Source organism: Drosophila mauritiana, chromosome 3L (genome assembly GCF_004382145.1).
Source record: "Drosophila mauritiana strain mau12 chromosome 3L, ASM438214v1, whole genome shotgun sequence".
NCBI classification, from domain to species: domain Eukaryota; kingdom Metazoa; phylum Arthropoda; class Insecta; order Diptera; family Drosophilidae; genus Drosophila; species Drosophila mauritiana.
Genome location: NC_046669.1, coordinates 5,259,471 through 5,382,514, shown reverse-complemented (window position 1 = coordinate 5,382,514; position 123,044 = coordinate 5,259,471). Strand labels below are relative to the sequence as shown.

The window sequence follows — 123,044 nt, the reverse complement described above, 5'->3', positions numbered from 1 at the left end:
TACCCATTTGCTCATCTGCTTGTCTCGTTTGGCTGGTTCCATTGAATGCGCCGCTTCCTTCCGTGCAGTCATAAAAATTAAAAACATACCAATGCGAAGAACCAGCGGCACAAGATACAGATACATAACGAATAATATGAGCATTCATATGGAATTTTTTTTTAAATGTATCGCCAAATTGTTTAGAATACGCTGGTACGCTGGCATAAAAACCAAATTCCCAGGTCATTAAAGAACAAAAATTATGATCGAATGGAACTGAAAGGGAATACGATTTCATTTGTGTTTTCATTCCGCCTTGGTCTTCATTTATTTTGCACTGTTTATTGTGGCAACGCTCTACATTAAAGGCAAATAGAAATAATTAGCCGGCGCAAGCTACAATAAATAAAAATAACGAAAACCGATAAAATTATCTGGCCCGAGGGGCAATGGAAATATTTATTTGCCGCGCGGATTAAACGCATTGAAACCTAATGTTAACAGCGTTTTAATTAAGGAAAAACGCTGGCAAATAATGCAAAAAGTATTGCACATAATGAGTGCCGCGTCAGTTTATTCAGCTCAAATATTTGCCTGACATATATACATGCAACTCTCTTTGCTGCTGCCCCCTATGTCAAAGGGGAAAAACAATGGAGTCAAGGGGCTGAATTTAATAAAGACGCGAATTAAATTGCAATTCCTACGGAAGTTGGCTAAACCAACTCAATATCAAAGGGTGCAGGCAAACACTAAAGGCAGCCAGCAGATACTTTCAAGTGGTAACAAAAACAGAGGGTCGAGCTGAGAACTACTTACTGAAATTGTTGTATAATTTAAAAATTTCAGCCAGCCAGTCAGCAGTCTGCAGAAAACGGTTTTCACCCAAGGTTTCGTCACGTTCTTATCAGTCTGGTGAAAGACTTTGCCTTTTCCTTTGGCTTTGGTTATGCGGAAAATGGCGCAACTTTTATATGGCAGTTCATAATTTGCCACAGCTGCTGTTGCTGCTTGCAACCAAAACTGGGACCAAGTGTGGTAATTACTTGGACAAACTTGCCCAGCAGCTTAAACAGCGTGTGAAGGTGGCAGAAAACCTTTGGAATAGTTGACAAAGTTTCGAGCTTTCCCAAAAAGATTTTCCCACTCAATGGTCAGTGAAAAAGTTTAGCCAGGATTTTAATAAGCGCTTCGAGCGGAACTAGAATTTAATGGGATTTCATTGGAAGCGAATTGGATGCCTATCAAAAACACTGGCAGGTTGCAAATGTAAATTGGCTCAATTTAACATTTCCATAACTAAAAGAAGAGTTATTCTTGTTCTTGCATGTGAATTCGTTTAATAAAAAATGCTCAAAGGACGCATTTTGAATTCATGAAGCCATATGTCAGTTTCAGCTGGATATTTGCAATGCTGAAGGGTTGGCATTATTTTCTCGGACTAAATTATTCATGCATCTTGTAAGCCTGAAAAAGGGATAAATGGCAAAGACTTTAGGCCCTTGAAAATTATCAGATTTTCAATGTCAATAGTTGCATAATTTCTGCTCCGCAGCTTAACAACAAAATGGACACTTTAATGTCGCCATATTAGCCCGCTAATAAACAATTAGTTGCTTTTTTCTGGGCGTTTCGCAGTCGCTGCTCCGCATTACCTATAGTATAATCAAAACTCGCTTTCATCGCATTTTTTTAATATATAGAACGCGCCCGCTTTTGTGTTTCGTTTTGACCAAAGCGGGTTCATTATATGGCATGCTTAACCAATTAGCACCTGCAAAGGCGCCACGTGCTTCAGTTTTTATTCCCAAAGAGGTGTAAGTCCAAAGATCAGAAGCACCGACCTCGAGTCGAATGGGAAATGTAAGAAAAATCGATATAGCTGACTGATTACCCACACAACTAAGGGCAATCCGCCGTGTCACAAATCCCAGTCTCTAGTGATAAGTTTAGCACGTGCCGTCGGAAGGAAGCCAGACTATAAATGATTCAAAATCATTATCATATCGCACTCAGTTCTGTTTGTGTTTCCCATTAACGGAGAACAAGAGGAGTATGGCAATGTGCGGAGGGGCCAACAGCCATTGGCATTAATTTAAGCTATGTAATTTATTACAGATAAATCAAAACAAATCGCTTGTTAACATTTGGCGCTCGCAGCGAAGCGGAATTTATGCATAAATGCATTTCATTGTATGCGTAAAAAACGTGGCCCAAACACAAAATCGATTATTGGCGGATTTTTAGTGCTGTTTTAATGTATAATCCGGAATGAATAAACCTCGATGTTGAGCATTTTCATTCACTGGTCGGTGGACTTCTGAAAGGGAAGACCGTAAAAAACACACTTCACAATACAAATAATCACAAAGCACGGCCAAAGCGAAAGGTAAATCAATCAAATTTGCTTGTGTACATAAAAAAAAAATCGAGACAAATTCCTTACTTACTTATTTTTATTGGATTTCGATGATACTTTTCGACGCTGCCAAATGAAAATGTTTTCTGGCGAAACATTTAGGCGTAAAGTAAGCTAAAATAATGCAAGGCTATAATCAAATTAAGAAAGAATTAACAGACTGATGGCTGAGCCAGATCTGTTGGTTCAACTCAGTTGCGAGTTGGAGCCAACTTTTGTGGTGCGGATGATAATGCGAATTTAGTTAAATTAGTTCGTATTTAATTCAATTCGCACACGAGCTCTAATGGACGCCACGATGCCACCGACTCGAAATCTGTTCAAATAAAATCTTAAGTAGTCGGCTGCCGTGGGATGTGAGATTTTAATGTAAGTGTAAGAAAGTTAACTTAACAAGTTTAAACAATTTGCTCGTTCTTAAAGGGCCCCACTGAATAAATTGATTAAGTGCGATATCTGGGGAAAATTGTGTGCACTGAAAGCCGATTAAATTGATTACAGCATGCTGGCGAATTTAATCTGGTTGTGAGCTGCAAAAGCAGTTTAAAGGTAAAACAGAATTTATAAATGTGCGCACCTGCCGTTTATGTATCTTTAAAGTAATCGAATAGTTTGCCAGGGCTCAGAGCGTTCAAGTGCGGCTTAAACTAAAAGGAGCCACATTCTCCCCAACGCACTTATGCCCAAATCCTATTAGCCTTTAGGTTCCATTTCGTTTGGGCTCAGTCTGGTTTTTCGCCTACAAAATTCAGCGCCTTCGGGCCATTTGGCTTGCTGTTTTTCTACCAGACAATCACTCCCCGTCCGAGAGCCCAAAGGTGGGTCAATCACTGATGGACATTGTCCTGCATGTGTCTTCCCTGATGAGTTTTTGTTCCTAAATTCAATTTGCGCATCTTAAAGGCAGCATGAGTTGGCCATTCGAGGGCAATCCCATTGTACTGGGTTAAATTGTACTTCAAGCAGATATCTTAGAAATTGTATCACATTCCGAAATAAAATTCGTCGGAATTCAGCTTAATTAAACAGTATATATTTATAGATCAATAATGAGTTTCATTTGGAATTTCAACCCTCCCTTATTGCTCGAATTTTCATTAAGAATCCAAGGAGTGCTCTAAAGCATATATATATTTCCAGCAAACCGCAACCGCATTAAAGGGCCTTTTATTAACGCCTTTGCGACCAGAAATTAGTGAAACACTTTGCTTAGCTGTAATTGCTCTGTCTACACCCAAATAAATCATTAAGTGCCAAGTAGTTGGCGTAACTCTACCACCACAAACAAGACCAATTGGTGGGGGGGCAGGTGGAAAAAGGGGAGCGGAAAACTCCATTGGAAAGCCACTTAATACCGCATTAAATGGTAAATAATTGACTCAACAATACGCAGACATTGAAACTTTCACTTATCTGTATCACTTTTGCCGAGGGGGAGGCAATAAAATAATTTGTTTTTTACCCTTTTTTTATTTTGGGTGGATAGCGGCTCTAATCAGTCAGCAAATATTCGGCTGAAACAGCGGAGACACGCCCAGACTCCCAGCTGAATTGGTGTTGGATTTTTTATTGATTTATATTAACAGCGCCGCGAAGACAAGGTAAATTGATTAAGATTTCTTGTCGGGCTGCACCTGAGCAATTTTTGTTTTTCGTGGTCATGCCTACTCTGACGTATGCGTAATTCTGCCAGAGATAAAAATACAAAAAAAAATAAAAAATCAACAAAAAATATGGGGCTGTATGTGTGCGAGTGCGCCTGCCCCTCTTTGTATCTGTGTTGGAATCAATAGAAGCCGGCACGACAAGAAAAAATTAACAGGCTGCCGAGCTTCCATTGCCATTCAGTTGACTTCGGGAGCTTTAATCGTGCGGTTGTATCTTGCGATCGAAACTGTATCGCAAAGATACTAAATATTCAGCCAAAAATTCGTTGGCATTAAGATACCGAAATTCGGGCAGTAGAATATTATACTGATTTATTTGTGAAACCTAATTGAAATCCTTTCAAAAGTGCTTTTATCTAAATGTATAATTAAACGTATACACAGTTAACTGTTTGTCCGCCAACTGATTACGGTCATTAAGCAAATAAATGCAGAGTCAATAGCAAACTAACCAGAAAGCTAATTGCATTGGGCAGTGAAAGAAATAAATGAGCATTTACTAATTAATTACACAAAAAAACGCATTTAAATCCATCAGAAAAGTAATTAATTTTTGTGGGGTAAGTTGAGTCCGCCAAATAGGCTTCCGTTATGCAGAAAATGGTGAAAAATTCATTACCATTACAATTAAGAGCATTCACTGCACACATTGTTGGCATATTAAATAGTTATCAAGCGATCTGAGCTCTCGCCTCAATGAGCAAATAAAAAATCTATTAAAACGCCATACACTTCGTCGATTTGTTTGGCAATTGAGCAATTTAAACGTTCTCTCATTTTTGTTGTCTGCGAAATTTATCAATGAAATTTTAGCATCCAATAGACTTTGATCACGTGGGACAATAAAAGAGCTTCGACTATAAAGTGGTTTGTTTACTTGCGATAGTCAAACATTTTGCTTGGAATTTTCCCTGTTGCGGTTAGCTTACGAAATACAAAATAACAATGTGTGCAAATGTAGTTAGAATCGAATTTCAATTAACCGCAGGCAAAGCTAACATATTTCAAAAACAAGACTACACAATTCACTGAATTGCAGTGCCTAATAAAATATTTCCCCCTGGCATCCTTTTCCTGGCCATAATGCTAATGCTTCTTCTCGTCATTGAGTATTTCAAATGCCAGCTAACAGATAACAAAGTGAGGAGTCAGCTTTGTAAGCTGTCTTCTGTTTTTCCCTTCACGGTCCGGCTGATGGGAAAACGCTCGAGTTTTAATCTGTTGCCTTAAATTTTGCAACCTTTACGTTATTCTCGGAACATAACAGACCATATAACTTATTGTACTATGTATATGCACTATGTTGCCAGGAGCGGAGCATTTTTAATTAGAGTTGGTAGAAGGTGGTTCCAGGTGCGACGAACTTAGCCTTGGCCAGGAAATTAAGCGGCGACAAAGAAAAAATGCAAATAATAAACAGCAGAATAAGCTGCTCAGTCAAAAGACCAGCCGCATTAAATGTGTATACAAATTTAAAGACGTATCTGGAATTTAGCAGTCATTTTATTTGCGTCTCAAAGGGAAAACTCGTTGTACATATTAAGCCAAGAAACAAACACGGCATAACGAGTATTGCAGGTGAGAAAACAGAATCCACAAATGGCCTTTTCCTGTTGTGTCTGTGGCGTTCTGGGTAAAAGTTAATAAAATCAAGACACGTAGCCTACTTTCCTTTTCTTGGCCAAATATCTTCTTTTGTTTTTGGTCGGTATTTAACCCGTTGGAATTTGGTTTCGTATTATTGCTAGGCCACTAATTACTAGAGATAATGATAATTCCCGTAAAAGGTTTCTTCTCTTGCTGTTGTTGTTGTTGTTGCGGCTGAAGTGTGAGATTAAATGTATTTATCTCAGGTTGGCTTCTGCTATCCTTGCCCGCACAGCTTGTCTGGATACCGCATAGCATGATTAATTACATTATCCTTGGAGCATAATAGCCTGAAAGTTCGGCGGCAGTAATCGGGAAATAATTTCAACCCCGTGCTCCATATTTTACTGGGTTTATTAATTTCGTTTTTAATTAAGCTTCTGATTTAGCCGAAAAAGTCGAAAAATAGAGGGCGACGTCTTCGTACAAAAGACCTCGGGATGATGTTATTAATTTGCACCAGCTTTAAGAGGATTTCTATAGTCTACTTTTCAGAGCTCTTATGTGGATTTCACTTTAAAAAGGGTATACTGCCGAAGTGGATTTCATTTTCTGCAATTTTCCCTCTTGCAGCTGGAAAAATCTTTAAAAAAGATTTGTTCGCACTCGCTTTGATAGGCTTTTCTCCACATTTCATGCCATTTTTTTTTTGTATTCCCCTGGCCCTTGCAGTTTTAACAATATTTTCCTTTCTTTGCCACACAGGAGGTTTTGGCTTATAAGAAATCCTTGCAGAGCCATCAACAAATGATAATGCTTTGTCAGTTTGGGATCGTTTAATTGGGTCATTGGTAGGGGATTTTCCATCTCCTTGGCTTTGTTGTTTCACCTTTTTGGGTGAACCTCATCGGAATTGTCATTGTTTGGCAAAAAGGTCAAGGAACAATGGGAATTTGTAATGGCAAATTGTGTTTGCTACGCGTATGCTTGCTCAAAAATTAGCTGAAGCTCTTGTGCGGATGAAATTCAATTGAATCGAGCTCGATGATAACTGCAAGGTTCACTGAACGGGTGGCAGATGCTTCGGGTAATTAAAGACTTTTTCTCGAGCTCAAGATGTGTGAAGGGGGATTGAACAAAAGTTTAAAGAACTTTCGAGGGTAGGTGTGGGCAGAAGTGCACAGAACTCAAAGTGGTTGCAATTCTAAGGCTCTCGAAGTCAACTTGAAAACTTTGAAAAGTCTCTGAATTAATTTGTAGAAATTCTCTAGAAGTTGTCGTTTGCCTGTATGAAGTCTTATCAGTGAAGGACGAGGGAAATTTTTACCATAATTATTATTAATAAACTAGTTTTTAATCTTCTATTTTTAGCTGATATCGAAAGGCTTTTCTTTATTCTATATGCGATATTTTCCCCATTTTTGCTTCAAGTGTTTGTGTTTATCAACAGAATTCTGTTTACCATCCGCCAGAGTCCTGTATGCTCATGCCAACACGAAGTCAGCCACGTAAATATTTCTCGTTTTCACGCTTGTTGACTTTTATTGAAAAAATTTCACTTTTCGCGCTGCTCATCGCTTGTTTTAATGCTTTTGGAAGAAAGGGTACTAGACTCCCTGCCAAGCTTAAGAAAAAAAAAAAATAACAAGAATGTCGATGAGTAGAGCGATGCAAATTTTTCACCCGCCACTCGAGGAGGACTCTACTTAAAATGTCGGCAAATCGTAATATAGCAATTATTTGCAAATCTTTCACATTTTTGTCCTGGGGAAAAAATCTTTTCAACGACAGCAAAAGAAACTTTTCTCGACGCGGCTTTTCTGCATAATATTTTTCTATATTTAGCCGAATGAAAATCGTTTTCAGCACATGGTTGCCTTTAAGATAGAATAATTTGGTCAGAAATCCTTTAAGCGGCAGTAAAAGTCCTTTGCAGATGTGTAAGCAAATAAAGCAAACATATTTCAGCCTGAATACGTTATGAATACAAATTGACTAATGACTATTGAAATCGTGTTCAATGAAAAGTGTGGAGTATTAATAATAATAAATATGTCAGTTGCCTCGAATTTGACGGACAGCCTAATCAGGGCTCAAAATTACAATATTCATGTTCTTTTTGAGTTTTCTCCCACTCATTCATTTTATACAAGAAAAGGGCTGCAAGGCAACTGGATCGAATTACATTTTACTCGGTTAAATGAAACTGACATGTTAATTAATACATTTGCATACATAGTTATTATTTATTATGGATTTATCTTAGCTGAGCTACAAAATGCTATCTCAATAAGTTTTCACTTACATTTCCACCCTTGTGCTATTTGCGGAACGCACTTCCAAGAATTTTCCTATCCCTATTTCAAATGAGTAATTATCTTTTCACAATTAAATATTTATGGTGACCCACGTCAGTCACTAATCCGACGCAAAGGAAACCTAGTCAATTGTTGATGTCTTTAGCAACTGTCATCAACGAATAAAAAACACCCATCTGGTCTAGACAGTTCCAGGCCCAGAGTTCTATTAATATTTACAACATTCGGACAGTAATTAGTTAACTTGATAATTATATTGTGTCGGTGTACTTAAGCGCAGAATAAGACCATCGACAATAGAATGTGAAATTTGTTTTCTGCCCGTCTGGAATTGGAATTGAGTTCTCGGTTCTTTTCACCACTCGACGAGATGTCCGATTAGCTCTCACATTTTTTGGCTTTGTGACGGGGACGAAGCCAAGTGTGCAAAATGGTGCGTTGTCGCCTTTGTGTCCTTTATGTGCATTTAAATGTGCTGATTAACTTGATTCGGGTCTGGCATCGCCATTGCACTCTGAAGTCTGGGCAAAAGTGCCGTGAACTGTGATCATTCGAGATTAGATGCACTTCAATTGCTGCGGCGATTGCCAAGTGAAGCAAGTAATTCGAGGCTCATATGCAAATGTGTTTCCAGTGAAAACAAATCTATGTTGACTATCCATCAAGTAAACATTCAGTTCAATTAACTAAGCAAATTGCTAGGAAGTGAGTTGTGTACTTTGCCAGAACATGGTTCGATGTGTCCAAAATAATAATTGAATTATGAAAGCCTATGACTGATGTACTTTGTGCACTTTCAAATAATCTGATCGAATATCAATTCGATGCCCAAAATGGTAATCTCTGTGGTGGGGTGGGGGGTCAGGGGTCAAGTCTGGAGTACTACAATCTCATGCTGAGTATGTTATGCTTGAAACGAAATGAAATCAATTTTTATCGGCGCAAATATGTTTCAATCTAATAAGCAGATTTCAATGAAAACATTTACGGTCCATTTGCACCTGTCGTGTGGCAATTTCGTCTGCCAAAACCGAAAAAAAGGTTGTATTTTAATATGGGGGACCAGCTACCCCCCATAGACAATGATTTTTCCCGGAGTCTGAACATGATTGCGAATTTGTGACACAGAGCAGCTTTAAGTTGAATTTAGTTTAAAGTTTTCTTTAGCGAACCTGAACCTCATCAAAAGGTTTTCTATTTTCTTTGATTAAACTAGAGAGGCGCACGTGGTCCCAAGTTTTGTGTTTTTTCTGCCATGCCTTCATCACAAATCACAAACTTTACACATTTATTAAAAATACATGCCTCTTTTCAAAAAGGGGTTTACATTTTAATGAGTTGCGAGCAGACGTGAGGTGCTTGTTAAATATTAGTTAGATCAAACGGATGCAGTACGTGAACTTAAAATACTTGGAATGATTTTTAAAAATATTAAAGTAAAGCATTCTTAAGAATATACATGAAAGCCTTTCCGGTTCGAGGAAATGTTAATCGCCATCAAAGATTTCCGCGATTGATTTGAAATGATTTCTCCCCTGCTGTTGACATCAATCAAAGGGAATTATTTTGTTAAGTGCAGAGAAACACTTTTCAGATTATCTGTTTTCAATTTCCGCCACATTTTCCACACACAAATTTGCATATGTTCGGCAAACAAAAATAGAAGAATGAGATCCAACAAATTTGGGTATTTCTCTTCCGTTTGCTCAGCATGATATGTAATTTAATTCCCATTCAGAAAACGCGAGCGTGCCACAAAAGGTGTGTATAGACACATACATATACATGTAGTAAGTGCCACAAAGGGTGTGTGTGAGTACATATATATATAAAGTATGCAAATCAGAGTGTGTTCAGCCATTTGGATTTAGTCGGCGATGCCAAGGTGCCGGGTAGCGTTAAAGCTGATGACATGGAAAAGCTGTGATAAGTGGAAAAATCGAAAAGGAAAACAACGGATCCTCCTAATACCAACTTCTTTGAATTTCTTAGGGGTGTGGAAAACGCTCTTTAATTGCTTATTACTTTTCTTGCTAATTTTTCACTTAGCCTCATCAGCGTAAACTTGCCGGCGGAATGGAAATGAGCATCATAAATTTATGCTCTTATATACATAAAGAATGCGAATTACTCTTTTTTCCGACCGCTTTTGGCCAATTTTAAGGGTCGTCGGAACCTGTTCGATGGCCAACAGGTTTGAAGTGCAACTTGTTGTGTTTTGAGTGCCAAAATCCCCGACTTGAATTTGCCTTTTGGCCCGCCTCGTTTTCTTGTTCTTTGAAAAACTCCGCCGTCGGGTGGCTTCGTGTGCGTGTTGCCAACAGTTCAACAGTTGTTCCAGCCCAAAAAGAACCTGCTGCCAACAGTTGATAACGGAAGGTCGTGCGGCCAGGATGCTTAGCTGGCTCCTCTGAAAAGCCGTATCCTCGCGCCCAGTGAAAACGAGTTCTAATCGCAGTGAAAGCGGAATACGCAAGGACTTTTAATTGAATTTTCACACGGACAAGTTAATTGTGACCCAAGGCTGGAGCAGTGAGAAACAACTATATTAATACCAATTTCGGTGGACTCCTTTTTTTGCGTGAGTGAACCGGAAGAGGGTTTCGCGTTTCCAGGACTTACAGCACCTGCGGGCATACTGACATTTATTACAATTAGACTTTTACTGCCACAAATGTGTCCCCTTTCTCTTCTCACCTTTTCGGGTTTTATTTTTTCATGACTTGATGAGGATTTTATTGGATTGTGGTTGGGCTTAACGATGATCACGCGAAGAGTAGTTAAAATTCTCTTACAACGGTAGGACCCTAAATTCGATACTAAAAACTGTGATTTACGTGCAACAAATTATGCCCGCATTGGTTAAGGTATTTTTGAAAATTAATAGAGCTATAAAGTCCCTTAAAAGGAACTGAAAATTATATTTGTTTTGTTTTGACATTTAAATATCACATTAAACTGATTCTGATAATTACGTGAATGATATATATATATTTTTTAAATCCGATTACAAGCACCTGGGGACTTGGTTAGCACCCATCTATTTTAAGATCGTGACCTGTTCAATAATTGGTAGCAATCGCAGTTATCTTTAACGAGCCACGTGTCCAAAGGACCAGGACACCTGGACAATGTTTTTTGGTAAGCCTTCCTTTGCGTATTGCGGAATTAAAAGCCGGGACGGAAAAAATGTATTTGGTGTTCGGACACAATTTTGTTATTCGTTTTGATAATATTTTAGGCATACTAATTTTAGCATTTGTAAAATGGTTTTGACAAATGGCAAAGCAGCCGCAAAAGGGCGCATAAAATTGACAGGATATTACGCAAACAATGTCAAAGGAGAGGCGACCTCAGTGGGAGACTCTTAGCGAGGTCCTTTGATGACTACCGCGTAAGATGGCCCAAAAGTGGGAGAAGGGAACTGTAGGAGAAGCCAGTTAAATGAGCTGTGGGAAATTCTTTTTCCCCCGACAGCCAAGAGCATTTTATCGAGTGTTCCGAACTGAACTGGCATTTCGCGGCGGGCGATTGTGGGAAAACATTTCATCTTGCGTTATGCAAATTAGTAAGCTGTCTGAAATCATTTACCTGCCCCCCTGGGACATTATGCTGAATTAATTTTTAATTGATTCGCCTTTGAGTACTGCTGACAGCAAGAGCTCAAATGGCTATCAATTTGGCATAGCCCAGAAAAGGGTCAACGGATTTCCGGACTTCTTAAACTCGAAAATGTCTCTTCCAGGAAAATTAGGTCAAACAAGCCAAGACCGTAAGACGACAAGTAAACAGCATTGAATAGGTTGCGAAAAGTTTCCTGGAAAACAATTAAACGAGGTAAGGCCAGCTCAAGGCCTCCTCATGTCGAGGGGATTTCTGAACTTTCTGTGACATTTTCTTAAGCTGTTATAATATATAACCACTCCTTTGACACTTTAACTTGGCAAGAACAATCTTAATTGCAATCCTCGCTCACCCAAGTGATTATTTAATGAAATAAGACTAGACGGCTGAAAACATTTGTCCCCAAAGACCAATCAAACCAAAAACCGTAAACACACGCCGTCTAAGTTCAGGCTTAAGTCAAAAGTCCGTTGGCACTGTAAACAAAGCGACCCACACGACCCAAGAAACAACTCGCTCGGTTCTTAAGCCAAAAGCTGTTCCTTTACCCAGAACCCCGAATAAAATATATACCCGAAAGGGAAACACTTTCTATATCTAAATACTCTTACTTTTAAGTCTATTGTCATCAAGGTAAAAAGTTCTTGGAAATCATTTCAGTCAATTTTATTACCACAGCCTACCTAAAAATGATAATTTCATTTTATATCTTACAGTCTGGTAATTAAACCTATCATATATCCCAGATATACTAATCTAATATAGGTTTTAGCATACATATATATATACTTTGGTAAGCTATGACAAAAAATTACACGAACATGTATTTTTCAAGCTATAAACTTCATGATAAAATGAATATACCCTAGGCAAAAGGTAATACACGGCATCGGCCTACAGTTGCGCTTTTATTGGACATGTTGTCTTTTCTTTTTTTTTCTTTTTTCATTAAATCGGGGATGCCTCTGCTTGGCGATGGTATAAGCCTTGCCATAATGTGGCTGTTGTTGCCCGGCTTATGTGTCGTATGCGCAATATTCAATGTTATTTAAAAGGACAGGATGTGGGAGTCCATTTTCATAATACGTATATCGTTGTCAGCCGGCTCGTTGATGGGCTATACTTTTGATGCCGCGTTGCCATCCAATATGAATTTTCACTTTGATCTCCTACATCTCTGTGACGGTCTAATAGGATACACTTTTGTTAATATTCGCTGCTTGAACAACAATTTCATTGAAAAATTTGTTATTCACTTCACCTGGCTACCCAATCCAGAAATTTCACCCATATTCCTTGTTTGTGTGAAGTCAAAAGTCTGTAAATTTTACAAATTAATGGTTTGGTCCTGGGTGACACGAGTCCCGGCTGCTTTGTTCTCAGCACAAAGCAGCAGCACTTTTCACGCCGTCTGGAGCTAAAAACACCGAGAAAAACTAGAACCTGCTTATTTTATCAGCCAATTTCCTATGATATATTTTAATGCTTATCAAATACTTTGAACAGTATGCAATGCAGTTAAGTTTTATTCTGAGACATTTTAAATCTGAGATTAATGAATTTTTTTTTGGTAATTTCTTTAAGTTTATTTTACTGGGTGCCCAAATACTAGCACACAACAAACTTTTGCCTCAGCCTAATGACCCAAAAATCATCGCATATCAATTAGTTGACCATCAAAATTCAAGCCACCCAAGCGGGCCACAAGTAAAGCATGATTTTCCTTTGACGTTAATTAGAAAATCTTGGCGTCTCGCATGGCCGGACTAATAGCACTCACTCTAATCATAATCACATCTGACAGTTTTCCCGATTTTTCCCCTTGTCTTCCGTGCCATTGAAAAATTGCATGGCATTTTTCAACTAGCTCGCAGCGATCCCTTGCATATGACCACAAAAACAGAACACCCAACTTCTTGTTTGACCTTGAACCTTTGATGCGATGAAGCGCCAACTAAATGAGTTAGTGATGGTGTCCCACATATTTACACACAAAAGCAAATAGAAATTTCAACAATGAACGAAGGTCTCCATTCAGTTTTTATTCGATTTCCCCGAATTAGGTCCTATGTTTAGGTATTTTTTTGTAGCCCAGGGTAAAGCCTTGCAAATGGGTCTAATTTTGGGATTTTGGGGATTAGAGTTAAAATGGTAGTTTCAGTGGAGGCAGCTTGTAGTACACATAATGCCTTTGAAAATATGTTCACTTATGCTAGGTGCAACTACAAAGGAAGGAAAGTTACGAGTGGTTATATTAGACATTTTGGGGTCATGCGTTAGGGTGGCTCCCCTGGTTTGGTTTTTTTAGCCTATGACCAGAATAATAAAATGAGTAATTTAGTGCCCGAAACAAATTTTGGATCCAATTTGTTAAGGCTTATGATATACACTTCCATTTTTACAATTGCGCATATACTTTAAACCTGTGAACGTGTTTCTTTCGGGGGGAATTTGTACAAATATTAGTTCAAAACTAAATACATATTTTTTCACGATATTCGCCAATTTCCCAATCTATTTTCTACAAGCCTCCCCAAATCAATCTATAACAATTCCGTCTGCCTATAGAATAAACATTTAGTTGCCCAATAAATTAACAGGTTTTGACTGTGTTTGCCCAAAAGAAGATAAATTAACAAGTCCCAACAATGTTAACAGTTCGATAAATGGCCAATTAAACGCAGTGAGGCTCCTATTCTCAAAACATACAATGAACTCGTCGAGTTTCTTGTTTACTTTTTAGGAGCCAATAAGGCTAAGCAACATTTGAGCGTTGGCGTGACCCTTCAATAAAAACATGAAAACGGAAGAACTGTTTTCATAAGAAACAAAATACAAGCGAAATTCTAGTAAACTGCCCTCAGTCGCCAAACTGAATTTGGGTGCACTTTCAATTATACAGAACAAACTTTTCACATGTGAAAGCTGACAGGTGATTCCACCTGAGCCATAACTCATGTCCACCCACTGAATTTGGTCAGTTCCTTGAGGGGAAGACTGAGATTGCTTGTATAGCTTTTTAATGTTTTTTTCAGATCATTTGTTTCGCTTGTTGTCTGCACTCTTGTTGTACCTTGACCACCGGAATTGTGGCAGATAACTTTTTGCGAATTTTCAGAAACCAAATGAACAAGTGCTGTAATTTATATCTTTCCAGTTTAGATTGCAATGAAGCCCAGAAGCCCCTGAAGATGTATTGCACTTCATAGAGTAGCAGAATTTCGAACTAAAGTACAAGTTTTGAAGGATATCATATCCTCATTAGGATACACAACTAAAACCAAAAAGAAAAAAGTGTTGTGGCAATGGACTTAATCGAGCAGGAATCCCGCCTGGAATTCTTGCCCGGAGCCGAGGAGGAAGCGGAATTTGGTAAGTATCCTCTCTAATCCCTTCAAGCCACTGGGGACGCGACTCGTCCAACTGGATTAAATTGACTTGACGTATCATCAATCAAAAACATTGACAAGTGTTTTTTTCTTCTGACAGTTCGCCGTTAGTTCTTTGATCTTGAATCATTCATGAGTGTATGGGGGTGCCGAATTAAAGACCAAATTTGGGCTCAACCAACCATCCACTGACTTTGATATGAGGAAACAGGTGATGTTCGGATATGCTAATGAAATTCATATCAAAGTTGGGTTTAACTATCAATATTTTAATTGGAATTTATAAAATTCCCTCTCCGGTTCAATTTCCTTGACGTTTACCAGTCAGCAGGAACGTAAATGTTGTCTGTCCTGCCACCAGTTGACTGACAACTGACACTTGAATTAATCTGCTTCTGTCAGCAAGCGCGATTTTTCACAATTTCAACACTGAAACTAATGGATTGGAAGAAGCTAAGCACCCTAAATTTATTCACTCATAAAATCATGGTCTAGTAATAAATAACTGAACTTCAGTAACCTAGTAGGCACTCATAATGTATTGAATACATTCTTAAATATCTTGTAAAACAGATTGTTATATTTCATTTAGCCAACTATTATATAATAATAATTTTGCAAGCACTTTTTCCAAGTGATATAAATCTAATGCACAACTATTTTTAAATTCGCAGAGCGTCTGTACGCGGCTCCCGCTGAGATTGTGGCTCTGTTGTCCATTTTCTATGGGGGAATCAGTATCGTGGCCGTCATTGGCAACACTTTGGTCATCTGGGTGGTGGCCACGACCAGGCAAATGCGGACCGTGACAAATATGTATATCGCTAATTTGGCTTTTGCCGATGTGATTATTGGCCTCTTCTGCATACCATTTCAGGTGAGTTGCAACAGTCAAGCTTAATTATAATGCGGGTAATTACCGGGCCTTTTTTGCGCGGGTATATAATGCATACAATGAAAATTGCTCATACGCACTGGTGCGCTGGTAAATGGATATCGACTTTAACGCATAAATCACACAAGCCAACAGCATTAGCATTAGTTTTCACTTATTTTCAACATAGATAGGTAGCCAGCACTGTTTTTGAAACCCACAGTGCGCAGGGACACCAATTTCAGCAAAATCCGGCATCAATTTAATTTCCGGGCAACGAGCGTTCATGTTTGGCATTAGAAAATTGGCATGGCCCACGCACATCTTGTCCAAAAAGTTGTGATAATGGCATATTACCTACATCAAATTTAAATGTGATTTTCGGTTTATGTGTTAATGGGATTTGTATCCTATAAAGTACCCAAAATAGAGTGCTAAAAGTTATGTGAACAGTTTTGCTGGGCTTTCTTTGGAATTTGTATGTGGTACCGAGTAATTGAATTGCCATTATCTTCAATTGATTCGCTGGTGTCGTCGAATGCAAAACGCGAACGCAGTTTGCTTTGAAAATACTGTTTAGTCGGAAAACTGGTCAATCAATGAGCATTGGACATTTGAATAAAGTAATTGAATCGTTACTTTGTATTCAGCTCGTTTCGCAGAATGCCGCAATTGCATTTCAGTTTGTTTTAGACGTAAAATATCGAATGTAACCATCGAACTGAATAGGCAAAATAATTATTAATTGGTAGTACAGCAAATTGTTTACATCTTTCTATTAGGACTTGGACAAATATGCCTATTTTTGTTTGATTTTTTTATGATTTGATATTCATAGTTTGAATAGCTCAATGTGTACACTCCGTTGAACCTTGAACTTGACCCAAAGTCAGCCACACTTTGCGCACTTAATTTATATTAATGCCGCAATCAAATAGAATTTTGGTCCTGTCACAGCCGCCAGTAAGTGTCATCAATGAAACGGCGAGAAATTGCAATTTGCGGCCTGCGTTGTGTGGAGAAAGGAGAAAGCGCGTTCTTCAAATATCCGCAGTAACCACAAACACACGTTGCCACTCACTCCCGCGCAAATCAGTGTCCAAAACAACAGCGCTGGGCTTTCGAGCGTTTATTTGTCCACGAAATGTTGAAACAGTCCGAAAATACAACACCCCGACATGTTGTTTGTGGTCCAGTGTTCATTAATGGTGTTTGCCGTGTGACTTGAATGGAGGCGCAATTTCGGGTTGATTTAATCATAGCAAAACGCAGGCAGACGACTCACATGTAGCTATCCTGTTTCCTTACACTTTAATTAAATAGAATATAAATATAAAAAACATTTTAAAGGGATTATGTGTGATCCTTAAACATCTGGCTTAGGCTAATGGTCAGGCATAGTTGTTTCTGATAATCTGGAATACTTTAAACTAATAATTGCATTATTTTCTCTCCGTGCAGTTCCAGGCTGCCCTGCTGCAAAGTTGGAACCTGCCGTGGTTCATGTGCAGCTTCTGCCCCTTCGTCCAGGCCCTGAGTGTGAATGTCTCGGTATTCACGCTGACCGCCATTGCAATCGATCGGCACAGGGCCATCATTAATCCACTTAGGTGAGTCGCTGGCGGGGGGAGAGGGGGCTCCCACATTCGAAACGATTGGATTCGGCAATCATAATCATTAAAAATCTGCTTTCGCATGCAGGGCACGTCCCACCAAGTTCGTATCGAAGTTCATAATTGGTGGAATTTGGATGCTGGCCCTTCTGTTTGCGGTGCCCTTTGCCATTGCCTTTCGGGTGGAGGAGTTGACCGAAAGGTTTCGTGGTAAGTCATGGATTAAGTGCCAGCGACCTCAACCGAATTTCATCCTTTGAATAGAGAACAATGAGACCTACAATGTGACGCGCCCATTCTGCATGAACAAGAACCTGTCGGATGATCAATTGCAATCCTTTCGCTACACCCTGGTTTTCGTGCAGTATCTGGTTCCATTCTGTGTGATCAGCTTTGTCTACATCCAGATGGCGGTACGATTGTGGGGCACACGTGCCCCTGGAAACGCACAGGATTCACGGGACATAACGCTGTTGAAAAACAAGAAGAAGGTGAGCTTCGCACGTCGGTGTGGTATGCAAATCGGGACGGGGTTCAATTTCCTCTTTTTGCGACGCTTGCAGGTCATCAAAATGCTGATTATCGTGGTCATTATCTTTGGACTCTGCTGGCTGCCACTGCAGCTCTATAATATTCTGTATGTCACGATACCGGAAATCAACGACTACCACTTCATTAGCATCGTCTGGTTTTGCTGCGATTGGCTGGCCATGAGCAATAGTTGCTACAACCCTTTTATTTATGGCATCTACAACGTAAGTGTGGGCTCCAATGATGATGATGATTTGTTTACGGAGTGTTAAATTTGCATTTGTCTGGCTGGGATTTGATTGACATCCTCTGGATCGTAGTTGGTGCCCAGGGACACGTTCTTTGCACACGCACTAAAAAGATATATGTCTGTAAATGGGTGGTAAATTTGCCGGGGCATAGTGGGGATTGATGAGGGACTCAAGGTCGTCTTGGGTTAGTTTTTGGGGCACTTAAGTTTGGGTGAGTCAGTTATTGACAGGGGATTTTGGGAAAAATTGCTTTGCGTAAATCTGAATATCTCGTCAAAATATCTACATATTTAATGTCTTGCTTTGAATAATGAAGTTAAAGAGAACTATTTTTTGGTTAGTCGTTGGACCTCTTTTTTTCTTTAAAAATATGTAATATTTTCTATATTATTTTTGTACCTTTAGACTCAAAGGCGAAAAAAGCCTTTGCGCGTGCTTCCAAAATTAGCTTTATCTATTATCTCATCAAATGAAACACAAACATGGACGCAAAGTAAATTAAACTTTTACGGAAGTTTTCATGGTCTCAAAAATCAAAGAAGCTTAGAAATGAGTCAAAAACGTCTAACTTAATTTCATTGTAAGCGAATCGATTTCTTCGTTGATGTTTCCCCTTTTTCCTTCTCACTGATTTATTAGCATCCGCGTCACTTTTTTATCAAAAATAAATTCTGGCTTTGAAACAATTTCCAATTTCTTTTCGCCTCGCACTAGAAATAGCTGACACAAAAAAATACTTTGTCAAAGTTAATTAAAGCAGCGCTCCACTGTAGCCAATAAGCAAACACCTAACGTCTGGGCCACAGGAATTGTGAAACCGCAAAATGAAGCGAAATCCACATAAATCCTCAGAATGGCAAAGTGGCAAACCGATAAAAGCGGGAAAAACCCGTCGGCTGTTTGCTTTGACACTCAAATTGTCTGTAAAAGATAGATTGAGAGCCAGATCTGCGAATGCTCGTAAACTTTTCCCCAGCTGGCTGTGCGTGAAAAACTTTGTCAACAGATATTTTATTTTGCTGTCAGCAAAGACAAATGGCATTCGTCTGCGAAGGTGGAGGTTTTCCCGAAAAATGTTCTGCCTATCCACATAATAATTAGCCAGAAAGTTTGATTGTGTCTGTGCGGCAAAAGCAAATAGCGAAAAAATATATTTTGGCGTATGATAAACTTTGCTAAGAGGTTTATGATTTATGCAATGCACTTTAATTTGTATTTAAGTGAATAAATGTACCTTTGCGATGGATTAACATAAACCGTCGTCTATTTTTCTCTGCACAGGAAAAATTTAAGCGGGAATTCAACAAGCGATTTGCGGCCTGTTTCTGCAAGTTCAAGACGAGCATGGACGCCCACGAAAGGACATTTTCGATGCACACCCGCGCCAGCTCCATAAGGTCAACCTACGCCAACTCCTCGATGCGAATCCGGAGTAATCTCTTTGGCCCGGCGCGCGGTGGTGTCAACAATGGGAAGCCGGGCTTGCATATGCCGCGGGTGCATGGGTCCGGTGCTAACAGCGGCATTTACAACGGAAGTAGTGGGCAGAACAACAATGTCAATGGCCACCATCATCAGCATCAAAGCGTGGTTACCTTTGCTGCCACTCCGGGTGTTTCGGCATCAGGTGTTGGCGTTGCAATGCCGCCGTGGCGCCGGAACAACTTCAAACCTCTGCATCCGAACGTAATCGAATGCGAGGACGACATGGCACTCATGGAGCTGCCATCGGCCACGCCGCCCAGCGAGGAGTTGGCATCCGGCGGCGGAGTCCAGTTGGCCCTGCTCAGCAGGGAGAGCTCCAGCTGCATTTGCGAGCAGGAATTTGGCAGCCAAACCGAGTGCGATGGCACCTGCATACTCAGCGAGGTGTCGCGAGTCCACCTGCCCGGCTCGCAGACGAAGGAGAAGGATGCGGGCAAGTCCTTGTGGCAACCACTTTAATTTAAACTAGAGCGATCTAAGTTATAGCCGTGTTCCAATGACACATTCCGCAGCCAGTCGGCATTCACATATGATGTGTATTCCAGCAAATAAGCTGTCGTAGCTCATTCATTTAACGTATGTGTGTAAATGTTTTAGTGAATGACTATTATTAAGTTACAGCTACTACACTAACATGTTCAAATTGTATTGTAATTGTATTTAAGGCTTTAGTAAAATCCCTAATCAGTGTTTAGATACCCGCAACTAAATGTGTCATTGGAACACGACCATTTGCCTCTGTGATTTCGTCTTAATGAATTGTGATTACAAGTCCCATTGCTGATAATTGTTACGCAGCAGGATATTTTGAATGAGTGTGAATGCTGGTCGTGAGCCGTGTACAGTATTATAATAATGGTATCTTCAAATTGCGATCCTTAAAGCACGAAGTCCAAACGTTGTAAATAATCGATTCTTTAAAGACCTTATCAAACTCAAACCAAAACTCACCAAATCAAATGTATTAATAGCTGAACAAAAAAATGAATCAACTTAAATTAGCACCTGAAATCAATTAAGTAGCATTAAATTATTTAAATAGTATTTTAATAACAATCCGATTATGTATTAAATCCTACACAAGCACACAGCTGGATGTAAGCAAATGTAATGTACAATATTTGTCATTAAAAAACAGAAAGGCTAATTAATGTAATTATTATTGTATTAAATTACCAAACGAATAAACATTTCGAGTCATTAAGCAAACAAACTAAATATACCAGTACTTTTATTATTCTTAATTACATGCAGACCAATTATAAACAATATATACGTGGCCCATAAATTGAACAAATAAATTCGGTTCGCTATTTCCGCTTCATTTCGTTTGTTTCAAACTAACTGCCGGGTGAGCATTTAAATCTTGAAATTATGGCATTCTGCTATAAATCTGAAACATAAAGAAAATTTACTTTTAAATGAAAGTAAAAGTTTTGACTTGAGTGTTTTTTACTTAAAAGATTATCGCTTAGCAGAGACTCACACCGGAAATGGGCAATCAAAAGCTTAAGATGGTCGAAGAGCTTTCAAGTTCCTTGCGGCGCCAGCAAAGACATCGAAAAGCTTTAACCCTTACGCGGTGCCGCATTGAGTAAGAGTTTTTTTCGGCGGAAAATAGGAACTTTCGTAATTGAGAAACCACAGACTCAAAATCAAATCATATTTCCTAGATACGCTTAGTATAGTGTTAATATATTAATATGCTTAAATGCGTATCAATAATATACATTTCAAGCCGCTTAAAGCTCATGGCATAATAAGCGTTTAACGATTTGGCCAACCGTTTTTCCCTAATGCCCATGCAAACAACTGCAGGCTGAATGTGGACGATGGCAATTGAACAGAAATATATGACGGCTGCAGCAAGAACCACAACTATGTCACACAGCCATGTGTGCACAGGAAAAAAAACTTAATACTTACAAGTTACACTTCTTGATCTCAAAGTGTAAAAGCTAATTTGTATTGACTACACGGTAACTTTCCTTACACTTCAAGAAAGAATGCTCTATTCATGTTAATGAACTTTTCAAGAGTAAATACTATTCCATAATCTATCGTGTCAAAACCAATTATGTATAATTAGTTGTATAAGCTAGTTTTAAGTATATGTATTTAAGTTATCTAAAGTTCTACAAATTTTTCGATGGTGCATCTGTGCACGTTTTACTTGAGCCTCATTTTTCGCTTGCAATCAAACAACATATGCTGCGCACTTGCTCACGCGACGAACAAGGACCAACTGTGACTATGACGGAGGATATGGACACGCACACACGGATGGGGACACGCACACACACACACTGTCAGTTAGAAGGACACATGGTCACACGGACGTGGCCGCATTGGCTGTTGATAATTGAATAATTAACATTGTTTAAAATGGCTCAACAAGCGGATGGAAAGAGAGTGAAAGAGCAGGTGGACCCGCCGTCTCCCTTTTGGCCAGACATCCGGCGCCCAGGTCATCAGGTCAAATGCAACCACAATGTCAGCCATGCCCCCCAAACCGCACCCACCCCCTGGTCCACATTTTAAACCATATATATATATATATATATATGGATGTGCTCGCTGGAAAAGTGCAGGGTTTGTTGGACACACAAATAGATATAGTATAATTGGGCTACAAGGGATATATATCGTGTGTACTTCATATTAATATAATTGACTTGCGGTGGGAAAATCTTTTCGATACATGTCTGCCGTTTATTGATTAAAATCCAACTTTTTAGTCGCATTGAAATTGAAAACTTGTCAATGTGCTTTTTACCCTTGAAGTGAACGGTTCGATTTTTGGATAAGCCATAAAAAACAACATTGAAGTCATGCACGAGGCAAATTCAAGTAAAAGTGTGTAAAGTTTAAGATAAATACTCATATATTAGATATCTATTCAGCATACTTCATTAATTAAAACTAAGAGAGACAATTAACATCTTTGAACTTGGTTTACATGAACGTATTGTGATATAACAATTGCAGCAAATGAAACATATGTTTAACAAACTGCTCGTAGATTGTTGCATACTTTTGGAAACCTTTGCGAAAGTGAAAAACTCATCTTATCCTTGTAATTCTGTTAATTCCGAGCTGCACTTAAAAGGTCCTTGAACTGATTGGCTTTATACTTATTCCGTAATCCACCCAATAGCTGCTCGCAAGGCCTTTTCGTCCACCAGCTCCTCGCGTCGCAGTAGCAATGGGTGTGCCAGTGGCCACGACGTCGAGGAGGAGGAGGAGGAGGAGCAGCTCTTCCAGGAGGCGTCGTCCAGCACAAGAACAAACAGCGTCGATGGGAGTGGCACCCCCTTCGCCGCCGCTGTCAGTGCGACACCGGTTACGGATTTCTATAGCAATGCCACCGTACTCATTACGGGCGGTACGGGCTTCGTGGGCAAAGTGTTAACAGAGAAATTGCTTCGCTCGTTTGGATTGCGTAAAATTTACATGCTGATACGCAGCAAGGACAACATGAGCGTGCAGGAGCGTTTGAAGGGCTTTTTCAATGAATCGGTAAGTGTCAGGACAGGATGCGGGAGCCTGCTGACAGGCGGCGACCCATTCCATGCCGTTGGCCACGACAATATCGGATAAAATCCCAACCCACTGCCTCCGAACAGATATTCAATAGGATGCGCGAGGAGTCACCGCAATTGTTGGCGAAGGTGCATCCGATACGCGCTGATTACAGTGCCATCGACCTGGACATTGATTCCGCCGACCGAGCAATGCTCTCGTCTGAGGTCCAGGTGAGTAACTTTTGTTGATGCGCTCCACCGGCCCCCCCTCCTCCATCGCCAGTTTCAATCCACCGCAACCACTCCTCTGTTGGCAATTCAATCAATGGACTTTTTGTGTGAGAAACTTTTCATGGGTCTTTGTTGTGTTTGCCTATCTGGATGGCTCCCCCGATTCCTGTCTGTTACTATCTATTTACACTTAGAGAAAGGAGAACTAACCTTGCAAGAAATATGACAAAATGATACTTATATCTTAGATGGCATTCCACAGATTAGGGGGCACTACGAAGATACCAATCTTGTTAGCTGGCATATTCAGCATAGAACATTTCTTTCAGTGTTCGAACTATCGCAACGTGCCCCTCGACAACCCTAGTTGCCGCATTACGTATACGTAAAACGCTGCATGCCAAAGGCAGGCTCAATGTTTACGACAACGCCAGCCAGGCAGTCAGTTTATTTCCTTCGTTTCTCGCCCCTTATTTTTTCTGCTCTGTTTTGCTGATCACAAGAGGCACACGATGTGTGCATATGTATATGTATATATTTTCTACTTTTGAACAAAAATTGAAAAACCCACCGCCACGTAAAACTGTGAAAATGTGTGCTGCTGCTTCGCCTGCTGGTGGTTATAAAACACAATATATAAATAAATGAAAATTCCTGTGCATGCTTCAAGTGCCTGGCATGCGCGAGCCATTGTCCTGCCATCCGGGCGCATCCGCATCCGCATCTGCATCCTCGTCCGCATCCGTTGGTCGTTTTTATTTTCCTCAACTTCCCGTACTGTTTGCAAAAACATTTTGCATACAAGTCACTCAGGCCTGGTCGGTCTGCTTAGAGTCCGCTTGCACTGTTTTGAGCTGAAATTGCTTTGTTGTCGATGTTCAATGCACGCGTGGCACTGCAGGATTCCCGCCTCAGCGTCCTGTTTCCAGGACCGCTTCCATCTGCCACCGCTCATTCTGCTGCATTCTGTGTGCTGACTTACAGGATAACATGGAGTGCAGAGCAGCCCCAATTCCCCACCAGATCGCAGCTTGAGCGATTAACAGTGATGGAAGGGGTACAATAGAGACTTATTTGCCAAACTGAAAATATTATTTCATACCAACTCGAATAATACTGTATGCCACGAATTAATACTAATTTGTTAGCTGTGAAATAATTTTCAACACATATTTTGCCTAGTAATAGTTACAAGACTTGTAACAATCTTTAAGATACTAGATATTTGCCAACTCTGACTGATGCTGCTTTGTATGCGAATCTCATGTGCATTTTGCATGAGCATTTCTGTGCTACTGGGCTCTTCCCTTTTTGTTCTTTTCATTTTTAATATGCATTACAATTCTTCTGGTCTGGTTTAACTTCGCCTGTAGATTGTCTTTAATGTTGTGGCTTCAGTGAAATTCAATGAGAAACTGAGCGACGCCATTGACATTAATGTCCTGGGAACGAAGAAGATCCTCGACTTGGCCATGGAAATGAAGCACTTGAAGGTAAGTTGATTGCAAACTATTCTTTTAAAGGTACTTACCACTCAACAAAAATAACATTATGTGAAAATCCATTATAATCATGCCTTGTTTAAACAATGATTCATGAAAACCCGCCAATATTCCATTCTGAACCAACCAATGTATCAGCAATCAATACACTGCCATTCAATACCGATTCCATGCATATAATTTAAAAGCCTATTAAAAGCTTCCACCGACTTTATATTCCACCCACCCATCATGACTGGCATTGGTTGCACTTCCATTAGTGGAAATAAACAATGGTTAAATAAAGGTTCAATATTCGCATATCGCGCTTTTAAGTAACCAAAATACATAATTCCCGTTGCCGAATAAATGCAAAAATATTTGAGTATGAATTGTTACATTTACGTGCTGTGTTTTCCCCGCTTTTCTCCCCAAATTTTCCCTTTTCCCAACTATTTGGGTGTTTCATATTTTACGGCGTTGGCGGGCAAACAATTTCGAACACAATTCAATCAACATTCAACATGCGTGTTTCCCTTCCGATTGCGATGGTCCCCCATTTGGATTCTTCCTCGTGGAAAAAACCACAGTCCTTCGTGCACATTTCAACACTCTACTGCAACTGCAATCGAAAATTCATCAAGGAACAAGTGTACGAGAACGAAATTGGCTACGAAAAAATCATGCAGGTTGGTAATGCTAGCATAAAGTTTAATATCTTTCAAACGGAATCTTAACACTTAGCAAACTAAAATCACTTAAATAATAATCTACCTTTTCATTAAAGACAACCTTAAGCTGGGTAGAATTTTCACCACCACTTCTTACTCCTGCAGATCTACCGCACATTTGACGACGAAACTCTGGAGAAGATGCGGCACTGCCTGATTGGCCAGATGCCCAACACCTACACGATGACCAAGAAGTGTGCCGAGAATCTGGTGAATCATCGGGCATTCCACATGCCGGCGGGTATTTTTCGACCGCCCATAGGTGAGTCGGATGGGCGGAGGGAATATTTATTGCGGTTGCAGACTTGACTTAACAAACTAATTGTCAGATAATTAGCACAAATACCCAAGGGCAGCCATTGTGTAAGCAAAAACAAACAAGAAACATTTCCAGCTCCTTCCATTTGAGGGAGAGATCCCCGGAGGATCTCTGTGGCAACAAAAGGAATATTTAAAATTTTGTGAAAAATGGCCAACAGAGTTGTCTTCGTTTGGTAGCCAGTGAATTTGGGGGGAGGGTTCTTAGGGTTTACCAGATAAATGCATGTGGAAAAAGTTTATATATTTCGTTTTTTTTTTTTTTCTTTGTGATTTTGTTTGCTTCTTTGTTTCGTGCTGCACAAAACGCAACGTAACGTAACGAACGAAACGTAACAAAAAGTCAGAGGATGGCTGACTTGGTTTACCAACGTCTCAGTGCTGGAGGAATGGGAATCCTGGCTGCCGAAGCTCTCGAGGAACAGAGCACAAACAAATTTTCATTTATTTTAACACAAAAATGCCAAAGCATCGTCCTCATGCAGTTGCATCCTAAGCTGCCTGTGCAAACGAGAATGGCAATGGAAAAAGGACCATTTTCGGATGATTTGGTAGATAGCGAAATACTCTAACCTAAAATAGTGGCTTTCATACAAAAATTATTACTTAAATCAGCGAGATATTTATTTGGTTTCCTAACCTGCTAAATAACGCAATTAAACTCATTGTTAGGGTTCCTAACCTCTTTTAAAAATTAAATATGTGAAATATTTAATAAGTACATTTATGTGCGATATCAATTTATGTTTATTATTTAACAAATATTTGCTTAAACATATTTTAAATATTTTAAAATGTCAAGTGACGATATATCCTTTGAACTCTGTTGCCCAAGAGTGTTGGTTGAAAAAATCAAGTCCAAAACTTGCAATTGGGAGTCAGGCATATCAGTTAGCAGAATGGCAAATGGAATGGGAAGTTCGGAATGAGTTGGCTTAGGTGGCATTGGTGGCTGGGATCCGAGCTGCTGGACCAGTCCCTACCATTATCGCTTTGACGTTGGCGAAAATCAACATGGATACTCCCGGCACAGTAAAAATCCTCCTCCTTCGGCGACTGCGATTCTCTGGCCGAGCGAACAAAGCAGCCATTAATTCTTATTTATTCGCAGTAATGTCAACGTACAAGGATCCATTTCCCGGCTGGACTGATAATTTGTACGGGCCATCAGGTTTATGCACTTGGTCCGCTCGGGGACTCGTCCGTTGCATTTACGGCAAGGCCAGCTGCAAGGCGAACATGGTGCCCGCCGATTATGTGGTGAATGCCATGATAGCAACCGCCTGGGATATCGCTCGAAGGTTAGTCCTCCAGCGCACAGCACACAACACACAGCACAGAAGCATCCTGCTGAAGCGGCGCAAAAGGATGTGTAAAAGTTGTAAAGAGTTACACCGCAAGCTGATAGCATTCGCTTGTTTGCAAACGACAGGAAGAAGGTGGAAATTTGCAAATACCACGGACGGAGAAATTAAGAAGGGCAAAGGTCGCGGGTGATAATGTCAAGGGACCGGAAAAAAAGATCACCTCTTTTTGCATTTAAACAAGGGTGTTCAATTTAATTTGGTGCATATTATTCAGTCTTTTCTTAATAAGATTTCAACCACACAATAAGGTTTATAAAGCAATTATATTTATATTTTAAAGGAGCGTATCAAATAGTTGAATCAATTTCTTTTTGACAAATAAGTTATCCTTTTTTTTTTGTGCCTGCAGGTTTAAGCTCCGCGAGAGTAAAGTGGATGGAAAATCGGAGTTGCCCGTGTACAACTACGTGTCCGATGCGAACAACATAACCTGGGGCCAATATATGCATCTGTCGCGCAAAGGATTTCACGAACCTTTCGACAAGGCGCTTTGGTGAGTTTATGCCACACACTGTGCATTCGGCAGCATTCTGCTATTTGGTATAAAAATAAATATTCTTTATTGAATTTTTGTTCTCGCTAAAAAAAAAAATCAACACGAACCGCTGCCGTATTGTATGCATGTCTAATCCAATGCTTAAATATTGCCGAATGTTTTTGTGAATGGAAAATTTATCTATGCTCTGCTAATACCTTGAAACAACGAAACCTGAACGAAATTCGGTATAAAAAACCGAAAAAACCTGGCTCAAACAACCTAAAAACCAACGTACACAAACTGGAAACATAAAACGAACTGGGGATTGCCAACTAAACCAAATCGAACCCAAATGCCACACGAAATCGCTGGAATCGCTATATCCACGACCTCTCACACATACACACGCACACACCCACTCACACGTTCATGTCCTGCGATCGACCGCATTATTGTCACAGGTGCTTCTCGTACGTTATAATACCATCGAAGCCTCTGCATTGTGCAATTGCATTTTTCTTGCACAATATCCCAGCTTATATTTTAGATTTAATTGCCATGGTCACCGGACAAAAGCGCATGTAAGTACACTCACACATCGATTCAGCTGCTCTCCGCACAAACACACCCACACATGCATGCTCGACCCTTTGCCACGCCCATCCTCGCCACCGCCCCCATTGAGAATACGCTTGCAAAGGTGGCAATGGTGTTGGTGTGTGGGTTTTCGGGGGGTTGGCTACATTGAATGGGTTTTAAATGGTACATGGAAAGGCAATTGAATGACCTGTTCAGGGTATCCATGGGGCACCTAGTTTTTAACATGGACTTTGCCACGGATAAATAATCCAGAGGATTTATTAGGGTAACATATGTTCTATACACAATTTATTTAATTTAGCTCTCTGCTCAGTAAGATAGAACTATATAATATTAATATGTTATATATTTGATTATATTGATGGACAATCAATAAATCTGATTTAATTACTTCACAAAACTGAAAAGAAAGAGCAATGGCAGTTCGTTGTTTCCATTCAGTCGACCCTCTTGGCAAGCTTCTTAGTTCCGAGCGTATACGTAATATTTAACAAATTGCAATTAGAGCGCATTAGCCTCAGCATTTTGCCATTTATTTATGTAGGTGGACCCCCGGCAGAGCCCACAGCCTCTACTCAAGCTCAACCCAATTAGCAAACATATTGACAACAATCTCTGCATCTAACTACCCCTCACACACTTCATGCATTTTGTGCACATAGAGATACCATCAGTTGAACATCCCTTCGATATCCTTTTACATCTAGCACGTACACGGTAGAAACGCAGCTTTATTATTTTATATAGATATTGCTCTGCATTGAACCCATGATTTCTTTCGGTGCAGCTATGCGAAGGCGTACGGGAAGATCTCTCGCATAATCGACATGATGGCTTGGTTCGGATTGAAGGAGTGGAAGTTCGCCCATCGCAACATTGACGAATTGAACGAGCTGCTGCCACGCGAGGAGCGTTCGGTGCTGCAGTTCAACATTGCGACGATTAATTGGAGCGAATATTTCCGCTCATACCTCAGCGGCATCAGGCGCTACTTCTTCAAGGATAGCGCTAACGATAATAAATTACAGCAGCGCAGAACTATTTATCGCAGGTGGGTCTGACTCACCAGGTTGGCTCAAGGACCAGTGCGAAAGGCGGTTGGAAGGGTCCTTTGGTCCGACGCTAAGTAGTTTTTAATTACACTTTGTTTACTCCGTTTTTTGCATGCTGCTCCCGGCGCTTCTGCGATGCATCTGTAACTGGACTCGCTCAGGATGCTCGTTTTGCACACGCTGCTGAAGACGACATTTGGTCTTTCATTAATTATGTGCATGCTCAGAGTTTATCTCAGGATTTTCAAAATTATGCCAAAGATTACGCTCTGAACGGGCATCGTTATAAATTGTAATCTTAATAAAAGTGTGCGATTCTTAAAGCGTACCTGACTCTTGTCTGGCATTACTCATACGCCGTGTGGCGCGGAACTTTTGACAACTTTTGTCCCCTGCTCGTTCGCCTCCTTTCCCGCTGACAGACGTCTTAGTTGGCCCCTCACGGTGCCTGGTAAGTAAAGTTACCTTTTCGGAACTTTACGCGAGCGGTTTTTTTCCATTGCTACATATATGCAGTAGGTAGAGGTATTACTTATACACATATACATATATATTTTGTTGTCACGCCGAGGTCCGTGAAATATGATGCAATTTCTGGAGCGATAAAGTTGCAAGGACGCCATGATCTCGAAGCGCATCAAAATGTGAGCTGTGTGTGTTGACTTTGAGTGCGGGAAAGTTAGCGGTCGCTGTGGGTAAAGTTGCCAGATACTCTAACCCAAAACGATATGGCATTAATGCTGTTATGCTAGGGAAACAATGAAAATATATAAGACAAATAATTAAAATTGTAAATAAAAATATTTAAAAAATTATTGCCAAATACTGCACAATCTATATAATTTATGTCGTAATAAATTTTAAACTTGATGTATGCATATTAAATTATAAGATTAATGATTGTAACTAAACTAAGAACTTTGCTTAGGATTTTTAGGCTTGATTATTAAAGATCACATTATAACCAATAGGGTGAAATACTATTCCTTTGATATTAGGGAATTGTAGTCCAACAAACCGCTAAAATACACCGTGTAGTTTCCCAACAAAGAAAAATGGCCAAGAAGTGAACGTAAACAACATGACAAATACAAACACACACCTACCATCAGCGACATATGTAAGTGGATATATGTATGCTGGGGCCACATACATATATAATTTTAGTTAAAAGTTTTATTTCTCGCATATTTCATATTCTTGGCTGCAACTTTTTTCCACCTCGAGCATTTCCTTGTTGCATATTTCATCCCGAAAAAGAAGGACAAAGAAAGAGACAGAGCAGGCTGCGAGGAGCTGGCGAGAGTAAGCGAGAAGGGCGTCGCGGCGCATTCATTATTGTGTAATATTTTTACATTATTTTATTATAAATCAACAAAATGCACTCAACGCGGCAGCGCAGAAAAAAGAGTTAAAAGTTGCATCTACGTCGACGCCGGCAGCAACTGCAACTTCTGCCGCTGACAGCAGAAAAACATTAAACGTCATAAAATGCACAACGCAGCGAAAAGTCGCCGACAACGAGGGGGCGTTCGGGCCCTTTGCCTTTATAATTTATTTTTGCTTGAATTAATGTGAATACTTTTTACCACTTGGCTGCACCGAGTTGCCCCAGCTACCTGATAGTGCAGCTACCAGCTTCCATCCAGCCTCCAGTCTGTGCCACCTGATAAGGTAAGTGCTGCAGGAGGGCCACCGAAAAATACTTAAAAATTATCATAAGTGCATCTGAAGGCTCCCGAAGGACATGTGTGAGCGGGAGCGGGCAAAATCGACAGCTCGGGATTGTTATAAAGGGGCCTAAGTATATCGAATTGTGCTAATTTGCTCTATCAAAATAAAATATTTTATAATTGAAACTTTAATCAAGCGAATTACAGTGTTTAATTTGTATGGGGAACTCGTACGTTATTACACATTTTCGATCCAATTTAAATGCGTGCTTTAGCAGAGAAATACCGAACCAGTTCTAGTTCCACAGTCAGCCTAGCATAATTAGTCCGGTCATGCCAACCGACGAGCATTGGACAGAGTGGAGCCAAAAACTCACCGACCAGTGGGAAATATGCAACATCATCAGCTGTCAACTGCCAGCTGCAACATGCAGCATCAGATACAGATGCGAGCATGCAAGATGTGCAGCGAGTGTTGATAATCAAGTCAACATTAGAGAATGTCCGCTCATGCGGACACTGAGCTGCTCATGGGCGGGCAATGCGGCGTATGAGCAATATTCCAGCAGCAGCAGCAGCACCATCAGCATCAGCGCCAAAACTCGAACAAAACCAATAAAGTTATTGAATGGAACCCAGGCATAAATCACAAAAATTCAGGACAAGCATGCTAAGAATATTTAGCATGTTGCTCGCTCGTATTCTGTGTATTTTTGCGTTTCGTATAGATTTTTAATTTAAAACAACCTGGCCGAAGGTAAGCCTGAGCACCTGTGACCAGGAAAATGCCCTCGAAAGGCCATTAGTTGTTTGTCCTGGACCCAGCCTAATGTCCTCTTGTCAAAGTCCAACCTCAGACAGAGGCAGGACACTCACACTTGCAGCACAAGGACAGTGAGCGGAAAACCTACAAGCATTATTAATTATTTGATAAAATAAAAGATGGAATGAGAAAACCACGTAAAAGCCAGTTTAATGTCTAAAGACATTATAATGTGGCTTTGAAAAATATGCATAATAATAATGGAGTAAGAAGTATTTTTTCTTTCAATTTTTCTCAGTGTAGCCGGACGAGCTGTGCATGCAAAACGTAGCAAGCAATAAAGAAGATTTGTGTCGCCGTCGCATTTTGTGGATATATTTTTACCCCCTTCACATTCTCTTCTCATCTGCTACTCCTTGTACTGTCCTTTTTTTGCAAATTCTGCAGAAAATCTCAGGCCGGAGTAGAAGTCAAGTTTGGTTTGGGCAAATGACCACAGAATGGCTGCTGGTTGCAGTCACTCAGGTAGGTCCTTCTGCATATGTAACCAGGGCCGAAAGGACAGATCTTGACCGTGAGTTCCAATGGTGATGTGCAGGACCTTCAAAGTTATCACCAAAAACGGAATGTAAATAATATTAAAAAATATTTAAAACACAAATAAAAGATCATTTAAAAGCTAAGTTACGACAATTTAAGTGTAATGATTTGGCGTTGCTAATCTCACTAAAAATCGGAATCTACCTTTTCAATGAGCGATCTGCAAAATGTGGCAACAATACGATTGCACCCACCCACTACAGCAATTATTGATTGGGCTTCCCCACATTTTTGGGGGTCCTTACGCTAAATTCCTCGCCAAGACCAGTGTGTTCCGTTTGAAGCCCATTAAATTCTCCATTGGCTCGGACAACTCAACTTTCAACGTTTGCTCCCCAAAGATTACCGCAAATGCACAATGGTAAAATAATCATAATTGCATATAAAATGTTAATGGGCAATGGACCACGACCCAAACGGCAGCGAAAATGTTTTGGCCAGCTCCTCGCCCTCCGAAAAAATGGGAACTAAAATAAAAAGAAAAATGCGGAAACTTTTTAATACACCAAAGGACACATTTGGGCCCCGCTTTTCCACTCCGCCCATCGAATGTGTGCGCCGCAAAATGCAAAAACAATTACGAAAACTTTGTTGCCGGGCCCAGGATCTGGAAAAACAAGGGAAAACTGAACTCCAAACCAAATGTGGGAAATTTCCCAAGCACAACTTTATGCTGTTTTTCTTTCGCCCCCAACTGGCTCGTTGCTTGTTGCTTTTTATTGGTTATTTGTTGGCATCTTTTCAGCGCTCCTTTATTATTTTTTTTTTTTTTGGTTTGGATTTTTGCTTTCATGTTTTCATTGCTCAAAAATGGGCGATGTGCGATGGGCGGCGTGGCAGCGGCCAACACTTAAATTTACATAATTTCCGCTTCAAGTCGCCAGTGTAAAAGCCTTGGCCAGGATCAGCTGCTCTCGGTCCAGAGGCAGCCGTCCTAACTTGTTTCCCCCGTCCATTACATTTTATTTTTGGTTTTTGCTCCTTCCCCCGAGAGCGCGGAAATGTTGGCAATATTTTAACGCTTCTATTTAAGCTGAATTCGCCACCGTGTTTTCTGGGCCCAGCTCTTGTTTTTGTGGTAGAGCCAACACGTTACCGACTTTTTGGCCTTTGGCAAGTGCACGAACACGAAAAGTGCAGCCCCACTTGTTGGGGCCCCTAAAACACCAAGGGCAACTTCATAGACGCTTAGCAATTATGGTCAGGCCAACTATTTTATCCCCGCTCCGCACAGCCAAGTGAATTGCGAGTCCATCGAGTGGTTCCATTAAATACGATAGGGGTCCTGCAAATGGCAAAGGGTTGAACTCAATCGATCTGCTCCATAAGTTGAAGTGTAAAAATGATGGAATCGTCGAAATCAAAATGCAAGCAAAATGCTTAACCCTAACCTAGAAGTTCAGTTTAAGCGGTTCAGTTTGTAAAGTAATGTACAGGTCAATCTTAACATAAGGAGTAAACATTTTCCCTCACTGTAGATATTTGGCTAGATATATTTGTTTCAGCTAGTAAGAGCAAAGACACTAGAATAATATATAGTTATATAATATATATATATAGTTATATATAGTTAGAATAATATATAGTTATTCTAGTGTCTTTGTTAAGAGTGTGTAGTTAATGTGTTTACACCTCGATAGTTATAGTGTTTTCACACCTCAAGTTCGTATTTACAATAATTTAATTTTTTATCCGTGTTTCCGTGTGCATTATTCTGAAATTTTTTGCATAATAGCTTTTTTTCTACAAGAATGGCATTCGTTTTCCATTATAAATATATAGCCATTTTAATTTTAGCGCTATGTAAGCAACACTGTTAACTTCAAAGTGTTTCAGTGTTAAAAAAATTTCCTAATGCTTTGGAGTTATCGATTATATCTCCTTTACAATCTTAGTGAGCTACGGTCTCTTTAATTCCGAAAGTCATTCTTGACGCTGCAAAAGTTTTGGAGAAGCTGAGCTAATTTGAGTTTCAAATAATATAATATATTGGTGCGAGCGACAAGCACATCGTAGAGATGAAGGACCCATTGAATCCAAATCCGTCTGCCCAAGGGGATGCAATTGCTGTAACTATTCCGCTCGCAGGTATATATATATGTAGATTTAGTCACTTTGAAAAGGAACACGTGCAAAAGAAGAAGAAGAGCACCACGCCAAGCACTTTTTCGCTTTAAGAAATAGCATTTATTTTAACCCTCTTTTATCTAAAATGAACAGGCAGAGCACATCGTAGATTGATTATTTGGTTTTTTCCGTTCTAGATGATTCGAAAGCATCTCCTATCCATGTTACCAATGCCATGGATTGTGATGCGCCCGAAAGGCCATTAGAATTGGAAAAAAAAGCAGATGATAAATCTTCTCGCGTGATCACTGTTGACGATTCTAAGTCGGATAAGCCATTAGAATTGAAAAAAATGGCAGATGATGAATCTGCTGTCGTGATCAATGCTGACGCAACCAGTGGCTCTAAGAAGCAAAAGAAAAGGAAAAATAAAAAGACGTCGAAAGGTACCCAAAAGGCAACTAGTCGCCCGTTGACCATGCCCGTGTCCGCCAAGGATGCGCTTATGGTTTTGAATGAGTTGAAGGGCGTGACAATCGACAAAATGGAAGTAAAACGAAAGCACGATGGGCCAATTATGGCCTACATTGTTGTTAACTCAAAGAAATACAAAGGGAAGGGTTCTTCGTTAGCCTCTGCCAGGAATGCAGCTTGCGAGAAGGCTCTGCAGGGAATCTTAACCACCAAAATGAAAGCTGTGTTGGACGAGCCAGAAAATAGCTCGGGCAGCGATGAGGATGATTTACTCGGAAAGATGGCCTCTTTTGCCGTTCACAAACTTGCTGAGGAATGGAAGAGTAATGATATTGATGTCGCAGCCATGTATAATGACTTGAAGAAGAAGCTGACGCCTGGCGTCGATCCAAAGGCATCGTCGCCAGGGAAGCCGTTGCCCAAATCATGGAAGAATATGGACCCTTGGATGGTACTTACCTATATGCGCCCCCAGATAAAGTTTAAAGTTTCGGGTTCCACTGGTACTAACCAAAATAAAACTGTCTCCATGACCGTCCGTGTGGACAACTGCGAGTTTAATGCTGATGGGCCATCCAAAAAGGTAGCCCGCTACAAACTAACCGCTTTAGTTTGTAACAAACTGTTTGGAACCGAATATCCACAAAAATAAGCGAAAACATCGAATGGATCTGGGCGCTTTGCCGGCATTCACAATAAACACGTAATACTGACTTGAAGAAATATAATAATACGTTACAACAAATAACACTCTTCATTGTATTCATTTGTATCGTAAGTAAAACGAATAAAACTTAAACCACTTCATTCATTTACTTCTTGATTTTATTGGAAATTCTCTTTTCTGCTACAAAAAACTTTAGATCAATCTTTTTTATTACATCACCCCGGAACCTATGCAATTATTTGCATTCATATTTCATATTCCATTTTCCTGTCGGTCCGATAGAAAGACAAATAAAAAGGCGGGAGGACACAGATCTTGGATATTGAATTTAATTAAAAATGTTCATGACAGTTCAACCAGCTTATTATCCTGTCACACTGAGTGAGCCAAAAAAAAGCGAGTGTTGAATGAAAATGGAAAAATATTTCAACGAACGTAATTGAATTCGAATTGGAATTGTTCCGCTGCAAATGGAAGTTGTTTAACTAGACAAAAAAGAGGGAACGAAAAGTGTTAATTTTATTGCACGGCTCATCAATATCCAGCTCATTTCCGTTTGGGTTTATTAATGATTTCTCTCCCTAATGGTTATTCGTGCGAAATGGCTGGGCATCCGCGTTTAATGACAATTAACATTTTTCTAATGGCCGGCAATTAGGGGAATCCCCGGCTTTAAGCAAGATTTATTCGATTGAAGGGAAGGCCGGGAAAACCACTTTCTGGAGCTCCAGTCGAAGCCAAGTTCTCGCACAATGTTGGCCTTATTATTACATTGTTTATGAGAGCCCCTACTTCTTGGCTTTCTCCACGCTCAATTTATTGTTTTGTGTTCTGTTGTTCTTGTTGCTGGCTTGTTTTACAAGACCGTCTCGCCATGTTCACTAGTGTATGGTACCACCCACCTCCCAAAAGCACCCAATCCACCCAGCTCACCACCCCCTTTGAGGTCGCAGCATCTTGCGGTCCGCCTTAAGTCATATTTCCTTATTATCTGGGCGGTTTTTGGCATTGTTTTTGCGCCGCCCCATGACTTTTTTGCGGTTGACCTTACGAAAAAACGGAATTATTAATGGCCTCGTCCATTTGCTGCTAAGTGGCGCAAATTGTGTGTTGGTTTATATCATTTGGCAGGCCAGGGAACCTTAAAGATTTCTTCCGGTTTCTTTAACTACAATTTTCGGTGGTAACAGTTTACGGAGCGCATTGAACCGCGTTGCACGTTAATGACCCAAAACGTTGTAAAAAATGTACTCGACATTTTAAATAAGATTTTTCAAGAAAATAACTTAAGATTCAGAAGATTCAAGATTCGAAATTCAAGAAACCTTATACAAAAGTAAATCATATACCTGTTAATAATAGCTAATTAATAAAAAGTAATCATCGTGCTCTGGTTGCAAGCTTAAAGGCTCCCTTCCCCATTTACAGCACAGCCTGGCCAATACCTCAGACATGGCCAGCACATTTCATATAGCGGTAGAACACACCTTGCGTAACTTTTGGCCACCCACTTAGCCATCGGCCTCCAACCCGCCCTCATTGCATTAATTACCGCATACTTGGAGAGCATCTGGAAGAGGGCGGCGAGGGCAGGAAAATCTGTGGCTGTGCTAAATTGCACTTCAAAACGAGAGCAGCTTTCCTCCGAACGAGGATGAGCATGAGCATGGGCATGTGGATGTGGATGAGGATGTAGATGCCCCTTTAACTCCACCTCAGTTTCTGCAGCTCCTTTGAGAGTACCTGTCGTAAAGTGTTTGCACGTGAGCTTGTGGGCGCCAACATGCGCTGATTGAGAGTTCCTGCCCCTCCTGTCTGCCACACTCACACACTCGCAATGGAGAAAGGATAAATGAAGGACGACGCTTAGATCCGACGTCGAAAAAGAGAGCAACCTCAGCTCAGATATACTTTTTCTTAAACACTCAGCCAAAAGCAAGTCTTTTGAACTATTTAGCAAAAATATGACAAATACTTAATATGTGTTCTGGAAAAACTTATAGTTATGAAATTCATTTTATAGTCATATATAGTTATTAAATTATATTAAGTGTCCTTCATAGTTTTTTCCTGTGTATTTCCGTATTTTTTACAGTTTTTTTTAAGGTTCCCGGTGAAGTGTTGTTCAAGCGCTTTGGCAAATATTTGATTTTAATTTTTCCAATTAATTGGTTTTCCATCAAAAATTTAAGGTCCTACAGGGACCGATTCATCTATTCATTTTTTTTTCAAGCCACCACCTACATGGCGTCATTTGCATGCCACAAAAATCCAGATTTTATTTGCTTGTTTTCTCCTGTCTGACTTTAAATGTCTGACTTTAAGTGGGCGTAAGGACGAGATGGCGGTATAAACACAAAAACTTTGTCCTGCAACCGCAAAATGTGGGGGCGTGGGGCGTGGCAAATGTCAACTACAAGAAAATTGTCACTAATGAGTGGTAAAAAAGAGCAAGGGCGCTTTGTTTGCATAGGCCGACAGGGCCGGAAATAAGGGGCAAACTAAGAGGCAGTTGCAAATTCTATAAGCCGAGCAGCTGGATGTTGGTCCCCTGTGTACAGTCAATATTGGCAAATGTGTCCGTTGCAGTTCGCTTTGAGGTGGGCCCCCAAACGGAAGGGTTGTTGCGGCTTATAAGCAGCAAAAAGCCAAATGGCAGAGGATAATGAAAACCACGACAAAAGCGCAAAAGTTACACAGCAGCCAAGTAGGAGCCGTTGGAGGACCTGGTGGACAACCAGGGTCCTTTACTGACTCATAGTGTTGGTTAGGGAGGGGTTAGGGTTAAATAAAAATTAAACAAATAAAACAAATTACTAAACACAATTTTTACAAATTTTTCAAGAGTCCAAGACACATTGATACAAAATCTGAGAATAATATAATATTTAATAATAAAATTATATTAAAGTATCGCTGCGCTTTAAATTTCATTTAAGACTTTCAAACATAAATATGCCATAATTAGGAAAATTTAAATGCCACACGCCTCAATGATAGGGTATCTGCGAAATAAATCCAACCTTTGGCCGGAACTCTTGTGTTTCGTGATAATGAGATAAGCATGCAAATGCCCTAATAGAATGAGCTGCTCCAGCTTCCATTTCGCCACCCATCCGACCGCCCCTTTTGTCTTTTATTCAGGGGGCGTGGCCGAGGAGGAAAATGGAAAAGCGCCGGAGAGCTGAGTAGTCAATTAACAAGCCGAACTGTGCTGCAGGTGGATAACCATAACCCAGACATCGGGCGAGGTGCGAAGGGGAGAAACAGCTCCACCGTTCATCATCGTTTATCTTAATAAACCGCGCACTCAGTCAGACATTAAGCTGGCGAAACCAAAAAGCAGCCAAAAGTCGTTTGGAAAATTGCTTAATTTGCAGTTGGCACTGACGCAGCCAGAAACAGAGTGAGGAAAATCTGATTCAGTGTGAACGGCGGAGGCGGCGAGGAAAAGTGGGCAGATTCAGTGGCGGATTCAGTGCAGCGTTAACGCAAACTTGAAGCGCGGCACGTAAAAATGTTGATAAAACGCACAAAGCCAGTTGATGATTTCAATTTATATTTCCAAGTGGAACTCATCTTTAGTGCTGGGCGGAAAAGCGTAGTCTTTTCCAGCATTTTCCACCCAGCACCACCAACATTACGCGTTACATGTAGCGAATTTGCTGAAGCATATCACGTGCAACATAATTTTTCCAAGCGACTTGCCACTTGCAAGCAAAAGTAGACAGGGGCGTGGAAAAGGGGGGCTTAAGCCTGGCGACTGACATGAATGCTCCACGTCACCCAGCTCCTTTGGCACCCTCATCCCCCTCCACAAGGGAATGTGTATTATGAGCGTGAAGTAGACTAAATAAATTACGTTTGAGCACCAAAGGTGTTACGCACTGGAAAAAAATAGTAAAGACGGATATAAAGATATAAAGATCTCTAGTCACTGTAAAAACCTTAAAAAATGTTAAAGCCTTAAAAAAATACTATTAGCACATGTAAAATTAAATTTACCAAAATTTACCTTTGTAACCTATTTAGAAAAGTAATTCACGATTTTTCCACTAAATGCACCTGGTCACACTTCGAATGTCGTAAATACCTAAAAGTAGTTAAAAAATGCTAATAGCCATAAAATATGTTGAAAAACTTCGCACGCAAACCTTATGCAAGTTTCAATGCGTTTTTCGACTCCTTTAGTATTTAAAGCCCACATCGAAGGCTGTGCCACGCCCACTCTGGAGTCTCCTTTTCTTAACTTCAACTTCAACTTGAAGTTGAGAATGCATTTGGTCCTGGTAAAAGTTTTCGGCAAGCAAATGGAGCAGGAAACAGCTGTCCCTTCATATCTTTTGCATATCAAAAGTATCGACATAGGGATAGGAGAATGTGGGGAGCAGGATAAAAAGGACATTTCTGCAACTCCCTTCCACTCTATCTTTTGCACTCTGTTGTGAAATATAAGCAAAGTTTTCCAGGCAAAAGTGAGATGGCGACTTTATTGAAAGCGATGGTCTCTGGCTGGAATATAAAAATTGATTTTGGATGCTAGAAAAGAACACCTTGGTTGAATGAAAATGAAACTTTAAAATATATCCTTAAATAATAAAGTGACATAAATAATAGGTAATATCACGATATTACTCAATTACTGGTAAGATTAAGCTAAAGTCAAGGCAGATTAGGTTATAGTTTAAATATTTTAAAGCTTCTCATAGGGTATACAAATATCCCGCTCACACCAATACACATGCAGGTCGCCGAAGTATGAATGTATGCGTCGCTGTTTGCATACATGAGTGCAAAGTTACATTCAATTTATATGCACTTGCCGAAAAGTTTACACCGAAAAAAGTTTGAGCTGGTACGAAAACTAAACATTTTGTTATCGCTTTGATAATGGACTTCAGATTCCCACCCGCACAGATATATGTATGAACTCTCATTCTCTATGTACACTTAAAAGGAGGAGGACCTCCCGTTTATGCATGTATATGTATATTTTTGCAAGACTTCCGGCGACATCCTGTTTTATATTGGGCTTTAGTGCTGCTGTAGTCAAAGTTTATTGTATTGGGGACAATTGAATTGCAGGCACGAATTTACGCGAAAGTAATTTTCAATACACTTTTAGGCAAAAAAAAAGTCAAAGGAAATTGACAGGGACAAAAGCTCTAAAAAATGTGAGAAATGAATGGGTTTTTTCTACTTAACTTCCACACTAATCACAATTTCGCGTTTAATTCTATTGTATATTAACTATGCATATTTTTCTTCTCAGTAATTACACCAGAATAAAACATTTAAAAGCATGGCATGAATGCATTTAATCAATTCTCTGTCTGTTTTTATTGCAATAAAACTCCAATTAAAAGAGCGCTGTGATTATATTGTGCAATTAAAAGGCTCAACTGCCAGGCGATCAAAAACGGCAGCCTTGACTTATTAACTTTGCCGTGGGCTGAAAACTTGGAATTTCAAAGGAATTTAGCTACAACAAAAGCGAAGGGGTGTTTTAAGCGGCAAAAACAAAAACAAAGGCGAATGCATCGATTATGGAAAGCCAGACATCAAAATTAATAATCTCAGTTTGCAGCTATGCAGCGTAAAAATGCCAGACGACCGAAATGAGTTGCTTTGAAGTTTTCCACTGCAAGAAAACGGAGCCCAAGGCGAGAAATGCAGAGAAGAAAGCCAGCCAAAGCAAGTGGGCGGCGAAGAAAGTGGGAGTGGCAGCAGCAGAAGGAGGGGAAAGTGCGCTTCATTTTTACCATCATCATCTTCATTTCTTGGATGAGCATCCTCATCAGCGGCAGCTTCATCAATGTGGATTTTATTTCTGCACCTCGGGGGAAAATGCAACCACCTCTCCACTCACAAAAAGTAGAAAAATACAAAAGTAAATGATATCAGAAGATCATAATACCCTTGTAGATCTATAAGTTCTTGGGCAGACAATAATTACGAAACAAAAGATAATATATGCTAAATAAAATATATATTAAGATCAAGAAATAAGTATGTGTTTTGAACAGTAATAAGCTATTTCACTACATAGTTCTTATCAAAATCATAATACCCTTTACAAGCGTATAACAAAAGTTGGAGAACGAAAACACCAGCAGAGAACTGCAATTTAAGTAGCAAAAAACAATGAAGCATGGCAAATGTTGTTATTGCCTTCAAACGATGTTCTCAGCAGTTTCCCTTATTTTCCCGATTTTCCCAGATGGCAGCTTATTAAACACCGGACAACTTGCCACTAACACTAATGCGCCAATACACTGTGCATACTTTGTAAAAAAAGAAAGTTATAAAAAACACTACTCGGTTTCATTTTCCCAATTATATGGAGAAAGGTAAATTAAGTGACAAGATGCACAGGAAAAAAGAAATAAATGAATGGAAAGTACAATGTATTGTTATATTTCTTAGTTGGGAAAAATATAATTATGAATACTCCAATGTAAAATGTATAGTTAAATTAAATAAACCATTGCCCTTGGTTACTTTTCTCGAATGAAATCTGGTAAAACAGGTAACATTGCAGAAGTTATTTAATATTTCATATACACATAAATAAATATCCGAGGGGCCACTGTAGCAGCTCCATTGCAGCAGTTTTGGATGCTCTTTTCAGTGGCGCTGCACGCTCCGCTTGCATATTACTCATGTGTGCCTGGGGCGTCAAGTGGGTGGTGGTTTTGGGTGGCTTGGGTGGTTGGGTGGTTGGGTGGTGCGGACCATATATGACGGCGTGTAATGCAGCTGCTACTGCTTTTGTTCTTGTTGCTGGCCCGTGGCTGGTGCTATACGTTTTTTAATAAATTATAAATTTCTGCAAATATATTTGCAGGCAGGGATTACATTTATCCCATAGCCATTCCTCTTTTTCCCCATCTTTGCATTTCACAAGTTTTTGCCAAGGCCCCAAGTGTGTGTGTGTGGCCCCGCCCACTTGTATCGCCCCAAATACCCCACTGATTTTCATGTGTGCTTTTGTATGCACTTTGGAATTTTGTATTCATGCTTAAGTCACGTTTCGCACATTTGTTAAGCGAACTTCTTAAGGCGATTGCAATACCGCTACTATCCCCCCACCCCTTCCCGCTCGCACTCAGGCCGTCCCGCTCCCTCGTGTTTATATAGCAAACGGAAATTATGGGAAAAGTCTTAAATTAACTGCAAGTGGCAAGAGCAATGCCGTGTGGTTAAATGAGGGGGTTCCTCTGCAAATATTGCGTAAACTGTCTCGGGGATGAAAGAACGTACTTTTTTAATCAATCACAGATCCTTTTAACTCAACTCATCTTTTCCGTCAGAACGAAGAACGACGTCCACGCTTGGAATTAAAACGAAAAGAACCCTAAGGAGGAAATATGATACCTTCTTCAGTGTTAAATTACTTTCAAAATTTGCACAAAAGATTATGAGTTACCATATTAAGTTTAACTTTACCCAATATGTTACAGCTATGCTTAAAGGTAAAATGTTTAAAATTCCATTTAAAAACAAAATGCAACAAAAGTGAGCACAATCTAAAAATTCCCTAAACTCAACGGAGCTTGACAATAAAAGTGTCATTTTAAAAATGATATATGTATGTGGGCCCCACATTCACAGCGCAAACACATCCCACATGCAAAAGTTGCTGTGTGCCATTAAAATCACGTAGTAAATTTTCTTTCGTTAAACTTGAGCCGCTTTCGATAATTCGTTGTGAGTGAAAAATGTTCGTAGGTGAAGTTTTTCAGTTTTTTTTTTTTTTTTTTTTTTGTGGGGTTGCTCCTTATTTCTTTGCTGCATATTAATATGAAATTTGTAGCATACTTTTGAGCGACCGTAAATGTTTTTTTGGAGTATGTGGGGTGGTATTGTATTAAAAGAGTCATAAATTTTCAGCACTGCTGACAGTTTTCATATTTGACTTTTCCTATGCATGTTCAACGGAAATCGCTACACCAAAAACATCTAGGTATGAGAGTTTTTTTGGTATATGGGTCGAGGATGTGGATTTTGTACCTGCATTTATAAGGTGAGGAACAACTTTTTGTCTAAGTAAATGTTAGGAAATAGGGTGAAATGTTCTGCATATGAAATGAAAGTATTTTCAGCATTTTTCTATCAAAAGTAAGCTTGATTTTACGGTAAGATGGGGGGTAAAGATTGATTTATTGCAAGTAAGGAATCTTTTTGTTATAAATAACGAAATTACTTTTATAGACATATGACTTTTTAATAGGCAACATTAATTTTCGCTAATTCGACTATTTTTTTCATAACTTTGCTAAAAATTGGTATATATGTAATCTTATAACCGTTTTGTAAAGCTTATTAGCCATGTTAACGAAATCTATAGCCGTTTTTTGGATTTAGAATAAAAAAAAATTTAGTCATTTTTTGCATTTTTGATAAGGGGTACCATCATCCAAATTTGCAAAAAAACTGAAAAAATTAATATTTCCAAATTTGAATGCCAATCGAATGGGAATTCAATTACGAGTTCATTGAGGTATGGGAATCTAGTTTTGGACCATTAAATCCAATGTTTTGCCTGAAAATCCAAATATTTGCTGATGGAATAACAGGAAACGATTTTTGACGAAATACAACCAAAGAACGTATTTATCAGCAACTGATAAAGTGTGTAAGTCATTCTTTCGAATCGACAAGCCAAAAACAGAATCTTGCTGCAAATTCGAGCCCTACAGACCTAACCATTCGAATCTCAATCAGGGGCACATTCAATCACACGCAGACATCCAACTAACGCGCCCAAACAGACGCACAAATATTTACTGAAATTTATTTACTCCTTTTTCGGGTGTCGCATTGAATAACATTTCCATGGTGTGGGGGGGTTAAGGGATTTTCCGACTGCACGAAACGAAAACTTTTCAACTGCAGCTCCAGTTGCAAAGCTTCGAGAAAAGTTTTTACGCCATTTCCGGCGTAACGACATTTTTTGGCCAAATTGTGTGTGAAATTGAATTGCAATTGTCAATAATTCGTTGCCAAAAATGTATATAGGTGGGCATTGAATGCATCTTATATACGCGCTGAAGGAGAAAAGATTCTGCCAAAGTTGAGTGCGTGTATGCAAGGCGATTACCGAAAAGTTGAGCCCAAGTTGCCAACTTTTTCCGCTCAAGGTGCTCTTCACTCTAATTAAAATCCAGCAGTTTCCTCGACTTGATTGAATGCCACCGGTTCCGGGCATTCATTCCTGGTTCAATTTTCAACAATGCCTGGTTGATCTAAATCATTTTTCCGCCTTTTCCCATTTGCTGCAGTAATAAAAACCAATGACGTGTGTAAAATTTATTTATTTTTTATGTGCTCACAACTAATGTCATGCACCAAAAAAATAGAAAGAAGCGAGACACCAAACACATTGAACACTGGAGGACCAAGGCAGCTGCAACAACTTCGTGCCTCGCCAAAGTGGCACGTACCGAAAAGTTCCGCAAAGCCATTTTTGAGTTCCTATTTTTTTTGAGGTTGGTGTGTGGCGATTCTGGTTTGATGAATAAGTGGTAAAAATTCAATTATTTTCAATAGTAGTTAGCTCAAGACAAGAAGCATTACAGTCCAAGACGATTTTTGTTAATATATTCAACACAGTGAAATTTATAGCAAAATATAAAAAAATATATACTTGAAGAAGCATACACCCAGCAGAAACACCCTTTTAAATATTTGGGTAATAGGTATCTGAAAATCGGAGACTCCTCAAGTAGCACCTTTTATTCCTTTTTTTTATTCTAAGCATATGGGCGAATTCAAACGTTTGTGTGTGTCTGCCACAGTTTGTCATAAATTTTCGAAGAGAACAGAGGGGCAGAGCTTCTCTGTGCAACTGGCTTTGCTTTTCCTTTTGGCCGCAACATTTGACACCTGCTACTGCTGGCCGCCCTCTTTTTGGCCTGGTCCTGTTTCGAATTTTATTGTTTGCTTAAATATTTACACAATGAAAACGAAGCGTTTTCCATGTGTGTACTCTTCGGGGAGGAAGTGTTTGCGGTTCTTGCTCAACTTACAAACATTTTTTCCATGGCTTAGGGGCTTGTGATTTATGTTGGCTTGCTGTGTGCCCCCGTCTGATCCCCAAAAGGTTCACGTTTATGTATTTATGATATTCTATATTGTACTCAATTGCCAATTATGAGCTGTTAAGGTGTCTCGGCTATGATAAATGGCACGGAGAAGTGGAATGGAATTTTTCTCGGTGCCAATTAAAGTTGTGCCAAAAGTTTTGCCTAAAATGTGTTTGGGCCAAAGTGATTTCGACAGCGACAGCAACACTTTTGCCAATTTGAATATTTCATGACATTTGTCACTCTCTGCATGCAACAGACACTCGTTTCCTGTTTACAGACCGTTGAGGATGACACAGCCAGCTCTTGAATCCTTTTTTTTTTTGGTCCAACCTGCTGGGCCTTCCACCCGTCTGCATGACTCGCGTTTTCCTACGGATTTCCACCGAGTTTTCTTCTCGTTTTTTCAACGTATTCAGCATGTCAACTGCGAAAACTCAATTTGCCTAAGTAAATAAACGGAATATGAATGTTTAATTTATTTTATAGATATTAAATAAACACACGACTCCTAACAGAGTTGAGTACACATATCCAGGGGGAAAAACTTTGACTTGTAGCTGAACTTCCAACTTCGTTGGGAAGCAATAAAGAAAGCCAATTGTGGGAGCGTTGGCCTGGCTTGTAATAACAAAATTTACAATTCGCCAACTTTTAGCAATTGAAATTTCTTAAAGCACAAAAAAACATTTGCAAATGGGTGGGAAATCAAAGAAAAATTCGGTTAGAGGTAGCAGTTTGCTTAAGCTCACACTCTTTCCCATCGCGCTTGGAAATCTATCGAAAAAGGTTTAATTAAAATCTCGCCACGGGGAGTAGCGGAAATCAATTTAATTAAACTGGCACTCACTCTCGCTTTCCCCGCTCACTTTCTCCTACGACTTATTTCGGTCTCGCTTCCAAAAGTGAATCACTGATAAAGGAATGTTCAGAATGCAGTAGAGGAAAATATATAGGAAAAGGTGAAAAATTCGGCTATAAGTAAAACGAACACGGCAATTCACATTGCCTTTAATAAAAAATTAAAATAAACTCATTCTAATTATGAAATGCGTACTTGACTTTTTTCTGCTACCATAGACCGCACTGTAGAAATTATTTTAATGCCCCACGCTGATTTTTAATTAAGCCACAAGACCGCACCCCACGTTGCGTATACGCAATGCTGGCATGAATTCGCATATCCTTCTTCATCCTTCATTTGCCAGAGTATCCTTTCTCGTTCCCTCAGTTCATAAAATTTTATGCGTGACTCATGGTTTTTCGCTCCTTTTTTTGTTGACTTGTTTACATGCACCCATGACAAATAATGATGAGTCGCTGCCTTTTATGAATATGAATGCTGTGTGGGCGGTGGTGGGGGGTCCTTCAAGTGGGCGTGGTCGGGCCATAAAAAGCTAAACGTCTGCGTCGGAGGCGTTAAATTTGTGCGAATTTTGTTTTTATATGACCGAATCGTGTTATGACAACGCTTACATGCTGTTATCTCACCAAAAGTGGGCTGAGGTTTATCTCAAGTGGATGGATTGCTGAAGGTGTGTGATATAAGGGCGGAATTGGGTTACAGGTGAACTTATCCAAAAGTCGGAAAATAAGAAAATTAGTTTTCTCTGGTTTGGAAATTAGTTCGAACTGGGCTTAAGAAACTTTTAGATTGAGTTAGCTGCTTATTACTTTATTACTTTATTTGTATGGCAATCAACCTAGAAATTATATTACTTATGATACTGAGGGACTAACATTTAATGATTCCATTATTATCATTTAAAATGATTTGAACCAAAAAAGGTATATCTCTCCATAGGACTAAAAATTTTAGTTAATTTAAATACAACTTTAAACAAATGCTTTCAGTTCACTGAACTCAAAATCGACAGCCGTGCCAAAAGTTAAGAGCATTTTCCTCTTCCACCTAAAAAAAAACTCAGTCGGCTTCGCTATAGTTTAGTTGCATTTACCCCTAACTGGCCATAACATTTGATTATGTTTTCATAAATACCAGTAAACCACTTTTCCGGCTTTTCCATACCCATTTATATTGCATAAGCTTTTTATGAAATTTTACCGAAATGTAAATATTTCAAAGTTACCAATTTTCGCAATGAAATTTTGCCATTTAATACAGCACAAACAAGGCAAAAAAACATTGAAAGGCCTGAACTTTGGCTGTCTGTCTAACTGCTGGGGCATCCAGCACATGGTTAAAATTCTCGCGGGAAACATAAAATACATTTTACATAAATGGATGGAGCTGCACATTAATATGTGCCAGCAAAAGTTTTATAAACTAACCCCATGCATGAAAATGGGGCAAGAAGAGAAATTCCGAGTTTCTGCAATGGCAATTTGATATACATGTGCATGTGCATGTGTCGAGTGCTTGGAAAATGTTTTCGCTGCGATTTGTGTCTCCTCCAACTGCATCGCATTGAGATTTTGATAATTGTTAGTTATGTCTGGATATCGTTACAATTTGAGAGTTTTGTGAAAGTTTCCATCTATCCCCCCATTAAGTTGCCTTCCTTGGCAATTTGCTGGGGAATTCTTACCTGTAATTAGTTTTAAGTGTTATTTATGCCACCAAAAACTTTCACTATTAAATTCTAATGCTACTGCTTTCTTGGCACATATTATGCATACTCGTACACCACTAAATGGTACATTTATGGGTACATTTTCGTAAGTGTTGGCCCATTGCCTGATATAGGTTATACTGCCATCGCGGAATATATGGAATTATAAGGAGTTGAACTAGCTGAACTAATCAATGCAGAAGAAAATAAAAAATCAAATAACTACTTTCAAAGTCATGTATTACAATTTACAATTCATAGTTCTTCCTCTTCAGAACTTAGTCCAACTTCTTGGGTGTTGCCTGTTCAACACTTTTGGGCAGCTCTTTTCATTTTGGCAGTGATTCAACTAAATCTGGCAAGTGAAATCGAGGTAAAATTGTTTTTTTATTACCCAACTTGGCATCGAGATACAGTTTTAGGCGACACCCAGGCAATCAGTATTTAATTTATAAGCATTTAATGATAAAATCCCAATTTAAAATCATTTAATCGGTCTGGCTGTAAGGCAAAGTCTTATCTTCAATTAAGTGAAATTCTTGTGACTTGTTGCTCAATTTTGGGGCTCCTCCACGATTATCCCTATAGACACAAGCACAAATCCTTGTTTATCCTGGGTGGCTATCAAAGCGTTACAAATCACTCGAAGGAGCGCCTTCGCGCGTGTCTATCGATTCGAGTGCGACAAATGGAACGCATTAAGTTAACATTATTGCCAAACAATTTGCTCGAATTGTGTTCATTTTGTGTCGTTACTGTCATTGATACTCACATACATAACTTGCTTTGGTTTCCTTTCCCTTTCTTCGATTTCCACAACAACAACCGCAGTAGCAACAGCAAAACTGAACAACTTATCCTTGTGCTTGTTATATTTACCCCCAATTGTATATGTCCTGCCTGCCACCTCACACCCTAAGGATAATTCCTTGGCAATTGTGTTTTTATGTGGCCAACCCCAAATCTGATTAGACGAGCTTCCGAGGGTTTCAGCTTTGGGCCAAGAACGGCAGTATCAGGCTACGATAAATGGCTGAAACTTGTAAGCGAGCAGATATCAGACGTGGCATTGTCAAGGGGAAACTGCTTTTAGCCTGTTGCTAAAAATACTGTCGCGCGCTTGCGTCCCCTTGAGGGTCTTCGTTTGCAATCCTTTCGACAGGAGGTTCTGCAATTCCAATCGGCTTGTTACCTGTCGGGGGAATTGACTGTGTTAAGTGGTAAATTACCTTTTTTTTCTTGGTTTCGTTTTGTTGCGACAAATTACGGGAAAAGGGTTTGCATGTAATTGATACCAAAAGTGGAGCAAAGTATATGTCTAAAATGTGAAACACTTAAAAAAGGACTAAGAAAGCCCTAGAAGTGTAAAAAGTAACGAATATGTTAAGCGATTCCCAGCTATTGAGCATTTGTGCATTTACCCAATTGATTTTGTAGGGTAGCAAAAAGAAGAGAAATGGGAAAGATTATTGCTGTGATTTATGCTTTATTAATATATTTTTTTAAAATTCATTGAAAAGACACCTTTCATTGGGCACAGAGGTGCATTGAAGAAGTTTATCATCGAAAATCGTTCCCTCATCGCAATCAACGGCATATGGAATGGGGTAGTCACAAACGACATAGCGGCTGCAATCATTGGGATACGGAAGCAGAGTTCCAAGAGCTTGGCCACAGCAGATATTGGGGGTGTACGGATCTAGAGTTGTTGGGATAGGAACAGTGGTTGTCGATTCAGTTGTTGTTGACACTGTTGTCGATTCGGTGGTTGTTGTCTTTGGAGTTGTTGAAACGGTTGTTGGCTCCGTTGTAGTTGTGGTTGTTGAAATTGTCGTTGACTCGGTTGTCGTTGGGGTTGTTGAAATTGTCGTTGACTCTGTAGTAGTAGTCTTTGGTGTTGAAACTGTCGTTGATTCTGTGGTAGTTGTTAGTGGAGTGGTTGAAGCTGTAGTTGATTCTGTGGTTGTTGTTTGGGGAGTGGTTGAATCTGTGGTTGTTGTTGAGATTGTGGTTGACTCGGTAGTGGTGGTCTTTGGAGTTGTTGGCTCGGTTGTCGTTGGGGTTGTTGAAACTGTTGTTACCGGTGTAGACGAAGCTTCTGTACTTAAAGTTGTAAGCCCTGGTGTGGTTGACTTAGTGCTACAACCAGCAAGTTCGGCATCCATGCAAATCAATTCCGTGGGACTAAACTCCAAACCCTCCGGACAATCGTAACCAACTGGTATTGGATATTGGCACTTTATATACTTGCTACAGTTTCTCGGGTAGGGTACCAAAGAGTCGTCTGTCTTGCCTTCACAAATTCCCTCTGCCGGCTTGGCAGTTGTAGAAGCTTCCGGTGTAGTTGTTCCTGGTTCCATTGTAGTAGATGCTGGTGGTGTTGAAATTGTTGAAGGCGATTGAGAAGTTTCAGTAGATAATACTGTAGATGATTCTGTAGTTTCTGTTGATGACTGTGTTGATTGTCCTGTTGTTGATTCTGTTGTTGATGCTGTAGATGATTCTGTTGTTGATTCTGTAGTTGATTCTGTCGTTGATTCTGTTGTTGATTCTGTGGATGATTCTGTAGAAGATCCCGTTGATGGTTCGGAGGACGTTGTTGGTGTAGTCGTCGACTCCGATGGCTTAGCAGTGGTTGTAATCGAACAATTGGCGAGTGAAGCATCTACACACTTGCCGAGCTCCACACTAAACTCATCTCCTTTGTCGCATTCAAAGGCAACCGCAATGGGTCTATCGCACTGAATGTACTTCGAACAATCGTTGGGATAGGCGACAAGGGCCCCATCCTCTACGTCGTCACATGGTCCTTTCTGCGGTGGTGGTCTTGTAACCGCTGTGGTCGTTGTCGGCTCACTGGTAGTTGATGTGGTTGAGGTGTAGTCCCATCGACAGGCATCTGAAGGAACATCCGCTCCACACTTTTCAGTAATTGGATCGTAGTACTCCCCACAATTACAGACGTCCATCATGTAAATGTAGTCATCCACACAGCGTATGAACCATTGACAGTTATCCGGATATGGGAATGTATCCCGACTGCTATTTGTACACATGGTCGGTTCCGGTGGAGGTCTTGTATAGCCTGGTTCTAGAGTCGTGGTGCTTCGATCACCCTCACAATCACTTTCTTCCCAATCATCAATGCACTTCTGTAACTTGGAACTAAAGAATGTCTCATCGGGACAGAAGAAGGCTATGGGAATTGGTGAAACGCAAACAATATACTTGGTGCAGTTATTGGGATAAGCAATATTCTCGTTCTCATTCCGACCACCGCAAATACCAGTTTTTGGGGCTACAGTTGTGGTTGTCCTTTCGGTGGTTGTGGACTTGGGGGTGGTATCTCTTTCGGTTGTTGTGGTCTCTGTCGTTGTTGTTGTTGTTGTGGTGGTTGTGACTTGTGATGGTTTGCACGCATCGGGAGACACATCAGGTCCACACTGACCTGTGCTGGGATCAAAATAACTGGCGTAAATGCAGGGTGCCAGGGTCCATTGTCCGCCGCCCAAGCAAAGATAATACTTGCTGCAATCATCCGGATAAGCGAACGAAGCTCCCAACTCCTGACCATCGCAAAGCTGATCTGGTCCCAAAGTTGTGGCCACTGTGGTGGTAGTCGTGGTAGGAGTGGTTTTTTCAGTAGTAGTAGTTGGTGTGGTGGTGGGAATTGGAGTCGTGGTGCGATCTCCAAGGCAAACAACATCATCTGGCTCATCGCATACAAGCCAGTCGGGATTGAAGAGCGTATTAGGAGGACAATGACCCATTTGCACTTGATTGTCTTTACATATCAAGTACTCCGAACAATTGCCTATGTAGGCAAAAACAGTGCCGTCCTTTTCATCCTTACAATCATTTGGATCGACATCAGAGGGAAGTCCAGCGGTAGTGGTTACAATCTCTTCTGTGGTGCTAGAATGAATTTCAGTTGTAGAGCCATCAGAAGGCAGTGTTGTAGGCGTTGAAGGAGTTGTGGTGATTGAAGGAGTGGTCGTGATTGAAGGCGTAGTTGGTTTTTTGGTTGTTCCCGGAGTTGTGGGGAATGGCAGGGGGTCACACCACACCGAATCGGGTGTATCGCAGATGTGCAACCAATTATTAAAGAGTTTATCCGGCTGGCAGTAATCCAAATCTGTGCAACCATTCTTGCACGCCAAGTACCCACTGCAATTGTAAGGATACTCATAGAAACCATTTCCCTTCGGCACACAATAATCCTCTTCAATTCCCTCCGGCGTTGGACCGCAAACCTCATCCTTCTCAGTCGTTGAAGTGGGCGGCATTTCTGTTGTGGTTGTAGGAAGGGGCAGCTCCTCGCAATCCGCCATATCGGGAGTATCGCAAATGCCAAGGTACTTATTGAATACCTTGTCTTCAATGCAGTAATTTAGCACGGGCCAGCCGTAAGTGCAGTTTATATAGGCCTGGCAGTCATAAGGATAATAATGTACCGAGCCATCCTCCTTATTGCGACAGTAGTCATCTGAAATTCCCGGCGGTGCCGGTGGTGGATCCCAACTGGTTGTTGGGTGGTAAATTGAGGGGGTAGAGGACGTTTCAATGGTTATCTGTGTACTGGTTCCGGTGGTACTTTCTGTCGTTATCTTTGCCGTACTAGATGATGGTTCTGTGGGTTCTGACGTTATCTTTTGCGTACTGGATGTTGGTTCTGGCGTAAATCGAGTAGTTCCATCCGTAGGTTCTGGCGTTTCAATCGAGTAGTAGATACATTCTACAGCTTGGGGATAATTACACTGCTGAGTCCCATTATCCCACCAGAGATTTGCCGGACACAACTTCACCGTCGGATAGAGACAGTCGCAAACTAGGAACAAACTACAGTTATCCGGATACGGTACCAAAGCACCAAAGTCCTTGCCCTCGCACATCACCTGGTTTTCGTATCGCTGTTCATTGTTGCAGGTTTCGTGACGAGGTTCGACCTTAGGCAGGGCCAAAACATTTAGCTGCCAACTCCAGAATACGGCTATAACCACTAGAAGCCATGGCAAAGGCTTGAAAATATTATCTGGGAAAATAAAGAAAACAATAATACAATAAACCCGCATACAGAGACTATTATTAGTATTTAAGTTTAAATATTTATGTATAATTGACATAATAATTCAATGCATTGTATTTGCATAGAATATCTTGGGCTTACCTTGCATAACAACTCCCCTTTCCAAATTGTACTATATATTTTTAATAGGTCTTTTCTCCTGCGCGTTTAACTCCACACTGACTTCTTAACTAGGCCAACTGTCTTGTCTATAGCAAAGGTATTTCTTGATATAACGTCGGTAACTTATATTAATGACATTTTGATTAGATTTAATTGGAAATTCTTTGAAATTCATAGAAAATCTTTTTCATTCTAGTGATTGTGATTTGTGATTTTATGTTATCGTTAACTTTTGAATTATTATTCTTAAGTGCCATTTCAACACGAGCAGCAGAAGACAGTTTCCGTAATATTCTAATCTAGTGATAAGCCAATTACGTATTGAAGTCTTATCTTGGCGTCATAGATTGCTTTGTTTATAAAGGTTAATTTTAAGAAAAATATAAGGCAGGAAGCTTCTCCGGGGTTTTATTTAAGTATTTCTACTACTGGTGTACTTTTACACACGTATTGTTGGAAAATGAGTGTCATTTTATATTCCTTCATTTCGAAGGTAAATCATTTTATCCTGTTGGCATGTGTTTTGTGTGCGCCTTTTGTGACTCTTATTGCTGCTGTTATTACACTTATTGTTCTTGTTCGAGTTCAGGGTGTTGTTGGGTCTTTAATGAGCCCACGTGACCTTTCCGACAGCGAAGTTCGAGTCACAATTTATGATCAGCACTCGACGCGTAAATTACACGAATAAAAATGCGAACATAAACGTGAATGAAGCTAGAAGTTTAATGCCCGGCAAGCCATTAAAATTAAGCGACAAAACATGAGTGGCACACAAAAAACGGCATTAAGTAGAATTAGTTGAAAATGTATAAACAGATTGAAGAAATTTGTATCTCTAGTTTAAAGTGGAATTGCAAGCTGCAGTTGCATAGAAAGCTAGCCATGGTATTTCAATTTGTGCTGCAAATTACTTAAAAGCATACAAATCTATTTGTCTGAAGGATGTTTTTATGCTGTCTGGCTGACCTTTTTTCCATCCCTTTTTCAGTCGCCTTTTTGCTTGACAAACGCTCACGAAGTTGGCAAATATAAAGTGCAGCCTGAAAGGCCAAATCCATTAATATAAAAATAAAGTTGCATAAAGGAAAAGTGCGGATTATTTCAGTCAAGATTTTTTGAGATTAAAATAATAAATGGTTTTACATTTGGGTAAATTAAACTCAGGAGTATGAATACTTATGATACTCTTTATAAAAATATATGTCAGAATAAATCTATGCTTAGCACATTTTGCTTTGGAATTAGCTTAGCGACGAGATAAAGATACCTCCAATCATATGTTCCCATCTCATTGGCCAAGCTTGCTGCTGGACAATTTTTCAGCTTGATCTGTTGGCTGCTGTCAAGCGTTTGATCTGCAACAGATTGAACTATCAATTATGCCCCTGCATGCGACGTGACCAGCAACTGACATGTGCCACATGCCACATCTCCCTCCCCATCCAAAATCTGGGAAACAAGAAGCAGGACCATCAGGTGGCAATGTTAAAACGGACGTTTAGTTACAGCTGAGCACCTGCTCGCCTTTCTGTCCGCCTGGCTGCTCTTCAAAGGAATGGCGGCGGAGAAGCGGGTGAATGCGAGGGAAAACGTGTCCTCCACGCAGCAAAGCTGCTCCTCGCCCCGTGCCACAACTCCTCTCCTTGTTTGTGTTGCATGAAATTGACCCGGTGCGTGTGTCGCCAGCGACTGGAAAGGATTCTCGGCGGTCTGATGGGGGATTGTATATGGCGCAATGCATCCTGGGGCCTAGATTCATCACCGAGTCTGTCCGCATTCGTGTGTTTTTCCAGCTTCCAGAGATTTCACTTAAGCCCCGTAAAACTCCTAAAAAAAGTCCAAAACTTTTTTAAGCAATATAAAGCCACACAAAATGAAAGTTTATGGTCAATAATACATACATTTTTATTTAAAAATGCTTAATTACTAGAGAAAAAGAAACCATTTTAAATTTGTTAAATGTACGCTTTGTAAATCAGTAATAGCTTTCTGTAACCATTTTATTTTGTGCAGCATTCAAAGCTACGCAAACTTTAAGTGATTGTTTCAAAATATCTGAAAATCCATTGGCTAAGATACCGAAGAAATCGGTACAAATGAACTGTTTGATTACCACAGCCGAGTAAAAATCAAGTAAATGAAATACCGCAAAAGTGCAATCATGCAATGAAAACCCAAAATCATTGAGTACAAACCAAGGACCAAAGTCCCGGAGTAAACTAAAAAACACACAAACAACGAGAGCACAAAGTGCACAGAATATGCATGTGTATCCTCCTTTTTTTTACCAATGCCGAAGGTCCTTTGGCTTTGTTACCCCTTTTTTTGGCCCCCTTTCCCTTCCTTTTTTTTCTGTTAATTAAAATCCAATGATTCCCAGAACCTTCTTTGGGCTTCTTTTAATTTCTCTTATGATTGTTTTGCTGAATTTACATTTTCTTTCTACTTGTTTCTTATTTTTTACTTCTGTTTTTTTTTTTTTGTTGTTTTTGTATGCTGAGAGTTTTTAATTGCACACATTTTTCAACGTTTGTTGATAAGAATTTTTCGTGTACCTTTGTAGTTGTAGGCAACTACAATCAGCAAAATTAAAAATATTTTTTCCTCACCAGATTGCGGAATTTTTATTTCCGTGCTAGTTGTGAGTAAACCCTGAGATTTATTTTTCTAATAGAAATATTTTGCATGGTTGAAATGGAATGCAAATTGAGATACGAGGACCAGAAAAATGTATAACAATTTATAAATGTTGAATTCATGACCTTAACGTTGTGCAGAAAAGGCTTTCTGATATAAATATATTTTTTTGATTTTTAGATATTGAATGGAAGATCACAGTCTGCAACAAATACCTTCGTTTGACTGAACTTAAAATCTGGAAATAATGTTTTACAAATATCAAGATGATATAACATAATATTTTGTTAGATCGACTTAGTAACTTAAAAAAAACGTATTATTTCCTAATAGATCGAAGACACTATTAAAGACACATTCAGCTTTGTAAGACATAAATCTCACTCTGAGTTCTTATAACTTACCATTTCTCTTTCTTTGGAGAGTTGCTCTCGATTTTCGAAATTGAAGTTGGCGCCTGCGTTTCCATTCAAAGTGAGCATTTTCCCTTCGGTTTTCCGAGCGACCAAAACGAGCGAAGTTTATTCTATTTAGCCAAATCAAGAAACAGTTGCTGTTCAGCTTAGGCCGAAGGCAAAAGGCTCTAGAGTTCAACTCTGCACATTTTTGTAGTCATTTTTCTATGCTCGAAAAAAAGCGTAAGATTCACTTCGAATGAGGGTCAGTTCAGATAGCTTAACAAATGCAGCGGCAATTAATATTATCTGGGCAGATATAAGCCACGTTTTCCTTTCAATGCAGGTGAAAGGAAAAATTTACATTTTTATAGGTGTGAAAAGCCCGGGCAAACGAAATTGCTGCATTTCGTGAGAAAATGCAATTAAAAATGCTTTCTCTGCCGGAGACCAAACATATTAATTGCCCGACAAGGCAAACCCGAATTGCCCCCTACTGGAGCAATTTTTTAATTGAGCAAGTACATGAAAGGCAAACAAAAGGCATACAAAGGATGCACTTCCCACTTGGCCAGGACGAAGATTAGCTGCATGCAGGAGGAGGTTGCGGAACATGCAAATGCCAGCCATGATTTATGCCGGAGTCAGGGTGAAAGTCAGAGCTTAGAGAATGCACAGCGAACAAATCTTGGCAGCTTTACGCGCATGATTTCGAAAATTGTGGTGCATCTGACAGTTTATAAGCTGATGAAAAAGGAGTAAGCTTCAAACAACAGTGTTAGGGATAATACAGATAAGGAATAATTAACGTATTGTATTTAAATCTATATATTACTCACAGTGTACAGCCTGGCAGGCAGTTATGCACTCGAGGCATTTCTTGCATGCTGACAGGATGGGTGGTCCTGGGAAATGGGCGGGGAAAGTGGCCAGGATACACGGTGTCGGATGTGCATTCCTTGGCCCGGGGGGCACTGTGTGCTGATGATTGTTGTTAGCTCGTAAGCAGTGCGGAACAAAACCCAGCGAAAGTGCTGCCCCAGGAGGATCCCGGCTCCAAACATGCAGGACTAGGACCGGTTTCGAGCTTCAATCAAACTTCATTCGGTTTCCCGGTTTCCCTTTTCATTATGCTAAATAAAAGCGACTGCGAGGGGTCTCCTCCATTCATTCATCACTCGCCCGAACAGCTTGACGGCTTCCTTCGTTCGTTGACAAAAAACAAAAAAAAAATTAAAGAACAAAAAAATGGTAACAAAAAACAGGTTGCGAAAATGCGCTGTGGGAAATGTGTGAAATTTCCCAGCTGCAGTGACGGCAGCGGTAAAAAGTGTAGCTGGAAAACTTTCTGGCCAGCCTGCTCGGCGTTGGTTAAAAATTTAAATTTTCATTTTCTGCAGCAAATTGGGGAGCAGCCGTTTGCTGCTGAGAAAAAGAAAAGTGGAAAAGCAAACGCGGACTTTTGCCTGCGAGAGTTTTTTTTTTTTTTGTTTCACCACAAAAGTAAGGATCTTTCCTTTGCATTCTGGCTAGGCTGTTGTTGCTGTTGTTGGCGCCACGGAGTTTCAAGTGCGAATTGCATTCTGCTTTTGTCGCATTTGCGGTTTTGTTGTTTTCTCGGATGGAGTGAAGTGAAGCGGATCTCCGGAAAACAGGGGAGGAAATAGGTAAAGTGAACTAAATGTTGCTGCCACCTAAAACCCGATTTGTTGCACGTTTATACACGCGAAAAAATATTTAGTAGCAATTATACTAATAATAACATTTAACAATTCTAGCGGCTCTTGAATTTGAGGGGAAATCTCTAAAGGAGAAAGGGATGGAGAAAATAATTGTAGAATTATCCCAATTTTAGTTCTTACAATCACATGATTTTTAGAATTCTCATTCAGAATATTTTCGGAGTAAATTATATTAATATTCCTAGACAAATATGGTAATAAGAACATAGTTTAGAAGCACGAACTTTGAAGTGTACATTTTGTGCAGATTCTCCGCCCATTTTTACCTGTGCCCTCGTAGATTCTGTCTTTATCTATTTGCTGTAGGCAGTCTTCTTTCCAAGTGCCTGGCACAAGCGCATTTTTTCGGCTTCAATTTATGAGGCAACTGCCGCCGAATGGGGCATTGAAAGGGGTTCAAAGGGGTCCATGGGGGGAAGGGACTAAAAAGCGGTTGCAAAGGGGGGGCTTTGAAGTGTCGAGGGGGCTACGAAATGAAGTGCACTCGCAGCTCCTTCAACTCCACTTGACTCGAGCAAACGACAAACGACAAGAGACGATGGCAACGAGTCTGCTCTGTTTTTGTGGTCTAACCGCAGTTTTCCGCTTTTCCCGCTCGAGTTTTCCCCCGTTCGGCATGTCATTTACAGTTTTTCGTCGTCTGTGCCTGTAAATGTTTTATTTGAGTATTATTACTTCTACTCTTTAACCCCGCACAATGCTGGAAAATTGCACAAAAAGCGCCACAAAGGCGAGTGGGATAATTTAATTTTTTCCCCCGTCATCAGAGTTTTCCCAGCTAATGCAGCAAGTATTGAAAATAAAAGGATTATTAACAAACTGATGTGTAAAATGTATTTAATGATTTTTAAATTGCCAACATCAAATTGGCTGCCTATGAATTATATTTCAAGTTTATCATATAATTATTTTAAACTAGATTTCTCCTCTATTTACCAAAAATCCCAGTAGCCAACGCAGGATTATCTAAACTTAAAGTTTCTCTCTACCTAATGCATTATGCATAAAAACAATTTTCACTCGCAATCACATAATTGAAAATGTTTAACACTTTCGTGCCATTGCATAAGCAAATTATCGAGAACCAGATTAGAAAATAATTTGCATATTACAACATTAGTTTTTCCCAACGCTAAATTAGGCTAATTAAAGGTTTTCAATTTGGCTGAAAACGCACTTTTAAAGTGTTCAATCAGATTGCATCTTTTGTTTTCGCATTTAAAGACCATTGGTGTTTGGCAAACTAAAGCAAACCAAAAACCGAAAATATATATTTTGGGTAACGCTGCCTTCAGCAAATTTTCCACTAATCCTTGTTAGCTTGTCTGCTTTGAGGTTTCCGGATTTCCCTTCTCCTGTTTTTTTTTTGTTTTTGTGTTTTTGGGGAGTGTTTTCCGCTTTACCAGGCCCACTTCCACCTGCCCCATTTGCTGATGGTCGATGGCGTTGGAGCGTGATGAGTGCTGTTGTGGTTTGTTGGCACTTCTATTTAAACTTTTATTGCTGCTCACTTTGCCAAAAAGGTCAGCCCCGGCCAGCTGGGATTGGTATCAGGTTTGGGTGGGGTCATGACCCCACCGTCGTGAGTCCTCGAAGGGTGTGAATATTAATGCCTAATATTTTATTCGGCAACCACTTCATGGTTTTTAGTTCTTACTGCATGACCCTGGACGCGATTCGGTATGCCCTCAGACCACTTAAGCAAATGTTTATGATTTTGATTTTTCACTTTTTCCCTCTTTCCTGCTTTATGGAGTGTGGTAAAGAGGCTTTCCTTTGATTAAAGTGTATTTTAGCGGAAGTGCTCTGTGGTTCCTCACTAAATTTTATTTTAAGTAGAACGCCTTTATGGTCTGAAAACTTTAAATTTAACGGCATTACAATCTAAAAAAATCACAATCCATCTGCGCTTTTCCGCCCTACTAGTTGCATTTAAAATTACTCACAAGCATAACGCAATTTAAGCTTATTTTTAAATCGGATTTCCATTAAATTATCCATAATCATTTTATAAGCCCACACAATCCGTTTTTGCGATTATTCATACGATTGGCGAAGCAAAAAACTGAATGCATTTCTTTATTATTTGCCAAGTCAATTAAAATCGGAATGCAGATGTAAACAAGAGTCGGCACCAATTGCACAGCCCACCTCGCTTACATATGTTGTTTAATTTGTACGCAAATAAAGGCGAAATTTTAATTAAATATGTATTTGGCAGCATTGAGTTTTAATCGCATTTCATTTGGCTGGATTAATACTGACGAAAGATGGATATGGACGTGAGCCATTAATTAAATAATATTGCGACCAGTTTTGTGCGCCATTTTATGACTCAATTTAAAGTTTGTAATTTGAGGAATTTACATCCCTCGTTTGCGATAGGTTGGCAAATGATTGCCAGCGTTGATAATTGAACTTTTTAATGACGAACAACAATTTCGGGCAAATTGTCATTTTGATTTTACGAAATTTATTGCCCGGCTGGGAAATAATGCATTTAAATTGTTAATGTCCCTGGGTACTCACTTTTGACTAGCATTTCGCGTTGGCATTTTAATTGATTTCAATAGGTAGCCGGAGCATTTCGCTTTCCGTTGGTCATTAATCGGCTTAAAGTTGACATAAATATATATATATATTTCAATTGAAATTTATGCCCCTCTCAGCGTGTATTTGTTTTGGCCGTTTCGTGTTAATTGGAATATGCGGGTTTATTCAGTCAGCGCCACCTGCTAAATAAATAATTCATTGAATTTAATAATTTTTTGCCCAAATATATGGCCATATATGTGCAAATATTCGGTATGCACATGTGTTAGTGCAAATTTACCCAACGGCCGAAATGCAAAGCATTTTGCTTAATGGAAATTAAACTCTGAGTATCACTCACAACATAGTAATCCCCTGGCCGAAATGTGATAATCTTCTGGTACTCGTACTATATCTCCCAGTTTTGCTGCAGTGGCACAAAACTCGCATTGGCTGCCGAGGGTTAATTGGAAGTGGCTCTCGATGCCGCATTCTGTGACATAGTCATTATCGAGTTAATTGAATTAATTTCCAATGCGCAATGTGAACTTTGAGCATGGGATACATTTGGCTAATTGGCTACTTAAAGATTTCTGCTGAACGTTCACTTTGTGCCAGGCATGCAAATTTGCTGCCGAATGAGTTTGCCCTTTTAATTTAATAACCACCAAAAATAAATGCCTGCGAGCGGGCGTTAAAGGCTTAACACATTATAAGTTTAAACAGGCATTAATTATTTATAATGCGACATGGTAGTGGGTCCTTAATGGCAGGAGCACACCCCAAATACTTAAGCATTTCCGCCCGAGCCTAATGAGTCCCAAGCCTGTGTCAACACGAATGCAAAATGTTCATCCGGCGCTCGGTTGAGATGCCAGTTCAAATATTATTTGATATCCTGCGGAGAGTGCACGGATAGAAAATCCGTTCAATTTAAGCTATAATTTTGCGGGCAAAACACAAAGCTTGTGGCGTGTTACTTGAGAATGCAAAATATGACTTCAGCACAAATTGTATTTAAAAGTGTTTATAAAGGATTTTGAAGTGTGCCACTATTTTTGTATATACTTATTTTCACTGCACACCTTTAGGCATCGCTATATATTCGAAATATAATATTTGATACAAAAAATATCTTAAAAATCGTAAAATTTTTTCTGTGTCTCGCTGGAAATGGTAACACTCACTCATTGTTTGCCCTGCTTTCGCATTCAACTTTTGATTTCTGAAGGGGACCGCCTGCAGTCGGCAGGCACGCAGAGATTGAGTGCGAACATCGCTGGGAATTGAGGCTGCCGGGAACACGAGGATACTCTTGACACTGGGACATTGTTGTAAGCCGGCCAAAAGGACTAGCTGTGAGGACTGCTGTCCAAATAGATATGTATGCCACAAGTGTTGGATTGCTTTGAATGTTAATATTTGCACTTTCAATTCAAGCAACTTGCAAGTGACAATTTATTCGCTTTCAGTTTGTTAGTTGTTGGCTTTTGGTTTCAATTTCGTTGGAATTTTCCGACACTTAAGTCGGCAAACTAAATGCCATTTGCTCTTTTCCTCATCCTGTATTTTTGGAGTTTGAACTTTGCTTGAACTTTCATTGTAAAGCCAAGGAACGGCTTTCAATTGTCATTAAATTTATTTTGATTCTTGGAAATACTTTGAAACATTTTGCTTCTTGAAAATATTGATCATTAATGATTTTAGTGCTGAAATACTTTAAAATTTATACATAGTACTTATCTGTAACGACAGAATGACCTGATTTAACAGCCACTATATTTAATTGGTCCTTTCTTTAGCCACGTCCTCAATGAATTAAAGTTGCATTTTGGCTTTAATTGAGCACGAGAAATCTCTTAACACACAATCGAGCACTTGGCCACACAAATGCTCCTTCAACTGGCACTTGCACACACATCTGCCACCCACCATCCACCATCCTCCACCTCCGCCATTCAGTAAGTCATTCAGTCAGTTAGTAATTCATTCAGACTGTCATTCATTCGAGCCCTAATTGCGGACAAAAGTTGCTTCTGCTTGGCCTTAAGTGTTGCCGCCGCACCAGTTGACATTTGTTCGTTAATTAAACCTTTTTGTTGGTCTGGCAACTGGCACAACTGTGCAACAAGCAAATTGATTTATCTCCTCAACACCTTTGGAGCCCAAGGTCTGTCAAGTTTCGCCCACCTCTTTTACGACTACGCTGCCTTTTAATGGCAAAACTTTTTCACTTAACGTTTACTCATAAATTGATTTTTACTTTTTAACGACTTCTCCTGGCTGAGGTCCTCTCCATGTGGTTGGCTGCCTGGCGATCAGTGATGACACCCATTTAATTTAGGAAACTGCCATCCTTTTGTTTTATTTATTTATACAAGCAAAGTGTATGGGTCATTATGTCTGGTTATCATGGATTAAGAATTTATTTGTATTTTATATACTTATTTGAGGTCATTACTTCGCTGATTACCGATAGAATTCTATTAACTTGACATTATTTTCCCCTTTAAAATCACCTAAATATATTTTCAAAAGTTGGCCAAATTGACATCACTAATTTGGGGAAAGGCTTCAGAATCCAAAGTTGTACACTAATGTGTGGAAGTCAGAAGGCAGATTCAGGAACTTGGCTTGTCACATTAACAGGTGCCACTTGGAATTTTCAAATAGTTGAGTTGGAGGTCATTAGGGCTTGGTCAAGTTTGCCTCGAACGACCGACGTGTTTAGTAAACAAATTATGTTTAATTTCGATTATGGAAAGTTTGTCCTCTTTGATGTTGTTGTTTAATTATTACTTCCTCCGGCTTGTAATCAATGTGCAAATTTTCAGAGCATGCCTGGGCATTCGAGAGCAGCTTTTCCTCGTTTTGTCATCATCCAAAGTTTTGGGGCAGCTGAAGTGCTGAATTTATGCAATCCCCGACCATCATCTCCTACTTTGGGAGCAACTCCTTGTCATCCTCTTTGGGGAAAACTTGTGCGCAATTACATGAGCATTTTGTGGCTGCACATATGAAATATGCATGCAATTTTGAATTTGCCATTCATTTAAATGTTTTCTTGATTACATTTTACGCCAGCGAGCCAAGGCCAGGCCATGGCAGGATATCTCGGGCGAAATACCACACCACAACACAAAAACAGGACCTTCAAAGGCTCACATCTAATTTTATGAAACATTTTCATTGTCTCCCTGTTTATGTATTCTTGTGTGCAACGGTTGTGGTTAAATTCTAAGGATACGTTTAAATGAGCAGCAATGCGTTGAGGTTGAAAACTGAGAAGACCAGAGAGCTGGACAGGAATTAGGGCGAAATACATTGGCCAGGCCAATTATATGAAAATTTGCTTACTTCGGGTAAAGGAAAGAAAATGATTCGTTAAGTAAAAGCAAGGATTATAGGAAACTATTTTTCTATTTATATATTCACTTAAATATATAAAAGAATTGTTATTCGTGCACTTTGCCTGAAAATCTCTTTCACTTCTAAAAAATTATTCAAGCTCGAGCTATAATTACATTTGTGCAATTAATTTGCACTTTCGATGGCACTTTCGTTCTTTGTCCTTAACAAAAACCTGTCAGTCAATCAATCAATTGTTCCCACTGACTCGCTTAGACTTTCCCTCAATTTCTTTTACATTTCTCTTCCACTCTTTTCTTTTTGTATATTTTACTGAGAAGTTTTTCCGTGTCTGAGAAAAGTTTGCCGTCAGCAATAGCAGCGAGCGACAACCCTGAAGCGAGGGGCTAAAGAAAATTGAAAGTTTTGATTTATAATCCGTAAACTTTTTCACTTGCTTGCGGGGCCTCGACTTTGCAAGCCACCATCATCTATCTATCTATCTAACGCCATTCAAGTGCATAAATATTTTTTATTCAATAGTAATCTTTTCCCTTCCTTCGGCGAACTTCGTGACCAGCGCATGCAATCAGATTAAAAGCATTTTCGGTGGCCTAGAGCTGCGGCTTTTCAGCGGAGCACTTTGGATCCCATGTCAGCGGTAGCCGCGCCCCATCAGACCATTATTGGGCAATCAATAAATTCATAATAATTGCCGCTGGCAACAAGAACGAAACGAAACTATCCGCCAAGTTCCTTGACTTCGCCATGGCGGACTCATATTTATGGCTCGAAAGTTGCGCTCTTGGCGGCTTCATAAATAGTGTGGCGATGTTCTGCGAGGATGGGAGCACGGAAGGATGCTGGGAATAAGGATACTTTGCAGAATGATGTGCAACGTATCTGCCATGGTGTGTGTCACTCTCGATGCCCAACCGAGTCTATTGTGCAATCGGCCTTTAGGCTCTTGTCTGGGGAGATGCCTTTCCATCCTGTTCGCTGCGGTTCGGTTCTGTTCTGCTGCCTGGAGAGTTTTCAACTGACGTTGGCAGTTTTTCAACACAGGAAAAAATTTGGTAGCAGAAACAACTACATTTAGGAAATTAATGTAAAACAAGTGCAATAAAACAAAATATCGAAATATTTTTACTACTAGTTTATTGCCGTCTATGATTTAAAAATCTTTTTCCATATATCAGAAAATAAAAAAATAATTTGTTATTTTCTTGAGTTTTTCCAACATATGGTCGCATTTTTTCGAGTGTTTGATTCTTCATATAGTGGGGTGGGGCTCATGTGTCAGGAAATCGATAGTTTTGACATTGTATGAAGGCTCATTATTTTGCATTTATAATAAAACTCATTGCGAACATAGATGAAATTGCGATTGATGCAATCCACGCAAAATTATGCCGAAAATATTTTTTTTACAAAACAATTGATTATTAAGATGCTTCAATATAATGTCATAGAATCATTTCATGTATTGGCGATTTCTGTTTGGCAATTTGAAAATGAGAAAGCGGTTTTATTTTGGACTCAGGCCCGCGTTGATTGTTTCAGCTGTTTTATAACACTGGGTCAGCGATAAATCCTCGACGTCCGGATTTCACATATGCGTTCTTTTTTTTCAGACCCAAATTTAGATTTATTTCGTTCGGAGGAGCAGTTGAGCCGCAGCAAAACTTTTGACATATTTCACACAAGCCGCAAGACAAATGCGATTTTAATGTCAATAAATTTATTGGACCGCATTTTATAAAACAAAATTTCCTATATATAGTTGTAAAAAAATTCTGTTTAGGTGGAAAAAATTTCATAAAATAATATTTTGATATTTGAACTTTTTTGCAGTTATCTGCAATGTCACTTCAGTTGTTGTTATCGAAGTTTTTGCTGTCACGAACAGCACAAAAATATGCAAAATGTACTGCGTTCAGGTAGATAATAAATCATTTTAGCCTGAAGAACGAGCGTTAAAACAAACTTTTAAAGCTACATTTTCCAAATAAAGCTAGCATATATTAGGGATTTTATGGTTTTCGTATGCCAAACGGTAATATTCTCTTGCATTTTACGCTTGTGGGAACTTGCAGCCTGCACTTTACCTCATTTCTTTGGAGTTTTCATGAGGCTCATTCTTGCAATATGTGAAGATTTCCTCTACTCATCCCCTTCGCCCTCATAAATCTCCTTGTTTAGCTCATGTGGGGCAGAGCAAACAATGAAATTAAAAACATATTTTCTGCTCATACTGGTCGGGCACAGTCGGGATTTAGATTCAATTAAACTGTCAACGGGACAGGGACTCCCATTCACCGCAAACAAGCCGCACTCCTCCGCTTTCTGCTCACCTGTCGCCATTCACATGGCAGACAGGACACTTGCCATGTTTGTCATGTTGAGCAGCAGGCATTAAATTCGAATTAGCAGGTGGAACGAGAAACGACTCCCCCATTTCCACTAAGAACTTGGTGAAGAATTGAATTCTAACACCCCACAAGATTTATCTATAGGTATCGATAAAGGAGCAAAGGAGAACCTCTCAGCAGATCCAAAAACCGCAAACGTCGACGACTTCATAGGAGGCCATTGAAGGACAACAAAGTGAAAATTAGGCCGCGAGGATTCTGCTGATGGCGACCGCAATGTCTGTCAAGGGGAAGGACAACCGAGGACACCGATTTTCAAAGGATCCCAAGTACGAGGGAAGCAGAACTTGAAACATGGACACCTGTGGCTTTCGGTGGGGCAATAAATCAATTTGCTTTGACGTCTTGACATCGTGTCCAATGGGACGATGGAGAGTGGGAGCACTGGGACGTATTTGTCCAACCTGACTTTGCCTAGTTCGTGATGTTTGTCTTGTTTGCACAACATTTGCATTGTGACTTGCCCTTAACCCCTAAATATTGGGATAGGTTTTCATCTCACTTTCATACAGTACTATTTTAGAAAGTTCCATCATAAGATGGGACAGCAATCCCTATTCAAATCCATAAATAGAACCACTGATAAAGAGTCATCGCTTCGGTCAGAAGCTGTCAATTTCAACGAATTTTCTCCTCTTTTTCTTTTTGGTCTGAAACTGTCAGTATCGCCTTTCGGTTTCTGGAAAACCAGAATCAAGGAGACCAAGTCGACTATCCTGGCCAAAGTCAGACAAAGTTCAGCTGGGGAGCTCTGCCCCTGTCTGACCCCTCCCACATTAATAAGGCGCCTTAAAGTCATCCCACTTACTTCGAATTGCGATTTGAATTTGAATTTGAGTCTCCCACAGGAGAGATCCAATGCCAATGAATGCCAACAGCAGGCAGAATGAAGTACACACCCCGGCATTAGCCGCTCTCGATTTATGACCCCCACTTGACCATCCTGACCAGTCACTCTCCATGTCCACCATGTCCTCCATGTGCTCCTCTGTTCTACATTCCTCCGATTTTCACCGATTTCCCCTCGAAATGTTTGCATTGGCTAGTCCTTTGTCCGCAGCTCGCCAGCTGAATCATCCTGAATCGTCCTCCTCCTGGGCGGCAGTGCATTTCGGACATGTAATGAGCCGCAGCGGGTCTTGAACTTTGAATAGGCCCGCTACATCATCTCTCCCAGTCAATGCAGATTCAGAATTTCAGAACGAGGTCCTGCAATTGACATTTATCGCTGCTGGCTGAGCACCAGACAATGTCGAGGGTTAAGGTGGTCGAAAGGGGTTAAATGGGTGGGCGGACTCTTTCGGGGAACTTAACAACTCATTAACACGCGCAGGACAACAATTGCTGTCACTGCCATTGGCAATTGAAGCGCTTAAGCGTTGTAATTCACTTGTATCGCACAATTATTCGCTCATTTGTTGGATAACGAAAACCGGATAAAGGTAAAAGTACGACCCACGTCAGGAAAATGTAATCGGAAAAGGCGTTTTGTCCTCCATACAATGAGTGAGGCGGTCATAAACCTCCAGGAAAGCCAGAAGGATCTTCTATTGTCTTTTCCATTAAAAGAAACTGATATAGGGATATAACAGATTTTTAAAGTCATTAGAAACTGTTTGACCTCTTCTATAAATAAAATACGAAAATCCGACGTGACACAGATTAAAGCATTGGAAAGATATAGAAACGATGGTTATCTCACAGATTTCCCAATAAGTTCTCATAAACCCTGAAATCCAAGAATTTCCTGTAAGGTCAGGTCACAATTTCTGTCCCTTGTCATTCTTATGCCTTCTAAGATCCACATGTGCACTTTGCTTTTGGCCAAGGACAACCCAATCCATCCTGACACGCCTCCAGTTGGGTTCCACCTCAGCATCTCACTCCAACTGGCCATCTCTCATCCGACCTCGACTATTTTTGAATAACTAATGAAGGTGCCAGTTAAACGAGGAACGAGCATCACCAGCAGAATGGCCACAATAAAACAATAGCAGGCAAAACACGAGGAATGCGTCGGCGTTGAGGGTCGAGTGCCTAGAAGTCTGGCCTGAATATGAAATTCGGATTCCGATTTCATCCGACTGTCGACATTCATCTTGCCAACTGTCTGTCTGGCATTAGGAGTCGAGCGTCCTGTGTCCGCCGTCCAGGACTTATGCATCATTGTCAAAATATTAACAGCTGGCACACTCCCCTTCCCGCCCCTCGTGTGAGCACTTGAGCTCAGATGATGATGAAATATATAAATGGAATTTAAGTTTTTGAGATACATTTTCCCGGCAAACAGACGAATGGGTCAAATCCTTTCTGAATCGGACTCGCTTTCGCCTGAAAAGCGTCAAGAAGCTTGCCTTCCTTTAACCTCTGACTCAGGCCAGCATCTGGAGTGCATAAATCTAGTGCCTGAAAAGGATATTTACGCATTTGCATGGGCATGTGGAAGGCTGCTTAGCTGAGGGCATAAATAATAAGAGATATTTATAAATCAACACTGGCAGGATTTGTACATAAGAACTCTCTCTTATATCCAAGGAAGCTCATTAGAACAGAAAAAGGGATGAAGGGAATAAGCACTTCTTACGAAGCAGAAACCAAAGATATATGTTCAGACTCTTCTTCTGATTTCCAAATGAATTGAGTGCAGTGCAGTGGCAAGACTCCATCCGAATATCGATTTCCATCAATGGAGTGCATCAGACAGGAGTTGAGGGGATTTAATGGGTGCCATCCAAAGGGGCACCGAATGACTTTCGTTTGGCTGCTCATGTGAGATGGGAAGTGAGATGGGCATTGCTAAACAAATTTGCTTTCGAGTAAATTAAAAACAAACAACAAAATCAAATATTCATGTTCTGTAACGCGTTTCAACGAAATTCAATCGGATCAGTATCAGTATAGAGAGTTGCAAACAAGAAAAAGTGCAGAGCAAACACACCAATTTAGAAAAATTCAGAACTTTGGTTCAGTTTGTTTGTTTTTTGTCTGCGCTTGGAAACAACGGTGAAAAAAGTGTCACTTATTCACTCAGTCGCAAATGAAGAAACATTCCCCTCCCAAAAACACCTCCAAATAGAGTTGTCTACATTTCCATTTCACTGCCATTTCCCCTCAACCTTTTCCACTGCTCTTCATTCTTTTTGCCTCCGACGAGGCTGAAAATAAAACCTTTCTGGCATTCAAATGTTATTTTTGGGCTAACATTTGTGGAATTCTACCCACTTTTCCCTCGGAAAGTTCAAGTCGAGGAAAAGCGTGTGAAATGCGGAAGTATTTGCTGCTTGTTGTCACGAAATTGTGGTAAGGGAAAACCGCAGCCACGAAAAACAACTTCAGATTTTTCCTCTTTTTTGTTCGAGATTATTTGATTGCGTATTTCTTGCTTTTGTAACTGCGTTAAATTGGCCCACGCTCAGGGGTCACTTCAGTGTATTCCTGGTTGACGGAAATCCCTGGAACGTGGGTAAATACCAGTTTCCAGGTCGCATCTCCTAATTTCATTGTTCATTGATGGTAAGCCTGCACCTGATGAGCTTTGCATTTGCCCCGCAACTCGCATCAAATATATACACTCAGGGATCGGGCATAATGCGACGATTTCTGGCGCAGAGGCCTCAACAATAATTTCGATTACGGAATTTGTGGCCCTAAATTCGGGCAGCCGCAGATGCAATTAAATGTTAATCGATTGAGTTTGTGTATTGTGGGTGGGAGTTCAACAAATGCCACGCCCCCACAAGTGCATACTTGAGCGAGATAATCAAAAAGGAAGGAGGACATTGACCCTTTGCTCGTCCGAGGGACAAAGGGTGTTACTGTGTCACAGACGTAATTAATTGTAAATAATTGTGCATGTGTCACTTGCAATTTATTTATTTGCCAAAGACATCCGCAGGCTACAAAAGGATAATGGGAAATAAAGTATAGATTGATCTCTACCGGGGTCATCTTAAAGTTACCCACCTCATTGGCATTCCGAGCACTCTCTCAAAAAGGTCAGTATTGGGGTCGTCTTACAGTGACCCTCATCTAGGGTTCTGTTTTGTAATAAAGAACTTATGGATGGCATATTGCGCATACGCCGCGTGCTCCCTGCAGTTGTAAATGCCAGATGGGAGATGCGGTCTCAACTTGTTTCCCGATATTTGCATGTCAAACGCGTGCTAATTTCAAATTACTGCGACACTTCAACTTCGTCTTCTCCGCCTTTTTTGCATCTTACCTTTTTATGACCCGTCTCCACCAGCTGAAACGCATTATTTATGACTTGTACGCTTTCTGCGTCATTTTATAAACATTTTCCAAACATGTTCGGCGACCTCGGAAAAGTTCTCCTCCACTTCGGAGGTTGCAGCAGCATACAAAATGTATAAAAATAAAAAGCAGGCGACTTTATGTTTTATTTATGAGCCACGCACACACACAAGTTTGCACGGGACTTCACAATGCGTGGCGCCTTTTAATGTGACCAGATCAGGGGAAAGGGCAGAAGGTTGTTCGCAAAATAATGGTCCTACAAAATGGTTAGATTAGTTTTATCGATTCTCTGATATGCTGATGCCTCATTATGCCTAAAGTGCCTGCCATATGTTCGTGAAAGGGTCAAAGGTTAAGCACTGGCTCGCAGTTGGACCCCCAAGCAACTTTAGCTTACCGCAAACCACAAATCGCCGTTTAAATATTAATACATCAATCCACTTAATATGCGAGTTTATGCCATCGAATGATGTAATAAATATAAAAGGCAGAGCCGCAGACACTCGGATAAAGATGATGCCCATATGCGGATGCCGTAAATCCTTCCTCGGCTCCATGTGCACTGTCTGTGGGAATGGGAGTCTCTCATCCACTACACTTTATGATGAGTTTTCCCCGGTTGGTTGATGGATTCACAAGTACACACATACTGTAGAGGGAACACAAAGAGATGGTCCAATAAAGGTACAACCAGATGGTTATTCATATTTTCGACTGAATCCTTATTCCTTGCATTCCTTCCTCTTTTATTAGTGTGGCTCGCTAAAATATATTTATAGTGTCCTACCTTAATAATTTTTTCCGCATTCCCTTTCCTTTCCATTAACGCTCTTCGTGTTTGTATTGCCTTCTAATTTGTGACATTTGCTTAGCCAATGAAATTTAAGATTTTTTCTTTCATTTTCTTCCGCTCTTTTGGCTGTTTTTTCTCTGAACTCAAAAAATGTGAGTTTGTGGCCCAAACCATCATCAACAACAATATTGTTTAGATACTGTAAGAGTTGAACTCTCCACAAAATATTAACTCACACGCACGCGCAGAAAAACTCTTATACGAAGTGGAAAACTCAACGAACAATAATCCGAACGGAATATGGTTCTCTGCCAATGAAGTTCAGTTTGTTTCGGGTTTCGAAGCAAAACAGTTAGCATAGTAAGGTTACATCTATTTCTTGGTAAAAAAGAACGCATTTTACGTATCGAAAAAAAATTTTTTTTTAATTTTTCAGCGTATAAAGTTGATTTTTGATTTTATTTGTTTATTGTTGACAGTTACAAAGCTGCTTAAAAAATAATGCCAAATTTATTCAGTTTCAAGAATTTAAATATTAAAGAACTATTATTTTCTCTATTCAAATTTAAGCACAAAAAAAGTTTCACAATTAATAAAAAGAATTTGTTTCAGATATTAATAAAAAAGTTTGTGTCTTCTCTTATTAAAGTTTCCAATATGATGATAGCTGAAGCTTGAAAGGAAAATTCAACACGCTTCATAAAAATTTCAAGAGACCAAACAGAGCCTGCCAGCCAGACTGACACTTATTTTCATCCTCCTGCAGCCATTTTCCTCCAATTTTCCCCAACCTCCCTCCCAATTTTCCCGGAAAAGCCAGCTTCTGCTACTCTTGGATAGTTGGCGGCAGCTCGTTGCCATAATTTACTCAACTGTTGTCTCAGTTGCATGAAAACTGAATTTAATGCATTTGCCGAGGAACTTTTCAAGTCGACCATCCTTCTTTTCTGCGTTTCGGTTTGGTTGATTCGCCTGTGGAGTGGAATTTCCATTGTGGGGCTGTAGGAAATGACATATTCCTTCGCAGCACAGCAGCTACCTTTTGAATAATTTACACTTTATTCGCTCGGCCATTGTCTGAAGATTTCGTTGTCGTGGCATCAGCTTAACATCCATTTTCAATATATTCTAGCCATTCACATTTGCGGCTTAGCGTAGTTCGGGGAAGTGCAAATGATTGTTAATTGGTAATCCATGAACTTTCCGCTACCCAAATGGGTGGAAAATCAAAGGAGTGTATATTTTTGCTTTTCACTTTTGATTGTTTTGAAACTATGTTGCACAGCGGAAAAGAAAATAATCCAGTAAAAAATATGTTATCTAGGGAATTTTATATTGCTTATTAAACAGAGCATCTATCATTAAACTCAGCATGGGTATGCAGTTTTTTTGCAATTATATCCTCTTCAAATATTCTCTTTCAATTTAAAACGTAACACCTACGCAAAAAAGCTTCATATAACTTCATCAATGCTGTTCAATCAGCCACATGGGACAAAAAACGAGCAGAATTCTTTTGGTGCCTGCAAACAATTTTATCCATCAATCTTGGCCGAAGAACAACAATTGCATGTGCACAAAAAAATGAGTAGCATTTCATGATCAGAATGAGGCATGCCTGAATTATTGGTTAATGAAACAGTAACAGGAGCTTTATGTGTGTGTGTGTGTGCATTGGGAAAAAATACATGAAAATTATATACTGATTGTGCTGGCTGAAGCTGTATTAAACATTAAAATGTAAGCCATAAATGTAAATGTGAGCACATATAAAAACATCAATAATATATCAAACTGAAAAAAGTATACTGCCAAGTGCAACTTTAGTGAATTTCATTAAAAATAATCAGATGAGATAAACTTAAGCGTTTCCTCTTTAAAATGAGCCGTAACACTTTAATATGGCTAATAAACGCTGTACGTTTCACGCGATCCATACACTTTTTCTACGGTACACGCATTGTAAATAACTCTCTTTAAAATGTGACAACAACCCATGAAAAGGGGCTGTATAAATTGCGTCCTTGTCACATTTCATAAATAGAACAATTTCATATGAATTATGCGAAAGTATTTGCATATTTTTTGTACCTCCATCTCCACATCCCTGCTGCCCTACGAGTATTTTGATGGTTTCGCTGCCATGATGATGATTCAACTTGTTCTTATTGCCAATCTATATGCAAGCCTTTTGCCGCCATCATCATCATCGTCTTTGTGGGCCCGGATTGGACCCTGTCCCTTTCAGACCAGTCTCTTTTATTCTATTTTTCTTTATTTTTGACTGCCAACAGTTTGCCATGCGTTTTGACTTTTAGTGCTTTTTATATTTTTTGATAAAGTGTTGCCAATTTAACCGGCAGCCATTTGCAGTTGCCCCATACACACACACACATACACACTCAAAGTCACATCCTGAGTCAGCCGCTGAGGCAGCCTTTCTGTTTGATTGCCCCGTGCCCCATTTGGGGGTTTTCCCATTTACCGCCTCTTTTTCTGCCTTTGCCGCCATTTATGGTTTTTATTTTAGTTGAATGCCTGCGGAAGGGACCGCAGGAGCGCAGGAAAATTTGTCTGGTGGTTTGCAGCTTTAAATACTCTTTAAAATATATACATCAATTAAATTGCAGATAGTTAATTTACTAGAATTTTAATTTAGCAATGATGTAATATTCCAATGTAAAGTTCTGTGTGGTATTGTATTTTCATTACTCTTTCCCTTTCGGAAAGGTGAATACCCCTCGTAAGAGTACTTGAAAGAGATGTCTAAAAGTATTGAAGGTCTAGGCCGTTCGTCTTTTAAGACTTGTTTATTGTATGCCATTGAAGACCTTTTTGCGGCTTTAAGCCAATATAAAAGAGCGGGGTCTTTTAATCAGTCTTTGATAATGTGGCCAGAGCCAATAATTGACTGATAGAAGTTGAATGGAATGTTCGTCTTGAAAACAGACTTAAGTGCGTATAACCCATCATCCTGGGCCCATTCCACCAGCCAGAGTAATCTTAATTTGGGTTTTATCATTCGTGAAATTGAAAGCGCCCGAAACAAAGTGGAAACAACTTGGACAGGTGTAATTATGCCAGAACACACCCGGCTCTACGTCAATATCTTCAATTAAACTTTCGCTTCAGCATAATTAATTTGGAACAGCGGCGAAGGCTGCTCAGGTAGCTGGTTGGCCAGGTCAAATCGCTTTAATTTGTGAGAGTCTTTAAATTCTGTGATGACCTTTCACTCCATGACCAGTCCCCGAAGATTCCTGAGCTCGGCTAAATCAATTTGTACGCTTTTAATTAAATTCAAATCAGCTTTGAGGGCAAGCTCTCGGGTTTGGGGCTCCTGTTGATTGGAACGTATGATATTTGATTTCTGAAATGGGTGTGAGGCTAATGAGCTTGTGGCTGGACTTGTCAATGCCAGTTGAACGTGGGTTAATTCATTTAAAAATAAATTTAAAACAACGCTTATAGTGCGGCTTTCTTTATTGAATTTAATTAACTATAAATGTTTTTTGCTTTCATATTGCTAGCAGCATTCTTCTAAACTAAATATTCCGTACAAGCTATGGGTAAACAGAACTGAAACATTTTATTTACAATGCTGGACGGTTAAACAATTTTCCAAGCAAATCACTTCAGTGGTTCAGCAAATAGATCGCTATTGCTGATGATGGCTGAATGTAAACAGAACAAATACAGGCAGAAAAAAAGCTTGGACAAACACCCGGCGAAACATTGATGCAAATGCAGCCCAATCGAAAAGTGAGACAAATGCTGCAGGGCGCAAAATGGTGTTGGTTTGGGGGAAAAGGGAAAAACGGAAGGTGGAAATGGAAAAGGGGATCGCATCCAGTACGGAAATTGGAAATTTCACACTTGGTGATGGCCCACAAATTGGTCAACAGCCGTTGCGTGGCACAAACGCAAACACAGAGAACAACATCCTGTCAGCCATTGGCATTAGTTTCTGCTGCCTGCCACTAAGGACACAAAAAGAAAATAAAATTGACCGGTTGTCACATGGCAGCCGGACTCTAAACCTATTCTATATCGCCAACGAAACGTTCGTACGGAAAAAGGTAGCCTCACATATTGCGGTTGCCGATTGTGAGAGTTTGGCCAACGGCCATTCGGCATCAATTGCAGAAAGAATCCAAAAATCAAAGCTCACAATGCCCTTTGTTACGACTGCCTTTGATTTCCCAATACGTTTTTCTGATATTTCCGTTCTTGTGCGAGGTTTGTCAAAATAAAAGCAGTGGTTTCAGTGAAGGCGTTTAATCGAATGATTGCCAAAGCTGTCATCAAATTCAGTTTACATATGACACCATGCCCATTACAGATAGTTAAGACTAGAATGATTGATTTATAGGTAAAGGATACCCAAGGCAATCTTAGAATTTGTCCCAAACAGTTCACTTATTGATTATATTAATATCACATCAGTCTATAGGCTTTTGCCTTAAATACTTAAAATGAAATCGATGTACATAAATAAACTTTTCTCAGACTTGTCTGCCTTACATGCCTTTCCACAATAAATGTTATGAAATTATACACCTTACCAAATAGCCACAAAAATCCCTAAATGTTTGTGCTGCGTAAATAAATATTTATAGCCGTTTAAATTTCGATCTGTGTAGGCGCAGACATACCCTAATTTACTTTAAATAGAATGGAATAGAAATGGATATCCGCTGGGCATGTAAATTCTTTTTCAATTTTATTTCAATTCAGCATTTAAATTCAATTTGGGCAGCTCAGCGACAGGACGACAGGGGCGTGCATATGGTGGCTTTAACTTAATCTGATTGTAATGCGATACACTTTACAGTTTGCAGATACAAATCAGCACCCACATCTCAGCTGCCATCCCATCGTATCCTTTGCACACACACACACACATACCCAGACATACGCACACAGGCGCACAAAGGGACGAGGTCCTCCATCAACGCAGCTGTTGCTTCCATTGTTGTTGTTCTCGGCATTGTTGCTACTGTTGATGTTCTTGTTGCTGTTGTTCTACAGCTTGTGGGGGTTTCGAGGATTCGCGCGTACAAATCAAATAAATTATCTGAGGATTTACAGTAATAAAGTAGTAGATAAACCAAACCGAGCTGAAGCGCCACCATAGAACAAGTGCTGCAGGCAAAGAAAAGTTTTAAACATGCTTAAATTCAAGCCTACCATTTTAGGTGAATAATAATAATAATAATAATACAAAATGAATATATAAGTTTTTCATATCTATCTATGTTTTCATTTAAACAATAATAGTTTTCTTCGATTTGTGCTATGACGCTTTTTCTTGCAGTGTAAGAACGAGCCTTCTAGAGTTGCAAGGAAATGAAAATTCAGTTCAGGGTTCACTAAGCTCACAATGAGTTGTTAATGGGATGGAGGTCTACGCAGAAGTGTTGCTGAAATGTGGGTAAAAAGGAACGACGCACTGCGATAAAATCATTCAATACATCCGACTCAACATTCCCAGGCCTTATCAAACCCTGTCCAGCTACAAGGATATGCCCATTGAAATGAAGAAAGGCCCAGAAAAAGTCATCTTCATTTGGGCCAACTTAATGACAATGACCGACAATTGCTGGTGGAGGGGGGGCCAAGAAGTTATACGCTGTCTGGCATCAAATGTCTTTATCTGTGCGCCGCTTAAAGTCAAATACAGGCACTCAGAGAGTCAACAAACGTGTTTAGCAAACAGCAACACAGATTCGGCAGTACGAGTATCTGCCACACAGCGGCGAATGTAAATGCCGTAATGGAGATTGTGTTTGGGAAATAACCGCGCTGCGTCAACAGTATTTATTTTATTGACATTCCCGCCCTTTCCTCGCTTTTCCACCGCCAGACAATGAAAAGCTATTTTCTGTTTTCTGGTTTTTTTTCTCCGCTTTTAGCGACAAACCAACCTGACAAAGTCAAAAGAGCTGGCGTTTTGCCGGCGAAAATGAGCGCGTAAAAGTTTATGAGCCGGGCATCATCATCCTCATCATCGGGATCCTTGCAGAAGGAGCATCACAGTGATTTGCCACTGTTTGGGCCATCAAAAAGTTTTCAACTTGCATTAGAGACACAGAGGGAGAACTTGAAAACCCAGCCAGGATTTCAGAGCACTGCTCCCCGGTGACCATGGCCAAAAACCGAGACCAGGACCAAAGAGATTAAAACAAAACGAATGCCACTCGAGCGACGGCCAACTTGTCAAAGTCAATGCCAGAGCTGTTTGGAGTTTGAGGACTAAATAATACAATAAGTGTGCTCCTTTTGCAGAACGAGTGATAGTCGCTGGCTCCCAGGACATTTGTGCGTTGGCGGCCAGGAATCGGAAATGAATGGCATTTGTTTTGGCCAACCTCCAGGGAAACGTAGGCCCAGCTTCTGGCCAAGAAAGGAATATAATTTGCTTGCCTAATCAATGCTAGAGCAGTCAGGACCTCTCAAGAAGATTAAAATAAATGCGTTATCCTTCCGCGCAGAAATATACAAAGAGTCTCCCCAGATATTTATTTAACTTGGGGAATAGAAGGCAATTAGTTGTGCTTAATTATAAATTATTTAAGTGATTACTTATAGCGAGAAACGATGTAGAACGGATACTTTTAAAATAATGAATATTTAATGTTATATGCCAAAATTTCTTTTCATAATTTAATTTATATTCCTTGTTGGTTTAAGCCTGCAACGAATTCTATTATTTTAAAATATGCAAAACAAATACCTTGACGAGAACTAAAACTCTGACGTGAAACCTGAGATAAAAATTTCAAAAATGCTGTCAAAATAATTCTTAGGAACAACCAACTAAATGTTATTTACGCACAGACAGATTTTGTCGCCTGCAGTCCTTTTGGCCAGAACGTCTTCGTTAAGCCACCTCACCTACAAGAATCTCCGTCCTTTTGTGTGTATGCATCTGGTTCATGTATATTTCATGCAATATCCTGTTGAATATTTAAATTTGTGTAGACAATTTCCGTAGCCGATGGCTTTGACAATGGAATCATTAAGACAAGATAAACCGAAAATTCCCGGCCAGCACAGTGATAAGAATGGTTGAGTGAACCTTTGGCTCAGACCGATTGCACTGCATTTCATTTTGGCCCCCTAATTGAGGCTCCAGTTCAGCTGAACATAATTTATCTGGCAACCGGCAAGGAGGCAGTTGAGTTTGTTAAGTCGTCAGACACACGCCGCAACAAATTGACAATTAAATAGACTGAAGAGCGAGTGCCGAGCGGTGTGGCGAGAAAACTTGATTAAAATTTGCCAGGGCAACGGGGTAACGAAGGACCTGGAACTGGGATCCGGTACAAGGAATCCGGGTGGAGGGGTTTCGTTTTCCCAGCCAGTCACGTGCGTCAAAGGCAGCTGTTGCACACTGTGGTCATCCCCGCTCGCCTGCTCCGTTCGAACGGCATCCAATATATGGCAGCACCGACTTGGCCACGTACGTGACCAACTGCAAAGCTGTCAAAAGTTGTGAAAATTAAAAAATAAAGTCCAACAAATATGCGCACAAGACACAAGAAGCTGCTGCCGCACAGAAGAAATCCCATGTAGTGCGGTGTCCAGTCAATGGATGATGTCTTCGTAACAGTTGTCCTTAAATAATGCAGAATCGGTTTATGGCTATGGAATGTAGAACATGTGCTTAAGTACAGACTTGTAACTAAAGCAATTTAAGTTCTAAATGGTATATGCAAATAAAATACAAAGAAACTAGTAAATAATAAACAATATGCTGTTTAGCCTCGTTTTTTTTATCCCTCTGACCTATGTATTTCACGTCTGGCAGGCAGCTAAAAAATGTTCAGCTTGAGGGTAAAAAATAATTAAATTAAACCATCGCTCATTCATGAAAATAAGAGCTAATAATAAAACCAAAATTCGATTCATAAAGCTGTCACTCGTCTCTTAAATTGCGCTTGGCTAACATTTTTCCTGACCACAAATGTCCATATACAAACGCAATGATGTCGTTGCCCTGGCCTTTGCATAACACCAAAATGAAAAGGATATATATGGTAAAACAAAACAAAAAATGGACAGTAGAGTTTCGGAGCGCTTGTTGTCACACCAGCCACATCAATGGGTCCCCGCACACAATGCAACATTTTTAGAAATGCCAAAAACAGTGCCACACACTCAGACGCACTCGATGCATTTTTTTTTAGCCTTTCCACAATGTCATACAGCCATCAAAGTCCGTTCGCGAACAATGTACGATGTAATTTTTATTCAGCAAGCACAAATTTCTCTGGGGTGCACTATGTAAAACTGACAGATGAGTCCGCTCCCTGCATACCAATTCTGACTGCAAAAATAACAAAGAAAACATATATAGAAATTGGGCACTGGAGCTGTATGTAAATCACCGATATATCAAATGTGAGTGTGCTGGGCTGGCAGACCAAAAATGTTAAGCTGTAATTTGCGGCAAAAACTGTTTACTGCACAAAAAAATCCATACCAAACAAACTTTGAAAAGTTCCATTCTAAGTAGAACTCCGGGGCAAGTAGAAGTTGTGATCTGTAATGATTTTCGTTGCTGATGAGCTCTGACAACTTTGAATAGTCCGGGGACTGAATGGTGGTCACAATTTTGCAGTAAAAATTATGGATTTGTCGTTGTTAGGTCGCTGAAAATTGGAATTATAGATGGAAGAGAAACTAGGGCATGTTTGAAAGCTGACTTCTGAGAAGGGATCATTTACAAGAATTTAATATACTATTATTCACTTTTTATAGTTCACCAGATAAAAATCATGATACCGTTTAAAGTGTATTCATATGCAGAGTTACAGACAGAGATTGGCATTTAATTAAACCGTTTGCCACAACTTAAATCAAGTCAAACTCATTAACGGCTTCTTACTTTCCCAGCTGGAGGTACATGTAGAAAATCTCAGACAGAGAAAATGAAAGCCCTTTTGCACAGTTTTCACACAGCCCGCACAAAATGTGAGCCAAAAGAACTTCAACCAAAAGATTTCTATCAGCCCGAGCAAACATCCTGCCGTAGACCCCTGCTCTTCAGTCCATTCAGAGCTGGGAAAAGCTAACCAAAGTGTTGCACTTACTGCATTTAAATGAAATTAAACATATTTCCTGCAGCGACAAAGCCAGAATTAATTTGTTGAATGCGCTCGCAAAAGGGCCAGGGGCGTCGAGAAATGGAGGGGGTGCCGCGTATTTTGTAAGATGAAAGTTTTGCGCTTCGAGCTTATCTTAAGTGTGCTCCACGCTTTTGCACTCAACTATTTTTGCAATGTGGATGAGAGGCTGGCTGTAGGCAAAACTTTGCCGACAAATGTGGTTTCCGGTGCTGTCTCACTTCCACCCTACCTCTATCTCTATCTCTAAATATATATAATGTAATATATATATACGTATATATATATATATATATATGCGGCTGTAAGTGGCGTCTGAATCTTCGTCTCGCCGTGGCATAATTTTCGCGCTTTTGTGCGCACAATTTAAATGACTTTTGAAAAGTTTCTCGAGTGCCTCAAAGCAGGCATTTCAGATAAGAGTGCAAGGTGTCTCCGTTCCCCATTTCTCCGCCCCGAAGAATCTCTGTTTCCCCCTTCAAAAGCCCTGTAATTATGATAATGTTAGTGTGCCCAAGTGGTTAGCCCACAGATGTGTGGAGAACTTTGCGAGTGCTGAGGAAATATTACGTATACGCAGTGGGGTTGCGACCGCAATGTTATGCCGTGCACAATGGTGGCAAGCAAAATTGTTTCCACTTTGAATTAACTTTTTTAAATTTGTTTTAAATATTTGTGGTAATATTTTGGATAGCTCCCTTAAACTTACTTACACCTTACTTACCTTTCTTCGCACTCAATCATTATTCCATCAGTACATTTAAACTATAAAGCCATTTACTCCAAATTAGTCCCCTTCTCATCCTTGTTGATCCTTTAATAGGTTACTTTGTGGTAAACTAGGGGTTTGGAGCTGCGTGTCGAGGATAATTGCTGAACGACGACGCTCAGGTTGCTGAAGTCTATGCAAATAACATTAAGTTATGAAACATTTTTCTTGTGCGATCCCAGAAAGTGTTTAGCATATTTTGTGTGAAATTTGTTTGCGTGACTCAAACAATTAGTAGACGCACACCGAGGTCTTGGAGGTCTGCCGGCTCCACACTTAGCGAAAAAGGGGCTAAGTAGACCGATGACAACAGGAACAAAGTCGTTGAAATATCCAAAAGAAAAAACATTTTCGGTGTACACCTACGTGTGTAGTTTGGCGCTTTCTGTAAATAAACGCTTCCATTAACGTTGTTTTTTTTTTGGTGGCGCGGATTGTTGAAACCAACCGCCAAATGTCAAACTACTAAAAGGAGGAAATTTGCATAAATGCCAAACCAAAACCAGAGCCAACATTTATTTCCCCATGTAATTGAGAGCTAGAATTAAATGCAAATGGTTTAATGAAACAACGGTTATTTATGTTCATTTAGTTTGTTGGTTTTTGTTCGGTTCGCTTTCTTTTTTGTATCAATCAACCTAAAGTTTTATTGTTTAATTATTATCGCATAATTATGTAACTGCTTACAATGTAGTTTTATCAATCTTAATCGTAGATTTAATTAATTTACCATCATTTTGCGTTTCTTTCGACATTGTTTTTTATACATAAGTTAGGCATTAATAAATCAGCTCAAATTTGGGTTAATAAGAACTTAATATCCTTTAAATATTATATTTAACTAAAGTTATTAAACATTAACTAAGCCATCTCCTATAACGCAACAATTATTTTGATCTTTAAATACCGAATATAACTAAGAAAAAGTCATAAAAACGGAATATATATAAATACATTGATTTCTGAAACTATACTTTTTATGAATAGTTTTATACGTATTTTACAAATTGCCAACCTCTTCATAGGAAAACACATCCGTTCTTGTTTATTACGCACAAAAAGCTATAAACATTTTACATATATTTCATTTGATGATCAGCTATTTTTTTTAAATACAGGCAACAGACAATTTAATTACTTTGTATAGGCTATATAGTTTTTTTATATAGGTTTTTTACTTTATCATATTACTTGCCAAATCAAGTACGATGAACCTTACGAACTTTACACAAATCTCTTTTGGCTTTGTTAATTATGCCAGAGTTTTTGACTAGTATGCTTGAAGTTATTTTCTGGCTGATTCAATTGTTGATTTTTTAAGTGATGCCTTAATTATTATTTCCCATATTTACACGCAACTAAAAGGGTCACAATGTATTTACAGCTACATTTGGTTATGGATATGACCTCAATTAAAAGGATTTATTTACAAACATAACTGAAATTTTAATTAGCGCAATTTACTAATTAAAAATAAAATGTGTGGCTAAATACGGCAAATATTTGACGAGCAATTTATTAAAGCCCCAAATAAACAATGCAAACTGTGTGGAAATTAGTTCATTATGCCTGACAATTTAAATAAATAATAAATGCCTGGCAATATGCGACAGCTGAAAAATATACGACTCCCTAAAGATTGTCACAATATCCTTGGCCTGGCTTTTGATCTGCATTTATAATGCTTAATTAGCCGCATTGTCGAAGTTAACTGCACTGGCGACCTTATTTTCCGGTGCCCGTCTCTGGGTAAAATTAAATAAAATGCATTAATTTTGTTATTGTCGAAGCGTCGACGCATACAGGACACAATGTTGATTATCAATATTTTCAACGCTGAATGCGCTTTTCTCCTTTTGGCATTAACAATGTTAATAAACGAAAGGGCAAGGCGCGTGTGGATGCGGATGGAGAAAGCAGAATGGCAATTTCGCATGCGGTTTTCCATCGTTCATTATGTTTATGTCAATGCAAACTTTATGCAACACAAGTTGAATTATTAAAACCGTGCAACGGCGACGTTGGGGCATAAATACTGTAAATTGGCAGGCCTTTAACCTGCAACCCTCCGCATATTTATACATATACATGGACACATATAGTACATACATACATACATGAACCTATATGCAAATGGGCCATATATCTTCTGGCCTTAATGTCATTTTTCTTTGCCACGTCGATGGCGCGGATGTCTGTCTCTGGATTGGCCATGGATCCTGGTTCCTGCTTCCTGGGATCCGGAATCCTTCTCACTCACTCCTTGGTCGATCCCGGGCATGAGTTATGGCCAATAAATTGGACATGTTAACTGTGTGTCATTGTGCGGGGCCAAGGGACCGCAGGCCACGCAATTTTATGCTGAAATTAATTGCAAGTATTTCGCGCGGAGAGGCAGCGCCAGAGGCGGAGGAGAACAGACAGCGAAAGGACACACATGGCAACGGGTCGTATGAGTAATAATATAATTAGCATGCACATTTATTAAAAAGTGATGGAAGTGCACAAAAGCCGCCGATGATGACGATGACGAGGGTTTCCTGGCTTCCGAAAGACCAGGAAACGGAATCAAGGTATTGCAAATTATTATTGCAAATTTTTTGTCGTCCCACTGACAGCGGGGAAACGGTTAAAATGAATGACATTTTCAAGGCGTTTAAATGTCGCTTGGCAACCAAATTCAGAGCTATCGATGGGCGAAAAGGAGGCGTGGCCTGACCTGACATCCCGTCGACTTTTTTCTTCATTAAATAAATTGGAATTCTTTGCTGCAGTTGGAAAAAGGGGTGAAAACTTCGACACGGATTGAACGAATAAGTACGATTGCTGCTGATAATGGGACAAAAGAAAAGGTTTGAAAGTAACTAAAGGAGATTAAAAAGTGTCTTAAAAATTTAGATATGATATTAAGATATGTTTAAATTGAAATAAATTTGTACAATTATAATGTTGATATTGAATAGTTAAGCTTCAGTGTTTCAGTTTGGGATATGGTAAAAGTAAAAATATTACAACTCAAGTAAATATGTTAAATGATTCTTGCTCTAGAAAAGCTTTGCTTTGGGCGCATTTTATAATTAATTTAATGGTTCGTTTTTGTGACAAGCAATTCATCTCAAGTCTTTTTTAACTCTAATATATGTGTATTGTACAATTCGATTTTCATACGATTTTCATATGATCGTTAATTTATCTTAAGCTTCGAATTCCATAAGTTCTATACATACAATGAGCATTTTATTGTTCTGCAAAATACTTCTTCTTTTTCTTTAGGTTTTCAATTTTATTTTAATAATTTTACAAATTCCTATAGCTGTGAAGTGAGCCAAGTTTGAAGCAGTTTTGTTTGTTAATTATTATTATTGGATTTTTGATATACTTTCAGCTATGAAATGTGATGATGTACCTAAGCTATTCCCCCGTTTTTCTAGACCCCCTTTGGCTGCATTTTCCAAATGCTTATTGATTAACTCAAACGACTTATTGATTTCAAAGCAGGGTCAAATAGATTCCAGAGCCGAACAGCAATGCTCTATGAAGCAGCAGGCCAGCTAAGAAAACAATGATTTACATGACGATGGTCACAGGCAAAGGACTTTCCAGGACTTACCCACTGACGAGGCGGCGTACTCATTCGGTGGTCTTTCTGTGTAGAACGTGCTCTTGCCTATCGCCAAGGATCCTTTGGAGCCCATCGATGATAGACTATTTCCCGCCACTCCTCCTGGCAAAGCCGAGGTCTGCATCGAGGAGGAGGACGAGGCCGCCGAGGAACTGCCTCCCGAAGATGACGAGGAGGCCGAGCCTGGATATAAATCGTTCTTCATGGCATATCCCACATCCGTTTGCAGGGATTTCGTTGTGTCGTTGCGTGATGAGGGTATGATATTGTCTGCAGATTACAAGTGGAATTATACATTTTAATAGACAAGTATACAGTAGTCACTCGTTTAGTTTAGCCAATCGTTAACTTGAATTTCATCATATCAATGTAAACTTGCACTAGCTAAAACTCTGCTCAGAAAGAAAAACATCCTTCTTAATATGCCTCGTGTCACACAAAATTAGTCTACAAAAAGTTTTAGCAGCCGGAAATCGACAAGAAGTTTTCGTTGCTGTCGTTTACTGTTTGTTCACTTGTGGGTCACTATTGGCCAGTAAAAGTTGTGGTCTCTTAAACAAAACTTAACCCCACGCCTGACATGGTTTTCAAGTTAAATTGCGTGGAAATCTTGGCTGCGATACAAAAAAATTTATATCGTCGCACAATGGAGCGAACCAACACATATGGTATGCGACTGCACGCACACACACAAACAATAAGATCCTTTGTTGGCTGACTCCTGGATTAGGTTCCGTTGCATTGCTCGCGCGCTGCTTTGCCAGTCACTTTAAATAAAATATGCTTGGTCTTTTGCTCTGCTCTCCAGCTCTCTGCAGCTACCCAGCTCACGGGCTCAAAGTCTGCGGCAGTGTTTCAAATGTGTTTCCAACCTAATGCCCCCGAAAATCCTCCTCCGCCCCAGCATAATCCCGGGCATATTGCTTTGCCCCGAGCCAGAGGACGTGGACTTGGACATGGGACAGGGTATGGGTGCGGGAGAGGAGGTGGAAACGGGAAAAGGACACGGCCACGAGCCCGGACGGAGACTTGAAAGTGTGTGTACTTTTCTGCTCGACTTGAATTTCAACAGGAGCTACTGAAGAACACACGGAAAAAAGTTGCCTACATAAAGAAGAAAATGATAGGACGCCACTCATATTTTTATTTAAGAATAATTTAAACAATTTATATTTTAAGGAAAATAATAATATATTAATGTGAACAAAAAAGTATAAATATTTTATTAAGCGCTGAGGTAAGCTACAAATACAAAAACCTTTTCTTCTATTGTAAGTGGAGCTGGAGAAAGGCGAAAAACCCCCGTCGCTGAAATAGTCAAAAGTGCTTTAGTTTATCTCTAGGTGGGCGTGTGCCACACTCCCATTTCCTACCCCCAACCATACCCCTCCTCAATCCCTCAGCGCCACCCTGTTTGTGGATCTGTCTGGCTTAGCTGCTACTTTCGCAGTTTTGTTTGTGGCTCGCCGTATCCTGTATCCTGTATCCTTCCCTTTGTATGTGAGTGTGCGAGTGTGTGGTGTGACTTTCACGCTCAACGCTGAATGTGTTGAGCGCAAATACGAAGCATTCCACACCTGGGGGTGGGACACCTACCGCCCACCGCATTTTCCCCCCAATTTCCACACACTTTTCCGGCTGATACTATACTTACTCTCCCTGGACTCGACGGTGGTGTGGGTGACCTGCTTGGATGGTGTGGATGGCAAAGGTATTTCTGCAAATGGAATTGAATAACATTGCATAATTAATAATTAGAAAGGCATTCAAGCAGCAGCAGCCCAGCGGCCAACGGCAAATATATAATAATAAACAAAATGGGTTTTCATTACATTATGCCAGCGGAATTAATGTAGGTTGCTATGCGCTGGTTAAATGTGTCAAGTGTGCGGGGTTTCCACAGGTAAGGTCAAACGCACACTTTCCTAGCTTCAGTGGTTGGCGATCTCGACACAAAGTGTGCATAAATTAAAGAAACTCAGCTGTTAGTTAAAAGCCTAGGGGGCTTTCAGTCATAAACAAAATTAGGCTGCGAAGTCAAACCCGAAAAAAATCTTACTAATTACTGCAAAATCAACTCTAAATCAACTTTCTCAGCAACAGCAGGAAAGGTAAATATCTGAAATCTAGCTACCTTCATTAATTGTTATTAAATGTAAACGATTGGCAATGAACCCCAAAGCAAAGGATAACAACGAAAAAGCCAAGATCAACGTGTTTCGGGGATAACCTTTGGGATAGAACAACTTTAGCATTTGCCATCCGCACAAGCCGAGCAGCAACTTGTAAACAGGAGAAAAGCCGAGAAAACAGGTAAAGTGCATAAAAAATAAATAAATAAATGCAGCCAGCGCACACGTATACATATACTATATGTTCGGGGGCAACTCCTTGGGCTGGCAAACGATACAAAGTCAAACAATTCCGAAATTCACCTTTATTTTCCGTTTACGTTTATGGTGAATGTGTCTCCGTGTGGCCACGGGGCATGAGGATGCCGGGCTGGGTGTGGAGGACATGGGGCAGATGGAGCCAGACAGCACCCACCAGCCACTAGCCACCACTCGTTTAGTTTTACGCTCCGGAGGACAACGTATAGTGCACATATACTCGTAGGGTCGTGTGGATTCAGGGTCTATAGGTAAAAGCTTTTGGCAAAATTGTGCCACAAAGGGCGAACGATATTGCATTGCTCGGGGTGAGTGTACGTGTGTCTGTGTGCCTGTGTGTATATTTGCCGTAACTAGTGCACTTAAGTCACCAATACACATGCACTTACCGTAAACACGTATGGAGCCTTCCGTTTCCCCCAGCGAGTTCTTCGAGATGCATCGATAGTTGCCAAAGTCACCATATTGTAGGTTTCTTATCGTCAGCTTCATGTGGGCACTGCAAGAAGAATACGTTAAGCTTAAGGATATATCCATGGAGCAGCTTATCTCCCCGACATTCCGAAAGGGGGGCTAAAGCATTTGCACTTGCACCTGACCCCCAAAAGAAAGGCAAGTGCAAATGGTTGATAAATATTTAAGAACACAATTTTCGATGAAGTTTGTATGTAGTTCGTTTGTATATATTTCTTATTCTGTTTTTGTCCAAAAGTGACTTACCGATAGGAGTTCTCCGTGTAGTCGGTTTTATACTTTTTGCTCGGCAACACCATCACCGAATTGTATACCCAATAGATAATGGCTCTGCGGGGAAGGAAAAAAACATTTCGAATCGAATGTAAACGAATATCTGCACACATGCACACGAAAAGGAGGAAACTAATCAAATTCACAAATGAAAGTAAATATTTTAACAAAATCAAAGGCAAATCGAATGAACAAAATTCAACAGAGACACATCGACGACCTGAAATATCAACAGACATAGACACACATTCATCTGCAATCAGGTGCAATGTAAAATTTGTTCAATCCCATAAAAATAATGTGGATGTAACTAAAAATGTAAATCTTAAAAAATTGCTTTTAAAAGAGATATTGCAATTTATGAGGCTTGAAGCTTATCGAATTTTATTGGTTTATCCAGTTTAAGAAAATAACATTAAATTAAGAACTTTGATAACTTTCGTTATTAAATCGTTTTAAAGGCTTTCATAAACAAAAATTGTTGAATAGACTAGATGCAACAGAAAATCCCAAATAAACCTGGAATTAAGCTAAAATACGTGTTACACGAATATGAAAAGAAATAAATATAAAAAACTAAGAGCAAAGCGAAAGCAATCCGAGGAGACTCACTTGGGATGCGCCTCCGTGTGACAATCGATGGTTACATCTGTGCCGGATGGGGCGCCAACAAGTTGATTCGGCACCCAAATCATTGGCGAGACTGTGGATAAAGGGGGATGGAAACGGAAAAACAGGTTGATATGGAACGTTAGCAAATGTAAATGGCATTTTCCCTGGGGGAAAACTCAGGTGCTACGAAGGCTGGGAAAGTGCCGCTGCAAAACACGCATAAGCGGCAGAATTACGCCTGTTCAACATTTTGTGTCTGCTCGTCTTCTTTTTTTTTTTTGCTATGCGCCAGCTTAAAATGAAAGTGCAATGACAAAGCTGGAAACTTGGACGAGAAATACAATATGGCTAAGACAACACGTCAGTGAAATGAGGGTACTAGAAAAATAGATTAAGTTTTGCAGGAAGTACGTGCTGCGGATGAAGAGATGTCCAGACCAAAAGAAAATTTGTATCCGTATTGTATATATTCTTGCAGCATCTACCCCTTTCTCAACTTAATTGCAAATATCTCTAATGACTTCTAAGCGCTCTTTCAAAAGATTTTATACTTCTGAAGTTTCTCGAAAATAGCGTGTCGTCTAACCGTTTTCAATGATTCACCTAATCATACCTCTTAAGTCCACGTATTCTCAGCATATTTAGCTTCCATTTTATCTAACACAATTTGTTGATATTTTTTAAGCTAACCTCAATGGGAAGAGCAAACGTGAAACCGAAACCGAAAACCCCTTTTTCAAACGTGCAACAAAAAGGAGAGAAGCAGCAAGCTAGTCGGAAATTTTAGACGCTCCTGACAATGCCTACACCTGCAATATGAGGATTTCTGCTCGTTTTCAGGGGCCCCGCCCTCAGCCACGCACAAAACCGTTCATAATAAAATAGAGAGAAAAATACACACACACACACGGCGAAACAGAAAAACGCCGTCAAAGTCATACGTGCAACGCCGCCAAGTGACTTTATTGCAGGTACGTGACGTGAATTATTGTCAAGGGGGGTGCAGATTGTTGGACCAGGGGCGTAGTTAGAGGGGGAAAAGAGGCCGATGGCTGGCTGAAACTCGTTAGGATTAACAAGCGTTTACTGGCGCACGGCGTGCAATGGCAACCTAGCTTTAACGCTCAGCTACAGGACACCATGTCTGCCGTTCAAAGGATACTGGCGAAACATATAGAAAAAATTGGAAATTATTTTGAAAGTTTTTCAAAGCTTTTGAAATTTTCTTTTATCAGTTTTTCTTGGATTTATATATGGCCAAAATTGAATTTTAATATGTTTTACCCTTTTCCTTCATGCTCTGTTTGTTTTAATATTTTTAGATTTTTTCGCTCAGTGTATTCTATACATGTATCCGTTGTTATATATCCAGCTGCATTAGATGGCGCCAGCTTAGCCGCGTTTGTCACTCATTGCCGGAGCAACGAGCGTGCAGTTAAATTGATGAGCAGCAGGTACAACCAGGAGGCGATGCGCGGCTCCATGAAGGAATATGGCACGAAAACCAGATACCCAGGATGGTTGTGTGTTTGGTTGGCAGGATGCCTGGATGGATGCCAGTAAGCCGGGATGGTCGGATAGATAGATGGGTAGGTAGATAGATAGATGGATAGCCAGGTTGGATGAATGGCCTCCTCGCGTTCCGGTAAGTGCGCGCGCGTGTTTCAACTAAACTGACAAAGGCAGCCAACTACGAGTCTAATATCCCTTCCCTTCCCAAGGATTTCCCCCTCGATTGGTGCCGCTTTCATTCCTCATTTAGTCGAGTTCCTCCACACGCCCACGCCCACCGGTAATCGAATACTCACACTCCACGTCCAGAATGATGCGCTTGGACACCGATGGCGGTACTCCATTGGTGGCGATGCACAAATAGGCGCCCATTTCATTGCGACTCACTTTGGTTAGCGGCAGGACATCAGCATCGTACACGAGAACTGTTGTTTTCGATGGGCGATTTTGGGGCGGCAGGTGAATAACCCATACATGAAAATAAACGTGTTGAAAGCATTGTGAATTTCAATTCGAAATAATTAGGGTTATTCAGGAGGAGAATTAAACTCCTGTTTGAAAATGCGTTGCTTTTAAGTCATGCCAAAAATGATGCTCTTTTTTAAAAGCATACTTTCAGATACAAGTCACTTTTTTTTACCTTTTTATTGTCTACGTATCACACATACCTTTCTTCTTCTTTTCGACGGCAATTTCCTCTCCATCCTCGCGCCGCCAAATGATTTTTGGGGCCGGGAAGCCATCGGCCCGGCACGTCATGTTGATATTTTGATTTTCACGCACCGCCACCGACGACGGCGTACTCTCAATGTCCAAAATATTTGGGGGCACTGCGGGACGGGTGCAATCCGAATCAGAGCTAGTTGATTAAGCGGCATGGAGAGTGGATGTGGGGATACTCACCGACCACCTGTAGGTAGCCCACTTGGCTAATCATCGGGTTGGTGTTGACCTGGCACATATAGTAGCCGCGATCGTCCTGATGAGCCTGATTCACGTGCAGCAGCCACGTGTTGTCCGTGTAGGTGATGCTATATCTCGGTATCCTCGATATCACATGCCGGTGGATGGTCAGTATCATTTGCCTGTCTATGTGAATCCAGGCCACCTGCAAAGTGTGCATAGTTTTCAAGCTTAACTCGCATTATTCGATCAATTTTTCAACTAATGTCGAGAGACCTCGGGGCGTTCTTTAAAGAGCCAGCCATCCGTACTCCAAATGGGATTGCCGGCTAAACACATGTGGAGACCCTGCCATTATAAATGAACGTCATGTTGTGACGCAGGACCCCAGGATAAAGCCAGCCTGACAGCTGTTTCCGCATTTTTAATACACTTTTTGCTCCTTCTGTTCGCACTTTCTTTGGACTTTGCTCTGCCTTTGCAGCAGAAGACATGTTACACTGAGAAATATAATTTTTCCAAGGCAATGAAATCGTGGAAATCTAATCCGAGATAAGTGCCAGTTTTGCAATAACCTTAAATCTTGATATTGATAGAATTCCCCAGGATTTACTAATTTTCTATACTGCCACATAAGCCCCTGAATTTTTGAACATTTTGCTTGTATTAACTAACATCTAACATCTTTTCTTACTCTGTGATGGAGACGAACTCTTTCTGGTGGAAGGACTTTCCCAGCCTTGAGTTAGCAGCAAACTTTTCAAATTTGCCCCCAGCACCAGCACTGACAGCAATGAGTTTCCCGCTTTACTGTCCTCGGCCATTTTCCTCATGTCCAGGCCAATGTTGACAAAAGTCCAATAAGGGGCAAGGAGCAAGGACTCGTGTCCTAGCTAGGCCCCGGTGGTCCTGGCGACAGTGTTTTATATGAAGTTGATATGGCGAGTAAATATTTGTGATTTGTTATGAGCTCGCTGTGTGCCAGCAGCTGAGGGAGATAAATGATAAGTGATTTTCTAGCCATTTTGTTTGGTCGAGAGAGCATCAGAGGTCCTTCGTCCTGGCCAGAGTGTATCCATAGCTTAATGTGGATTAGATGCATATATGCATGCAGCGCCGACCAGAGCTCATAAATTGTGTCTCTGGGCAAACAAAACTTCGACTTGCTAATGACAGCAGAAAGTCATCGATAGCAAGCTCAGAATTTCCATTGTATTGCCGGGTAATATTTTGATAGGTCTGTTTTTATCTTTAGCTGTCAATTGAGTGCCAGAGAAGTCTGTCATTCTGCCTGCCTGTTAGTCAGTTATTCGGTCAGCCAATCGCCTGGGTCCTTGTGCAATTTGTGAAATTGATTTTTGACACTGTCCGTCTCGCTGGCAAACCCCTTCATCAACGGGCCAAGGCTCGACCATGGAGCTCAGTTTACGCACGATTTATGACAGTTTCCCCGGGGCATTCCCTACCCGGAATTTCCACTTTCTACCCGTTACTCACCTTGTAGCCACCCAAATGCTCCACAACGCAGGGCAGATTGGCATCTCGACCCACAGCAACGGTGACGTTTGGTATCGGCTGCGCAAAACGTGGCTCATCCATCATGACTGCAAGTGAAAAGTGGCGGCGAAAGTGGGTTAGTTAATGAGAGAAGGAGTCAACTGGGAAACCCAATTCTGCGCCTGGCCAAGGAAATACTGCTCAGCTCCGTTGAGATGAGTAACGGCTTTAATAATGCTCGAATTACAATTGCTGGGAATTTCTGGTACGTAATTGAAGGCTTTGAAAAACTCTTATCGCGTAAAATTACTCGAGCAGGATTGGAATAAATTATAAAGCATTTCCTTGTTATCAATTTAAAAGGCAATCCCTTTGTACAAAACAATAGTTATCTTATACAAGAGTTATCTTATCCACTAAGAAATCATATTTCATATTAATACTATCTCAAACTATAATATTTTCAACTACAGCCAAAGTTTGATGAGCAAAATAAACACAATAAATATCAAAGCAAATTATTCTTTAATATAATTCTGCACCAAGCTCGTTTTAAGTTTTTACTAAAGTCGCAAGATGAACATTTTTTGCCAAAAATAGTTTGTGCAAAATTCTTAAGTACGTATGAATAATTTGTGGGGAGGACCGAAGCGAAGCCCCATTTCTCGCCATGGCAACCATAACGAAGTCATTAAAGCCCAGCGGAGTACGCCGGGTAATAAAAATAAAGAAGTGCAAATGTTGATGGAGGAGCAATAGCAGCTGTTGCCGGAAATCCCTGACCCACAGGCCAAATATAATCAACAGCAGCTACAGTGGCAACGGCAACCGCAGCGTCATTATGAAATAATTAAACAAAGCAATTTTTTATCTGGCGGGAGGAGTGGGGAGTGCAATGGGGAAGTGGCATGGTGGGTGGAGCAAAGTGGCAGCACGTAGCTGCTGCCTGTTGAGGCTGCCTGATGCCACTTTTGTCTCCGTTTTCCTTTTCTATGCATTCAGCTCGTGTTCGTGCCGCTGTCTTTGCCGCGGAAGTGCTGCACAAAAAGCGAAAATAATATAAATACTACCGCACTTCGAACAACGACTTTGGAATACCTGACTAATGGATTATTAGGCAACTCCTGCATTTTTAAAAAATTCAAAATTATTTCAATGCAAACTGGAATAATATCTTAGATACTTGCATCCTGCCATTGAAAATGTGGTAAAACAATAATATTTACTTATAATTTAATTTATATTAAAATTAAAGAGCTATTTCTTGAGTTATTATAAACCCAAAATATATCATTAAAGGAATAGAATCCCCCAAATGTATCTTTCCAAAGACATTCCCCTGTCGAATTGCAATATGCCCATGTACACTACCAGTGTCGGATATAAAAACATGGTCTACCTCCTGGCCAAGTTGATGGCGCCGTGTTGCCGTGTTATCTGCGTCATGCAGTCGAGGCACGGCCCCCTGCGCCCCAAACTTCCTGCCACGCCCCTTTTGGCCGGTAGGCAGGAGCATTGCAACTGTATCACGGTTCACGGCTTTCACCTGCGTTCGGTCCGGAGTTTTGGGCTCTCTCTGCGAGGACCAGCGCGTTGCCAACGTTTTGAGGTCTCATTTTCTTAATTAAATTATGGCCAGATCTGACAGTTTCAACATGGGGAACAACACGTATTCGGTGGCGGAAATGTGAGCATATGGAAATGCTTATTAAGGAGTATTAAACGAGAGAGAGAGAGAAAGAGTGGCCAAGGAAATGCTTTCGTATGGAAAATGCAATCATTTAATGTTCTCATTTGGCTTGAAGAAACACAATGTTCTATATAATTTTTTTTTGTATAACAAAAGGAATTATATAAATAAAATATATGAAAAATCGTAAAGTGCATATGCATTCAAAAAGCAATATGAAATTAATCAATTTAAATCCCTGTTTAATGAAAGGAAAGTGAAAAATGCGTGAAATGTTTTAACACTAACTAATCCCAGCATTAACAAGCTTAAATTTTGTTATTTATTTAAAGCCTGTGTTGAATAAGTTCAGCGTTTTTCATCTGGCTCAACCATTTGATCAAACTCTAAATCAATAAATTATCAAATTTATGTGTGTGCTTACCGTGCGTCACCAGATTTGTCATGTAGATGAGGAACATAATCCGTCGATTTGTGAAGCGACTGGGAAATATATTCAATGCTATCAGCAGCAATTTAACTACCGTTAGAATAAACATTTTGTCGTATTCGTTGTTTTGCTTTTCTGCGTTTAATTTTATCTGTCTGGTGCTATAAAATATTTGTTGAATTATTTACACTATAGTTGTTAATTTTTGCACAGCATTTTTATTTGCACTTCGTATTCTTTTCGATTCCTATTTTTATTTGGTTAAAACATTTATTTGATTTGCGTAATTTAATTTGCAGACACAAGTGCACAATTTGGCAATTCAAATTTCATTTAGCGTAAAGCTTTAAAAATCGCTTAATTCACTTGACGCGCCGAATGGCATTTGCCCATGGTTTCTGTTGTTATTGTTGTGTTTCCGCGGCTGTTGTTTTTCCTGTAAATGAAACAATGAAAATGAAATAATAAAAATGCAGCCCACACACATGGAGAAAGGCGGAAAATGGGGGCGGAGAAATGGCCACAGAGGAGCGCCGATTCCAGGGGATTATGGCATTTATTATTATTATGCCAGTCGCCCTGCTATTCGGCATTCCACACCCCCTCCCAGTTTCACCATTGTTGCCCAGGCTTTTCAATGTTGTATGTGGACAACAAGTTTTCCCAACCAAAATTAAATGATCGAAGTCAGGAACACCCTGCTGCTACCACTAAAGAAGTATCATGTTTGATACATTTTAAGCGTACCAATGGAAAACTAAAGTGGGAACTTGTGTTCCTGAACTATAATTTCTTCCTTCTATATTTAAATATTTAAAAAAAATAATTATGATTTTTAAAGGAATTGCTTTTGTTGCAACTATTATACCAATCTAATTGGTTAACAGTAACCAAGCATTTAAAACACCTTCTTTGCATTCAAAATATGTATTGTTAGTAAAGCTTGTAATTCAATTAAAAATATGCCATTCCATAAATTAAATATGAAATATTGAAGTGAAAATTCACGACCTGTGTAATTATTTTTATCGAAGAATTTAAAAGATCTGTGACTGGGAATTCTTTCGAGCGATTCCCAGGAACCGTAGCATATTTCAAATAGCAATCATGATACCCATTTTAGTGGTCGGGGAACAATGGGCGTACGCAATGCAGGTTGCTTTTCATTACGAGGGAAATGGGAAATCCCCCAGCAATGAAGGGGGTTATGACTGGTTGCTTGTTTGGCCGTTGGTTGTTTTCGGCTCTCGGCTTTCGGTTTGCCAAGTTCATTTGGCCACCTCTCGCCCTCGCCGTCGCCACGCCCACTGCCAATGCAACATTTATTATTAATAGCACTTTATTCCGGTCAGTCGAGGTTCATGCGCGAATGTGCCACGTTTGAATGCGTTCCATTGATGTTACTATTTTATGGCCCCAGAAATGCGTTCTACTGCGATGGATGGCCGGCAGTAACGGCTGTGTCATTGCAACAGTTACTTTTACGGTCGACGTCATGGTGACCGCTGATTTCTGGTGTAACTGGTGTTACCAGGACTATATGACGACATATCCATTGCACTTCAATTGCCTTTGTTGCGTTTTTACACTTTACCGTAGGAGAAAAATTCCCTTGGAAAAGTTGTGTTTACTTTTGCACCGAACTCGTATTAAGGTAGTTATATAATACATTTTTGAAAAATGGTCAAATTTACAATATTTTTTTTTTATGTTTTACTGAGTTAATCCAGTTAACTCAAAATCTTCATATACATATGTCTTGTATCTTAGAAGTTTTAATTTCAATTGACACATTTTTTGCTTATTGTAGGACAACTTTTACAGGATATGCCAAAGTTTCCCATGAACCCATCAGAGCTTGTGTCTCGCTTTTCCATCGAAATGCGTTTCAACCGCCTGGTTAGGCTGACAATTCTGCTGCACTGCTCTGACTTGGTACCGAACAATTTCGCGAAATGAAATATGAATGAACATTCCATATCAGCTTCCTGCATTGCCAGACTCATCCTGACTTCCTGCCCATCCTGGCCACTCCGCACCAGCGACTGAGATTCAGTTGATCCACTTACTCAACTCAACTGAGTTGGCGCTTCAATATATAAATATTTGATACTGCCAAAAATAAAAATCTGTTTCTGCAGCGATATTTGGTAGTTTTTCATTCGTTGTCTGACAAACGATTTAAATATTAATGTACATGCATTTATTAATTTCGATTTTTTGCTACACATATGTATGCTGTGAAACTATTCGGAAATAGTTACAGCAATGCGAGTTTTTGTGCATTTAGTTGAATTATTGATAAACAAATTGAAAGTTTTTATGAAACTATTGGAATGGAATTATAGAATTTTAATCAAATTAATTTTGCCGTGCTTACAAATATTTCGTTGTAATTGATTTGATACATTTATTTGGAGGTTAGACGGTCAAATATAATATATAATTAATATTTTTTTAGGAGGCATATCATTACTACAAGGGCTAATGATTAAAAAAGGAAATGAAAAAATAATTAGAGAATTCATTTCAATTATTATTATAATAATTACACACTTGCTTCCACTTCCATTTTAATTAAATAACAAAAATAACCCGACAGGCGTAAAAATCAATTTAAATGACCCAGAAATCGTTGCCAGATCATTAACATATGTCACCAGCAAAGGACACAAAAACCGAAATCATACGCACTGTGCGTGTGAGGGGGCGTGTCCTTCTGGCTCTCATGTGTGTGTGTGTGAATCAGACGAAATGGGCGTTTTGCTTTGGTTTTTGACATTTTATTGCAGACAATGTTGTTTAGCTGGTCCGATCCCCGTTCGCCTGGGCTTGAAGTAATTAGGTTGAAATTACAAATTATGGGGTCCATGTAGCAGATTATAACGACAGAGTTCGAAAAACGGCTGAAAGGGAAATGACCATGACTGGTTTCACTGGGGGAAAATTACGACAGAAAATCATTTGTGGCGGGGGGGTAAAACAAATGTTTGAAATTTTTTGCCCTCCTATTTCCGGCCCTTTTTCAAACGGACAACAAACAGCAAAAGCACCAGCAGCAGCAGCCAAACCGAAGAGAGCTCGTTAAAAAGCATTTAGGGGCAAAAATCAGGGACGGAGGCAGTTGGGTAATTATGATGCAATCAGTACGCCAGAAGTCCACTTTTAGGCCAGAGCGCAATCACAACTTAACAAGCTCGACATGTATAAAGTGTAGCTAACCAAGGTTTCCGCTCGCGCAGCTCGAAGAAAGCCTTTTACTCGGCGAATTCCACAGCCTGTGACAAGTGAAACTTTCCGTTCGCCAAAGAGAACTGTATAAAAGCTGAAAGCGGGAAAAACCCAAACGAAAAGCCCGTAGCGAGCCAAGGCAAACCATAAAAGACAGCCTCAACTGCACACTCAAGTTGAAATACAATGTAAATTATGCTCGGAGGTAGCAGAAGAAATGCCATTCATGGCTGTCATCTCCTTTAGTCCGTCTCTTTCTGCCCATTCAGGCTGTCTCTTTCTGCGACAGGAGAATCGTCGGCCAGGCAGCTGAGCAATTCCTGCAGATCTGACAGCCAGCGCAAATGGAATTGTTTGCAGATGCCTGAATGTGTATACACTACACCGCCAATTTAGCATTCAAAAAAATTTAGCAAAAAAAAATAAAAATTAAATATTATTTTCAAAAATATATGTCTCTTCAATTTAACAATTTGAAGTTATTTAAGATATGGTTTTAACTATATTTTCGCTTCCAATTGTAAAAATCTTTCCTATTAAAAACATATTTTTAATAATTTTTGTAAGTGCATGCTTAAAAATGTCATAGAGTGCAGCTGCGAAATGCATTGAAATTCGTTTTCGTTTCACTGCCATGAATACTTCACGTCCACCCACGACATTTGCTACCAAGGAATCTTTTCCTTTATTTCCCTTTTAATACCACAAACAAACTAAACAAAAAAAAAAGGATGCGCAGAAAACGATTTGATAATTTTACATTCATTGTGTGCAGCCTGGGAGTGCTAATTAGTAAATGTTCCTGTTTTCCCCCTATTATCCTTTGTGTGAGCTGAGGGAAAAATAACAATCTAGTAGGGAGAGCCCCGAGCAGTTAATGAGCTTGAGGCGAAAACATAGAAGCACACATTTTCCTGTGGTCCATTTGGGTAACTAAATAGCTTATGGTTAGTTTCCGCGAATTTTAAGATTGCCTTTTGAGTTGAAAGCATTTGGCTCATTAAAAATGGCTCATGTTTGAAGGAAATCGTATTATTTAAATTTAAAATTTTTTCAACTTTTAAATTAGCTTGAGGCATTATAAACTTATATTGATTTTGGAATTTTGCCAATTTTTACTGAATTCTTCAACAGTTGTAGAAGTTAAAATCTAGTAAAGTTCATTCAACTTCAACTGACAGTTCTGTTCCACGCACCCTTTGCGATCGTCTGATTCAATGGCTTTAATGTATTCAAGTGTTTAACAAGCAAATTTATGAGCTCTTCACCGCCTTTATCCGTTTTCTTTTATAACTTTCCAAGTGAACCCAATTAGAGTTCATTTCTTGGCAAATTGCTTCGTCTGGCAGCGATTACATTTCAGATTTCCGACCTGTCAATCTCTGGAGCAAAGCGAGCTCTTTGAGATGCAAAAAACAATTGATTTATTAATGCACTCGATGGCAATAACATGGCGCTCCTTGTTATCCGCACTTTTCCCGAGCCCAGTGCACTGAACCAGCAAGATGATGATGTTTGAATAACGAGGCAAATGATGGAAATAGACGAACCAAAAATAAAGGCAGACTATAAAAGTGGTGGATAACCAGGAGCCGAATGCCGTGAGACTTGAGTTTGCTCTTAGTTGCCGGCTTGAGGAGTAATTCCTTTACAAGCTGAAGGATATTAAAAACAAGAGAGGAAGGACTTGTGCTGCAGCAGGACTTGTGCTGGGAGCAGCAGGGAGAATGTTGCATAAACTTAACATAAATAATGGAAGCAATATTTCAGCTGCAGGAGCCATGGGGCAGGATCCAGATCCTGCAGGAGCAAAAGCGGAAAACAGAACCGAGCAGAGCCCAGTATCCAGTACCCAGGGCCCTGAGCCCAAGTAGCAACAAATGAAGTTTGGATGACTTGCAGCGCCGGCTGATTGCCGTGAAATTTATGTGGCACAGGGCTGAGTGAGCAAGCGTCTCTCGTCTTGAGCTTCAGCTGTATTTTTAATGAATTTTCCCCCGAATGCAAATTGCTGAAAAAAAGGTAATGGTAGGGAAAACTCCGCGTTCTCATTTGCTATTTTCCGGCTTCAGTTGCATTCAGGTAAAGAGAAATTTTAACGATCCAACCGCAAAATTTATTGTCGCCTGCTGTTGCGGCACGAATTATTTTTATGGCCAACCGCACTCACACAAGATTTATTTTGATTGTTACACACATTGGTGGTTAATTGAATTCAAATTACTTTACTTTGTATGTTTAGGTATGATCACTTTTTTACGAGCGAATAATTCGTAATTAACTCTCTTTTTTAACTTTGATTAAATGATGATTAATTTGTAGTGTTTTATTGAGAATTTTCGCTTGCGATGGAAACTCGCGGGCTGACTTCTACTTCCGGAGCAGGTTCGAGTCAAACTGAATTCAAATCGTGCCGCTCAATGGTTCGCTTCATTGGCAAAAGCAGGAAAAAGGGCTTCGGGTTTCCGAAAACCGAAGTTCCCCATTCGTATTAACTCGCTTGGGACTTCGTGTGTGAGTATTGCCAAAGTTTCGTCAAGTTTCGAAAACGTTTTCGGCGCAGGCGTCCTTGTTTTTCGAACGAAACACGTGCTCGGCTTTTGCTGAGAAAGAAATTCAAGGAGAAAACGGAAGCCAAATCAAAACAACATTTTGCGCCCTTTTTTTTATATCAGTATATCCCCCAACTTGGGCTCTTTGGGACAAAAATGTGGGTGAAAAGAGCGGAAGAAGTACAACAGCAGTTACAACAACTCTCAAGCAACGCATAAATCTCATTGGCCAAGAATGTGTAAGCCAAAATTAAATCCAACGAGCGAACCGGCAAATGCTGTTCCCTCGTTTGGTTTACGCTGCGGTTTTAGGCCTCCATAAGGGTTGACTTGAACTTGAATGGGTATTTATGTGGGGATTGGATTTGCTTTTAGCCGGGCAAAGGTAAAAGATAGGTAAAGCAGGTGATTAGAAAGGGAACAAAATATTAGAACGATATTTAAAGTGCTTGCTAAGTTGTTATGCCTAAATTCGGGTGTAACTGTCATTTATAAAATGTATAACACTCTTTGCAAATATTCGATTACTCTTTTCATATAAGAGCAAATATGAAAATATGTATATGTAAAGAAACATCCATTTATGTGCACTGCAATCCAGTCGCGTTATGCTGTGAAACTTAAAGAGACCAGTACATTATGTTACCATATATGTATAAGATAATGACTGTTACTAAACTCGTGGACGTAGCACACGATGCCCATGACAACAGAATCTGAATTTGCATTTGGATTTGTTCGTGCAATCATAACGCACAAGCGAACTCACAAATACGCACTGACTATGGAGGCAGAACCTTACGCAATCTTTAGCCAAGAGAAATATTCTATTTTGCCTTCTTATCTCGGGACCTCTTACGAGGAAGACCCACTGATTTCTTAAGTTTTAATGCAAAATCTTGCTTTGATATCCGCTGGTTCCGAGAGTTAGCTGTTGAAGTTGTTGCTTTTCCGGTATTGTTGTACCCATTCCCTTTTCCACAATTGTGTCGGAAATCCAAGTTGATGTTTTCTTTACAAGTTCTCAAGTAAACAAGGGGCCCACTTCCTTTATGCCAGGACCACCGCAGTGAAGGCCCGCTTTGCTAAGGCTAAGTTGGATTTCAGGAAGTGCGCTCTTATACCAGGAATTTGTTTTGTTTTCGGCATATTACAATCTTGTTTGCTTTACTGGCATATTGCGGTTGACTTTTGCCAGCTGCAATAAATGAAAAAGTCAAAGAACCAGATCCAAAAGCCCAAAAAATATGAAAACCATTGAAGTCTGACTGTAACTTTAATGGAGAAGCTCTTTGAGGTCCCTTTACAGTATGTGTGTACTTGTGAATCCATCACCCAACCGGGGAGAACTCATCATAAAGTGTAGTGGATGAGAGACTCCCATTCCCACAGACAGTGCAGATGGAGCCGAGGAAGGATTTACGGCATCCGCATATGGGCATCATCTTTATCCGAGTGTCTGCGGCTCCGCCTTTTATATTTATTACATCATTCGATGGCATAAACTCGCATATTAAGTGGATTGATGTATTAATATTTAAACGGCGATTTGTGGTTTGCGGTAAGCTAAAGTTGCTTGGGGGTCCAACTGCGAGCCAGTGCTTAACCTTTGACCCTTTCACGAACATATGGCAGGCACTTTAGGCATAATGAGGCATCAGCATATCAGAGAATCGATAAAACTAATCTTACCATTTTGTAGGACCATTATTTTGCGAACAACCTTCTGCCCTCTCCCCTGATCTGGTCACATTAAAAGGCGCCTCGCATTGTGAAGTCCCGTGCAAACTTGTGTGTGTGCGTGGCTCATAAATAAAACATAAAGTTCATAAATAAATAAAGTAAGTCGCCTGCTTTTTATTTTTATACATTTTGTATGCTGCTGCAGCCTCCGAAGTGGAGGAGAACTTTTCCGAGGTCGCCGAACATGTTTGGAAAATGTTTATAAAATGACGCAGAAAGCGTACAAGTCATAAATAATGCGTTTCAGCTGGTGGAGACGGGGCATAAAAAGGTAAGATGCGAAAAAGGCGGAGAAGACGAAGTTGAAGTGTCGCAGTAATTTGAAATTAGCACGCGTTTGACATGCAAATATCGGGAAACAAGTTGAGACCGCATCTCCCATCTGGCATTTACAACTGCAGGGAGCACGCGGCGTATGCGCAATATGCCATCCATAAGTTCTTTATTACAAAACAGAACCCTAGATGAGGGTCACTGTAAGACGACCCCAATACTGACCTTTTTGCGTAAGTGCTCGGAATGCCAATGAGATCAATCTATACTTTATTTCCCATTATCCTTTTGTAGCCTGCGGATGTCTTTAGCAAATAAATAAATTGCAAGTGACACATGCACAATTATTTGCAATTAATTACGTCTGTGACACAGTAACACCCTTTGTCCCTTAGATGTGCAAAGGGTCAATGTCCTCCTTCCTTTTTGATTATCTCGCTCAAGTATGCAGTTGTGGGGGCGTGACATTTGTCGAACTCCCACCCACAATACACAAACTCAATCGATTAACATTTAATTGCATCTGCGGCTGCCCGAATTTAGGGCCACAAATTCCGTAATCGAAATTATTGTTGAGGCCTCTGCGCCAGAAATCGTCGCATTATGCCCGATCCCTGAGTGTATATATTTGATGCGAGTTGCGGGGCAAATGCAAAGCTCATCAGGTGCAGGCTTACCATCAATGAACAATGAAATTAGGAGTTGCGACCTGGAAACTGGTATTTACCCACGTTCCAGGGATTTCCGTCAACCAGGAATACACTGAAGTGACCCCTGAGCGTGGGCCTATTTAACGCAGTTACAAAAGCAAGAAATACGCAATCAAATAATCTCGAACAAAAAAGAGGAAAAATCTGAAGTCGTTTTTCGTGGCTGCGGTTTTCCCTTCCCACAATTTTGTGACAACAAGCAGCAAATACTTCAGCATTTCACACGCTTTTCCTCGACTTGAACTTTCCGAGGGAAAAGTGGGTAGAATTCCACGAATGTTAGCCCAAAAATAACATTTTGATGCCAGAAAGGTTTTATTTTCAGCCTCGTCGGAGGCAAAAAGAATGAAAAGCAGTGGAAAAGGTTGAGGGGGAAATGACAGTGAAATGGAAATGTAGACAACTCTATTTGGAGGTGTTTTTGGGAGGGGAATGTTTCTTCATTTGCGACTGAGTGAATAAGTGACACTTTTTTCGCCGTTGTTTCCAAGCGCAGACAAAAAACAAACAAACTGAACCAAAGTTCTGAATTTTTCTAAATTGGTGTGTTTGCTCTGCACTTTTTCCTGTTTGCAACTCTCTATACGATACTGTATGATACTGATCCGATTGAATATCGTTGAAACGCGTTACAGAACATGAATATTTGATTTTGTTGTTTGTTTTTAATTTACTCAAAAGCAAATTTGTTTAGCAATGCCCATCTCACTTCCCATCTCACATGAGCAGCCAGACGAAAGTCATTCGGTGCCCCTTTGGATGGCACCCATTAAATCCCCTCAACTCCTGTCTGATGCACTCCATTGATGGAAATCGATATTCGGATGGAGTCTTGCCACTGCACTGCACTCAATTCATTTGGAAATCAGAAGAAGAGCCTGAACATATATCCTTGGTTTCTGCTTCGTAGGAAGTGCTTATTACCTCAATCCCTTTTTCTGTTCTAATGAGTTTCCTTGGATATGGGAGAGTTCTTATGTACAAATCCTCCCAGTGTTGATTTATAAATATCTCTTATTATTTATGCCCTCAGCTAAGCAGCCTTCCACATGCCCATGCAAATGCGTAAATATCCTTTTCAGGCACTAGATTTATGCACTCCAGATGCTGGACTGAGTCTGAGGTTAAAGGAAGGCAAGCTCCTTGACGCATTTCATCGAAGGCGAAAGCGAGTCCGATTCAGAAAGGATTTGACCCATTCGTCTGTTTGCTGGGAAAATGTATCTCAAAAACTTAAATTCCATTTATATATTTCATCATCATCTGAGCTCAAGTGCTCACACGAGGGGCGGAAAGGGGAATGTGCCAGCTGTTAATATTTTGACAATGATGCATAAGTCCTGGACGGCGGACACAGGACGCTCGACTTCTAATGCCAGACAGACAGTTGGCAAGATGAATGTCGACAGTCGGATGAAATCGGAATCCGAATTTCATATTCAGGCCAGGACTTCTAGGCACTCGACCCTCAACGCCGACGCATTCCTCGTGTTTTGCCTGCTATTGTTTTATTGTGGCCATCCTGCTGGTGCTCCTCGTTCCTTGTTTAACTGGCACCTTCATTAGTTATTCAAAAATAGTCGAGGTCGGATGAGAGATGGCCAGTTGGAGTGAGATGCTGAGGTGGAACCCAACTGGAGGCGTGTCAGGATGGATTGGGTTGTCCTTGGCCAAACGCAAAGTGCACATGTGGATCTTAGAAGGCAGAAGAATGACAAGGGACAGAAATTGTGACCTGACCTTACAGGAAATTCTTGGATTTCAGGGTTTATGAGAACTTATTGGGAAATCTGTGAGATAACCATCGTTTCTATATCTTTCCAATGCTTTAATCTGTGTCACGTCGGATTTTCGTATCTTATTTATAGAAGAGGTCAAACAATTTCTAATGACTTTAAAAATCTGTTATATCCCTATATAAGTTTTTTTTAATGGAAAAGACAATAGAAGATCCTTCTGGCTTTCCTGGAGGTTTATGACCGCCTCACTCATTGTATGGAGGACAAAACGCCCTTTCCGATTACATTTTCCTGACGTGGGTCGTACTTTTACCTTTATCCGGTTTTCGTTATCGAACAAATGAGCGAATAATTGTGCGATACAAGTGAATTACAACGTTTAAGCGCTTCAATTGCCAATGGCAGTGACAGCAATTGTTGTCCTGCGCGTGTTAATGAGTTGTTATGTTCACCGAAAGAGTCCACCCATTTAACCCCTTTCGACCACCTTAATCCTCGACATTGTCTGGTGCTCAGCCAGCAGCGATAAATGTCAATTGCAGGACCTCGTTCTGAAATTCTGAATCTGCATTGACTGGGAGAGATGATGTAGCGGGCCTATTCAAAGTTCAAGACCCGCTGCGGCTCATTACATGTCCGAAATGCACTGCCGCCCAGGAGGAGGACGATTCAGGATGATTCAGCTGGCGAGCTGCGGACAAAGGACTAGCCAATGCAAACATTTCGAGGGGAAATCGGTGAAAATCGGGGGAATGTAGAACAGAGGAGCACACGGAGGACATGGTGGACATGGAGAGTGACTGGTCAGGATGGTCAAGTGGGGGTCATAAATCGAGAGCGGCTAATGCCGGGGTGTGTACTTCATTCTGACTGCTGTTGGCATTCATTGGCATTGGATCTCTCCTGTGGGAGACTCAAATTCAAATTCAAATCGCAATTCGCAGTAAGTGGGATGACTTTAAAGCGCCTTATTAATGTGGGAGGGGTCAGACAGGGGCCAAGTTCCCCAGCTGAACTTTGTCTGACTTTGGCCAGGATAGACGACTTGGTCTCCTTGATTCTGGTTTTCCAGAAACCGAAAGGCGATACTGACAGTTTCAGACCAAAAAGAAAAAGAGGAGAAAGTTCGTTGAAATTGACAGTTTCTGACCGAAGCGATGACTCCTTATCAGTGCTTCTATTTTTGGATTTGAATGGGGATTGCCGTTCAATCTTATGATGGAACTTTCTAACCTAGTACTGCATGAAAGTGAGATGAAAACCTATCCCAATATTTAGGGGTTAATAGCAAGTCACAATGCAAATGTTGGGCAAACCGAGAAAAGTCAAACTCAGAAGCCCAGGACAAACATCACGAACTAGGCAAAGTCGGGTTGGACAAATACGTCCCTCTGCTCCCACTCCTCCTTCTCCCATTGGACACGATGTCAAGACGTCAAAGCAAATTGATTTATTGCCCCACCGAAAGCCACAGGTGTCCATGTTTCAAGTTCTGCTTCCCTCGTACTTGGGATCCTTTGAAAATCGGTGTCCTCGGTTGTCCTTCCCCTTGACAGACATTGCGGTCGCCATCTGTAGAATCCTCGCGGCCTAATTTTCACTTTGTTGTCCCTCAATGGCCTCCTATGAAGTCGTCGACCTTTGCGGTTTTTGGATCTGCCGAGAGGTTCTCCTTTGCTCCTTTATCGATACCTATAAATCTTGTGGGGTGTTAGAATTCAATTCTTCACCAAGTTCTTAGTGGAAGTGGGGGAGTCGTTTCTCGTTCCACCTGCTAATTCGAATTTAATGCCTGCTGCTCAACATGACAAACATGGCAAGTGTCCTGTCTGCCAGGTGAATGGCGACAGGTGAGCAGGAAGCGGAGGAGTGCGGCTTGTTTGCGGTGAATGGGAGTCCCTGTCCCGTTGACAGTTTAATTGAATCTAAATCCCGACTTTGCCCGACCAGAAAATATGTTTTTAATTTCATTGTTTGTTTTGCCCCATAAGAGCTAAACAAATAGATTTATGAACGTAAAGGAAACTTTGGCATAGTCTAAGGATCATCCTCATAAAAACTGCCCGCAAATGGGGAAAACTGCAGGCTGCGTCTATTCGCCTAAATAAAATGCATGAGAATATTTTCATACCACAAAAGAAGGACCATTCCAACTTCATGTTTATGCTTAGATTGGGGTAAAGTTTCCGACTGCTCTGTTTGCTCAAATAGGATGTGGTCATCGATAACGGGGAAAGCATAATTTATGGACATTAAAAAGGCATTTGTCTTGCGGGCAAGTGAAATATGTCAAAAGTTTTGCGGCAGTGGCGGTCCAAAATGTATTTGCATACGCATTGAAATAAATCTAAATTTGCCCAAAGGTTCGCACATGTGAAATCAGCGCAAAGAAGATTTATCGCGTGTCCAGGGAAATATCCAGATGTCCACTCCAAGCAACAAAAAATGCGGCGTGTGTGAAATGCAATATCCGACGGTCATACGCGGCGAATGAGCAATATTGTACTGGCATTTTCCTTTAATTTTCTTTTTATAGTAAGTGATACTTTGCAGGGATAAGGTATTTCAAGTCGTTAAGTAAATTTATTTATTTTAATTAATTCACTCGTTAGTCATAGTTGAAGATTTAATTATGTGACATTGTGGGACAAAAAATGGCAGCGAAATAAAAATAATGGGTAACTTCCAGTCCGCTTAAGTGATGAACTCCCTTGCCCTTTATTATTATGGCTTGCACTTTACAATGAAATATTGCCTTATCCTTACGCCTTACTCATTTTCATTTGCCTTTCCCCTTTCACATTTTCCCGTATTTTCCATTTTCCTTCCATGTGCTGAAGTTGAGGCAATTCATTAACAAAATGAATGATTGCCGAAGTACCTGGCTCCACTTTTCCTTGCATCCTGTACTGTGTAGTACTGACATGCACACGCAAATTGATGTTCTTGCTGTTATTGTTTATTGATGTATGCCAAAAAGGAAGCTGGAGCAAGGAACAACATAAACAGAACTTACTTAACTCGAATTTTGATTTTTCATTATGCCCGATACGCTGAAGGCCTCGAGCACTGGAAACGTAGCTTAATTGAAAGGAATGGGGATATTCTGCATTAGGCAAAGAGCTTGTAATTAATTGCCCGATGGAAGATATCGATTATTGCGCTGCTGAAACCTAATATCCACGGCTTCTAATGGTGTTTCGATGATTTACGAGCTTAATGAGCCAAAATTCAATTGATATGTGGTGCAGACAGGATCTATAAGCTTGAGAAGGTGTGAACCTATATTAAAGCAAAACAAATTGTTGTAGCACTGTGAAAAATATACCCATCACTAAGATAAAAAACAATTGCGAAACAATAAACTTTATTATATCCCTAACCATTAGGAAAATTGTGTTATTTAAAGTGCCCTGCAAAGTTATCCCTCTTGTAAAGTTAATTTCCCCCTTGTGTGCAAACTTCGTTTAACTTTAATATAGCCAACATATTACATAATTTGTCAGTAAGACTCTTGACTTTCAGATACACCAGTCAGCCGGCAGGACAGACAGCAAACTTATGAGAAGTTTATGACACCAGCTTAGCCTGACATGGCAGGGATATACATACGCTCATGTTTGACACGCATGTAAAGTCATTACTCAGTAGGAAGAAGTTTCAGCTGCAAGTGCAAAGTCGTTAAAGTCAAAAAAAAACAAAAGTGAAACGAAATCAATTCATGAGTTAAGGTTAAGTGAAAAACTTTCGCCATTAAAACCGACAAGGTGACTTATATACATATGAAGAGCCACGTAAAGCTATAGGCTTTAGAGTTTCAGTTTTAGAAACTATCATCAGCACCAGATACTTTGGATATCGAACAGCAAGATACAAAATCAAAAGGATTCACGTAAACATTCATTAAATTTGAGTAAAAACCCATGTGAAAAGGAATACTGTGGGTAAATATTCAATTTACTGAAAGATATGATAACTGTATCTTACTAGTAATTTAACTGACGTCGAAGAAAATATTAGGAAAAGTTTGGCCACGAGGCAAATATTAAGTTTACTTTTGCTTAGATGAATAATGTAACTGACACTCGAAAGGGCAAAAACTGTCTTCAAATATTCTTTGAGCAAACTTTGTCGCTCCACACACCGCAGGACATCTGAGAAGGATTGCCACTCATAAATCACTGCGGAAAAGCTTGCAAATTTTCCACACACATAAAGAGTTCTACGTGCATGAAACTTAATTAAATGAAAAACTCGTTTGTAGGTCAAGTCAACATACTCGCATATCCCCTTTAGGGCAGAATAAATTTGTTGGTTTGCAGATAATGTGTCTGATTTAATGGCCAACCAGATCAGCTGCGAATTGTTGAAACCATTAATGGTTAAGCGGAAAAAATTCTGATTTAAATGTGGACGGAAAAAAGAAGAATGCCTCTGTTTACACAGAAATGGTTTTCCCTTTTTTTCCCCTTACATTTTTAAATGAGCTGCGGTCACATTTCCGCATGTCAACGGCCACCGCAAAATATATTAAATTAATATTATTTTTATTGCTTGCTGCAACAGTTTTCACTTCTATTCAATTTAAAGTGCCCCTGGGGCTATTTAACAAATCGATGGGGTTTATCGACCCAAAGTTTGTTCAATTTGTAGCTGCTTTAAGCCCAGAAAAGCGTTCGATTCGTGACCACAGTTCGTATCTCTTTCCCTGCAAATTCTGCTCGCCATGGCAGCGGAAAATCCCAGCACTTGGCTGCCAGCACAACTGCAGCAACTACAACAACGGTTGCAACAACACAACAACAACCACTTTTCGACCATCAATAACCGACTGCAGGAACTCAGCACAAACAAACGACGAACCGGAGAACCCCGGCCACGTATTTATCAGATTAAGATACAAACACATGATCGACTTACTAGCAGCAGTTGGCTGGCCACGGAGGTAAAAGGGGGCGAGTTCGACCAGCGTCTAATTTTGTGGTTAGACCTTCACACTGAGAAAAACTAATGGAAAGTTTGCCATAAATTCTTCAAATACACATTGCAATACCTTTACGGTTTTTTAAGCACTTTATAAACTTGGTATGGTAGTTAGCAGGTACCTCACACCTCGTATATTCACCAGAAACCTGTTCTGTTGTTTTTTTCGCAGTGTATTACCGTCTAGCCGCTGTTCCCGGCTTTTGTTTACGTGAACGGTTGCGGACCAAATGCGGCTGCGGTGAGGAGCACTCTGCGAAGCCTGCGGCCGCCTAATGAACGACAACATTAAATAAAATGTCGGTCAATTGTCGTTGCGGCCATATTAGCGCCAGACAAGATGCGTACTGCCAGGATCTCGGAGGGAAAGTCGGCAGGATAGTTAGGCAGCGGGAAGTGGCCACAGATTCCCGGCTATGTGTGCGGTAATTGATTTTCCGAATAACGGCAGCTGCCTGGGACTTTTTATGCGGCCGGCCCAAAGTTTTGGGGCCAAAACTTTGCCGGCCTGATGCACTTGTTAATGTTTAAGCACTGGCAAAAACTTGCTGCTAGCAGCGGCAGCAGCAGGAGCAACAAGCCGAAAGTAACCGCCAGAGATGTTGGAAATCGCAAGCCATCGAAGTCCGACGCTTTGATGCTCTATGGAAGTTTAAAAAGTAGTTTTAGATTTAACAAAGCCGGAAGTGTAATCGATTTGAGGCGTGGGCTTACCAAAGCTGGTTAGACATTGCTTGACTGCCTTTTAACAACTTGCACGTTGGCTAATAGCAAGCAAAAGCTGAAGTCTGAAAGTAAACACAGCTCAGAGCAGCAAACAGGCCAGATTGATCAGGAATATGTTAAGCTTTTTCAGAACAGGGCTCGAAGGATCTAGAAAAACATGATGGGCAACTGAAGTAATTTATAGAAAAAAAAAGTAATCCATAAAAACTTCTAATACAAAACAAGAATATATATATTTGACTACTTTTAGACAGCTTTAAAGAGTTAAAATAATGGAATGACAACTTCTTATCCTTTCTAAAACCTTTATCTTCAAGGTCCTTCAGCGAGTTGGAAGTAAATTATTAGTAGGAGAAATAACTTTGGATGGCAAACAGGTATTTAAGTTGTTCCAGCTTTAAGTTAAAATCGAAACCTAAAAATATTGACAAAACAAGACACACACACAGAAAGTCAGTCAGTCAAAACAGACATCTAGAATAATTCAAAGCGACCCGCGCATTAAATATTTACACTTTAATCTAGCCGATGGGTGTGCTTGTGTGTGTGAGTGAGAGCTTGTGTTTGTGTGTACAACCCAGGACCTTTGAATGTGTGTCTGTTTGCGGTCGGGGTCATAAAGATGGCAAACTTATACAATATCCTCTCCAGCGAAACACTCACGGACTTTTGTGCGCTGCATGCTAAACAGTTTTTGAGAAACACACAAAAGTCGGCAATTGAAAAATAAAACAAACCCAAAAAGGACATAAAATCCGAAGGAGTGTGGTTAGAAATGGGAGAGCTATTCCCAGACAGCACGCGAGCGGGCTGTCCATGGAACATAAATTGCCCAAGAAACATTGTGGAACACGCCCATTTGCAAAATAATTATACGCCTTTGCAGCCAAGTGGGAGTGGGCCGCAAATTAAATCAACAAGCACAAACGTGGCTTTTTGCCCAAAAACGCCCACCGCAGAACGCAAACGCAAACTTTTCAACGCCGCGAAATATGAAGCATTAATATTCACGCCCATGTTAAAAGCACATAAATAGGCGTAGCATGCCAGCAGCACTTCCGTTTGGGCCATCCTGCCATTTATGCTCCTCCTGCCCCACGAAAAGTTGCATATAATTTTCCAGCAAAGCCCATTAGCCCGGCCAATAGACAATTGGTCGAGGAAAATTGCTTGCTGGTTTTACTAGTTAGTCAGCATCAATAATAAATTCTAAAAGAAGTGTACTTTTTAAATTAAATACACTTACGTTTAACTTCAGATGAATGCAGACCATTTTTGTTGTACATTCAGATATTTTTGTTTTGATAGTAATCAATATAATATGTGCAAACACCTTAAAGCACAGATAAAACAACAAAATGGCTCGAAGCTTTGACTTTCTGAAGGAAAAACCACTTTCCTAATAGCTAATTGAAAGCGTTGAATTCTCACGTTTACTGAACCTTAAAAGCCAGGTACACTGAATTGTGATCTTTATTGTTATTTTTCGGCTTAACCCGCCTGACTTGGCACCCTTAAGGTGTTTTGTCTTTGCTGGTGAAAAGTTTTACCCCAAAAAGAACACAAAATTGAGCTGGGTACTTGTTGTGTTTGTGTTGTTGGCCGGTTATCTGGTTTATTGGAATGGGCACTCGGTGCTTTTGTGGTTGTCTGGTTACAAGCTTAACTTGCCATGTTTATCTTTGTTGAACTGACCCAGAAACACATAAATTTTGGTCCAAAGGGGAAACTTTTAAAATCGAAATTTAATTCGCATTTAAATTGTATTTACGCAATTTTACCTAAAAGACATTAAATTATTTATGGTAAGTAACAAGAATAATTTTATTTACTTTTTCTTTTCTTATCTTTCTTTTTTAAGTTTTTTTAAATATATTAAAATTATCAATTGCTTAGCTTGCCATTAGGTGTTTGCAAATTGTAATTATCTGGAAAGGCAAATAAACCAATCTACTTAGCGATTGCCCCCCAATGCTGACAAGATTGTAAATTGCTTTGGGATACTCCCAGCGATTTCCTCTACAAATCTGCGGTAAAGTAAAGCAATTTGACTGAACTTGATTCTGTTTGCTCAGCCTCCAATGAAGCACACAATCCCCGGCTGCGTGTCAGCTAAACGGATTTTCGTTGTCTGTTTTGGCATCGCATTACAAGGCCTAACACATAAATTTCCCATGTCCCGAAAGCCCGACTTCCTTCCTTCGCTTTGTTGTCATCCTCACATATGGTGGGAAAATTCCAAAGAAATGCGAAACGGATGTGAGTAACGTGTGGGAAGGAAAATCACTTCCCACCATCACTTCCCAATTGAGTGAAATTGCTAGCCATATAATGTTATCTTCTGATCAAATGTTGTCCCAAGGGATTGACAGCAGAGCTCAACCCCAATTTTTGTCCTTAATTACGCCACAAGTGGCTATAAGGATTAAGCGCCCAAAGCCACTTTTCACACTTTCCCACATTGAAGTCAAGGCCACAGGCAAGCATTCATTTTTATGAAGCTTAAGCTCCCTCCTTAAATGGACTACTTAGCCCTTTGCTGATTCAATTAGCTCTAAGCTCGAATCTTTCATTGCTGATTTCTTGAGCTGATATTGAGTATACGCCCAGATGTACATTTTGCCGCTGGCCATGGCCGGAAAAACTTTATAATTTCATCAAATTCACAACCGAAATTGCGTGCGTAATTTTATTATTGTGAAAGCACTTCAGCGAACTTTATCTAAACATGTAGAAATCAGCACCCCTTCCACGATGTTCCAAATTTGAGGCTTTGGCCAAAAAGTTGTTTCAAACAGCAATTAAAATAAATTACATTTTGCGATTTTAATTGCGTCTAATTGCAGGTAAAAGCCGGCAAATAAGTTCAAGCACAAAACTTAAGGGTGGCGGTGGGGGGCGACCAGTTGGGATGGAAAACTGCGGGCGGGCAACGGGGGGGCGTGGCAGAATTAATTTCCACAGTTGTCAGTTGTTATGAGCTTCCACGACAGCAACAACAAACTTTTCTCGATGGCACTCACAAATGGACACTGCAACAATATTTGGAGAATGGCAGAGCGAGTGGGAGATGGACCAACATGGAGTTATAAAATGACAATCTAAAATGAATGACAATCAGAGTCCACGCTGCGTATACGTAATTGTCAACATAAAACTTTTATGAGTGACAATTTTGAAGTGGTTTTCGGTTGGCTGCGGGGAAAACGGGTGTGGAAAGGGGTTTCAGTATACTCCAAAGTTCATAACAATGTGCATAAATGATAATGAGAAGTCGTGCTAGTACGGTTTAAATTGAGATTTTATAGAGCAAATTGGTTATTTCCACATATGGGATTTTGCTGATTATAAAGCGTAGCTAAACTTAAGCCCATAAAAACAAAACAAATATTTTTACCCTTAGTTAATAATTTGTGTGGTGAATTCATATATAATCTCAATTTAACCTTAATTAAAGCCTTCATAGAAAGTTTATTTATCTTAGCAAGTTGAGTTGACACAGTTGGCATATTAGTTGAATGGAAACTTGTGTATTAAACGGCCAGTTGTGTTCTTGAACATGCCAGACAAATAAAGTTAATGGTGTGGCTAATATCCTGAATTACGAACAGGAATAATTTCCGGAATTTAAAGTTTTTGGGGTGGTCCCATGTGTAAATGGAGTCCAGAGATTATGTCAAGCGATCTTGGCCATAAGTCACCCGAGAGTGTCCCACTTATGCAGACGTGTATCCTACGAGTCCTGCCGGGCTGTCATCATTAGTTTACTTTGCCCGACACTCGTGTGTCAAAAATGCTGACAAAATGCTCTTCAGGTGGCTGCCTTTTCAATGTGCAAAGTGCCAGAAAGATTGAGGCTGCCAAGCCTGTCTACGCAGCTCGAGTGAAATGTGCTGTTTAAAGAGTTGAATATGTGTTTAAAAACAAACATAAACAAGAGGAAACCGTAAGCCAGATCAGAAGGTTGAAAAACCAACTAAAGCCACAAGCTACTATCTAATCTACGACAAAAGGAAAATAATTTGTATACCTATGTAATAGAATTGTTTCTTTTTCTAAATTTCCTTCAGGCGGTATTAAGTGATTGCAGTCTAATAAAATGTCTGAAAAATTTCCAATAAATGATTACATTTAAAAGTAAACAATATCACATGCACCACGAGTATAATTTTCATACATGCATTTTTATGTCCCGAGATGCGCACAAAAATGTACATTTCTTACAGGAGGAAGCAAATACAGCAATATAATAAAAAAGCTCAGATAAAAAATTCTAAAAAAAAAAAACAATTGCCACAAAGCAGAAAATGCAGGTAAAAGATGCTGGCTGCTAATTCAACCCATCCGAACCAGTACTTTCTTTCAGGCTGCTTAGCTCAACGTGTTTTCCAGAGCCATGCACAAGCTACTCCAAAAAAAAGGACGGAGAAAATATAGAAAAATGCAGCAGGAAAAAACACTTAAATTTACATTATTTCCAGTTCACAACACTGACGTTGCCCCTTTGAAATTGAGTCAGCCAGGTGAAAGTTCCAGCCATATTCCCCATATTTATTAGCTTAAAGGAGCAGCTGGCGAAACTAAAGCTATAATTGTTTCAAATGGAAATCTATTTTCATGGACCGCTGGCCTGGCAGAGAATGGTGTCAAGTGCAGCAGGCAGCCGGGAAGAAACTAAAGTGGTCCAGACCACGCCTCCGTGAGCAGTCAACAGTTAAAAAGGGACATCGCCGGGCTAACAACATTTGTATGCAAATGGCGAAAGACGGAGTTACTTTGCCAATGTCAAACGGAGAACGAAGAATATGTACGTGCCCATGGCTTGGCAAATGAACTTGTTTGGTAGCTAATGAGATAAGCATGCAAATGCCAGTGGCAGGACGAAAAAAGGTTAAGAAAAATAGAAGGCCAGAATAAAGTCAAGTTCTGTCGGTGGCAGCAGCAGGACGAGTCAATTAACTGGCATTTCCGCGGCTACTTGTCGGGTGACACAAAAAAGTAAAAAGGGTTAGCTCTTGAAAAAATGAGTTTATTTCGAGCAAAAGTAAACTGGTCAAGATGTTATCCCTAGCTGAAGTCGGAATAAAGTGGAAATCATTTTGCTTAGACTTGATATCAACAAAAAAATGCGCAACTAAAGAAAATACTTTTGCATGCATAATACCAAATAGTAAAAAAGTTGCTGCTGCTTTTCCTTTATATCTATCGTTCTTTATTTCCAAAGTTTATTTAAGTTTTTTTCAAAAGTTTTATCAGCAAATCTACAGCATAATGTCCACATTTATAAATAAGTTAATGCGAGCATCGTTTCGCATGTTTGGAGCACATAATCATAACTTAAATCACCGCACACGTTAGTTGACATTTCATAGATATCATTATAAACCAAATTTGTGATTTGCTAATGCGTTAGTAGCCGCAAACTTGTCACCCACGAAAATTGTCAACAAGTTTTATGGCCTACTCAAATTTAATTGCACGAAGCACGCAGATCCTACTATAACTACAGCTTTAACTCGTGAATTTGAGAAATTTGGAAATATGTTGCTTGCTGTTTTCCCGATCATTGTATCGCAAAGTGGCTGGCACACATTGCGTATGCGTAATCTAGCAGTTTCCTTTTTCATTTTTTTCGCCCTCTTCACATAAACATGTAAGCACATTTTGTTGTATATCTTTTCACCCCTGTGCTCTTTTTTTGCCACTTTTATGACAAGCAAATACATGCAAATCTAGAATTTTACAAACGATAAACGCCTTGAGGCAAGCTGCTGCTCCTGAGTCTCCTGCCACACAATTGATGCCATTTTATGGTCCATGTGTGCCTGGATGTGTGAGGGACAAATCCTACTAATGCCCCAATGCGTATGCGTACACATTCAAAGCTCATTTTTCTTCTTGCCGTTAAAGCCTGCACAAATCAAATGAGTAAGCGGAGAAAAACCTTTCAGCAGAAAGCATTCGGATATATGCAAAAAGGTATTGTAGCCTTCTGCTGTCCATTATCTGAATACGAAACATGGGAAAAAAAAGAATGAGCACATTGTGAGTAGCCCCAAAACAAAAACCCAATTCGAATTCATGTCAATTCCAATTACAACCCGGCATAAAGGACCTTTGCTGCACTGTGAACTTATCTAATGCCTAACCACAAGACATGTTTCACATCTCATCCCATCCCCGAAGATGAATCTATGCACATTATATTTACTACAACATTGAGCGACAAATAAAAAAGATATACGGAAAACATCTGTTGTCCTTCAAGGAGCAGGAAGCAAGCGCTACTATACATATGTTTATAAGCCAGTAGTTACAAATGACTGATTAAAATGTTGATTAAAAGGGAATTGATTTTAGAGGAAGTAAATTATGCAAAGAGCTTTTGTCTTATGGGATAATTTACATTCTAAAATCCGATTAATATGCTATTGATTAAGTAATCAATCTAATCAAATGGCGGTTCTCTACGTATTTTAAAAATAAGCATTTGAAAACATTTTTTGAAATGCCTTCAATTTAACTGGGTGGTGCGACTATTGTTTTGTACCCAACTGTAGCTGCTGTTGGATAAGAAATTCGCTCCCCAAGGGGCAAGATGCTGGCAACCAAGCAACAGCTGCATTTGAAATGAAAAGCATTTGTTTCTGACACAACTCGTCTTCGCCTCTGGTTGCTGGGTTAGTTTAGTCCTGCCAAAGGGCTTGGTCCATTGAGAGAACTCGCCTGAATGCGCTCACTCATTATGTTGATTATCCCAAGCGGCCCAGGATCTCAAGGATTTCCGCAGAAATATGAATTGAAATAAATGCGCTTACGGCTTGCTTTCATTCTGTCCGAAAGATTTCATTAGAAATGTAATAAATTCTGCAGCAAGAAAGCAAGAACGAAAAAAAAAACAGAATGAAATAGAGGAACCGCACCATTAACCCTTCTTTGCGGTGGCTTAGCACACACGAAGTAGGGGGGGAAAAAAAACATACACATGAAATGTTGGACAATTTTTTGCTGTGACCTTACCATCCAGTGGGATTTATGGCCTTTCCCCTTTCGGGTCATCTAATGCCATTTCATATGGCCAGCGTATTCCTCTTCTCGACGGATTCCCTGAATTTCCCCTAACATTCCTGTGGCAATTGATGAGCCACAAAGCCAACAACCATGAAATGAAGTCCGGCTCCTCTTTCATTCCGCACTCCTCACTCCCCGGTTCCCATTACCATTCCCCAATTCATTTTGTGGTTAATGTGATAAATCAATTTTATACGAAAATCACAGAGCATAAATTTATTTAACTAGCCCATAAGTCATGGCCCTAGTTTTGGAGGAGTATCTGAGTTTGTCTGGCCGCTTTTGCCTTGGGTTTATCAATTAGTTTTGGGGCACAGCCAAAGTTCGGGATCATGGAATGGGTTTGGATTAGATTGTGGAAATTATATTATGCTGTGGTTGCAAACTTACACAATAACTGAAGTCTCCCAGAGATTTGAGTCAATTTCTTAAATGAATTAAATGGATTTAATAAGCTACATTTATAGTGTTTATGTAACGATTAATGAAGGTCGGTTTCCCCTCTAATTTTGTAAATTTAATTATATTTTTAATTTGTATATGATTTTATTCAAATTTCTCAAAAGAACCACATACAAACAAGTACAGTATAGAACCTTTAAATAAATACATTTTAATTACATTTTAACTGCTTACCTTTCCGTAGCTCGTTAATTAATTTTTAATCCATAATACAAATACCATTTTAATGTGTGACCATCAAAGCGAACTCTTTTTTGCTCAATAAATATACGACTGAAGTAAATGGGTGGAAAGGGCGTATGCTTAATGAGCATTTAAAATTCATTTAGACTTTTCACCTTTTATCTTTGTGTGCACAATGAATAAAATTAAAATAATCCGTGGCCAGTCGGATTATATTCTTTTTTCGCATTCGCGTTTCTGGTATTCGCATCGCTCCCTTTACCTCCACGAGTCTTAATTTGAATAACTGAATTGTTAAGTGGACTGTCTGAATGATAGACTTGACTAGATAAGACAGGGTAGACGGCTTCCGACCTTTTAATTAAATTTAATTGCAAATGCCGAGACCTTAGTCGCCGAAGATGAGTTTTATGATGGCCGGGGAATCCCCAGAATCGACACAAGTTAAGGTATATGGTAGGTAAGTATGTGCTATTACCACAGTTGAGTAGCACCCAAAGAGCGGTACTTTCATCTAATGCATTAATTTATCACGCTCGCTTGGAGACACTGGAAAATCCAGGTGCCACTGAGAAGCGGCCACGTAACCAAGGCCAGAAAGAAGCTTTTGCATTTCAATGAAAGCATTTGTAAAATATTACTGCATACTCCAAGGGGCTCGCTATCCTATCCAACCAAATGCGGGGCACTGGCAAACAGACAGAGCTCCGAAGTACCCACATTTGTGTCGCACACAAGTCACGTTTGCCAACTGGCAAAAGCTTCAACAAATGTTAAGCTCAAGATTTATTGAGCTACTTAAGTTGCTGTTGATGATGTTCCCTGCCTTTCCCGGCTACTCAGGAACACCCACGCGATGTTGAGAAAAGGTTAACAGTCGGCATCCGTCTAAAAATATATATATATGTATTTTTTTTTCTTTATTAACATGCTGCATGACAGCGAGCACCCACATCGGTAGGGTCATAAAAGATTCACATTGCCATTGAAAAGTATTTTTAAAAACTCACATAAACATCGAGAATCACAGACGCCAAGCTGCCAAAGTCCTGCTTAATGAGTTCGCAACAACTTAAAAGAACTTTAATACACGCAAATATATGGGTAAATTATGGAATATTGATCAATGGATGCAAGTTTTGTGTAATCGAAATGTACGAGCCCTTATGTCACAACTCAGTGTTCTAACTAGACTTTATTTATTATAATGTATCTTACAGATTAATTTTCTTAAGTGTAAATGGATGCTGTGTACAAATGCAACTTTTGCACCTTCAAAGTATAAATGCTTGTACATATGTCAGCAAAACGTTTTGGCCATAAATAATGCCTTCGAGCTGTGCAAGCACATAAAAATGTATAAAACCAACATCAAGAAGCTGCGTGCCAAACATTTCAAAATGAGCTTCAGGTAATTTTCCACCCAATGTTAGTATATGGCAGTCCGTTTCGGCTAATGGCCAGTTTTTCGGGCTTATCTGTCTAATGTGTTTCATATGCAAATAACACAAAATATATTGCTTATCGGTGGCTGCCTAGGAAAGTAAGGCGAAATTTCACCATACCACATGGCGTATGAGCAATGTGCGGCAATGGCTTACAGTTTGTTCTATTTCTCGCATCACCGCAAAGCATTTTCCATTTGATTTTTTTTTTTTCGGTTTAGCATTTTTACAATTCAATTGAATTGTTGCAAACTGTCCAGAAATATGTACATTTTTTCGGGGGTCATGGGATTGCCTGGGGCAAATTTGAATTGTCAAAATTGCAACGAGCTTTTCGGTGTCTCTCCCATTCAAGTGGACATTTTCAACCCCTTTCGCTGACATAAACTGCATTGAAATGTCATAAAAATTGAAACACGTTCCTCGTTGTGTTTCGCCGCTGTTCCCTGAATCCCAAGCCCCAATCTCCAGCCGTTTTTTGGCTGACTTTGAATGACAGTTGTGGATGGTAACACTGGTCTTCAGGATTGAATTGTATTATGGTTCGTTTTGACCCGGCGCTTTGCATTCAAATATCGCTGGTTTTCAGCTACCCAAGACCATTTATCTTGGAGTGCTCAATGTATTACCTGTAACTATTCCTGTACCTAACTCTTACCCAATCTCTATTTTCTTACCATTTCGCTGATTCTGCAATTTTGCACATTACACGTGTCCTTCTGGTGGGCGGTCTGGGTGGGCGTGGCACATACGTGTGGGTGCTCCGGGATATTATGAATATTTATTGTTTTACGTTCCAGTAATTTTGTTCAATTTTGAAAGACTACGCCAAAGGTCTAAATCAAAGCGCAGTGAATAACATTGTTAAATTAATCTTCTGCCCAATACTCATTTACGATGCCATAATTGGATAAATTAATAAGTAGTTTCATGTTCTGACACAATAATTTTCAATTAATTAAACTGATTAAAACGATAAGTCAGCGTTTTCCATTGGGATTAATACAAATACAAGTTAGGAGGTCAAGAAATCTCACAATTCCCAAGTGCTATGACCCTTTAGTTCGACTAATTAGAAGACATGAATTCATAGTTAGTAGCTTAAATTTAATATTTGGACCCTTTGGCTATTATATTTTATGTATTTAAAAAACAAATATGTCATTGTAGATACAACACTAAAAGATAACAAATAAAAACGAATTTTCATATTCATTTTGAAAAAGACTATTTTATTAGTTCAGCCTGCATTTTACAGCACCATGACACCCACACAAATTGAAGGATTTGGGGTGGGCGTTCCAGGTTTTCTGACACCCAAAATACAAACAAAATCGATTTGCATTTAATTGCATCTGTGGCTGCACAAATTTCCAGAGATATTTCGATAGAGAGATTGGGGGAGGTTAACAACAGAGAACAAGGACGAGCAAATTCTGTAATCAGAATTATTGTTCAAATTGTCGTAATGTTTATCCAATTTGTTTTGTTGGTTTAGTTGCCTACATGTGAGCGTATCTGTGTGTATGTGTGTGTGAGTGCCGAGTACTTGTGTGCGAGCTTGTGTGAGTGTGTGTGTGTGTTTTATGGCCATAATCGGATTAGAGTGTGTTAAGTGCTGTGCAGAACTTGGCCAACACCTTTTGTTAATTACGTAATTGTTTGGGGTAAATATTGTCAACAATTTACTGAATCCTTGTGCGTGTATGTGTGTGTGTGTGTGCGCAACCACTTCGCTCGCTCAATCAACTATTCCAAAGCCTCTAACCAATTTCGAAATGGACCTAAATCAACGTATTTCGGTATTTCAATCAAACAAGAATTACTGGAAATTCCATTGATTTAGTACTGGCAACTGAATGATATAGAGAGGATGCAGTAATCAAATTTCGATAGATAAAATAATCAATTCTTTTATTTGTTGAGCATAAATTAATTAGGATGTACATTAGAAGAAAGATGCTTAACAATCTAAAAGGAAACCTTTACCATTCTGATTGAAACTTATGAATTCATCAAAACTCTACCTCTGCTTTGTCCCTTTAGTAGATAATAATTTGCCTCAAGTGCCTCAAAGCAATTTGTACTGGCAAGTTTTCAGGACCTTCTGCCTCACTCCATTTGTAATTTCGTCCTTCTGTGCTTGCATATCAAATTGCCGATCCCAGAGGCACCTCTCTCTCGCTCCCACTCTATGGCCATCTCACCTACTCCTTGGACCCCGAGTTGTTATGCATTCGCTTGTCGGCACTTTTTTCATGGCGATTGTTCTTCCATGCTGCTGACAATGTCGTTAGCTATTCAAGTTTGTCAATTAAAAACATAATCCCCAATCAGAAGCCAATAATACCAGGCTGTTGCCAGACAGTGGAGTCCCTCATCCTCCCATTTTGGCCTTCTACAGTTGGCCAGGTTCCCCAGTTTCCCAGTTTACCATATCTGTATCTATATCCGCCTGTGGTTGTGGCTCAGATAATCTGGAATGGAGTCTCGCACACGCCATCAAAAAGTTTGCCTCGCTGGAGTCACTGTAAGGACATTGTCATGGCAAAAGTAAATATTATTTTCCTTTTTTTCCCGGCTCTTGCAATTCGACTCCACATTTCCCCATATTCCTATGAGTTCTTTCAATGATTTCTGTTTCAATCGGTAGCCAGACGGGATCAGAGAACTGAATATTGGTGGAATCTTTGTGGACGCTGCCGGATAATTGCTACGATTTCCATGACTTTGTTGGTAAAGACTTTTTGATTTCTTTTTTCAGTCATTAGGATGGAGTGGAAAAAACAAGCGAAGAAGTTTTGACCAGTTTTTAAGTGGATTACATAATTTGCAATTGATCTGGAAAGTTTTCCGTCAACTTTTTCCTATT

General features: G+C 40.0%; 5 protein-coding genes across 8 annotated transcripts; 3 read left to right on the top strand and 2 right to left on the bottom strand.

Moving 5' to 3' along the window:
- Positions 1 to 4,272: 4,272 nt before the first annotated feature.
- Positions 4,273 to 20,958, top strand: LOC117141462 (RYamide receptor). The gene is made up of 8 exons (XM_033304919.1): positions 4,273 to 4,628; positions 14,755 to 14,969; positions 15,661 to 15,863; positions 17,322 to 17,470; positions 17,562 to 17,683; positions 17,738 to 17,964; positions 18,037 to 18,228; positions 19,537 to 20,958. Exons 2-8 carry the CDS (start codon positions 14,903 to 14,905, stop codon positions 20,197 to 20,199), a joined length of 1,623 nt encoding a protein of 540 aa, XP_033160810.1. The 5' UTR covers positions 4,273 to 4,628; positions 14,755 to 14,902; the 3' UTR covers positions 20,200 to 20,958.
- A 1,559-nt stretch (positions 20,959 to 22,517) lies between these two features.
- Positions 22,518 to 29,806, top strand: LOC117140020 (fatty acyl-CoA reductase wat). The gene is made up of 11 exons (XM_033302751.1): positions 22,518 to 22,596; positions 22,898 to 23,259; positions 23,367 to 23,495; positions 24,869 to 24,988; positions 25,567 to 25,665; positions 25,813 to 25,969; positions 27,137 to 27,326; positions 27,742 to 27,885; positions 28,332 to 28,451; positions 29,258 to 29,521; positions 29,684 to 29,806. The coding sequence occupies exons 1-11, from the start codon at positions 22,572 to 22,574 to the stop codon at positions 29,793 to 29,795; spliced, it is 1,722 nt and encodes a 573-aa protein (XP_033158642.1). The 5' UTR covers positions 22,518 to 22,571; the 3' UTR covers positions 29,796 to 29,806.
- A 4,680-nt stretch (positions 29,807 to 34,486) lies between these two features.
- LOC117140115 lies at positions 34,487 to 35,906 on the top strand. Its single transcript, XM_033302879.1, has 2 exons — positions 34,487 to 34,646; positions 34,823 to 35,906. Exons 1-2 carry the CDS (start codon positions 34,577 to 34,579, stop codon positions 35,749 to 35,751), a joined length of 999 nt encoding a protein of 332 aa, XP_033158770.1. The 5' UTR covers positions 34,487 to 34,576; the 3' UTR covers positions 35,752 to 35,906.
- A 14,023-nt stretch (positions 35,907 to 49,929) lies between these two features.
- On the bottom strand, positions 49,930 to 53,601 carry LOC117139191 (mucin-5AC). Its single transcript, XM_033301360.1, has 2 exons — positions 53,595 to 53,601; positions 49,930 to 53,459 (listed from the first exon to the last, which is right to left on the bottom strand). Exons 1-2 carry the CDS (start codon positions 53,599 to 53,601, stop codon positions 49,930 to 49,932), a joined length of 3,537 nt encoding a protein of 1,178 aa, XP_033157251.1.
- Positions 53,602 to 82,248: 28,647 nt separating this feature from the next.
- LOC117141148 (lachesin) lies at positions 82,249 to 100,664 on the bottom strand. 4 transcript variants are annotated; one of them, XM_033304485.1, is made up of 12 exons: positions 100,458 to 100,664; positions 95,049 to 95,490; positions 92,935 to 93,041; positions 91,438 to 91,642; positions 91,203 to 91,364; positions 90,831 to 90,959; positions 89,023 to 89,113; positions 88,384 to 88,467; positions 88,053 to 88,162; positions 86,928 to 86,990; positions 85,262 to 85,543; positions 82,249 to 85,202 (listed from the first exon to the last, which is right to left on the bottom strand). In XM_033304485.1, exons 2-12 carry the CDS (start codon positions 95,161 to 95,163, stop codon positions 85,141 to 85,143), a joined length of 1,410 nt encoding a protein of 469 aa, XP_033160376.1. In that variant the 5' UTR covers positions 95,164 to 95,490; positions 100,458 to 100,664; the 3' UTR covers positions 82,249 to 85,140. The 4 variants fall into 4 exon arrangements, with proteins under 4 accessions (XP_033160376.1, XP_033160375.1, XP_033160378.1 ...); XM_033304484.1 differs by having other exon boundaries at positions 100,515 to 100,664; XM_033304486.1 differs by lacking the exons at positions 82,249 to 85,202; positions 85,262 to 85,543; positions 86,928 to 86,990; positions 88,053 to 88,162; positions 89,023 to 89,113 and having other exon boundaries at positions 88,408 to 88,467; positions 100,515 to 100,664.
- Between the last annotated feature and the right edge of the window lie 22,380 nt (positions 100,665 to 123,044).

Bases quoted from the DNA above. Each gene is read 5' to 3' on its own strand.
- LOC117140115 (XM_033302879.1), top strand. From the start codon at position 34,577: ATGAAGGACCCATTGAATCCAAATCCGTCTGCCCAAGGGGATGCAATT. The intron at 34,647-34,822 runs GTATATATATAT...TTTCCGTTCTAG, and splicing joins TGTAACTATTCCGCTCGCAG to ATGATTCGAAAGCATCTCCT.
- LOC117140020 (XM_033302751.1), top strand. From the start codon at position 22,572: ATGCACGAGGCAAATTCAAGTAAAA. The intron at 24,989-25,566 runs GTAAGTTGATTG...AAAAAACCACAG, and splicing joins TGGAAATGAAGCACTTGAAG to TCCTTCGTGCACATTTCAAC. The intron at 27,886-28,331 runs GTGAGTTTATGC...TTATTGTCACAG, and splicing joins CCTTTCGACAAGGCGCTTTG to GTGCTTCTCGTACGTTATAA.
- LOC117141462 (XM_033304919.1), top strand. From the start codon at position 14,903: ATGGACTTAATCGAGCAGGAATCCCGCCTGGAATTCTTGCCCGGAGCC. The intron at 15,864-17,321 runs GTGAGTTGCAAC...CTCTCCGTGCAG, and splicing joins TCTTCTGCATACCATTTCAG to TTCCAGGCTGCCCTGCTGCA. The intron at 17,471-17,561 runs GTGAGTCGCTGG...TTTCGCATGCAG, and splicing joins GCCATCATTAATCCACTTAG to GGCACGTCCCACCAAGTTCG.
- LOC117141148 (XM_033304485.1), bottom strand. From the start codon at position 95,163: ATGTTTATTCTAACGGTAGTTAAATTGCTGCTGATAGCATTGAATATA. The intron at 93,042-95,048 runs GTAAGCACACAC...TTTCACTTGCAG, and splicing joins GACAAATCTGGTGACGCACG to TCATGATGGATGAGCCACGT. The intron at 90,960-91,202 runs GTATGTGTGATA...CGAAAACAACAG, and splicing joins CGTCGAAAAGAAGAAGAAAG to TTCTCGTGTACGATGCTGAT.